General features: G+C 43.1%; 2 protein-coding genes across 2 annotated transcripts in view; both read right to left on the reverse strand.

The window, feature by feature from the left end:
- Positions 1-7,171: 7,171 nt before the first annotated feature.
- Txl (Thioredoxin-like) lies at positions 7,172-84,538 on the reverse strand. The gene is made up of 6 exons (XM_068375662.1): positions 84,351-84,538; positions 72,646-72,802; positions 41,178-41,291; positions 38,085-38,207; positions 32,104-32,264; positions 7,172-7,676 (listed from the first exon to the last, which is right to left on the reverse strand). Exons 1-6 carry the CDS (start codon positions 84,449-84,451, stop codon positions 7,466-7,468), a joined length of 867 nt encoding a protein of 288 aa, XP_068231763.1. The 5' UTR covers positions 84,452-84,538; the 3' UTR covers positions 7,172-7,465.
- Positions 84,539-89,700: 5,162 nt separating this feature from the next.
- LOC137642799 (mitochondrial import inner membrane translocase subunit TIM50-C-like) overlaps positions 89,701-144,179 on the reverse strand; it is a 55,050-nt gene continuing 571 nt past the window's right edge. The window contains exons 2-6 of the mRNA XM_068375663.1: positions 134,083-134,315; positions 119,728-119,835; positions 108,399-108,530; positions 91,674-91,794; positions 89,701-90,702 (exon numbers count right to left, since the gene is read on the reverse strand). Of these exons, the coding sequence (XP_068231764.1) occupies positions 90,503-90,702; positions 91,674-91,794; positions 108,399-108,530; positions 119,728-119,835; positions 134,083-134,315 (794 nt within the window). The 3' untranslated portion in view covers positions 89,701-90,502. The remainder of the gene's footprint in view (positions 90,703-91,673; positions 91,795-108,398; positions 108,531-119,727; positions 119,836-134,082; positions 134,316-144,179) is intronic.

Below are 144,179 nucleotides of genomic sequence, written 5' to 3' on the forward strand. Positions count from 1 at the left end.
TACCTCACCGAAAGCTTGTCCAGTTATGGCATTCATAGACTCCAATCCAATTTCATAGCTTTGGAGCAGTTTATCTTATTATCACCAGTTATCCCAGTTGCAAGTGACATAATCTCCTTATTGTCTGAAAAGGGTGGATGAGACAGAAACCACTGCAAAATCTTTTCTGTATCTTCCTTATCTCTCACAATCCTTGAAGGTTGTAGTTCAATGTGCTGTTCACTATACGAACTTCTCAATCCACAAAACTCCTCAACTTTGGTGCACATTTCACATGTATCTGGCATGCCAAGTATCCACCGACTCAATACACTATCGGTTATCCCTCGCCCATGTGTCAGCCCTCCTGAGGTCTTCATGGTCCTCATTAGCATTTGTTCAACAGTAAGATCTGACCATAGACCAGCCCAATTCTTGTTTGAGCGCCCGATTGTAAAAAATCCTTTCTTTGTAAACTTGACAAAATCTTCATCAGGCATATGCTGGTGTAAATCATGCATATCTTGCAAGTATACAGTAGGTGGCACGATTTTGAATAAGCTAAGTGACCAGCTGCATGAAAGTAAGGTATAAACTCTTGAACACACAGTAGGTGTAATTCCCAATTTCCTAATCTTTCAGCCTCTATATAGTGTAGCATCACAATCACCATCTGGAAATATTGTATCCAAAGCATTGCTGTTTTGCCCCTTAAGGCAACTTCTTGCACACGAGTGTTAAATTTCTTTACAATGCTATTTATGATAGCCGATTCCTTTACTGATGTTGCAGTCAATGTTTTGTTATCATACTGCTGAAGCATGGACTGAACCTCTTGTTTATCCTCATCAGAAATGGTTGCACCATCTAAAAGAAGCTGGCCCAATGCAGCATATGTTAACAGATGTGCTCGAAGGGCTCTGGCAAAGCTGTGTCCTGTCATCATTTTGTCTGTAGATTTAGGTGCATAAACTGTCTCCCACACTCCTTTTAATCCACTACCGGCCATGATGTACCCAATAGAACCCATAAATGACATTAAGAGATGAAAACCACCTAGTCGCACGAAAACATTCCCTAAATTCAAACTGTTTTCAGTAGAGGACACAATCTCTCTTACCTTCCAATATAGTGGCTGGTCAAAAGTAACACATGTCACACTCTTACTCGCTTTTATACATGAATCAGATGCAAAATGTAACACGCTGTTTATTGCATCAGAAGAGGTAGCCTTTAAATCAAGGAAAGGCAAGAAGCGAATGGACGTCGTATCAAAGTCCTCGCTATTACTGATAGCATCCATAAATCCATTCCAGTGTGGAATATCCTTAAATTTCATCCACTTCCCACTCAACCATAACAAATGACAAGATGACGTTGTAATTTTTTCACTAGGATTTGATGTAAGTTTTTTTAGATCCTCAATTTCAATCCTTTTCAGCCCACTTTCACTATAACTTGTGAAGGTTTCACTGTTATAGATGAACACGAAGAAATTTCTCTAGCAGATGGCATTTTTTCAGTCTTTCAATCACTTCTGGTTTGATCATTGAGCCTGCTGGTGTTACACATTCAATGCCTTCCATGCAGTGAAATGTGTGAAACCCATCAATTGTGTGCACATCAAAATCTGCATTATCAAAAACAAACTGCATGAAACTATCAGGCAAAACATTAGGAGGGGTAGTTTTCATACAAGATGCTTCAAAGAGTTGTGCTTCATTATATCCAGTAGAGAATTCCAGTTTATGTAAAATATGTACCAGGAGTCTTGATCCAAATTTCCTGTGTACGTAAACAGCTACTCCGAGTAGGATCGGAGAGACAAATGTTCTTGGACGGACTGCTTGTAGGATTGAATGAGCTATAGCAGAGCATACCCTGTGTTTGTCGTCTGTATCTCCCTTTCCTCCTTTTTCAATTATTTCATGTAATAAAACTTGAAGAGAATCAGGTATGTTGTTTTCAACATTATCAAAGAGAAGGATAGTTGCTGGAGTCGTACACCTTTGACTTGATGTCCTCTTTAATAATAGCTGCTGCAGTTCTAACAATCATCATTCGCCCTTCTTTCTCACTATGGAGTTTTTCATTATACCAAGAATTACATAGCAATTTATCTCCTGATTTGCGGAAACATACAATGGGAATCTTTCTTAGGAGGGTAGTTATGATAACATCATTTCCATACTTTTCTTGTAATTTGGTTTTCAGATAGCTTCCACTTGTCCTGCAAGATTGGTTCTGATGCATCACATCTAACAATTCCTGCAAAGTAAATTGACAGTCATCACTGTCTTCCATATATGAACAAACTTTCTCTAAGCCAGTTTCTATATCTTCATCATCGGGTCGTCCACGTTTACCCGACGGATTTAAGTGTTGCTTCGAAAAAAACTTGGAGCTACATGACCTATGGTATCTTGCTTCTTCTGCAACCAAACAATGAACACCAACTATAATTGCTTTTACTTTTTTGCCCCAGTCATATATTACGATTGATGCATTTATCCAGCACATTTTTTCTAAAGTCTAAGGTCATTACTATACTAACTACTTGCCGTCTATGGAGAGGTTTTTTCTTTTCCTCTTTTTCACAGCACCCTTGTAAACAAAATATACACTTTTTCATGAAATCAAACACAGTTTCTTTTGATCTAATTTTCTGTTTAATAGGTGACCCTGTTTCCTCCTGGTCAGTTGTATCTTTTTTATAAGCTGCTTTTATACTCTTTTCTCTAGTATAGTCTTTTCTGCATTTTATGTATACTTAAATAGTTGATAAATTAACCCACTTTTGCCACTTATCATCTCCTCTTTTCTCACTTGCTTCAACAAGTGTCGACATACCTTTCTTAACACAAACATTTTCACTTTCTATAAAGCGTTCTTCGAAAAGTACACATAATTCACTTTGATGTGGTTCCTTCCATTTTTAAAGTATATTCTGAAACGAAAACAAAACAAAAAGGATAACCATTTGGAAAATACTATAGCGCAAAAAAAAAATAGAATAATAAAAAAGCCAAGTATCAGATCAAAACCAAGTGAATAAATTCACATGGGCATACTCACACAATTTAATATGGTTACAAAACCGAGAATATCATTAAAACTATCATTCATAGCAAAAATATGCATTGAACAACTTTTGTAGAAAATATTATGATGAACAATATTGTATAAGGCAGTTATTTTCCTAAGATCAATAGTTTCCTTGGAAATAGCGAAAAACTGAAATTTGGCGGCCATTTTCCAAGATGGCGGACGAAGCTCAGGGTGGACGGATGGGGACTTTTGATATGTTATTTCTAATGGTCTGTAGAAAACATTCTCCAATTTTCAGCTTATGAATTTTTTCATTTTTTTTTCCTAATTTGACTGGACTATCAGGGCTATATCAAAACTAAAAACTTTGAAAGGAATTACTCTCGCTTCATTGTACTTAAACTCCTTGACCATTCAAAAAAAAAAAAAAAAAAAAAAAAAAAAAAAAAAAAAAAAACGCGTCTTGATAACAGGGGGACTCAAAATTTCTTATGCATAGGGTATCTCAAGTTGAAGCTGGGAAATAATGTGAATAGACTAAACATATGTAACTGACCTTCATTATTCAGGTGTATAGAATAAAACTATAAGCCGTTAGGCCATAAATCACTTACTTTAATTTAAGGGGTGCGTTCCTGGTTTTATCACGTAGGGGAGCCTTATTCACTACAGGCCCTACATGTTCAATTTATTGTAGGCCTACTATATATTAAGTATTTTGTATATCACACTGGTATGCAGCTCTTCTCGGAGAGAGACTATTGTCCTCTGGTCTTGGGTAGTACCATAGATTCTGTACCATATGGTCTTCCACTGTCCTAGGGGTAGCCAAGAGCTATCTTGCTTGAGGATACACTTGGGCACTATTCTACCTTATTTGTCTTCCTCATTTTCATTTTAAGTTTTATATTTTATATATGAAAGTTATTTATACGATTTTTACTGTTTTTGAAATATTTTATTCTAATTGTTCATTACTTCTCTTGTAGTTTATTTCCTTTCCTCACAAGGCTATTTTTCTCTTTTAGAGCCCTTGGGCTTACAGTTTCCTGCTTTCCCCCCTTTTCTGTTGAGAAGGGCAACCAAACTTAGTTTTAACTAACTTCTGTCAATGTGAAACTAGAGATGCATCAAGACCTTTCTACACTAATATAGGAAAATACAAAAAGTAGCCCATAGTAATCAGGTTAATACGTCTAACTTTGGCAATTGACTTCTACCAATAACTATCAAGTATCTATCAAAGTCTCACATCTGGAAGATTCCATTTAGAAAAAGAATGTGAAATGCCTATTAGAGATGCCGCTTTCTAAAAACATTGAGACTGGACATACCAAGTAGGCATTGCCTTCTACTCGGTCATCAATAAATTAGGAAATTGGGTCTCTTAAGGTAGTTTTCTTTGTAACCCTTTTTGAAAATCATTCTATGCACAGAAGTTATGGTTAAAATAAAGTTGTCATTGAATCAGTCAACAAAGATATACTATAGAACTGAGTACTTTACTGGATTTCTCATCCATTTGTGTTAAACTAATCTTTAAATATCTGTAGATCATTTTCAAAGGAATTATACATTGTATAATATTCATTTGAAAAGAAAAAAAATTATAATGAAGTGAAAACTTGATAACTTTTTACCTCCTTTGGCCCATGTGAAATTTATATAAATGGGAAAAACCTTAGTGCGTAAAAAAGAAAAATGGTTTTTAACTTAAGAAACTCTTCCACTATCAAGTGCTGAGCAATCAACATTAAGGGGACAATCTCAAAAAAAGGTTTAGAGTATATTTCTAGAGCCTTTAACTTAACTACAAATCTTGAACAGGTGCAGGATTTGCTGCAAAGTCCCCTTATAGAAAAAAAAATCCCCTTGCAAATAAACAATCCAGTTTTCACAATAGATGAGTTTGAAATTAATTTGCTGTTTATCAAATAAATAAAAAAACCCACCACAGACATTTCTAATAGCAAGCGACTCTAGAAGGGTCATAAATGCCTTTCAAAATGTTTCTCCACAAACTTCTCTGGTTCAACAAATAATGTCTCCATTACGTAAATCACATAATGCTGGTGTAAACGTTGAAACATGGATTCCATCATGTCCAAGAGAAAAACAAAGTTGATAAAGAAGTCAAAATTTCAACTTATGTGACCGTATAAAAGATTATCATTCCTTATCAGTCAAACAAAAAGGGGACCTCTACTCTCTACGTTCCTCCCAGCCTAACAAGGACTCAGCCGAGTTCAGCTGGTACTGCTATGGTGTCACAGCCCACCCTCCCACATTAGCCACCACAGATGAAGCTTCATAATGCTGAATCCCCTACTGCTGCTACCTCCGCGGTCATCTAAGGCATCGGAGGCAGCAGTTCCGGTAGGCCCTGCTGCTGCCTCCGAAGCCTTAGATGACTGTGGAGGTAGCAGCAGTAGGGGATTCAGCATTATGAAGCTTCATCTGTGGTGGATAATGTGGGAGGGTGGGCTGTGACACCATAGCAGCACCAGCTGAACTCGGCTGAGTCCTTGTTAGGCTGGGAGGAACGTAGAGAGTAGAGGTCCCCTTTTTGTTTTTGTTTCTTTGTTGATGTCGGCTACCCCCCAAAATTGGGGGAAGTGCTTTGGTATATGTATGTATGTATGTATCAGTCATTATCTAACATCTCAGAAACCCTTCATCATTAATTAATGGAAGACTATGAAAGATTAACAACTGACAAATTAAAACAGATCAAACTGATATTTTGGTCTATGGCTTACAAAATAAATAGATCATATTAGTCATACAATCATGTCTGCAAATTGGTCACTCTCCTTTAATCTATGAATATTTGATAATTGACCGATCTTAACCGTTATGCACAACTTATATGGATGTCCAAACCTCAATCATCAGCAAATGTCAAGTTTTGAAAATAAATCGTTTTAAGGAATTTTGTCAGAATCCTCATTATCTCCAGCTTTCCAATAAGATTTAAAAAAATAATGTATTATCATCATTATTACTATTACTAGCTAAGCTACAACACTAGTTGGAAAAGCAGAAAGCTACAAGTCCAAGGGCTCCAACAAGGAAAAATAGCCCAGTAAGGAAAGGAAATAAGGAAATAAACTACATGAGAAGTAATGAATAATTAACGTACAATATTTCAAGATCAGTGACAACGTTAAAATAGAGCTGTCTTATATAAACTATGGAGAGATTTATGTCAGCCTGTTCAACATAAAAACATTCACTGCAAGTTTGAACTTTCAAAGTTCCTACGATTCAAGTGCCCGATTAGGAAGATCATTCCACAATCTGGTCACAGCTGGTGAGTGTTGAGCCTTATGATGGAGAAGGCAAGACAGTTAGAATTAACTGCATACTTAGTACTATGTATAGGATGGCAAAGTCTGGGAAGATCTATATGCAAAGAATGATCAGAATTATGAAAAATCTTATGCAACATGCATAAAGAACCGACCAAATGACGGGGACAGATTAATATCTACACCAGGAATAAGAAGTTTAATAGACTGGTAACTCTCACAGTCTTGGCCCAGTGATCTGGTTAAACTACACAACACCCTCATTGTCGTCATCACCATCACCATCTCCTCCTACACCTATTGATGTAATAATAAACATTTGACTGTATCAAGCTTGAAGTACTTTACTGTATAGACCATATAAAAGGCTGTCTAAATATAGTAAAACATTTAGCCCCACCAGGCTAATAACCAAAATCGCCAGAAAAAAGTTTACCTATAAGTGCATGCTCTAAGTACCTCCTGAAATGGATTACTGTATACACTTTGCATTGAATATTCCTCCACACCTAGTCCTAACTTTGGAAATCAAGTTATATATAAAATCAAACCTCATGTTTTTATTTTATTTTATAAAACAGAAGAAACGCCTATCATTTAGAATAATGCCAGTAGTAAATGACAAAAGTTGTAAATAATAAAGTATCTAAAATATCTTATAAACTAATTCAATTTACCTTCTTACAATGTTTTATGAATGGTATCTAAACTGTAGTAAACAAATTTTACACCCAATATTAAACAATCCAAAAAATCAACGGTTTATCCTTACGTTTTTTGCATTCACAAAAAGTGGGTTGGTTGAAAACAGGATATAATGAAAACAAGACACCTGGAAGGAATTGTTTTATGGTTGCAAAATTGACATTCATTAATAATTTTGAGATCTTTAATATGGTTTTTAATATCGCATCAAAATTCTCTTAAAACAAAGCAGGCACTAATCTGAAATTTTACACGAATACATTATGAGCTTTTAAAATAGAAAAATATAAATATGGTTTTACTGTACTTTACATTTCCCATCACATCCAGATTAAAATCATAACATATCAAATCTTTTTCTGAAACAATCCTCTAAATAAAATATCAACAGAATAAATTCTAAGTACTAGATCTCACTATAATCAGTGACTCTCTCCTTTCTTTCCAGCAACTCTCTTGAAATCTGCCATTTTGGTCGTTTGCACTGGCGACCCTATAATTTGTAGATATGAAATCTGTGTGGTATCAGCCTCTGTTTGGTTGTCCTTAACGAACAGTGTACAATTGATGACATTTTGAAGTTTGACATATTTCAGAGGGATCACTTCACCCTCCAATTCTTTTGGTGAAAGCCTGTAAAAATTACACAAAATAAGAAACTTGTCCAAACACACACCACAGAACTTTCCTTATGGAATTAAATAACCTTTATAATTTGGGTTACATATAATACACAAATTAAAATGATTTTTACCTTTCCATTACAATCACCTTTTCAAGTTTTTAGGGCGAATTTTAACGTTAAAATCTATCATCCTCATCATTAATAATTACAATTAATCTTATATTTGTTTTCTTGATACCATTTGCTACTTATTTTTACTTTTGTTGTAAAAAAATTATACATACATACATATACCAAGGCACTTCCCCCAATTTTGGGGGGTAGCCGACATCAACAAATGAAACAAAACAAAAAAGGGACCTCTACTCTCTACGTTCCTCCAGCCTAACAAGGGACTCAACCGAGTTCAGCTGGTACTGCTAAGGTGCCACAGCCCACCCTCCCACATTATCCACCACAGATAAAGCTTCATAATGCTGAATCCCCTACTGCTGCTACCTCCGCGGTCATCTAAGGCATCGGAGGCAGCAGCAAGGCCTACCGGAACTGCGTCACAATCGCTCGCCATTCATTCCTATTTCTAGCACGCTCTCTTGCCTCTCTCACATCTATCCTCCTGTCACCCAGAGCTTTCTTCACTCCATCCATCCACCCAAACCTTGGCCTTCCTCTTGTACTTCTCCCATCAACTCTTGCATTCATCACCTTCTTTAGCAAACAGCCATTTTCCATTCTCTCAACATGGCCAAACCCCCTCAACACATTCATATCCACTCTAGCTGCTAACTCATTTCTTACACCCGTTCTCACTCTCACCACTTCGTTCCTAACCCTATCTCTTCGAGATACACCAGCCATACTCCTTAGACACTTCATCTCAAACATTCAATTTCTGTCTCTCCGTCACTTTCATTCCCCACAACTCCGATCCATACATCACAGTTGGTACAATCACTTTCTCATATATTACTCTTTTTATATTCATGCCCAACCCTCTATTTTTTACTACTCCCTTAACTGCCCCCAACACTTTGCAACCTTCATTCACTCTCTGACGTACATCTGCTTCCACTCCACCATTTGCTGCAACAACAGACCCCAAGTACTTAAACTGATCCACTTCCTCAAGTAACTCTCCATTCAACATGACATTCAACTTTGCACCACCTTCCATTCTCGTACATCTTATAACCTTACTCTTACCCACATTAACTCTCAACTTCCTTCTCTCACACACGCTTCCAAATTCTGTCACTAATCGGCCAAGCTTCTCTTCTGTTTCTGCAACCAGTACAGTATCATCCACAAACAACAACTGATTTACCTCCCATTCATGGTCATTCTCGTCTACCAGTTTTAATCCTCGTCCAAGCACTCGAGCATTCACCTCTCTCACCACTCCATCAACATACAAGTTAAAACAACCACGGTGACATCACACATCCCTGTCTCAGCCCCACTCTCACCGGAAACCAATCACTCACTTCATTTCCTATCATAACACATGCTTTACTACCTTTGTAGAAACTTTTCACTGCTTGCAACAACTTTCCACCAACTCCATATAACCTCATCACATTCCACATTGCTTCCCTATCAACTCTATCATACGCTTTCTCCAGATCCATAAACGCAACATACACCTCCTTACCTTTTGCTAAATATTTCTCGCATATCTGCCTTACTGTAAAAATCTGATTCATACAAACCCTACCTCTTCTAAAACCACCATGTATTTCTAAGATTGCATTCTCTGTTTTATCCTTGATCCTATTAATCAATTTCATATATAAAAGGTAGCAAGACAGGTTAATATTGTGTGTGTTGTTCATTTTTGCTTTTTATAAAGCACATAAATAATACAAATACTGTAATAGTGGAACGAATTATGATCTTACACCTCTTGTGAAATGCGTGTATTCCTCGAGCTCTTCCATTAGTAGTGTTGATATTTACACAGTGCAAATACATGTAAAAATTAGCCTAATCATTGATACTTTTACTACTTATAGCCACCAAATCCTCTAAGAGCATCATAAAGATATGCTGCAAATTAAGAGACAGAGAAACTTCTTTGGTTTCATAGTATTTTACATACTTAGCTAATGTATAAACAAAAAGAAGAGCAAAATTCAATGTTTCCTAAATTTCTAATATAAAATGGTAAGGCTTTGTTGATTTTCTTGTTCCTGGTATCATGCAGCAAAACAACAGTCTTGTAAAAACTTAAAAAATCTATGGGACTCATATCACACAGCTTTATCACTTGATGGAGCATATTACCGTATTAATGTATCCCTCATTAGAATAAAATTTCCTATTTTCCATAATACCCTAACTTGGCTACACCCTTGTATGTTTTGCAGTATTGGGTGTTCGCATGAACTTAATTCCGTACAGTAAATTATTTGCGTATTGTCGACCCTCCGAATCCGAGTACACATATTTCACGTACGGGTAATTTTACTTTGTACGGATCAAGGACATAGCCTACATCTGGTATTCTTAGTTTGCTTTCATTATTCGTGTATAAAACATTAAGGAAAAATTCAAACTATATCAATGGGAAGGATTATTAGGCTATAAAAAGATTAATTCTTAGCGCTGATAGTTTTTGTTTTAAGACATATTAAGTAAGACATCCCAAAAATGGCCTGGCATTCGAGTGAAATATTTATTCAGGGGAAGACTGAAAGGGTTTGGTAGTTTAATAAAATAACTCGCATCAATAATGGATGCATAAACATAAATAAAACCTTAAACAATAAACCTTAGTTATGGGTTTGTGCTAATTACAACTAATTACTGGGTGCCTTTGATCTTATTCCTTCTTAGTGTAAATAATCAGGATCAAGCTAAAAAGTATATCATAAATTTTTTGAAAAATATTGCAAAGGTTCCTTGTACTGATGCACAGGACAGTGTAATTCACCAAAATAATATCAGAATGGTATCTTTTATTAACCCTTTTACCCCCAGGCTATTTGGAAATTTCCAACCCTTAACCCCCAGGGGGTTATTTTTTTCCCAGCACATTTTGCAGTATATTTTTTTTAAATTGCTCTAACAGCCTTAATTTTTGTCATAGAGAGGTCAGGTTGGTCTCATTCTCTTGGAAAATGGCTGAATTTTCTCAAAAAAAAATTATCAAAAATATGAAAAAAAAAAAAATTTATAGCATTTTTTTGCGAGGACGTACCGGTACGTCCATGGGGGTAAAGGGATGGCTTTTGTGAAACGTACCAGTACGTCCTTTGGGGGTAAAAGGGTTAATATGTAATAGTATTCATTATTTCAACCAGAAAAGAAAATAAAAAATTCTTACAGGAGGGCCTAAAGACTTTGGTTTTCTTGAATTCTATTGGTTGTAGTTCATAAGCTTCTTATATTTTAGATAATTTTGATTTGTGATCACTTAAAATTTTGATTTCTTTATTTGTATTAGGTTTATTACTGAAGGAGTACAGAAACCCTCAACTTACAAACTTAAAAGGTTCTAAGAAGCTATTGGCCTAGAATAGGCTTCACCTAATTCTCATGCCTACAATTTTAAGCTGCAAAGGTTAACAAATAGTCCCGTTTCATACTTGCTTACTATATTACATTACATAAAAGCGTTTTATTATGGAATTTTATTATGAAATTTTGATACAATAACAGAGATGGTATGGACACCTGATGAGGAGAGATGAGGACCACGTTGGGAGACATACTATGGAGATAGAGGTTCAGGGAAGAAGAAGAAGAGGGAGACCAAGAAAGAGATGGAGGGACTGTGTGAGAGGAGACTTACAGGAGAGGGGGATTGATGAGGCAGAATAGAAAAAGATGGAAACGGCTCATCCGCAACGGCGACCCCATATAAAAATGGGAACCAGCTGGGAAGAAGAAGAAGAAGAACAGAGTTATGATTTCAGTTGGATTTTGTGTTTGTACGTTGAATGTTTTTTAGTTGAGGACCTATTGTATTAGATCTTGAATATAGAGTCAAAATGACAAATTCGAAGATAATTTGTATTTTTCCTAACCATACAAACCTTAGCTATTTACATTGGGTTTACCTTTTAGCGCAGCTGAAATGGCAAGCCATTAGAATTTAACGAGGGTGTATTACCCCCGCGCTAGTTAGCGGGGGGGTAGGGGAGTGGTAGCTAGCTACCCCTCCCCCCCCCCCCACACCAATGAATGCTCACTTTCACTTAGAGGTAGGACTTGTCTTGGGGGACAGGGCTGGCGGGCAAATATGTGTAAATAGCTAAGGTTTGTATGGTTAGGAAAAATACAAATTATCTTCGAATTTGTCATTTCTTCCGTAACCGAAATACAAACCACGCTATTTACATTGGGTGACTTACCCATTAGGTAGGGTGGAAAGTCCCCAGCCATACTGGCTTTGGCTTTACCCGGGGACTCAGAATCCGAATGAGTCCCTGCACCTCACAAGTTCCTTGCTCCGCAAGGAACCGTGTGGCCTACATAAGCTTGTGTGTGAAGGAAGAAGTGTGACCCGTCCTAGGCAGTTGACCTGGAGTTCCAGAAGGAACTCTGGGTTAGGACGTTCCCAATACCACCTCGTCAGGGTATGGGGGACGTGACAATATTGACTCAATACTCGAAACACAAGGAAGCATGGTTTACCTGCAGAGGTTCGAGGTCAGCTATGCAGAGACCAGGATGCTGCTTCCCCGTAGAGGAGATGATGAAGAAAGAAATAAGGGCCAGACACACTTCTTTCGTTCATGCAGACTAAAACCTGATAACAATGCCCTCAACCTTCTGCTACCTGTCCAAAAAGGAGCCTGAGGTTAGACCAGCTGTTGTGTAGCCACCACAGAGCAATAGAAAACGTATCGAGACTCCTGTGGGCCACGCCCTGCAGGAAGCGGGGCTGCGAAGGTCATTAGACGCTTCCAGACTCCAGCTTGTAGCACCTGCGTCACAGAGTAGTACAGTGAACCCTCGTTTATCGCGGTAGATAGGTTCCAGACGCGGGCGCGATAGGTGAAAATCCGCGAAGTAGTGACAGCATATTTACCTATTTATTTAACATGTATATTCGGACTTTTAAAACCTTCCCTTGTACGTAGTACTGTTAACAAACCACCCTTTAATGTACAGAACACTTAATGCATGTACTACAGCACCCTAAACTAAAACAGGCACAAATATTAAAGGCGATTTTATATCATGTGTTTCCTAAACACCTAAAAAGCACGATAAAAAATGGCAACCAATGTTTTGTTTACGTTCATCTCTGATCATAATGAAGAAACAAACTCATTTAGTGTACACATATATGTACGTATGGTTAGTTTTTGCATCGATTATATTGATTATACAGTACTGTATGTTGATTTTTTTATTACCAATGTTTTAGTTTACGAATTTTTCTTAGGACTTCCAAATGAAATCTTTTTCTTTATGACGCCGCCTGAAACGACGGCGTGTACGCTCAGTAAACAACCACGCTCAGAACAAACAAGGCATTTAACACGCATGATGATAGTGATAAATAATGATACAGTACATACAGTATTTACAGTAAAAGCATTTACAAAATATGTTACCTTACAAATATAAATTATACAGTACTTGTACGTAGCAAAGCAGGAAAACAATTTGAGAGAGAGAGAGAGAGAGAGAGAGAGAGAGAGAGAGAGAGAGAGAGAGAGAGAGAGAGAGAGAGAGAGAGAGAGAGAGAGATTGTTTTACGTACGTAAATGTAAATTTTAAACAAAAAAAATATGATAGGTTACAACATGTAGACTTTTAAAACCTTCCCTTTAACTTAATGCATACAGTACGTACATTACTAAACTATAAAACAGGTTAAAGTAAAAAATAAAGATTGTTACTGTACTCACCACGAAAGAAGTTCAAGAAAAACTTGAATGACGATGGCGATGAATTTGCTGCACAGTAGAAATGATGATGATGAAGCTGATGATGTGTTCTACTGTGCAGTCAATGATAGTATTTTACGTCTCTTCAGACGGAGGTGTCTTTTCCTGGGACACCTCTTCAACTTCTTCAATTTCTTCCGAAGGCGTACTAGCAGGAGGAACTGGCTCTTTTTTGCGAGGCTGAAAAAACATTGTGATCGGAAGTTGTTGCCGCTGCTTCTTTTTTCGATCCAAGAGCATCCTGTAGGGAGTCGTGATGTCATCAACCTTGTTGCAGAATTGCATCGAGCGAACCATATCCTCGTCCCACTCTTGCAACATTTCTTTCGCCTCCTTCATATGGTTGCAGAACTTGGCGAGCCGTTCTAATGTTAAGCCCGTTTCTTCGACATTTTCTTGGGTCTCTTCCTGGGTACCCTCACTCTCTTCCTCACTTGCCGATTTCGTCAGGTCTTCGAGGTCTGCGTCAGTTAGGGGCTGGGAATGGCAGTCCAACAACTCGTCGACGTCTTCAGTCGTCATGTCGCCAAACCCGTCACCCCCAATTATGGCAGCCAACTGCACAGATTTCCGTATTGCAGAGTGTTGGATTTCCGACGGAGTAAATCCCTTGTCGTCGTAAACAATATCGGGCCACAGCTTCTTCCAGCTCGCATTTACGGTTGCAGGTTTCATCTCTTGAAGTGCCTTTTGAATATTCTGCAGGCACGTGGCTATGGTGTACTGCCGCCAGTACGCCTTCAAGTTGAAGTCTTCATCCTCGTCATCTTGGGCAGCATCCACACACGCAACGAGGTCCGCCAAGGTATTCTTCGTGTAGAGGGCCTTGAACGCCCTGATAACCCCCTGGTCCATTGGTTGAATTAATGACGTGGTGTTGGGTGGCAGGAACTCAACCTGAACGCCCTCACGCGACAGGTCAGTTGCGTGTCCACCAGCGTTATCCATAAGGAGAAGGATCTTGAATGGCAAGCCCTTCTCTAAGAGATATTCATGGACTTGCGGGATGAAACACTGGTGGAACCAGTTGGAGGTCAGCATCTTCGTAATCCATGCTTTTTGATTATGCATCCAGTACACGGGAAGGAGATTCTTATTTTTGTTTTTCAAAGCGCGAGGATTTTTCGACTTATAAATAAGCCCCGGCTTTAACAAAAATCCAGCAGCATTGCCACACATCACGAGGGTAACGCGATCCTTGAATGCCTTAAAGCCAGAGGCTTTGGCTTCCTCTTTGAACAGGAAAGTTCGCGACGGCATTCTCTTCCAAAACAAGCCGGTTTCATCCATATTAAACACTTGTTCCGGCTTGTATCCACCTTCAGCGATAATGTTCTTGAAAGTCTGGTTCACGTAAGTTTCAGCAGCGGCAGTGTCAGCGGAAGCAGACTCCCCATGCAGGGAAACGCTTTTCAGGGCGAAGCGTTTCTGAAACTTCGCGAACCATCCTTTGCTTGCGGAAAAACGTTTCTGAGGCTGGGAATCAGTGGATGTCCCTGGTTGAGGATCATCTGCATCATCATCATCTTCAGCATGGTTGCCGTCGTCCTCTTTAGGTTCCTTTGCAGCAAAATTCTCATACAAGCTCAAAGCCTTTGTTTGGATGGTGTTCGTATCCAACGCTATGTTCTTCTTCCGGCAGTCGGCAATCCACACAGCTAAAGCACCTTCCATGCGTACGATCGTTTTATTACGCGTTGTAACGACTCGCTTCGCTGATCTGCTAAAGGTGATTGCAGCAGTCTTTCTAATGTTCGCCTCGTCCTTCTTGATGTAGCGAACGGTGGATTCGTTGATGCCAAAATGGCGGCCGGCGGCCGCGTAACTTCTACCATCTTTTAACATGTCGAGAAGCGTAACCTTCTCAGCTATCGTCATCATTCTTCGGTGGCGTTTAGGCTCACTACCAGCCTTACTAGAAGCAGAACGCTTGGGAGCCATTGTAACAGAAAGTTCAACAAAAAGTTCAACTTAAAACAGTCGCACACAGCACAGATTAAACTTCACAAAGTTAAGAACGTCTACTCAGCAATACGCGGAAAGAGAAAGTGAACGATGCAGCCCCGCGAGAACTTTGATGCTGCGGGTAGAAGATGCGGGCAAAACACCAATCACAGGCTAGATAACAAAACTTGAGTTTTGATTCGTCATCTATCAGCGCTTGAACCAATCACAACCCGTCTTAGTACTATGGCGCGTTGGTTACTCATAGAAGATGCCCCCGCGCATACTGAACGTACGTAGATTAAGTACAATACCGTAATAATAATAAATAATGATAATAATACTGTACAGTAATAATAATAATAATAATGATTAATAATAATAACAATAATAATTTTATTAACAACAACAATAATAATAATAATAATAACAATAATAATAAAAATTTACGTACGTACGCTATTTTACGCCTCTCTCTCTCTCTCTCTCTCTCTCTTTCTCTCTCTCTCTCTCGTACGCTTACAGTACTTATTCGAAATGTGATTTTTGCAACAAAGAATATTATTGGATGCAGTACTGTACTACGTACGTATACATACAAAAGATTCATGGAAAAGAAGCACATCCATTACAGTACACACCATTCTAATATGGTATGACTGCATCTGATTTGCGTTTCATGTTCGATTTAATTTTACTACGTACTGAATTATCGTATGATCACATTCTCTTTTCGTGTTTTATTTCTTTCTGTGCTGAATTATATATCATATGTAATGCAATGAACAATCAGTAAGAGCAGATATTACTAATTACAGTATTAATGGAATTACAGGTAACAAAATATCGTATTTGGTTATCTTCAGATTTCGCGGTATTTTCGAATTTTCCGGAAAATCCGCGATATGTATATATATATGGGTTATGGGAAAACCCCGCGAAGTGGTGAATCCGCGATTGTCGAACCGCGAAGTAGCGAGGGTTCACTGTATTACTCGAAGGCGAGGGACGTTGCGATGTATCCAACATCGTGCTGTAGGGCGACGTGACGGGGGAGGGTCTGGAGACAGGTCGAGATGAATGTCCTTGAGTCCGAGCTGAAGAGGTATACTGGTGACTCTCCCCCGTGTCCTCCTTGTGCTCCCAAATCGGCTGCAACTGAGGACAAACTGCAGCTGTTCACAAAGCTAACTTCTCGATTCCTTTACTGGCAAGAAAGAGAAGGTCTTGGGACATCAGATACAGAATGGAGACTCGAAATCTTGAAGGAATTGGACCGAAGGGCCGGGACCCCCAGATTCTGAGTCTAGCCAACAACTCAGGAGCGAACCTGAATGTTGCCTTCCCCTCTTCCTTAGAAAGGGCGGAGTCGTACGAGACCAAGAAGATTGCTTACACACTGGCCGTGGCCAGAGTGAGCAGGAGACCCAAGGCGGAATACAATCCGAGGCCTGTCGTAAAGGGTCTTGAGAAGATCTCTTAAAGGACTAAAAGTCCGAGCCATGCTCCAAGTTGGAGGTCTTCCTCCGACTAGGGCAGGGACGATCGTAGCTTCGCATGAGCGAGGAAAGATCCAGCGGGCAGGAAAAAGTTATTCCTTTAAGCCTGAAGGTCAGGGAAAGGCTGAGCGACAGGCTTCATTGCCGAGAGTGGAAAGGAGTTTCCTCCCGCCGAAAGGCAATAAGACCGTTATTGCTGGAGAAGAGGCCTCAAGGGAAGAGGTATATCTCCCACGGCACCAACCACCGAAGACTCTTCACTTTGCCTGGAAGACCCCTGCGGATGACTATCGCAGATGACGAGACCTCCGTACCGCGACTGTAGCGGGTTGTCTCTTCTTGAGGAGGAGGCGTAGTGTCTCCAGGCATGAAGCCGAAGCGACGCCCCGGTTCGGGAGAGATGTCGCACTGTGGTTGTTTGAGTAGTCTGCGCCGTGGGAGAAGCTCTCCTGGGAGTTCCGTCAGGGGAAGCAGAGGGTCCAGAAACCGTTCTGCGCATAGTCCCAGTGGAGCTCTCCCATTGAAAGGTTGACAGACAACCTGGTCTTGTTGAGACCCATTGTCCACAGACAAAAAGGAAGGAAGACGCAGGCGTCGAAGTTGTCCCACCATCACCGGAATGCATCTTGCCAGAGTCTCGGGGTCTGAGACTGGGGGGAAGAACAGCGGAAGCTTGAGGTTCCAAGCTGTCGCGATCAGGTCCCCCAGACCAGGACTTGCTGGTTACTCAAGGTCAAAGACCCCCAGGTACACTCTCTCTACGAGGCTCAGCTCGGATAGTCGGAGAGAACATTCCTCTGCCTGGAATGAGAGAGCCGATGGTGGTATTGAGAGAATCTCAATCATCCCGGTATCTCTACTGCAAGATGTGAAGGTGTGAAAATGCGTCCCCTGCTGGTTAGAACACGCCAGAATCATGAAGTCGACGCGCACGGGACGACTCGGCAGGAGCTGTATGATCTGTAGAGGGGCCAGACTACGGCCCCTAAGCCTGCCTGAATGATGGAGAGGTATCCTTCAGGTCTTGACCATAGGCCTGGACCGGAACATGCCCCCCCCCTCCCCCACTTTCCTTTGACGAGTCCGAGAACAGCATCAAGAATGTGGGGAAAGGACGAGAATATCCACTACCATCAAGAGGTTCCATAGGTCAACAACCATTGCAGGTCTAATAGTTCCGCTGGTCCCATAGGGGCCAGGAAGTCAGGTTAAACGTTGCCTGAAACCACCGGAACTTGGACCGCCCCACATGGAACTTATCCTGAGGCGACCGTTCGGACTATAGACAGGTCAATGAGGAAGGAGAACTAGGAAACGTTCCAAGGTAGGGCTGAAAGCTCTGCTTGACTGAGAACAGGTACTGTGACTCTCCTCAGTCTTGCCACAGTCAACTGAAAGGAAGGCTCGGAGGATGTGGCAACAGAATCTGGCGTCCCCAGGTGGTCACCCATCCAAGTACCGACCAGAACTGACGTTACTTAACCTCGCTGGACGGACGAGAAGCGGGGTTTCCAACGTGGTAAGGCCGTTGAATCAACATCATGGCCAGATACTCCAGATGTTGAGGCAGAAGAAGAGAAGGCTCCAAGCAAAATACCATGAACCCACACTCATGGTAAGCATCCGGAAGCTTGTCCCGGCGCTGAAGAGGGTCGAACCCGAGCCTACCGGAGTTGACAAGCCCTCCAAAAAGCAGAGGAGGCGGAAGCCTGCACCTGAGCAGCCATGAGGAAAGCAGGGAGAGTTCTCTGGGGAAAAAAACCTGCTATGCCACGGCGGGATAGCCACACTGCATCATAAGCAGGAATACTTGCAGTCTAGGCTGAATTCGACGAGCTCCCTGGAAGATGGATGGAATGGAAACTGAAAGTACCCGTCCTTCCGATCCAGGGTTTAAGGAGTCCTGTCGCCTCGTTACCAGTCTGATCGATTCTGCTGTTCTACGCTGGCCGAAGTTTGTTCGACAAACTTGATCAGGGCTGAGAGGTCGACTACGGAACTCCCCTCTCAGATCCTTCCTTACAAGAAAGGATCGACTGAAGAGGCCGGGGATGAAGCCGTCGATGATCCTATGGAGGACCTTCGCCTAAGGTATGGATCATTCTGCCCAACCGGGCAACTCTTGCCGACGCTATGGCATAGAGGTTCAGAGACACTGACTTCGTTGACAGAGACGGCAGGCGCGATATCCTTGGCTGATCACAGAGATTGTGCGGGAATGGGCTCGGGAAGCTGTCATCCGGATGAGTAACCTTAAGCATCCTCCCAGCGAGGAACCTGCAATCCTAGAGTTCGTGAACTCTGCCGCTCCTTTTAGGACTATGCCCCCCCCGGGGGAGCCTCCCGTGCCATCTGTTCCTGACAGGAGGAAACTGCAATTGGACACCTTGTCCCAGTTGTCGTAGCCGACAACTTAGGCTGACGTGGTTGAAAGAAAAGGGCGCTGGAGCCCTGCAGAGTCTGGAAGAAAGCGCCTTGGAGGAGTGAAAACGGAAGTCGATTTCCTCCGCACAGCCGCTGTCTAAGTCTCTGTCCTTGGGCACAAACAACTCTTCTCTAAGATGGAAGGGTGTCTGAGGTCGTCGACCTCCACAGATGAGACACCCGAAGGAAGCCCTCAGTCAGCGCGTCCAGATGGTACAACATCGAGCTTGTCCGCAAGTTAGATACTTAACGACGGAAGGCCAAGGTGCCTGAGCTCGAGAGGAGGAAAGTACCCATGATCTTCCTGTAGCTTCCTTGAACCAAACCTCGGGCCGTAACCGAGGAGGGAAAGGACCTGGAAGTCCCCAGAGGAAGGGGTAAGCAGTCACCCCTTGGCCGATGCAGAAATCTCGAACGGAAAGCCCCCCCGCCAAAAATCCTTCCAGAGAATGACGGGGAAGGGCTAAACCAGGTTCTGGAAAGAGGAGTGTTGCTCAGACCTCCCTGAAGTTTCTTCCTATTCTTGCAAGGGCCATGCTCTGCATTTACGGGGTGAGGCCGTGTTCTGGAAATACGCTCCAGAAGAACTCGCCAGGCTGGCCATGTTGCGAAAACCCCAATGGGAATCGTGGTCACAATCGCCCTGGAGCTCACGCGATGGTAATTCAAAGACTTGCGCGTGGGCGAACGTGGAAGCGCCCATGCGCGGTCACGCAGGAACGCAAACGAAGGTGAGCGAAGGAGGGCAGAAGGAGGGTGAGCGTGGTAGGAAGGGCGAGAGCTGGTGGTCGGCGAGCGATAACCCATAGACGAGCAATGGATACTGCGACGTTTGCGCGAAGAAACACCGTCGGTTCGCGCGACGGAACACCGTCGGTCCGCGCGACGGAACACCGTCCGTCCGCGCGACGGAACACCGTCCGTCCGCGCGACGGAACACCGTCCGTCCGCGCGATGAAATACCGTTGGTTTGCGCGCGGGCGAACATTGGAGAGCATGTGCGCGGACGCGCATGAGCGTAGACGTGCAGGCACGTGGGCGTGTGGGCACGCAGGCGAACGGTCGCGCGGGAGCGCAGGCGAGCGGTCGCGAGGGTGGGCAGGTAAATGAGCGCGAGTCCGAGGCGGCGAACGCAAGCGTTAGCGCGATGGCGAGGAAGACCGCTGGCGATATGGATCAACAGGCGATCGGTGGTGAGCTGGTGAGGGCTAACGCGCAGGTTGGCGATGGCGCGTTGTGGCATGTCGACGCGTTGGCGAGCGATGGCGAGCATCATGCGCCGGTGAGCAATCGCGCGATGGCAAGCAGCATGCGCAGGAGGGGGATCGCGCGGTGGCGAGCAGCATCCGCAGGTGAGTGATCGCGCGATGGCGAGCAGCATCCGCAGGTGGGCGATCGCACGATGGCGAGCAGCATCCACAGGTGGGCGATCGCGCGATGGCGAGCAGCATCCGCAGGGAGGCGATCGCGCGATGGCGAGCAGCATGCGCAGGTGAGCGATCGCGCGATGGCGAGCAGCATGCGCAGGTGTCGCGCGGGCGATCCGGAGATCGCCGAGAGACAGGTGATCGCTGACGTGTAGAACGCTGTTGAATAGGCGATACTAAAATCGCCTGTGCGCGCTGGCGAGCAGGTGAACGCTGGCGAGCAGGTGATCGCTGGCGAGCTTATGATCGCTGACGAGCAGAAGGCAACGCGTGGAAGCCTGCGCATAGAAGAAGAGTCCTTGACCCATACCTGAACCGAAGTTCTAGATCGCGAGGGCGAACGTGGGCGCACAGGGCGCGTAATAGGAACCAACAGGAACAGCAGGGATGATCATCATGAGAGCGCTGACGAACAGGAGAGCGCTGGCGAAAGGAGAGCGCTGGCGAAAGGAGAGCGCTAGCGATCAGGAAGCGCTGATGAGCAGGAGAGCGCTAACACTGAGCAGGAGCAGGAGAGAACACAGCAGAAGGGCGCGCAGGGGAACCCTGACACGCAAGGGAAGAACCCCCGTGGGAGGCAACCCTTTGCCCCGAAGGGAACGTTGTCCGTCGGGAGACAGATGTCCATTGGAAGACCGTAGCCTGTCCGCCAGGAGACTGATGTCCGTTGGAAGACCGTTGTCCGTCGGGAAGACCGTTGCCCATCGGAAGACGAGATCGGACTGCTGTCCATCTGCACCAAGGCGGAAGATCAAGAAAAAGGAGTTGTAGGCTGCAAACGGACATTCAAAAAGGTGCCTCTTAGCACCCTTATAGGGAGATGAGAGGCCCTACGACGAGGCGGACGGTGGGCCTTACGGCGAGGGAGGCCAACAGCAACAGCAGCAGAAGAATCCTCCGAAGAGGAGTCTCTATGAGTGTACTCTCTCGCGAACGAAAGATAAACACTTCGTAAAAGAGACTGGTCAGCCAGTGACCTAAAAGGAGCAATCCTCCGAAGAGGAGCTCCTGCAGTTGCCCAGCCATTTGAGCGAAACTGCAGGTGTGGCCGCTCGGCACCAAGAGCATAGTCGCACGAAAAAAAGGCAAGAGAAGAACCCCTCAAAAGGGGAAAAACTCAAGCCTGGACAGGAAAAACTTCCCTCGGAAGGAAAGTTACCCGCCCAAGGAGGCAAGCCTCCTGAGAGTTCTAAAATGAACTGGAGAGCTGTCCGTCGTCACGGGAGTACTTCCAGTAGAAGGAGACACGCCCCTGACGAAAATACAAGGGGGGAGGCAGCAACAGCCGAATCCCCAGGCCTCAACAAGACAGCTCACACCGTTGCCATATTACAGAAACGAACTAGATCGGTAACTGTAAAAAAAATGAAACAAAAATCATTAGTACACATTCATTCCCCCGGGAAGGCTCCGAAGAGGAATCCCGAGGGAAAGGAACAAGAATTACACAACAGGCACGTGCCCTCACAACCACTTACACTCACGGAAGGAGAGCTGTAACCAAAACAGAATTATAACAATTATAATTATGAAACTATGTAATTATGTAATTTAAAAATGAATGAACACTAAAGAAAGAACGAAAACCCCGAAAGGAATCGTTCTACAAGCTGGAGAAAAAAAAAAAAAAAAAAAAAAAAAAAAAAAAAAAAAAAAAAAACACTACAATTAGATTCATAAACTAATTGAGACAAACGTACGGCGTAGCAACCCCCCCACACGGAAAGGAAGCTACAAGGGCATAGTAACACGTAGTAAAAGGGTGAACGACCTCGAGAGAGAGAGAAAGACGGAAGTCAAACTCGATCGCCACCCATAAAATTACGCCGTGGCGGCCTAACTGCCGAGGACACCACGTAGAAATCGTACACTACACACACAAATCTGAAAAGGAAACTTACTGATTTCTATACTCAAATATATATACAAACATGAAAACATGTTTACATATATATCGAGTAAAAGAAAAGTAAGCGATTAAGTAAAGACAAAACAAACAATGGCTGCCAAGAGAGGACCGAGACGGAGACGTCTGTCACAGTCCGAGCCAAAAGTGAAAGTGAGCTTTCATCGGTGTGTGGGGGGGGAGGGGTAGCTAGCTACCACTCCCCTACCCCCCCCCGCTAACTAGCGCGGGGGTAATACACCCTCGTTAAATTCTAATGGCTCGCCATTTCAGCTGCGGTACAAGGTAAACCCAATGTAAATAGCGTGGTTTGTATTTCGGTTACGGAACAATTACATTTTACACTTACTGGTAAAGTATAATGGTCTTATTACTAATAATTAGTTTAACCAAAACACCAATTTAACATCCTTAACTGTAGCTTAGCTAGTAAGAACAACAATAATAGTAATGATAATAACTGGAACCCAAAAAGGGATTCTGGAATGATATAAAATTAAGAGAGATAGATTTGTGAGTTTGAGCCACAAGGCCTGGCACTAGGAGGCCATTAAGAGCACAAGAGCAACTAGGAGGAAAGCCTGTAGTTGTATTACTAGGTGTCTAGATAATAGAGGTTGGACAGATTAGGTTAAGTTAATTAAATAAAAAGGAAGCGGGATCAGGTGTAATTTAAGGCAAAAAAGGAAGAGGGATCAGTGGTAATATAAGGCAAAAAAGGAAGGAGGATCAGGTGTAATATAAGGCAAAAAAGGAAGGAGGATCAGGTGTAATATAAGGCAAAAAAGGAAGAGGGATCAGGTGTAATATAAGGCAAAAAAGGAAGCGGGATCAGGTGTAATATAAGGCAACAAAGGAATCGGGATCAGGTGTAACATACGGAAAAAAAGGAGCGCCAAATGAGGGCTACGGGGAAGCTGTACAGACCTTTAGGTAATGCCTACAGCCTAACATGTGAGGTGCACTGATGGCACTACCTCTGACCCCAAACAGGATTTGAAAGATGGAAAAAATCATAGAAAAAATACTTACTAAAGATCGGAAAATTCTGAGAAAATTAAGTATTCAAAATTTCCTAATATGGAGATATGCATGTATTTTAAGCGTTAATTTAAAAAGAAATAATTCTGTAAACAAATACGTTCAAATTCTATTGTAAAAACCTGTCCCGTAAGTAACCCAAGATATTAGAAGAATCCACACTAGTAGGCCTTATTAATTTTTTTTGGAAATTCCTTGTCTTTTGTATCACACTATGTATTGTATTTATTAAAATGTACTAGAATATGTTTTACAGCAAGGAAAATCACACTGCACTCATAATTGTCAAAGAGCTGGAACCATGGGTTCACTTTGAATGAAAACATCACATCTTGATTAATAAATTGCAACTCCTTAACATTTTTATGAATGAAGGACTGGAAATTTCTTACGACTGACAAAATTTCCTGTACAGATTTTTTAACGTACTTGACATTTTCAGATTTGAAATCTGGACAATAACAAAAATGCTTAAAAAAAATTCATTACTTCTACACTTTCCTGATTTCCATGCATTACTTCTTCAAAGAAGTTAAGAGATTTGACAATTGCTCAAAAACACAAGCAATTTTCCTTAATTTAGTATAAAATAAGCCATTCATCCCTGGCAGGAAGGTGAGGCTGCATAAGGATAAGCCTTCATCTTACCCAGTCTGCCAAAACAACACAGTATTGTCAGTTTTTAAATTGACAAAAAATATGATTATAACTTGAAAGCAATAATGTGAAACTACTGAGAGGGAAAAGAAAATGTCCAAGAATCTCTAATGTGCTTGGAAAAAAGAGTTATAAATAAAAGTCATGTTTATTTCCCACAAATCTTACCATAAATTTAAATGTTGGATACTAAATTGCCCCAGATGAAAGAAAAATCACGAGACCCACCTGAATAATCCAAGTAAAGAACATAAGTACAAACTATTTAAGTCTCAAAATCAATAGGAAAATTTAATAGAAAATGTAATAAGAACAAGGAACTTGGAAGTCTCAACTTTGAAGGAACGATGCTGTTTTGACAGACCAGGTAAGATGAAGCTGCATACAATACTGCACACTACTTATCCCTATGCCAGCTCAGCTTTGGGATGGGAACAAAGGCCTTTTTTACTAGCTATAGGAGAAGTTCTTGTAACTATCATTGATTGTCGAATCTCTTCTCTCTAAGAAAGAATAGCACTTGAATCCCAGGTAAGAATCAAGGAAATATAATTTCAACTTGTGCTAACTTTGGAATTAAGTAACCAGGACATGTCTGGGAAAGAAATATGTTATTTTTATTAATAAAATAAATTTTTGAATATACTTACCGGTGATTATATAAGCTGCAACTCTGTTGCTCGACAGAAAACTCTACGTTCAAAATACGCCAGCGATCGCTATGCAGGTAGGGGGTGTACATCAACAGCGCCATCTGTCTAGCAGGTACTCAGTACTCAATGTAAACACAGAACCAATTTTCTCCTCGGTCCACTGGGTCTCTATTGGGGAGGAAGGGAGGGTCCTTTAATATATAATCACCGGGTAAGTATATTCAAAAATTTATTTTATTAATAAAAATAACATTTTTCAATATTAAACTTAGCCGGTGATTATATAAGCTGATTCACACCCAGGGGGGTGGGTAGAGACCAGCATTACTTGTTTACATTATTATGAGCTAAGTATTTTGTATTTCATTTTAGCAGTTATTCAAAATAAACATAAAATAAATAAGTACCTGGTAAGGAAGTCGACTTGAACAATTACTCTGCCTTTTTAAGTACGTCTTCCTTACGGAGCCTCGCGATCCTCTTAGGATGCTGAGCGACCCCTAGGATCTGAAGTATCAAGGGTTGCAACCCATACAACAGGACCTCATCAAAACCTCTAATCTAGGCGCTTCTCAAGAAATGACTTTGACCACCCGCCAAATCAAGTAGGATGCGAAAGGCTTCTTAGCCTTCCGGACAACCGAAAAACAATAATAAAACATTTCAAGAGAAAGATTAAAAAGGTTATGGAATTAGGGAATTGTAGTGGTTGAGCCCTCACCCACTACTGCACTCGTTGCTACGAATGGTCCCAGAGTGTAGCAGTTCTCGTAAAGAGACTGGACATTCTTAAGATAAAAAGACGCGAACACTGACTTGCTTTTCCAATAGGTTGCGTCGATTATACTTTGCAGAGATCTATTTTGTTTAAAGGCCACGGAAGTTGCGACAGCTCTAACTTCGTGTGTCCTTACCTTCAGCAAAGCTTGGTCTTCCTCATTCAGATGGGAATGAGCTTCTCGTATTAACAGTCTGATAAAATAGGATAAAGCATTCTTTGACATAGGCAAAGATGGTTTCTTAACTGAACACCATAAAGCTTCAGACGGGCCTCGTAAAGGTTTTTAAATAGAACTTAAGAGCTCTTACAGGACATAAGACTCTTTCTAGTTCATTTCCAACCATACGATAAGTTTGGAATATCGAACGATATTGGCCAAGGCCGAGAAGGCAGCTCGTGTTTGGCTAGAAAACCAAGTTGTAGAACATGTAGCCGTTTCGGATGAGAATCCGATGTTCTTGCTGAAGGCATGAATCTCACAGACTCTTTTAGCTGTGGCTAAGCATACCAGGAAAAGAGTCTTTAAGGTGAGATCTTTCAGGGAGGCTGATTGTAGCGGTTCGAACCTGTCTGACATAAGGAATCTTAGTACCACGTCTAAATTCCAACCAGGTGTAACCAAACGACGCTCCTTCGTGGTCTCAAAAGACTTAAGGAGGTCCTGTAGATCTTTATTGTTGGAAAGATCTAAGCCTCTGTGACGGAAGACTGATGCCAACATGCTTCTGTAACCCTTGATAGTGGGAGCTGAAAGAGATCGTTCTTTCCTCAGATATAAGAGGAAGTCAGCTATTTGAGTTACAGAGGTACTGGTCGAGGATACCGATACTGACTTGCACCAGTTTCGGAAGATTTCCCACTTCGATTGGTAGACTCTAAGGGTGGATGTTCTCCTTGCTCTAGCAATCGCTCTGGCTGCCTCCTTCGAAAAGCCTCTAGCTCTCGAGAGTCTTTCGATAGTCTGAAGGCAGTCAGACGAAGAGCGTGGAGGCCTTGGTGTACCTTCTTTACGCGTGGCTGACGTAGAAGGTCCACCCTTAGGGGAAGTGTTCTGGGAACGTCTACTAGCCATCGAAGTACCTCGGTGAACCATTCTCTCGCGGGCCAGAGGGAAGCAACTAGCGTCAACCTTGTCCCTTCGTGAGAGGCGAACTTCTGCAGTACCTTGTTGACAATCTTGAACGGAGGGAATGCATATAGATCTAGATGTGACCAATCTAGTAGAAAGGCATCTATATGAACTGCTGCTGGGTCCGGGATTGGTGAGCAAAATATTGGGAGCCTCTTGGTCATCGAGGTTGCGAAGAGATCTATGGTTGGCTGGCCCCAGGTGGCCCAAAGTCTCTTGCATACATCCTTGTGGAGGGTCCATTCTGTTGGAATTATTTGTCCCTTCCGACTGAGACAATCTGCCATGACATTCAAGTTGCCTTGGATGAACCTCATTACTAGTGAAATGTCTAGACCTTTTGACCAGGTGAGGAGGTCCCTTGCGATCTCGTACAATGTCAGAGAGTAGGTCCCTCCTTGCTTGGAGATGTACGCCAAAGCCGTGGTGTTGTCCGAGTTCACCTCCACCACTTTGCCTTGAAGGAGAGACCTGAAGCTTTTTCAGGTCAGACTTACTGCCAGTAGCTCCTTGCAGTTGAAATGCATTGTCCTTTGACTCGAGTTCCATAATCCCGAGCATTCCCGACCGTCTAATGTCGCACCCCAGCCTACGTCCGATGCGTCCGACAAGAGAACGTGGTTGGGAGTCTGAACAGTCAGGGGAAGACCCTCTCTAAGGTTGATATAGTCCTTTCACCAAGTCAGACAAGACTTTATCTTTCCGGAAACCGGGATCGAGACCGCTTCTAGCGTCTTGTCCTTTTTCCAGTGAAAAGCTAGATGGTATAAAAGAGGACGGAGGTGTAGTCTTCCTAGTGACACAAATTGATCCACTGATGACAGTGTCCCTACCAGACTCATCCACAGCCTGACTGGGCAGCGTTCCTTCTTCAGCATCTTCTGGATGGATAGCAGGGCTGGGGGCTGATCGTCTTGTTCAGCAACGTCCTCATCAGAGGGTTCCTCATCCGAAACTGATGAGGAAACGGCAACGGAGTGGGCAACGTCTGACTCGCTGAATCCGGTCGCACTGGTGGATGCGTGACGGAGCCGGACGCAATATCATGGAACTGCTGCACAGTCTGTGAACTGTCAACAACCATGGGTGCGCGAGGAAGTACAGCATCAACCCGAAACTGTCTAGACTGTCTGGGTTGTGCAGTCAACACCCTACCGGGTTGCTGAGGTTGACGCACTGCGTCACAACAAGTCACCTCTGCTGGTTGTTGAACGTCCTGAACGTCAACAACCACCTCCGAGCGTCGCTTAACGTCAACGTGCGACTGGCAACCCACACTGGGTCGCATCGGTGGAGGAACCACCTCAACTGGCAGACGCGAGTAGGTTACCTCAGCGTCAACAGGACGCACAACCGACCGGTTGGAAGGTTGTTGGCCAGAAGGAGGAACCACCTCAACTGGCAGACGCGAGTAGGTTACCTCAGCGTCAACAGGGCGCACAACCAACCGGTTGGAAGGTTGTTGGCCAGAAGGTTCTTCTCCGCATTTAAGTCCTCTATCAAGGACGCAAGCTTGGACTGCATGTCTTGCAGCAAAGCCCATTTAGGGTCTACGGGAGCAGGTGTGGCAACAGACGGGGTTAGCGACTGAGGCGGAACCATTTACCATCCCTGAAAGCCTTGTTATGTGTGACATAATAGTACAGCAAAACTTCAAAGGCTCGACAAAAGTTGAGAAGTTGACCTGTAAACAACTTGGAGCGTCTCCTGGCTAGGCACCAGGGCGAGTCTACCAGAATTGAGAAGTCTATCTGGGCAGAGGCATGAACTCCCAAGCCGAGAACTTCTCTCGTGTCCTATCAGACTCTCGCTCTATAAGCCAGTTTAAAAGAAGGGAAATCAAAGGCTGTATCCCTAAAACTCCTCCTGGTGCAAAAACCAGTCGCCTAGCCAACGTAACGCTCTCTAGGAGAGCGAGAGAGCACTAGCTTAAAAACAACGGCTTCGAAGTAGCTAGGCCTAGTGTAAGTTCTGACGTTAAGGCGAACGAGGAGCAGCAGTTACAAGATCCGGACGAAGATCCTTAAAAAATCATCATGATTTAATTAAAGTCCATAGGAGGCTAAGCAGCTTAAGGCTCCTCTCCAAATGACAGAGTCCTCAAGGGAATATCAGTAGGAAGGAGAACAGCACTTTCTCATCTACAGGAACCTTGTCCGATAAAAGCTAGGTTACCTCAGTGAGTCTCTCACTGGTGCATAAGTAGCAGACCAGAAGGCAACGTCATGTAACTGCTTGACAGTCTGTGAACTGTCAACAACTGAACTGTCAACCACAACAGGTGAGTGAGGACATACAGTGTTCACTCGAGACTGCTTTGACTGTCTATACTGAGCAGTCAAAACAACTCTAGAATGCGGAGGTTGACGCACCGCGTCAAAACAAAACAACTTAGACTGTTGTTGTACCTCGCGAACGTCAACGGAAGGTTCCGTGCGTTACTGAACGTCAACATGCGGCTGGCAGGGTACACTGGAACGCATGGGTGGCGGGACTCTCTCAGCTGGAGTGCGGCAGAAGGTCGCCTCAGCGTCCACAGGACGCACAACCGTGGTTGGTTGTAGGCTAGAGGTTGGTGCAGTGTCAACCTTCTCCGCACGAAAGTCCCGCATCAATGACGGTAACTGAGACTGCATGGTCTGCAGCAAAGACCACTTAGGGTCTACAGGAGCAGGTGCGGCAACAGACGGTGTGACTGCCTGATGCGGTACCGCTTTGCCTCTCTTAGGAGGTGAGCAGTCGTCGGAAACTGCAGCGAGTCCGAACTGACCCAGTGGCTACAACTGGGCCGTTGGACTTGCGCGGAAGGGACCGACTTGCGCTTAATAAGCTGCGAGACCTTGGTCCATGGTTTCTTACGAGAAACCTCTTCCGCAGACGAGAAATAAATGGGCTCTCTCGTCTTTGTGTGGGTGGGGCGATCTTGGGTAGATACGCCCGAAACCACGGAGGGAAACGTCTGTTCGTTGATCAAGGCCTGACGAACCCATAAGTCGTTCGACATTACTTCTCCCCTGGGCTTGGGAGCTTGCAAGAGGTCCTGGACTAGGTGAACGACAGGCACGAACAGACGAACCCTCGGACGCAACACTGTAACACTTTGCGCATATCACTTTATCACTTCGATTTTCTGTTTTGCACTTATTTCACTGAAATCGAAACTTACTGATTTCTACCTGAAACACGCAATTCTACCCTCATTAAAAGGTAGTAATTGCGAAATCAGTCGTATAATGCAGCTCATTAATACTAGCAAAAAACAGAAAACATATACTGTATAAAGATAAAAAATTCAGTGGCTGGGAAAGAGACTAAACACTAGTTCAAATAAACTACGTTTACAATCTCTCACCGCACATAGCCTGGGGACAAGAATAAAACCCTAGAAACGTTTTACCTTCTTCCCCGTACAGCGACTAGGGACGAGAGTAACACGAGAACAACGTTACCCGCTTGAACGGAACGTTTTCTCTCCTCTCTCTCCCTCCGTCTCTATCTCTCTCTCTCTCTCTCTTGATTTCGCACCTAAGAGAAGAGCCCAATTATATATCGTCAAAAAAACATGTTATTTGACTAAAGGAAAAATACTGAAAGGTTTTCCAATAAAAAGTTCCTTTAATTTAGAATTTAAAACATTAAAGCTAAGAAAGAATGAACAAAACGTCAGAATCGATTTACTCTTACTGCAAAGTGAAACCGTGATACACTCTCTCTATCGTAACGATAGAGCGCATGTTGAACGTCCTGAACGTCAACAACTGCGTAGTCTAAAAAACTAAACGTTAGTTCATCTTTGAAAACAGTACGAAGACTATCAAAGAAATTCTTTCATAAAACATTAAATTTAAAAAGTTTTAAATTCTTTAAAGGCTAAATACGATATAACGGGCTCAACGTTGATTAACTTCGGTTCCAAGTTAGGACCGCCTACTATCAAGAAAGGTCGCATATAAACAAAACATAAAAATTATCTTTATATGTTTATAATAAATGGAAAGTTAATCGAAGAGACCTAATAAAGGCGGAGAGATATAAAATATATAGATCTATAACGTGTTAAGCAAAATTACTAAAAACCTAAACACACTTCCGTCTAAGGGAAGGGTCGGCCATTTAAAAGTGAAAGAGAGTCCATACTCTCTTTGTCACCCTAATTAAATCTATCCAAAACGAGTTCAAGTTTTGAGATGAAGATAAAACACCTGCATAGCGAAAGCTCAAAACTAGAATACCTGTAGTGTACTTCACCAAATAGTTGTGAAAACAAATCCAGTTAGTAACAGCGTATTAGTAGGTCTTGCCGGTAGCCCGACAGAGAGAAAATTGGTTCTGTGTTTACATTGAGTACTGAGTACCTGCTAGACAGATGGCGCTGTTGATGTACACCCCCTACCTGCATAGCGATCGCTGGCGTATTTTGAACGTAGAGTTTTCTGTCGAGCAACAGAGTTGCAGCTTATATAATCACCGGCTAAGTTTAATATTGAAAATTGAAACTTTTCCGCTACAACCGACTTCATAATCAATGTTATGCGGATGTCTGATCCACATTATTTTGAGAAGTTTCTACACAATTAGATCAACATCAAATGATTGTGATTCAACTTATAACTTCTAACTTTTAACATACCTTAGTTAAACTCTGACAATTGACTTTGTTAAACTTTATGCATTATCCTATTCATAATACTGTACTCTGATAGATTGTGAACTATATAAAACATAAGAAAATATCTGAGTGTTAAACCTCAAGCCATTCTACACTAAATAAGGGCTAAATAATCTGCATAATATTCATACATACATACATACATATACCAAGGCACTTCCCCCAATTTTGGGGGGTAGCCGACATCAACAAAGAAACAAAAACAAAAAGGGGACCTCTACTCTCTACGTTCCTCCCAGCCTAACAAGGGACTTAACCGAGTTCAGCTGGTACTGCTAGGGTGTCACAGCCCACCCTCCCACATTATCCACCACAGATGAAGCTTCATAATATTCATAAAACAAGGAAAAGGCGGACTTAACAAAATAAACTACAATACCAAAGAAACTTATGACTACTTACGTGATTTCTTGCACTGCATTGGCATTCTCAGCTGTATCAAAATCTATAGTATGTGGTTGGTTGATAAACAGTTTAATAGTCTTAGGACCACAATCTTCGGGGCCCTTGACTCTTAAGCTATGTAACTTGACAGCTTGATTAAATGATATATACAAGATCAGCTGAAAAGTAAAAACATTACAATTTAATATAATCTATCAAAGATTATGTGAATAACAGCAAATTATGAAACTCTCTCTTAACTTTAACACCATTATTTAATCTTTTAGTGTGAGTATTTAAGATATGTGACAGTACAATACACTAACTAACAGCAAAACAAAATCCCTTTAAAGATCTCAAGCATAGGCTTCATAGAAAAAAATTACCAAATGAAAATCTTGTATATGACAAAATACTCAAACAATTACCAAGATAAATAAGGTAACACACCAAAACTGAACTGTTACAATTAACCCTTTTACCCCCCAGGCTATTTGGAAATTTCCAACCCTTAACCCCCAGGGGGTTATTTTTTTCTCAGCACATTTTGCAGTATATTTTTTTTCAAATTGCTCTAACAGCCTTAATTTTTGTCATAGAGAGGTCAGGTTGGTCTCATTCTCTTGGAAAATGCCTGAATTTTCTCGATAAATTATCAAAAATATGAATAAATTTTTATAGCATTTTTTTGCGTGGAAGTACCGGTACGTCCATGGGGGTAAAGGGATGGCTTTTCTGAAACGTACCAGTACGTCCTTTGGGGGTAAAAGGGTTAAGAGTGCAACCTATCAAAATTTAATCTAGAATTCAACTTAAAAGTATTTTGTATTTTTCTTAGATATACAAACCAGTCTTTTAAAATAGGGAATGTCTTTAGCAGTCCTAGAACAGCTGTTAAAACCATAACGAGGCAGTTAACAAAAGGGGTAAGCGAGTGCGTAGCCCTGGCCACTTCCTTGTCAGACTCCCCATTTCTAACTTTTAGCTCTCGACTGAGAGCAGTGCTTGAGTTGGGAAGTTCATCAGATTTGTATAGGTAGGAAAAATAATTAAGTTAAATTTTTTTATTTTTTCCTTCATACAAGGACCTTTCATCCAATAAATTAGGGAGACGGACTTATTGATGAGAGGGCATCCACTTAGAACAAAAATAGTTGGTCCAGTTTCTCCACTGACATCGTACTAAAGAGTAGGCTGATAGAGCCTGGCCTCTACTTGGTACTCGGTCAATGAAAGAATCTTTCTCCCCAGATGCAGTCTGGAATGATGACCAATAGTTTTGGTTTTTATCCAACCATCATCCTCTACCTTGTTGAGGGATGACTGGGAGAACTACTATTCACAGATCTAGTCTAACAAGAATGCTGCTCAGGAGAGTAGCTTACCAACAACTACGTCAGATCCAGTATGTAACGATACAACCGCTTCATCCCAACGTAAGGGGAAAGAAAGCAGCAGCAGATGTACCAGTCATTCCACATTTCATTCAGACTTATATTTACAAGTTACCATAAAAATGCATTTATCCAATGTGGGAGCTAGGCTGGCTTTACAGTTACTTGAGCAGCTACCACAGGGACAAGAAGAAGTGTTTAGGGACTTGTGGGTATACTCCCTTAAAGTTTGGCACTTCCAAACGTTTGCCTTCATTACCTGGCCGACTACTAGGTTCTTTCAGAAGGTGAAAATGGGAATAATACCCGTAACATTGGGGGCTCTCATCCAAACTGGTATTTCGACCCCAATGGCAGTCAAGACATGTTTTATTGATCGTCTCACAAAGTGCCAAGTACTAAGAAAGTCATTGACACTCAGGCCCAAGATATCAAACAGGTTCCAGGTTTTGGCTATGAATTCAGGTACAAAACTACTGTGTATTTCACGGACCATGACACCCTTTTTTTTTAATATAACTAATGAACTAGGCTTCTGATTAATGTGAAACTGAAACCACCAGAGTTTGAGACACCGACCTAATTAAGAAAAATGGATTCAAGCATCTAATCCGCATTATTGTCTTACTTTATATAGAGAAATGTCATCTAAATTCTGTGGTTATGGCGAGAACGGAAATTAAGACCTGGCAACTAGGAGCAGAATGACGTATGTTAACTATGACGTGAGGCCCGTGACGTTTACACCTGCCACGCCCCCTCATTATATCAGTACAAGAAATTATATATAATTAAATCTTTGATAGAGATAAGGTGTTTTTATTTTTCAATACAGGAATGCAGTCATTATTGTGTTGAAGTTATGGAATGATTGTTGAGGATGCGCACATAACATGGTCATTATAAATATTTAATATGGCTGAGGATTGGATGGAGGTGGAAGAATAGTAATACTTTATTAACAATAAATGTATTGTACATAATTAGTAATATAACAACTAACATTATAATGAATAAAGTTACAAGACTGAAATAGAATATATATATATATATATTTATATATATATATATATATATATATATATATATATATATATAGTGTGAGAGAGAGAGAGAGAGAGAGAGAGAGAGAGAGAGAGAGAGAGAGAGAGAGAGAGAGAGAGAGAATCTGATAATGCATCATATTCAACTATATATGTCCGTGATGGAATGGCATTAAACATGACAACATGATACCAACCTATTCAATCCAATTTTCAGTTTATTGTTGTGTTGTTCCCTCTTGAAGTATGTTAAGAGTCGCAACACAAAAGCATTACGACAACCTTGTGGACAATGGTGAAGCATTCTAGACATGATATAAAATGTCAATAGTAGTCAGTGAGCAAAGTGTCAGCAGGAGCCTTGTCAATGACCGTATGTACCAGGCGTGTACCTTCCCTAGCGCGATCACCTCTCTGACTGCCTTCTGAGATTTTAATTTTTTTGTCTTCTTTTCGTAAAATTAACTATTAATTAAATAATAAACACAAGTGAGTCTAAAAATTAGTTTATTTAAATATAATAACTAATCAGTATCTTTAGATTCCATCAAAGAGCACTATAATTCACTACAACTTATATATCTTTTAATAACCATACAGAAAGGGGGGCGTGGCAGGTGTAAACGTCAGGGGCTCATGTCATGGTTGACATACGTCATTCTACGCCTAGTTGCCAGGTCTTAATTTCCGTTCTCGCCATAACCACAGAATTTAGATGACATTTCTCTATATAAAGTAAGACCATACTGCGGAGTAGATGCTTGAATCCATTTCTCTTAATTAGGTCGGTGTCTCAAACTCTGGTGGTTTCAGTTTCACATTAATCAGAAGCCCAGTTCATTAGTTATACTAAAAAAAGAGGGTGTCATGGTCCGTGAAATACACAGTAAAGGAGACCTTCCAACACTCAGCGTAGGTTATTACATAAGAATCCATACAATCTGTTTACTCCCTTTCACAATGCTAAGGCTAGCAAAAAGAGTCTTGAGATTTACATCTCAGTATGACAACCCTCTCAAAGGCTCGTACAGGGTAAGCATACGAAACTTAAGGACATGGGTTGCATCCCTCTCACGTCCCCTTAGTGGGAAAAACTATGTGAAATTCCTCAAGAATATACCACTACAATGAGGAGGGGTGCCACACCCTTCATTCAAATAGACTCTGCTCAAGGTTGAGCATTGGCCTTTCACAACTGCGACTCACAGAGGTGCTTCTCTCGGCGAGGATCGATGAGGAAGTCCGTGATCTGTGCTACAGATCCTCTAAGCGGAGAAGTACCCCTTCTAAGATACCTGTTGCATAATCTTCTTCTTTGTCTGCATCTTTTCCCATTGCATAATATGGCCCACTTTTCCTATTAGACAGCTATAGAGAACTATTGTAAATACCAATACATGTGCAGTTCATTACGAAAAGTTTTTCACTCGGAGAAGATGCTGAATAGTCTCTAACCATGGAGTGCTAGTAACTTCACAGATGGGTGGTACTTCTGAAGGTGCAGCCGACAGAAAATTTTGTTCAATGGGGGAATTACTATGGGCCCTGAGCTAACAGATTGGGATTAACACCCAGCTCATCAGCTAGCAAATAAGGATGAATGGAGAAAAGATGTAAGCGTTCGGATGATCCTGGAGTTGTGGAAAGTGTCCTCACACACTGCTGATGGGTCTGGAACGGGGGGAAACAGAACACTGTGAATTTCTTGCTTAGCCGTGTGGCGAACAGGTTGATTCCGTGAGACCCACAAGGCAAGAAGCCTTTCTGTTATGCGGGGATATAGGGACCACTCCAATTCTACAACCTACCCCTGGTGACTAAGTGTGTCTGCAAGTTTATTTTTCTTCCCTGGGTGTATATGGCTGACAGCTCTATGATGTGGTATGCTGCTTAAAAGGGCATCTGCTTTCTTAATTTGCAAAAAGGGAGAAAAACCGGGCCACCTTGTTTGTTGACATAAGTTACTAAGGTGGTGTTGTCACTCATCAATTCCACCAAGTGCCTCATCAAAATAAATGCCTTTCGACACACCATATACGCTGGTTCTTCCACTAGTTCCTCTGTTTCCCCTACACATATTACTTTCATATCCACCCAGATATTTTCCACTCTGTTACCCTGTCCAATCTCTAAGTTCGCCTTTCCAGTTGTCTCTTTCTCACAATCCTCCTAAATTGCTCACCCACTTCTGTTTCAAGGTCCCAAACCTTAAATCTAGATCTCCTTTCTCTTCTCGGATTTTCAACTAATTTTAAAATCCAGCACTACCAGTCTATGTTGTTTAACATATGCTTCCCACAAAATCATTTTACAGTTCATCACATTGTTTTTTACCAACTCCTCTTACCAGGATGTAATCTATTTGGCTTTACACTCCATTTTCATAAGTTATGAGGTGCTTATCCAACTTTTTGAAACCAGGTGTTCATATATGCCAATTAAAAAAAAAAATAAGCAAACTCTAATATTATCATTATCATTACTAGCTAAGCAACAACCCTAGTTGGATAAGCAGGATGCTATAAGCTCAAAGGCTCCAACAGGGAAAATAGTCCAGTGAGGAAAGGAAACCAGGAAACAGATAGAATAGTGTACCTGAGTGCCCTATAAAGCAAGACAGTGCAAGACGACCATGGTACAGATGCCATGGCACTACTCACGACTAGAGAAGAATTATTTGATTTTTGTTCTCCTAGAACAGCTGCTTACCATAGCTAAAGTCACCTCTACCCTTGCCAAGAGGAAAGTAGCCACTGAACAATTACAGTGTAATACTTAACCCCTTGAGTGAAGAAGAATTTTTTGGTTATCTTATCGTGGTCAGGTGTATGAGGAAAGAAGAGAATGTGTGAATAGGCAAGACCATTTGGTGTACAGAAAGTCCACAACTTACAAACTTAATTGGTTCCAAGAAGCTTTTTGTAAGTCAAATTTTGTTGAATTTTAGCCTAAGGTAGGCCTAACCTGAATCCCATGCCTCTGATTTCCAGCTGCAAAAGTTAACAAATAGTCGGGTTTCATATGAAATATATATCAAGTTATTACAAATGACGTTTTGCTTACTGTATTAAAGGATATAATATTGTTTTGTTACAGTATTTATTTATCTTATCTTTGTTATTTTCAGTTGGATTTGTGTTCGTATCTCCAAATGTCTGTAAATTGAGGACCTTCTGTATATCATTATTATTACTTGATAAGCCACAACCCTAGTTGGAAAAGGAGGATTCTATAAGCACAGGGGCTCCAACAGGGAAAACAGCCCAGTTAGGAAAGGAAACAAGCAACAATAAAATATCTTAAGAAGAGTAACAACATTACAATAAATATCTCCTATATAAATTATTAAACCTTTAACAAAACAAGCGGAAGAGAATTAAGATAGAATAGTGTGCCCGAGTGTACCCTCAAGCAAGAGAACTGTAAACAAAGGAAAAATGAGCCCTAACCAGCGAGGGATCCAATAATAGAACTATCTAGTCAGTCAAAGGACCCAATAACTCTCTAGTGGTAGTATCTCAACCGATGATCAAGACAAATACATTGCAGTATCGCTATATACCTGTTCATCTGTGTCCGACTCCAAATAACCCCCTCCGGAGGACAGAGCTTCCGTAAATGGATGATCATCGCTCTCATTCAAGCACTCGCATCCGGCTTTACTGATCATTGGTATCAAGTCAATCTGGAAGAGAAAAATAAATATTCTTAATTCAATGAATAAGATTTGGAGGATGTATGAGGATACTTAAATTTATCTACTTCATTTTGCATAAAATTGTAAATACATAAAAATTAATATTTTCTTAAGCCTTTTGTTGTAATTTTATGTATATAGATTTTCACTGGTTTCTTAATATAATCTATAGGGAAAGTTTAAACCAGCTTTATAATTCATATGTCACTTTCTTCTGAACATCCAGTAGTTTGAATATCTAATACAGTACATTACTCATGCCGAGACTATACATGCACTTTATTTTATTTTCATTAAGTTTCTGTTACATTACTGAATCTTATACTGTTTCTTGGTCATCTATATAAAGTACTATATTACTACATTTAAATAGGGCCAGAAGACCTGACCTATTACAGTCTGCTATTTAAACAAATTGTCAAACTGGATAAATGGTTTAATACATCAACAGATAATCTATATTTTAATATCAAATCTGAATACTCTCTTATATCTGAATAAATCTAAATTCTCATCATTATTGGCACAATGAACCTTGAGTTATTAAATAATTTAAATACTTTGTATCTTATCTTATAAAAATAATTTAGATTATCAAAATAATGTGAAGACATTTAATACAGTACATTTCAATAGTTATGGTGTTTTATAAGGCATGCATCGTAAAATAAGAAAAAAATTATGGTACACGTGTTATTAACTATATTTTATTCGCAAGTGTTAATGAAAATTGAAGTAAAAAAATTACAAATGAAGGATAAGAATTTGTAGTATGCAGACCATAAGATATTATTCATATAAGAAGTATTTCTTCTTCATATAGTATGAAAATTCTCTTAATATCAAGTAATTTGTCAAACATACGCTCACATACTAAGAGAATATGTACTTCATGGTAAAATTATTTAAATCTATATAAAAAAGGAGGAAAATACAAAGAAGATATGTTTTGTTCTAACCTATACCTAAGATTTTATTACTGTATAATAAAAATTGTAAACAAAGCAATTACAATTATTTTGCTCAGAAAGACTAAGGAGGCTTTTGTCACATCTAAAGGGATTAAAATGAAAATATTAACGGGATTAGGTAAATGCGCTTGAAGTAGGGCGGCGGTTGCCGACCTATGACCTCATCTCCACGATCCCTTGGCAGTGTGCGAAGCAGTTTGAACTGACGTGTCATTGTTTGATATCTGCTGACCCAAGCAAACGTGTACTGAATCTGTTTCCATGCCAACAGGTACACTGGGGAAAGGGGACGGAAAGGGGATGGAGAGGAGGCGAGAACCGGCAGGATGCAGTTGCATCACCTGCCACCGCTACCAAAAGGCCAGACATGCCCTCATAACCCCCAGGAATGTGTGAGAAATAAGAACAGCTAGGAAGCCAAGAGGAGTTAGAGGGATTTTCAGGTTAAGCTCAAGTCGTGAGTGGCAACCCTTAGTTAACCCATCAGTCATGGTAGGCTTATCTCAGCTATGGCAAGCGTTGATACGCAACAAGACACCCAATATTATAAGTATTTGTTATTAATCGAACTGTTTCCCGTTAGTCTGTTCTCCCCAAGTGTGTGTGTAAATTAAAAGTGATTTATTATCATCTTCCATTATTTTTAATCAACGTTAAATTGTTTCAGTAATCTAAGTCAGCGAGAGACTTATATTCCTTCTGTTACGTAATTGCAAAGATTTAAAGTTCTATTTATTCACTTTGAAGAAGATTTCAGCTCATGTTTCTGTGAAAATTAACTTAAGACAATAAATTCTCTTAGGATGTAAAAGTCGTATCATCATTTATTATTTAATTGCCACACGTAATGACGCTTTCAAATAAAGTTACTGCCCTTAATATTTCCTGCCGCCTTATTTTGTTCACATAAAATTACCCTACGAGGTTTGACTCGCTTTCAACATCTTTATCTCTCTCCACATCTTTATTAATTTTCCTATTTAACAGAGGTATCAAGGTTTTTCCTATCTACACTACAACAGTATTTCACGTTAACTTTGAATTTCATCGCAAGGAAGTTTACTTATTAGTTTTGGTTCAAACTCCATAAAAAAACTCAATATAAATACATAATTCAAAAGCTCATTATCAAAATCTAATGTGTCCAGTATAAACAAAAATTAAAGGAACAGCAAATTTTACAATAAGTTTCTAGACATAACTCCTCAGATTTAAACACACTGAAAAGGTGACATGATTCCTAGAACTAATTGCAAAATATATTCTATTCCTTGAATTTGTGGTTTTTCATATCTAAACAACATACTTATTACAGTATAGCCTTTTGATAATTTATTAGGATGTACTGTGACACACTCAAGACCATAAACCATTCTTAATGGTAAATATCCTGTCTCCTCATTCCCATCTTAAAGAGCAACTACTTGAATAATCTTTTCATACTGTCATGGTTTCTGGCACCATTTGACAATCATATGATCAATTAAATCCTAACCTTTATATTATTTATACTTTTTAAATTGTGAAATCCACCATTCCTAATTCACTTTGTAATGTTGATAAGTTTCAAGATTTGCGTAACTTCAATGGGCTTCACTTCCAATGCTACGCCTCATTCAAACTATTTTCAATCACATCTTTTCTTCAGTTAACCTGTTTTTCTCTCACTTATTTCTTTACATAGTACTAAGCCTGTTTCTTTGTTCATCTTCCTGCTTCACAGACAACTTCCTATGTTAGAGAAAAGGGAACAGTGACAGGGGGTGCCCTGAGAGTACACTCTGAAACCACACACTCCCATAAATTGACGAACCTGTGGGTTGTGATTAGGAAAGGGAGAGGGGTTGGGAAGAATGGAATCTGTGTGCGCATGTGTGTATATCTATTTAAATATTCAGACGTCATTTTTGACAGGTCTGGTACACTCGTAGTAAATATGTTTGCTTCCTACAAAATTGTCAAACAAAACTGATTAAAACATCCTTACATGACCAGGAACTCCAGAATCCTCAATCTCTTCCTCGGCACCATCGCCATAATGCTGCCGAATTCTTGCTTCAAGGGCTTCGGCATCGGCTCCCTGTAGACTAACAAGCTTTGTCTGGAAAAGAGTAAAATTACAATAAAAATTTTACCTTAAAAAAAAAAGGTTAACATTTTCTATGAGAAAAATATTTACTATAAACATGGCTTTAATCCTATCATTATGACAGAATCACACCAACCAAATTGAAAAAACAATTGGTAATCGTCTGACAGCTTGGAATGAAAAAATCAAATTGCCAATAATCATTTAGTTATATACAGTACTGTATAACATAAAACATTGATGCTTAAACACCATTGCTGAGAACCACAACAAATCGAGTGCAAATTTCAAAGAAAAAGGAAATGAAACACTTTTCAATTTTTGACTTGGTGCAGCACTTGCAAACATTAACATTCTATCCCTTCTACTTGTGTATCATCACAGCCTTTTCCTACTATAGTCCATTTCTTTTATCGAGGCAGATCTGCACCGACTTGCAGCGGTGCCCTTTTAGCTCGGAAAAGTTTCCTGATCGTTGATTGGTTAAAATTATCTTGTCCAACCAATCAGCGATCAGGGAACTTTTCCAAGCTAAAAGGGCACCGCTGCGAGTCGGTGCAAAAATGCATCGCTAAAAGAAATTGACTATAGTCACTCCATCTTAAAGATACTGTTATCATCCTTATTATAGCCAAGGTACAACCCTGGTTCAAAAGGCAGAATGCTACAAGCCCAACGGCTCCAACAGGGAAAGCAGCCCAGTGGGGAATGGAAATAAGGAAATGGCACATAAACTATATATAAGCATTGAAATGAAAATATACAACATTTTAAGATCGATAACGTTAGTAAAATAGATCAGTCATACATATACTATAAAACGAGACTTATGTCAACCTGTTCAACAAAAAAATAATTTACAAAAACTTTGAACTTGTGATGTTCAAACGATTCAACTGTCAGATTAGGAAGATTATTCCACAATCTGATCAAAGTTTGAATAAAACTTCCAGAATACTGTGTAGCATTGTGCCTCATGATGGAAAAATAGTGAAAGTTAGGCTTAAACACATACCTAATACTATGTAGAGGATGGTACAGTTTGCGAAGATTTGAATGTATGTGAATGTTTGAATTATGGAAAATCTTATGCAACATGCACAAAGAACTAACTGAATGACAGTGCAATTGATATCCAAATCAAGAATAAGGAATCTAATAGACCACAAGTTTGTAACCATCTTATGAAGATGAGAATCAGCCACTGAAGACCAGACCTGGAGAAAAACACTCAAAATAAGGTAGAATGAAAATATTAAAAAATGTCCTCAAGATACACTGATCACCCAAAAGAAGAAACAGACAGAATGTGCTTCTCAAAAATATAATTTTGATATCTAAAACCACACCTAGAGATGTAAATGAGCTGTTTATAGTTAAGGAGATATTGTCAAGGCAAAGATCTGAATGGTGAGGAGCCACTCTCCTTGACCTACTTACAATGATACTTGTGAGTTTTGTTAAGAGGTCAACTTCATCCCCCAAAATATGCACCATGCACTAATTTTAGCTAAATATCTATTAAGGGTTGTGGTGGCCGATGTGATAATGTCCCTGATTGGTGAACACCAGACTGGGGTTCGAGTCCCACTCAAACTCGTTAGTTTCTTTATTCGCTGCAACCTCACCATCCTTGAGAGCTAAGGATTGGGCGTTTGGGGGAGCCTATAGGTCTCTCCACTGTGTCATCAGCACCCATTGCCTGGCCCTCCCTGGTCCTAGCTTGGGTGGAGAGGGGGTTTGGGTGCCAATCATAAGTATTTATGGTCACTCTCTAGGGCATTGTACTGCTTGATAGGGCTATGTCACTGTCCCTTACCTTTGCCATTCATGAGCGGCCTTTAAAAGTTTAAGGGATTCAGCCACCATAGGTCTACATTCAGAAGATGAAACTGATGCTGAGAGAGTAGCATCATCTGCATATATGAGGAGCTTGTTTTGTAGCCCAAATTACACATTATGTGTGTATAGTATGAAAAGTAAATGAGCCGAAAATACCAATGTCGCTGAATACCAGATACTTATATTACATTCCTATACTCACTATGGTGCCCATCAACAACTACTCTTTGCAATCTACTACTTAAAAATTTAATAATGATATTAAAAAAAGACCCACCTATTCCCGTAAGTTCAAGTTTGAAAAAAATTGTCTCATGATTAACACGTTCAAAGGCAGCATTATAATCAAGGCCAGTTATACTGACTTCCTGATCACATTTAACCCTTTTACCCCCAGGCTATTTGGAAATTTCCAACCCTTAACCCCCAAGGGGTTGTTTTTTTCCCTGCACATTTTGCAGTATATTTTTTTTAAAATGATATTTTAATTATAAAATAAATTTTTGAATATACTTACCCGGTGAATATATAATAGCTGCTGCTCAGCGGCTCGACAGAAAACACACTCAAAAACTCGCGAGCGATCGCTATGAAGGTTGCGGGTGTGCCCACCAGCGCCAACTATCGGCCAGATACCACTCTTGCATGTAAACAAACCCTTCAATTCTTCTCGTCCCGCTGCGTCTCTATTGGGGAGGAAGGGAGGGCCTTTAATTTATATATTCACCGGGTAAGTATATTCAAAAATTTATTTTATAATTAAAATATCATTTTTAAATATTTAACTTAGCCGGTGAATATATAATAGCTGATTCACACCCAAGGCGGTGGGTAGAGACCAGAGTTAATTAAGTTTACAGCGTATATACTAAGAGTTTTTGACAGTTATCAATATAACAAAACCAAAATATATAGGTACCTGGTAAGGAAGTTGACTTAGACGATTACTCTGCCTTGTAAGTCTGTCTTCCTCACGAAGCCCAGCGATCCTCTTAGGATGCTGAAGGACTCCCAGGAGCTGAAGTATGAAGGGTTGCAACCCATACTAACAGGACCTCATCAAACCCCTAATCTGGGCGCTCTCAAGAAATGACTTTGACCACCCGCCAAATCAACCAGGATGCGAAAGGCTTCTTAGCCTTCCGTACAACCCATAAAAAACAATATTAAAAACATTTCAAGAGACAGATTAAAAAGGATATTGGAATTAGGGAAGTGTAGTGGTAGAACCCTCACCCACTACTGCACTCGCTGCAACGAATGGACCCAGTGTGTAGCAGTCCTCGTAAAGAGTCTGGACATCTTTCAAGTAAAATGACGCGAACACTGACTTGCTTCTCCAAAAAGTCGCGTCCATGATACTTTGCAGAGATCTATTTTGCTTGAAGGCCACGGAGGTTGCTATAGCTCTAATTTCGTGCGTCTTAACCTTAAGCAAAGATCGGTCTTCCTCATTCAAGTGGGAATGAGCTTCTCGTATTAAAAATCTGATAAAATATGACAAAGCATTCTTTGACATAGGCAAGGATGGTTTCTTAACTGAACACCATAACGCCTCAGATTTACCTCGTAATGGCTTAGTACGAGCTAAATAGAACTTAAAAGCTCTAACAGGACATAACACTCTTTCCAGTTCGTTGCCTACGATCTCTGATAAGCAAGGAATATCAAAAGATTTAGGCCAAGGACGAGAAGGCAGTTCATTTTTGGCCAGGAAACCAAGTTGAAGAGAACAAGTGGCTTTTTCTGTAGAAAAGCCGATGTTCTTACTGAAGGCATGAAGTTCACTGACTCTTTTAGCCGAGGCCAAGCACACCAGGAAAAGAGTCTTAAGAGTGAGATCCTTCAGGGAGGCTGAATGTAATGGCTCAAACCTGTCTGACATGAGGAACCTTAGGACCACGTCTAAGTTCCATCCAGGAGTAGCCAAACGACGTTCCTTAGAGGTTTCAAAAGACTTAAGGAGATCTTGTAGGTCTTTATTGTTGGAAAGATCTAAGCCTCTATGCCGAAAGACCGAAGCCAACATGCTCCTGTAGCCCCTGATCGTGGTAGCTGAAAGGGAGCGAACTTTTCTCAGGTGTAAGAGAAAATCAGCGATCTGGGCTACAGAGGTACTGGACGAGGATACAGATGCTGACTTGCACCAGTCTCGGAAGACTTCCCACTTCGACTGGTATACTCTAATGGTAGAAGCTCTCCTCGCTCTTGCAATCGCACTGGCTGCCTCCTTCGAAAAGCCTCTAGCTCTCGAGAGTCTTTCGATAGTCTGAAGGCAGTCAGACGAAGAGCGGGGAGGCTTTGGTGTACATTCTTTACGTGGGGCTGACGTAACAGATCTACTCTTAGAGGAAGACTCCTTGGAAAGTCTACCAGCCATCGAAGTACCTCGGTGAACCATTCTCTCGCGGGCCAGAGGGGAGCAACTAACGTCAACCTTGTCCCTTCGTGAGAGGCGAACTTCTGCAGTACCTTATTGACAATATTGAATGGTGGGAATGCATATAGGTCCAGATGAGACCAATCTAGAAGAAATGCAACTATGTGTATTGCTGCTGGGTCTGGGACTGGAGAGCAATAGATTGGAAGTCTCTTGGTCATCGAGGTTGCAAAGAGGTCTATGGTGGGTTGACCCCAAGTCGCCCAAAGACTCTTGCACACGTCCTTGTGGAGGGTCCATTCCGTAGGAATTACCTGACCCCTCCGACTGAGGCAGTCTGCTAAGACGTTCAAGTCGCCCTGGATAAACCTCGTTAACAGGGAGATGCCTCGATCTCTTGACCAAATGAGCAGGTCCCTTGCGATCTCGTACAGCGTCAGGGAGTGGGTGCCTCCTTGCTTCGAAATGTATGCCAAGGCTGTGGTATTGTCGGAGTTGATCTCTACCACTTTGTTTCGAAGGAGACTCTCGAAGTTCATCAAGGCCAGGTGGACTGCCAAAAGCTCCTTGCCGTTGATGTGCATGCTCCTCTGACTTGAGGTCCACAGACCTGAGCATTCCCGACCGTCCAGGGTCGCACCCCAACCCAAATCCGACGCGTCTGAAAATAGTACGTGGTTTGGGTTCTGAACTGCTAGGGAAAGTCCCTCTCTCAGACTGATATTGTCATTCCACCAATTCAGGCATGCCTTTACCGGTTCGGAGATCGGGATTGAGACCGTCTCTAACGTCTTGTCCTTTTTCCAGTGAAAGGCTAGATGGAACTGGAGAGGTCGAAGGTGTAGCCTTCCTAGCGAGACAAACTGCTCCAGGGATGATAGAGTTCCTACTAGACTCATCCAATTCCTGACTGAGCATCGTTCTCTCTTCAACATCAGTTGGACTTTGAGCAGGGCTTGCTCTATTCGGGGGGCAGACGGAAAAGCCCGAAAAACTATATATAGTAGGTTGGCCTGGGCACCAGCCGCCCGTTGAGATACTACCGCTAGAGAGTTATGGGGTCCTTTGACTGGCCAGACAGTACTACATAGGACCCTTCTCTCTGGTTACGGTTCTTTCCCTTTGCCTACACAGACACCGAATAGTGTGGCCTATCCTTTACAGATTCTCCTCTGTCCTCATACACCTGACAACACTGTGATTACTAGACAATATCTTCTTCACCCAAGGGGTTAACTACTGCACTGTAATTGTTCAGTGGCTACTTTCCTCTTGGTAAGGGTAGAAGAGACTCTTTAGCTATGGTAAGCAGCTCTTCTAGGAGAAGGACACTCCAAAATCAAACCATTGTTCTCTATTCCTGGGTAGTGCCATAGCCTCTGTACCATGGTCTTACACTGCCTTGGGTTAGAGTTCTCTTGCTTGAGGGTACACTTGGGCACACTTTTCTATCTAGTTTCTCTTCCTCTTGTTCTGTTAAAGTTTTTATATTTTAAATAGGAAATATTTATTTTAATATTGTTACTATTCCTAAAATGTTCTATTTTTCCTTATCTCCTTATTTCCTTATTTCCTTTCCTCACTGGGCTATTTTCCCTGTTGGGGCCCCTGGGCTTATAGCATCCTGCTTTTCCAACTAGGGTTGTAGCTTAGCATTTAATAATAATAATAATAATAACTGGACTGCGAATCTCCATCCCTAAATACAGTATAGTTTGGGATGGAATCAGCTGAGACTTTTCTAGGTTGACCAAAAGTCCCAATTCCTTGGTCAGATCCAATGTCCAATGAAGATCCTGCAGACAGCGATGACTGGACGAGGCTCTGAGAAGCCAGTCGTCCAAGTACAGGGAGGCTCGGATTCCCGATAAATGGAGGAATTTTGCTACATTCCTCATAAGCCTCGTAAACACGAGAGGAGCAGGACTTAGGCCAAAGCACAGGGCCCGAAACTGGTATACCACATTGTTGAAAACAAACCTCAGAAACGGTTGGGAATCTGGGTGTATGGGGATGTGGAAGTATGAGTCTCTTAGGTCGAGAGAGACCATCCAGTCTCCCTTTCTGACCACTGCTAAGACTGATTTCGTGGTCTCCATGGTGAACTTTGTCTTCGTAACAAAGACGTTGAGTGCACTGACGTCTAGCACCGGTCTCCAACCTCCTGTCTTCTTCGGTACTAGGAAGAGACGGTTGTAAAACCCCGGTGATTGAAGGTCCGAGACTTTCACCACCGCTCCCTTCTCTAGCAAAAGAGACACTTCTAGGTTCAGGGCTTGTCTCTTTGACTCCTCTCGGTACCTGGGAGAGAGGTCGATGGGGGAAGTCGCTAGAGGAGGTTTGCTTACAAATGGAATTTTGTACCCCTCTCTGAGCAACCTCACAGATTGTTGGTCTGCGCTCCTCTTCTCCCAGGCCTGCCAGAAGTTCTTCAGTCTGGCACCTACTGCTGTCTGAGGCTGCGGGCAGTCAGACTCTGCCACGTGAGGACTTGGCTCCTCTCTTTCCCTCGGCACGAGTACTTCCCCTGCTGGGAGCTCTGCCACGAAAGTGCGGAATAAATCTGGACGCCGGAGTGTCTATCCTAGGTCTAGCAGAAAAGGATGTCGAAGGAGTCCCTTTGCGAGCAGAGGACGCCACCAAGTCATGGGTGTCCTTCTGCACGAGTGAAGAAGCTATGTCCTTAACCAATTGTTGCGGGAACAAAAACTTTGATAAGGGAGCAAAGAGCAGTTCAGATCTCTGACAGGGAGTAACTCCTGCCGACAGAAAAGAGCAAAGGGACTCTCGCTTCTTTAAGACTCCCGACGTAAAAGAGGAGGAGAGCTCATTGGAACCATCGCGGATGGCTTTATCCATACAGGACATAATCAGTAAGGAGACATCTCTATCAGCCGATGAGATTTTCCTACTTAAGGCTCCCAAACACCAGTCAAGGAAGTTGAAAACTTCAAAGGCTCTGTAAATGCCTTTCAGCAGATGGTCAAGGTCCGAGGAGGACCAACTAATCTTCGAGCGTCTCATGGCTAGGCGGCGGGGAGAGTCTACAAGGCTTGAGAAGTCACCCTGGGCAGAGGCAGGGACTCCCAAGCCGAGAACTTCTCCCGTGGCATACCAGACGCTCGATCTAGACGAGAGTTTAGACGGAGGGAAGGCAAAGGCCGTCTTCCCCAAACTCCTCTTGGTTTCCAACCAGTCGCCTAAAAGCCGTAAAGCTCTCTTGGAAGAGCGAGAGAGCACAAGTTTTGTAAAGGCTGGCATGTTAGCAGGTACGCCTAGAACAAACTCAGACGGCGGCGAACGAGGAGCAACAGCGACGAAGTGATCGGGAAACAACTCCTTAAAAATTAACATGACTTTCTTAAAGTCCATTGATGGAGGAACTGTTCTGGGTTCGTCTACATCCGAAGGATGATCATCATGCTGAGGGTCAGCAACGTCCTCATCTGAAGGATCCTCATCTGACAACTGCTGAGAAACAAGCAAAGGGGTTGGCAATGCTTGACACGCAGCGTCCACACGCACTGGTGCATTAGTAGCGGACCAGGACGCAACGTCATGTAACTGCTGAACAGTCTGTGAACTGTCAACAACAACAGGTGCGGGAGGACGCTCGGCGTCCACTCGAGACTGTTTTGACTACCTAGTCTGAGCAGTCAAAACAACTCTAGACTGCGGTGGTTGACGCTCAGCGTCAAAACAAGTCAACTCCGCTGGTTGGCGAATGTCCTGAACGTCAACCGGAGCATTAGGAAGTGGCCTAACGTCCAAATGCGGCTGAAAATCAACACGTGACCGCATCGAGTGAGGCTCTACATATCGTGACTGACGTGACTTAGCTACGCCAACGTCAACAGGACGCACAAAGGTTCGTTTGGGCGGCTGAAGGCCAGGATCTCGATGAGATAAACGGCTAGGCTCAACGTGAACCTTATCGGCAGAATAGTCTTCCATAAGGGAGGCGAGCTTAGTCTGCATGTCCTGCAGTATAACCCATTTAGGGTCCACGGGAATGGGTGCGGTAAACGACGGGGTTAACGTCTGAGACGGCACAACCTTGCCTACACCAAGACTCTCTGAGCCTGTGTAACGTTGCTGCTTAGGCGGCGAGCAGTCATCCGATGACTGCAACGGGTCAGAACTGTCCCAATGACTACATCCAGGACGCTGGACCTGTCCTGAAGGGACCGACTTTCGCTTAAGGGGCCTAGAAACCTTGCTCCACGGTTTCTTATGCGTAAAGCCTTCGGATGACGAGGAGAAAATGGGCTCTCTCGTCTTATGGTAGGGGCGATCTTGGTGAGATACGCCTGATACCATAGAGGGAACGTCTGTTCGCTGATCAAGGCCTCTCGAACCCATAAGTCGTACGACATTACTTCTCCCCTGGGCTTGGGAGCTTGCAAGAGGTCTCGGACTAGGTGAACGACAGGCACGAACAGACGAACCCTCGGTCGCAACACTGTTCACAACACTTTGCGCACTAATCACTTTCCCACTATTTTCCGCTGTGGCACTCTGACACTTAAGCTCTTTAACGTCAGCCATGAGTTGATTACGATCAGTTGCTAACGCTTCAACTCTTTCACCCAAGGCATGAATAGCACGTAACATGTCTTGCATAGATGGTTCCTGAGTGCCAGAAGGGGGGTTAGGTACAACCACTACAGGGGAAGGATTAGGGTCAGGGGCATGTGGAGAGGAAAAATCTACTGACCTAGAGGAACTCCTCCTTACCCTATCTCTCTCTAGCCTACGAGCATACTTATCGTATTCGAGCCAATCGAATTCCGAAAGGCCCACGCATTCCTCACACCGATCTCCCAATTGACAGGTTTTACCCCGACAATTGGAACACACAGTATGTGGATCGAGAGAGGCCTTTGGAAGACGCCTATTACAGTCCCTAGCATTACACTTACGAAATCTAGGGGCTTGTGAAGCGTCAGCCATTTTGAATTAGTCAAAGAAAGTCCAAAAAACAATCCAAGTCATCAACAATTAAATCTGTCCAATAAAGAGTTCAAGATTTTAAGTTGAGGAAAAACACCTGCAATGCGAAAGCTCAAACCAAAATGAAGTACTTCACCAAATATGTTGAGAAAACTCCAGGTTATACAGCGAGTATTGATACGTCTTGTCGTCAAGGTCGACAGAGAAGAATTGAAGGGTTTGCTTACATGCAAGAGTGGTATCTGGCCGATAGTTGGCGCTGGTGGGCACACCCGCAACCTTCATAGCGATCGCTCGCGAGTTTTTGAGTGTGTTTTCTGTCGAGCCGCTGAGCAGCAGCTATTATATATTCACCGGCTAAGTTAAATATTTAAAATTGCTCTAACAGCCTTAATTTTTGTCAGGTTGGTCTCATTCTCTTGGAAAATGCCTGAATTTTCTCAAAAAATTATCAAAAATATGAAAAAAAAATTTTTATAGCATTTTTTTGCAAGGACGTACCGGTACGTCCATGGGGGTAAAGGGATGGCTTTTGTGAAACGTACCAGTACATCCTTTGGGGGTAAAAGGGTTAACTGGACAGTATTCATCAGGGCTACAGGTACCAGACACATTAACCTTATGGAATAACATTACAGTAACAATTTTCTAACTAGTGCAAAACTAGCCTCTCTTTGGTAATTTACAAAAAAATGTTATTTTCATTAGTAAAATAAATTTTTGAATATACTTACCCGATGATCATGTAGCTGTCAACTCCGTTGCCCGACAGAAATCTACGGTCGGGATACGCCAGCGATCGCTATCCAGGTGGGGGTGTACACAACAGCGCCATCTGTGAGTAGGTACTCAAGTACTTCTTGTCAACAAGAACTCAATTTTCTCCTCGGTCCACTGGTTCTCTATGGGGAGGAAGGGCGGGTTCTTTAATTCATGATCATCGGGTAAGTATATTCAAAAATTTATTTTACTAATGAAAATAACATTTTTCAATATTAATCTTACCCGATGATCATGTAGCTGATTCACACCCAGGGTGGTGGGTGGAGACCAGCATACATGTTAACAAAGAAGCTAAGTATCCCGTATTTCATTTTATCAGTTATTCAAAATAACAAACATAAAATAAATAAGTACCTGGTAAGGAAGTCGACTTGAACTATTACTCTGCCTTTTTTAAGTACGTCTTCCTTACTGAGCCTAGCGGTCCTCTTAGGATGCTGAACGACTCCTAGGTGCTGAAGTATAAAGGGCTGCAACCCATACTAAAGGACCTCATCACAACCTCTAACCTAGGCGCTTCTCAAGAAAGAATTTGACCACCCGCCAAATCAACCAGGATGCGGAAGGCTTCTTAGCCGACCGTACAACCTAAAGAACAACAATAAAAAGTATTCAAGAGAAAGGTTAAAAAGGTTATGGGATTATGGGAATGTAGTGGCTGAGCCCTCACCTACTACTGCACTCGCTGCTACGAATGGTCCCAGGGTGTAGCAGTTCTCGTAAAGAGACTGGACATCTTTGAGATAGAATGATGCGAACACTGACTTGCTTCTCCAATAGGTTGCATCCATAACACTCTGCAGAGAACGGTTCTGTTTGAAGGCCACTGAAGTAGCAACAGCTCTCACTTCATGTGTCCTTACCTTCAGCAAAGCAAGGTCTTCTTCCTTCAGATGAGAATGTGCTTCTCTAATCAGAAGCCTGATGTAGTAAGAAACTGCGTTCTTAGACATCGGTAGAGAAGGCTTCTTGATAGCACACCATAAAGCTTCTGATTGTCCTCGTAATGGCTTTGACCTTCTTAAATAGTACCTAAGAGCTCTAACTGGGCAAAGTACTCTCTCAAGTTCGTCCCCCACCAAGTTGGACAGGCTTGGGATCTCGAACGACTTAGGCCAAGGACGGGAAGGAAGCTCGTTTTTAGCCAAAAAACCGAGCTGCAAGGAACATGTAGCCGTTTCAGATGTGAAACCTATGTTCCTGCTGAAGGCGTGGATCTCACTTACTCTTTTAGCTGTTGCTAAGCACACGAGGAAAAGAGTTTTTAATGTGAGGTCCTTAAAAGAGGCTGATTGGAGCGGTTCAAATCTTCATGACATTAGGAACCTTAAAACCACGTCTAGATTCCAGCCTGGAGTGGACAACCGACGTTCCTTTGAGGTCTCAAAAGACCTAAGGAGGTCCTGTAGATCTTTGTTGGTGGAAAGATCCAAGCCTCTGTGGCGGAATACCGCTGCCAACATACTTCTGTAACCCTTGATCGTAGGAGCTGATAGGGATCTTACGTTCCTTAGATGTAACAGGAAGTCAGCAATCTGGGTTACAGTGGTACTGGTTGAGGAAACTGCATTGGCCTTGCACCAGCTTCTGAAGACTTCCCATTTAGACTGATAGACTCTGAGGGTGGATGTCCTCCTTGCTCTGGCAATCGCTCTGGCTGCCTCCTTCGAAAAGCCTCTAGCTCTTGAGAGTCTTTCGATAGTCTGAAGGCAGTCAGACGAAGAGCGTGGAGGTTTGGGTGTACCTTCTTTACGTGAGGTTGACGCAGAAGGTCCACTCTTAGAGGAAGAGTCCTGGGAACGTCGACTAGCCATTGCAGTACCTCGGTGAACCATTCTCTCGCGGGCCAGAGGGGAGCAACCAACGTCAGCCGTGTCCCTTTGTGAGAGGCGAACTTCTGAAGTACCCTGTTGACAATCTTGAACGGCGGGAACGCATACAGGTCGAGATGGGACCAATCCAGCAGAAAGGCATCCACGTGAACTGCTGCTGGGTCTGGAATCGGAGAACAATACATCGGGAGCCTCTTGGTCATCGAGGTAGCGAATAGATCTATGGTTGGCTGACCCCACAGGGCCCATAGTCTGCTGCAAACATTCTTGTGAAGGGTTCACTCTGTGGGGATGACCTGACCCTTCCGGCTGAGGCGATCTGCCATGACATTCATATCGCCCTGAATGAACCTCGTTACCAGCGTAAGCTTTCGATCTTTTGACCAAATGAGGAGGTCCCTTGCGATCTCGAACAACTTCCTCGAATGAGTCCCTCCCTGCTTGGAGATGTAAGCCAAGGCTGTGGTGTTGTCGGAGTTCACCTCCACCACCTTGTTTAGCTGGAGGGACTTGAAGTTTATCAAGGCCAGATGAACCGCCAACAACTCCTTGCAATTGATGTGAAGTGTCCTTTGCTCCTGATTCCATGTGCCCGAGCATTCCTGTCCGTCCAGTGTCGCACCCCAGCCCGTGTCCGATGCGTCCGAGAAGAGACGGTGGTCGGGGGTCTGAACAGCCAATGGTAGACCTTCCTTGAGAAGAATGCTGTTCTTCCACCACGTTAGAGTAGACCTCATTTCTTCGGAAACAGGAACTGAGACCGTCTCTAGCGTCATGTCCTTTTTCCAGTGAGCAGCTAGATGATACTGAAGGGGGCGGAGGTGGAGTCTCCCTAACTCGATGAACAGGGCCAGCGATGAAAGTGTCCCTGTTAGACTCATCCACTGCCTGACTGAGCATCGGTTCCTTCTCAGCATGCTCTGGATGCATTCTAGGGCTTGATTGATCCTTGGGGCCGACGGAAAAGCCCGAAAAGCTCGACTCTGAATCTCCATACCCAGGTAGACAATGGTCTGGGATGGGACGAGCTGGGACTTCTCTATATTGACCAGGAGGCCCAGTTCCTTGGTCAGATCCATAGTCCATCTGAGATTCTCCAGACAGCGACGACTTGTTGGAGCTCTTAAAAGCCAGTCGTCTAAATAGAGGGAGGCTCTGATGTCTGCCAAGTGAAGGAATTTCGCAATATTCCTCATCAGTCTGGTAAACACAAGAGGTGCCGTGCTTAGGCCAAAGCACAGGGCTTGGAACTGGTACACAACCTTTCCAAAGACGAACCTTAGGAAAGGTTGGGAGTCTGGATGGATGGGGACGTGAAAGTACGCGTCTTTCAGGTCTAACGAGACCATCCAGTCCTCCTGCCTGACCGCTGCTAGGACCGACTTCGTCGTCTCCATCGTGAACGTCTGCTTGGTGACAAAAGCATTGAGAGCACTGACGTCCAGCACCGGTCTCCAACCTCCTGTCTTCTTGGCTACCAGGAAGAGACGGTTGTAAAAGCCCGGGGATTGATGATCCCGGACTATGACCACCGCTTCCTTTTGTAGCAAGAGCGACACCTCTTGTTGCAACGCTAGCCTCTTGTCCTTCTCCTTGTAGTTGGGAGAGAGGTTGATGGGAGACGTAGCTAGAGGGGGACTGCGGCAGAACGGAATTCTGTATCCCTCCCTTAGCCACTTCACAGACTGAGCGTCTGCACCTCTGCTCTCCCAAGCTTGCCAGAAAGGTCTTGAGTCTGGCTCCTACTGCTGTCTGGAGAGGAAGGCAGTCAGAACTTGCCTTTTGCGGACTTGGAACCCTTCTTGGACTTGCCACGGTGACTGTCTGCACGGGTACCTCCTCTGCTGGAGGCTCTGCCACGAAAGGGCGGGATGAACCTAGATGCAGGTGTGTCAACTGCTGCAGGGCGGAAGGGTCTAGGAACGGAAGGTAAGGTTTTAGTCTTACGTGCAGAAGATGCCATAAGATCATGAGTATCCTTCTGGATAAGCGAGGCAGCCATCCCCTTAATCAGCTCCTCCGGAAACAGACACTTGGAGAGAGGAGCAAACAACAACTCTGACTTCTGGCAAGGAGTGATACCAGCCGATAAGAAGGAGCAAAGATGTTCTCTCTTCTTAAGGACTCCTGACACATACGAAGCCGCAAGTTCACCAGACCCATCCCGAATTGCTTTGTCCATGCTAGACATGATCAGCATGGCCGAGTCCTTATCTGAAGGGGAAGTCTTCCTGCTTAAGGCTCCCAAACACCAATCGAGGAAGTTGAATATCTCGAAGGCACGAAAGACTCCCTTCAACAGATGATCTAAATCGGAAAAGGACCAGCAGATTTTCGAACGTCTCATAGCCAACCTGCGGGGAGAGTCAACCAGACTTGAGAAGTCGCCCTGGGCAGAGGCAGGAACTCCCAAGCCGGGTTCCTCTCCCGTGGCATACCAGACGCTCGACTTAGAAGCAAGCTTGGTAGGCGGAAAGACGAAAGAAGTCTTTCCCAGTTGCTTCTTGGAATGCAACCACTCTCCCATAACCCTCAAAGCTCTCTTAGATGATCTGGCGAGAACAAGCTTGGTGAAGGCAGGCGCAGCAGACTGCATGCCCAGAGCAAACTCGGAGGGAGGAGAACGAGGGGTTGCAGACACAAACTGCTCAGGATACAAGTCCCTGAACAAGGCAAGGACTTTACGAAAGTCTAAGGAGGGAGGCGTAGACTTGGGCCCTTCAAAATCAGAGTGAGGTTCATCCAGATGTGCAGCTTCGTCATCCGATACACCATCATCCGAAAGCTGAGTTGTAAGTGGCAAAGGTAGAGCAGAAAGCTGAACGGCTGAATCCGGAAGTACGGGTGCATGCGTACCTGCGGATCCAACATCATGCCGCTGCTGGTCGGTCTGCGAGCTGGCAACAACAAAAGCAGAGGGCTGGTGTGTGGGAGGGGCTGCAGTGGGTTGAGGAGCATGCGGTATGGTAAGCAGAGCATGCTGTAAGGTATGCGGCTCATGCTGCATGGTATGCGGAGCATGCTGTAAGGTATGCAGAGCATGCTGCATGGGCTGAGGAGAATGCCGCATAGTGCTGGAACCCGGCAACTCCTGATGCGGTAGCTCACGCATGTTAGCAGATGGTGCAGCAAGAACATGCGTCTGGCAGGGAGGACTGCGCATCGGTGGTGGAGCTCTCACAGGTGGAGTGTGGGAGCAGGCAGCCGCAGTATCTGCTGAGCGCACAACCTCGGCGGGTTGTAGGTTAACAGGAGCAGTGTTAACCTTTTCAGCATGATACTCCTGCATGAATGCCGCAAGCTGAGACTGCATAGTCTGCAGCATGGACCACTTAGGGTCTACTGTGGTTGGAGCAACAACAGACGGAGCAGTAGCCTGTTGAGGGACCACTCTACCTCTCTTGGGAGGTGTGCAGTCATCAGATGACTGCGGCGAGTCCGAACTGACCCAGTGGCTACACCTGGGCCGTTGGACTCGCTCGGAAGGGACCTTACGTTTGAGCGGTCGTGAGACCTTGGTCCACCGTTTCCTCCTGGAAACTTCTTCCACAGACGAGGAATGTAAGGGCTCATTCGTCTGTATGTGGATGGGACGATCCTTAACAGATACGTCCGCAACCACTGAGGATACATCCGTGCGCCGATCAAGGCCTGCCGAACCCTTTGGTCCTTCGACATTGCTTCTCCCCTGGGCTTGGGAGCTTGCAAGAGGTCCCGGACTGGGAGGACGACTGGCACGCACAGATGTACCCTCATGCGCAACACTGACACTGACACTTTGCACATCACTAGCACTAACACTTCCCACTGCACTCTTCGCTTTCAGCTCTCTGACATCTGCCAAGAGCTGATTACGGTCATTAGCCAATGACTCCACTTTGTCACCGAGAGCCTGAATGGCACGCAACATATCCGCCATTGCAGGCTGAGCACTCGTAGCCGGTTCGGGAGTCACCACCACAGGGGAAGGAAAAGGTTGAGGGGCATGGGGAGAGGAAAAATCCACAGAGCGAGAAGAACTCCTCCTATCTCTCTCCTTCTCTAACCTACGTGCATATCTAAGGAATTCGTTAAAATCGAATTCCGAAAGCCCAGCACATTCCCCACATTGATCTTCCAATTGACAGGATTTACCCCTACAATTGGAACATACAGTGTGAGGATCTATAGAGGCCTTCGGAAGACGCCTAGCACAAGTCCTAACGCTACACTGCCTGTACTTAGGTACTTGAGACTGGTCAGACATCTTGAATTTAGAAGTAGTCAAGGGGGAATTCCAAAATCTAGCAAAGTTCGTTAACAATTAATCCGAATTAATTCCAAAAGCTTGCTAAGCTAATGAAAAAGCTTCCTGAATAGCGAAGGCTAAACTCTAGAGCAAATACATCACCAAATCGTGAACAATAACTCCAGAATCAACAGCGTATCCAAGTAGGTCTTGCCGGCGGCACGACAGAGGAAAAATTGAGTTCTTGTTGACAAGAAGTACTTGAGTACCTACTCACAGATGGCGCTGTTGTGTACACCCCCACCTGGATAGCGATCTCTGGCGTATCCCGACCGTAGATTTCTGTCGGGCAACGGAGTTGACAGCTACATGATCATCGGGTAAGATTAATATTGAAAAATAACAAATAACTTACAAGCCAAGAAATCTGCTGCCTTCATGAAAAAAAAAAAAGGAAAGACACCATTTGGGTGTACACTGCCCATGTTTTCGTTACATAGTGTTGTATAGCAAAGACATCTCTCCAACCGTTGCTCAATTGTCATAAGGTATGATCTTCCCACCATATTCAAATCTTGAATCTTGAAATTCTAAGATCCCACCTTCTACAAAATCTATTCAATTTTCCTTGTCGTTACCCAAACTTCTGCTAACGAGAGTTGTACAGCCAAGCCTTAATGAGTCCACGATAGGACTTTCCTCTATACATTAAAAGAAAGTTTCTAGTTACTTACTACTCATTAAAACTCCTGCTTCACAGGCCCAGTCTCTCTCCAAGGTAAAAGAAATGCCTTCAGAAAATTAGTATCCCAAAAATGTTCATAACTCTCCTCTCTATCCATTTGGTCTTAAACAAATCGGACATCAAAGATCTCTTACACCATGTAATGTTTTCCATTCATTCACAATATATGCCCTCTAAGAGAATGTGATGGCCCAGCACATTCATCTAAACATAACTATCACTTCAATACATTTTCACCATTACAGAAATTTACATAAAATCAAAGATATGAAAGCAATCATAACACACCATGCAATGCATATGAAAAGAATACTAGATTACAATCCAAGTGTGCAAACAAATGTGGATGTCTAGTGTGTATATGAAATATATGCTACCAACAGCTAGGAGAGGCAAGGGCACATGGTAGCCATAAGCATGCCAACTCACATGTAGTTGAATTGGTGTAATTGGCCAGACGTCCACTTGCGGTTCAAGAAATCCTATTTTTACTGACAAAGCTGCTTCAAAGATTTATAATGTTGGGGTTCTTAGCTCTGGATGCGAGTTCTTATTTAAAGATCGCCTGGAAAATCTACATATTGAGTTTAATGGGATTTTTACTTAATCCCCTGCTCAGTCACAAAAGCTTAACCCAATTGTTTTTAGTATATTGTAGAATACGTTACAAAGACTAACACCTTTCTGGTTGAAGTAGTACTCAAGTTGTGGTTCTCAGCATAACAAATACATAGCATTTTACGAAAGACTGATTACTATGCTGGAGATGTAGGAGAGATGGGATCATGCCGTAATTCAGAAGAAAAAGATATCCTACTGATAAAGATTGATTATCAAAGTCAACCTCCAATGTAGGATTTCAAAGACAACTTTTCCATCTCTAACCTATCAGTCAAGTTCTAGGACACAATATTGCTCATGAGTTTTATGGGTCAGTCAATCATCTCTAAAATAATTTCAAACTATGTAGAGTACATATACCATTGTAAAAATATTTACCTATTTCAAGTTGCTTGAACAGTAAGCTAACATTGATACATATTGCATGAATATCAACCTTTAGGACATCACTCATGTTTATTGTGTATACTTTGACCCCTAATTTGTACAAAATGATATTTTAATTATAAAATAAATTTTTTAATATACTTACCCGGTGAATATATAGCTGCAACTCTGTTGCTCGACAGACAAAAAACTGTACAAAAAAACTCGCTAGCGATCGCTATACAGGTTGCGGGTGTGCCCATCAGCGCCAACTGTCGGCCAGATACCAAACTCCATGTAAACAAAGACTCAATTTTCTCCTCATCCCACTGCGTCTCTATTGGGGAGGAAGGGAGGGTCGTTTAATTTATATTCACCGGGTAAGTATATTCAAAAATTTATTTTATAATTAAAATATCATTTTTAAATATTTAACTTAGCCGGTGAATATATAGCTGATTCACACCCAGGGTGGTGGGTAGAGACCAGTTAAATATGTTTACATCTTATGAGCTAAGAGCTTTTATTTCATTTTAGAAGTTATCAAAATAACAAACACAAAATAAATAGGTACCTGGTAAGGAAGTCGACTTAGATGATTACTCTGCCTTATAAGTACGTCTTCCTTACGGAGCCTCGCGATCCTCTTAGGATGCTGACAGACCCCTAGGAGCTGAAGTATCAAGGGCTGCAACCCATACAACAGGACCTCATCAAACCCCTAATCTGGGCGCTCTCAAGAAATGACTTTGACCACCCGCCAAATCAACCAGGATGCGAAAGGCTTCTTAGCCTTCCGGACAACCCATAAAAAACAACATTTCAAGAGACAGATTAAAAGGATATGGAATTAGGGAATTGTAGTGGTTGAGCCCTCACCCACTACTGCACTCGCTGCTACGAATGGTCCCAGTGTGTAGCAGTTCTCGTAAAGAGACTGGACATCTTTCAAGTAAAATGACGCGAACACTGACTTGCTTCTCCAATAGGTTGCGTCCATTATACTTTGCAGAGATCTATTTTGCTTAAAGGCCACGGAAGTTGTTACAGCTCTAACTTCGTGCGTCTTCACCTTAAGCAAAGTTCGGTCTTCCTCACTCAGATGTGAATGAGCTTCTCGTATTAACAATCTGATAAAGTCTGACCAAGCATTCTTTGACATAGGCAAGGATGGTTTCTTAACTGAACACCATAAAGCTTCAGATTGGCCTCGTAAAGGTTTAGTACGCTTTAAATAGAACTTAAGAGCTCTAACAGGGCATAAGACTCTTTCTAGTTCATTGCCTACGATCTCCGATAAGCTGGGAATATCGAAAGATTTAGGCCAAGGCCGAGAAGGCAGCTCATTTTTGGCTAGAAAACCAAGTTGCAGCGAACAAGTGGCTTTTTCCGACGAAAATCCGATGTTCTTGCTGAAGGCATGAATCTCACTGACTCTTTTAGCCGAGGGTAAGCATACCAGGAAAAGAGTCTTAAGAGTGAGATCTTTCAGGGAGGCTGATTGTAACGGCTCCAACCTGACATGAGGAATCTTAGTACCACGTCTAAATTCCATCCAGGGGTAGCCAAACGACGCTCCTTGGTGGTCTCAAAAGACTTAAGGAGGTCTTGCAGATCTTTATGTTGGAAAGATCTAAGCGTCTATGCCGGAAGACCGATGCCAACATGCTTCTGTAGCCCTTGATAGTGGGAGCTGAAAGGGATTGTCCTTTTCTCAGGTATAAGAGAAAATCAGCTATTTGAGCTACAGAGGTACTGGTCGAGGATACAGAAACTGACTTGCACCAGTCTCGGAAGACTTCCCACTTCGATTGGTAGACTCTAATGGAAGACGCTCTCCTTGCTCTAGCAATCGCACTGGCTGCCTCCTTCGAAAAGCCTCTAGCTCTCGAGAGTCTTTCAATAGTCTGAAGGTAGTCAGACGAAGAGCGTGGAGGCTTTGGAGTACCTTCTTTACGTGTGGCTGACGTAGAAGGTCTACCCTTAGAGGAAGACTTCTGGGAACGTCTACTAACCATCGAAGTATCTCGGTGAACCATTCTCTCGCGGGCCAGAGGGAAGCAACTAACGTCAACCTTGTCCCTTCATGAGAGGCGAACTTCTGCAGTACCTTGTTGACAATCTTGAACGGTGGGAATGCGTAGAGATCCAGATGTGACCAATCTAGGAGGAAAGCATCTATATGTATTGCTGCTGGGTCCGGGACTGGAGAGCAATAGATTGGAAGCCTCTTGGTCAGCGAGGTTGCAAAGAGATCTATGGATGGTTTACCCCAAGTGGCCCAAAGTCTCTTGCACACATCCTTGTGGAGGGTCCATTCGGTTGGAATTACTTGCCCTTTCCGACTGAGGCAATCTGCTATGACGTTCAAGTCGCCTTGGATGAACCTCGTTACTAGGGAGATGTCTTGACCTTTTGACCAGATGAGCAGGTCCCTTGCGATCTCGTACAACGTCAGTGAGTGGGTACCTCCTTGTTTGGAGATGTACGCCAAGGCCGTGGTGTTGTCCGAGTTTACTTCCACCACTTTGCCTCGAAGGAGATACTCGAAGCTTTTCAAGGCCAGATGAACTGCCAACAGCTCCTTGCAGTTGATATGCATGCTCCTCTGACTCGAGTTCCACAGACCTGAGCATTCCCGACCGTCCAGTGTCGCGCCCCAGCCCAAGTCCGATGCGTCCGAGAAGAGAACGTGGTGGGGAGTCTGAACAGCCAGGAGAAGACCCTCTCTTAGGTTGATATTGTCCTTCCACCAAGTCAGACAAGACTTTATCTTTCCGGAAATCGGGATCGAGACCGCTTCTAGCGTCTTGTCCTTTTTCCAGTGAAAAGCCAGATGGTATGAAGAGGACGGAGGTGTAGTCTTCCTAGTGATACAAACTGTTCCAGGGATGACAGCGTCCCCACCAAACTCATCCACAGCCTGACTGAGCAGCGTTCCTTCTTCAGCATCTTCTGGATGGATAGCAGGGCTTGATCTATTCTGGGGGCTGATCGTCTTGTTGTTCAGCAACGTCCTCATCAGATAGTTCCTCATCCGAAAACTGATGAGGGAACGGCAACGGAGTGGGTAACGTCTGGCTCGCTGAGTCCGGTCGCACTGGTGCAAGCGTGACGGAGCCGGACACAACGTCATGGAATTGCTGCACAGTCTGTGAACTGTCAACAACCATGGGAGCGCGAGGAAGCACAGCGTCCACCCGAGACTGTCTAGACCGTCTGGGTTGTGCAGTCAACACCATACCGGGTTGCTGAGGTTGACGCACCGCGTCAAAACAAGTCACCTCTGATGGTTGTTGAACGTCCTGAACGTCAACAACCACCTCCGAGCGTCGCTTAACGTCAACGTGCGGCTGGCAACCCACACTGGGTCGCATCGGTGGAGGAACCACCTCAACTGGTAGACGTGAGAAGGTTACCTCAGCATCAACAGGACGCACAACCGACCGGTTGGAAGGTTGTTGGCCAGAAGGTTCGGCAGCAACCTTCTCCGCATTCAAGTCCTCTATCAAGGACGCAAGCTTGGACTGCATGTCTTGCAGCAAAGCCCATTTAGGGTCTACGGGAGCAGGTGCGGCAACAGACGGGGTTAGCGACTGAGGCGGTACCGCTTTCCATCCCTGAAAGCCTTGTTTATGCATGACATAATTGTACAGCAAAACTTCAAAGGCTCGAAAACAGCTGTGAAGTTGACCTGTAAAAAACTTGGAGCGTCTCCTGGCCAGGCGCCAGGGAGAGTCTACGAGATTTGAGAAGTCTATCTGGGCAGAGGCAGGAACTCCCAAGCCGAGAACTTCTCTCGTGTCATATCAGACTCTCGCTCTATAAACCAGTTTAAAAGAAGGGAAAGCAAAGGCTGTATCCCCCAAACTCCTCCTGGTGATAAACCAGTCGCCTAGCAGACGTAAAGCTCTCTAGGAGAGCGAGAGAGCACTAGCTTATAAACAACGGCTTCGAAGTAGCTAGGCCTAGTGTAAGCTCTGACGTTTAGGCGAACGAGGAGCAGCAGTTACAAAAAGATCCGGACAAAGATCCTTAAAAATCAGCATGATTTAATTAAAGTCCATAGAGGGCTAAGCAGCTTTAGGCTCCTCTCCGTCTGACAGAGTCCTCAAGGGAATATCAGTAGGAGGGGGAACAGCAACTTCCTCATCTAAAGGAACCTTGTCCGATAAAAGCTGAGTCTCAAGCAAGGGAGAGACCTACCGTGGTGGCAATGCTTTACAAGCAGAGTCCACACACACTGGTGCATTAGTAGCGGACCAGGACGCAACGTCATGTAACTGCTTGACAGTCTGTGAACTGTCAACAACTGAACTGTCAACAACAACAGGTGCGTGAGGACGCACAGCGTCCACTCGAGACTGCTTTGACTGCCTAGACTGAGCAGTCAAAACAACTCTAGAATGCGGAGGTTGACGCACAGCGTCAAAACAAGTCAACTCCGATTGTTAGCGAACGTCCTGAACGTCAACAGGAGCATCAGCAAGTGGCCTAACGTCCAAATGTGGCTGAAAATCCACACGAGACCGCATCGAGTGTGGTTCTAAACAACCTGACTGACGTGACTTAGCTACGCCAACGTCAACAGGATGCACAAAGGAACGTTAGGTTGGCTGAAAGCCAGGATATCGATGAGATAAACGGCTAGACTCGACGCACTAATCGGCAGAATAGTCTTCCATAAGGGAGGCAAGCATATTCTGCATGTCTTGCCGTACAACCCATTAAGGATCCACGGAAATGGTTGCGGTAAGAGACGAGGGTAACGTCTGTGACCGCAACACTTTGCCAACAAAAAACTCTCGGAGTCTGTGTTACGCTTTTGTTAGGCGGCGAGCAGTTTTCCGATGACTGCATAGGGTCAGAGCTGTCCTAATGGCTGCAACCAGGACGCTGGACCTGTCCTGAAAGGACTGACTTTCGCTTAAGGGTCTCGAAACCTTGTTACAGGTTTTTTATGCGAAAAGCCTTCGGATGACGAGAAGAAAAACGTCTCTCTCGCCTTATGGTAGGGGAGATCTTGGTAAGATACACCTGATACCATAGAGGGAAACGTCTGTTCGCTGATCAAGGCCTCTCGAACCCATAAGTCGTACGACATTACTTTTCCCCTGGGTGAACGACAGGCACGAACAGACGAACCCTCGGACGCAACACTGTAACACTTTGCGCAATATCACTTTATCACTACGATTTCTGTTTTGCACTTATTTCACTGAAATCGAAACTTTTACTGATTTCTACCTGAAGCACGCAATTCTACCCTCATCAAAAGGTAGTAAATGCGAAATCAGGTGTATAATGCAAGCACATTAATACCAGCAAAAAAAACAGTAAACATCTTTTAAGATAAAAAAAAAAATTCAGTGGTTGGGGAAGAGAATAAACACTAGTTCATTCAAAACTACGTTTTCAATCTCTCACCGTACATTGCCTGGGGACGAGAATAAAACTAAAAACATTTTATCCTTTCTCCCCGTACAGAGACTAGGGACGAGAGTAACTCGAGAACAACGTTACCCGCTTGAACGGAACGTTTTCTCTCCTCTCTCTCCCTCCGTCTCTATATCTCTCTCTCTTTCTCTCTTGATTTCGCACCTAAGAGAAGAGCCCAATTACGTTTCGTCAAAAAAACATGTTATTTGACCAAAGGAAAAAACTGAAAGGTTTTTCAATTAAAAAGTTCCTTTAAAATAGAATTTAAAACATTTAAGCTTTGAAAGAATGAACCAAACGTCAGAATCGATTAATCTCTCTGCAAAGTGAAACCGTGATACACTCTCTCTCTATCGTAACGATAGAGCGCAAACTGCGTAGCATAAACAAACTAAACGTTAGTTCATCTTTGAAAACAGTACGAAGACTATTCAAAGAAATTCTTTCATAAAATATTTCATTTAAAAAGTTTTAAATCCTTAGCTCTTTAAAAGCTATTTACGATTTAAAGGGCTCAACGTTGATAACTTCGGTTTCCAAGTTAGGACCGCCTACTCTCAGGAAAGGTCGCATATAAACAAAACATTAAAATTTATTTTTTATGTTTATTATAAATGGAAAGTTAATCGAAGAGGAAAATCTATAATTAATTTATAACGTGATAAGATAATTACTAAAAGCCTAAACACACTTCCGTCTAAGGGAAGGGTCGGCCATTTAAAAGTCAAAGAAAGTCCATACTCTCTTTGTCACCAAAAATTAAATCTATCCAAAACGAGTTCAAGATTTAAGATGAAGATAAAACACCTGCACTGCGAAAGCTCAAACCAGAATACTGTATAGTACTTCACCAAAGATGATGGGAAAAACTCCAGGTTTCAACAGCGAGTAAAGTACGTCTTGTCGACACGTCGACAGAGAGAAAATTGAGTCTTTGTTTACATGGAGTTTGGTATCTGGCCGACAGTTGGCGCTGATGGGCACACCCGCAACCTGTATAGCGATCGCTAGCGAGTTTTTTTGTACAGTTTTTTGTCTGTCGAGCAACAGAGTTGCAGCTATATATTCACCGGCTAAGTTAAATATTTAAAAAATTTTATTTTCATTAGTAAAATAAATTTTTGAATATACTTACCCGATGATCATGTAGCTGTCAACTCCGTTGCCCGACAGAAATCTACGGTCGGGATACGCCAGCGATCGCTATCCAGGTGGGGGTGTGCTCAACAGCGCCATCTGTGGTCAGGTACTCAAGTACTTCTTGTCAACAAGACCTCAATTTTCTCCTCGGTCCACTGGTTCTCTATGGGGAGGAAGGGCGGGTCCTTTAAATCATGATCATCGGGTAAGTATATTCAAAAATTTATTTTACTAATGAAAATAACATTTTTCAATATTAATCTTACCCGATGATCATGTAGCTGATTCACACCCAGGGTGGTGGGTGGAGACCAGCATACATGTTAACAAAGAAGCTAAGTATCCCGTATTTCATTTTATTAGTTATTCAAAATAACGAATATAAAATAAATAAGTACCTGGTAAGGAAGTCGACTTGAACCATTACTCTGCCTTTATTAAGTACGTCTTCCTTACTGAGCGTAGCGGTCCTCTTAGGATGCTGAACGACTCTTAGGTGCTGAAGTATAAAGGGCTGCAACCCATACTAAAGGACCTCATCACAACCTCTAACCTAGGCGCTTCTCAAGAAAGAATTGACCACCCGCCAAATCAACAAGGATGCGGAAGGCTTCTTAGCCGACCGTACAACCCAAAACAACAATAAAAAGTATTCAAGAGAAAGGTTAAAAAGGTTATGGGATTATGGGAATGTAGTGGCTGAGCCCTCACCTACTACTGCACTCGCTGCTACGAATGGTCCCAGGGTGTAGCAGTTCTCGTAAAGAGACTGGACATCTTTGAGATAGAATGATGCGAACACTGACTTGCTTCTCCAATAGGTTGCATCCATAACACTCTGCAGAGAACGGTTCTGTTTGAAGGCCACTGAAGTAGCCACAGCTCTCACTTCATGTGTCCTTACCTTCAGCAAAGCAAGGTCTTCTTCCTTCAGATGAGAATGTGCTTCTCTAATCAGAAGCCTGATGTAGTAAGAAACTGCGTTCTTAGACATTGGTAGCGAAGGCTTCTTGACAGCACACCATAAGGCTTCTGATTGTCCTCGTAAAGGTTTTGACCTTCTTAGATAGTACCTAAGAGCTCTGACTGGGCAAAGTACTCTCTCCAGTTCGTTCCCCACCAAGTTGGACAGGCTAGGGATCTCGAACGATTTAGGCCAAGGACGTGAAGGAAGCTCGTTTTTAGCCAAAAAACCGAGCTGCAAGGAACATGTAGCCGTTTCAGATGTGAAACCTATGTTCCTGCTGAAGGCGTGGATCTCACTTACTCTTTTAGCTGTTGCTAGGCATACGAGGAAAAGAGTTTTTAATGTGAGGTCCTTAAAAGAGGCTGATTGGAGCGGTTCAAATCTGGATGACATAAGGAACCTTAGGACCACGTCTAGATTCCAGCCTGGAGTGGACAACCGACGTTCCTTTGAGGTCTCAAAAGACCTAAGAAGGTCCTGTAGATCTTTGTTGGTGGAAAGATCCAAGCCTCTGTGGCGGAAAACCGCTGCCAACATACTTCTGTAACCCTTGATCGTAGGAGCTGATAGGGATCTAACGTTCCTTAGATGTAACAGGAAGTCAGCAATCTGGGTTACAGTGGTACTGGTTGAGGAAACTGCATTGGCCTTGCACCAGTTTCGGAAGACTTCCCATTTAGACTGATAGACTCTGAGAGTGGATGTCCTCCTTGCTCTGGCAATCGCTCTGGCTGCCTCCTTCGAAAAGCCTCTAGCTCTTGAGAGTCTTTCGATAGTCTGAAGGCAGTCAGACGAAGAGCGTGGAGGCTTGGGTGTACCTTCTTTACGTGAGGTTGACGCAGAAGGTCCACTCTTAGAGGAAGAGTCCTGGGAACGTCGACCAGCCATTGCAGTACCTCTGTGAACCATTCTCTCGCGGGCCAGAGGGGAGCAACCAACGTCAGCCGTGTCCCTTTGTGAGAGGCGAACTTCTGAAGTACCCTGTTGACAATCTTGAACGGCGGGAATGCATACAGGTCGAGATGGGACCAATCCAGCAGAAAGGCATCCACGTGAACTGCTGCTGGGTCTGGAATCGGAGAACAATACAATGGGAGCCTCTTGGTCATCGAGGTAGCGAACAGATCTATGGTTGGCTGACCCCACAGGGCCCAAAGTCTGCTGCAAACATTCTTGTGAAGGGTCCACTCTGTGGGGATGACTTGACCCTTCCGGCTGAGGCGATCTGCCATGACATTCATATCGCCCTGAATGAACCTCGTTACCAGCGTGAGCTTTCGATCTTTTGACCAAATGAGGAGGTCCCTTGCGATCTCGAACAACTTCCTCGAATGAGTCCCCCCCTGCTTGGAGATGTAAGCCAAGGCTGTGGTGTTGTCGGAGTTCACCTCCACCACCTTGTTTAGCTGGAGGGACTTGAAGTTTATCAAGGCCAGATGAACCGCCAACAACAACTTGCAATTGATGTGAAGTGTCCTTTGCTCCTGATTCCATGTTCCCGAGCATTCCTGTCCGTCCAATGTCGCACCCCAGCCCGAGTCTGATGCGTCCGAGAAGAGACGGTGGTCGGGGGTCTGAACAGCTAAAGATAGACCTTCCTTGAGAAGAATGCTGTTCTTCCACCACGTTAGAGTAGACCTCATCTCTTCGGAAACAGGAACTGAGACCGTCTCTAGCGTCATGTCCTTTATCCAGTGAGCAGCTAGATGATACTGAAGGGGGCGGAGGTGGAGTCTCCCTAACTCGATGAACAGGGCCAGCGATGAAAGTGTCCCTGTTAGACTTATCCACTGCCTGACTGAGCATCGGTTCCTTCTCAGCATGCTCTGGATGCACTCTAGGGCTTGGTTGATCCTTGGGGCCGACGGAAAAGCCCGAAAAGCTCGACTCTGAATCTCCATACCCAGGTAAACAATGGTCTGGGATGGGACGAGCTGGGACTTCTCTAAATTGACCAGGAGGCCCAGTTCCTTGGTCAGATCCATAGTCCATCTGAGATTCTCCAGACAGCGACGACTTGTGGGAGCTCTTAAAAGCCAGTCGTCTAAATAGAGGGAGGCTCTGATGTCTGCCAAGTGAAGGAATTTCGCAATATTCCTCATCAGTCTCGTAAACACAAGAGGTGCCGTGCTTAGGCCAAAGCACAGGGCTTGGAACTGGTACACAACCTTTCCAAAGACGAATCTTAGGAAAGGTTGGGAGTCTGGATGGATGGGGACGTGAAAGTATGCGTCTTTCAGGTCTAACGAGACCATCCAGTCCTCCTGCCTGACCGCTGCTAGGACCGACTTCGTCGTCTCCATCGTGAACGTCTGCTTGGTGACATAAGCATTGAGAGCACTGACGTCCAGCACCGGTCTCCAACCTCCTGTCTTCTTGGCTACCAGGAAGAGACGGTTGTAAAAGCCCGGGGATTGATGATCCCGGACTATGACCACTGCTTCCTTCTGTAGCAAGAGCGACACCTCTTGTTGCAACGCTAGCCTCTTGTCCTTCTCCTTGTAGTTGGGAGAGAGGTTGATGGGAGATGTAGCTAGAGGGGGATTGAGGCAGAACGGAATTCTGTATCCCTCCCTTAGCCACTTCACAGACTGAGCGTCTGCACCTCTGCTCTCCCAAGCTTGCCAGAAGGTCTTGAGTCTGGCTCCTACTGCTGTCTGGAGAGAAAGGCAGTCAAAACTTGCCTTTTGCGGACTTGGAACCCTTCTTGGACTTGCCACGGTGACTGTCTGCACGGGTACCTCCTCTGCTGGAGGTTCTGCCACGAAAGGGCGGGATGAACCTAGAAGCAGGTGTATCAACTGCTGTAGGGCGGAAGGGTCTAGGCACGGAAGGTAAGGTTTTAGCCTTACGTGCAGAAGAAGCCATGAGGTCATGAGTATCCTTCTGGATGAGAGAGGCAGCCATCCCCTTAATCAACTCCTCCGGAAACAGACACTTGGAGAGAGGAGCAAACAACAACTCTGACTTCTGGCAAGGAGTGATACCAGCAGATAAGAAGGAGCACAGATGTTCTCTCTTCTTGAGGACTCCTGAAACATATGAAGCCGCAAGTTCACCAGACCCATCCCGAATTGCCTTGTCCATGCTAGACATGATCAGCATGGCTGAGTCCTTATCTGAAGGGGAAGTCTTCCTGCTTAAGGCTCCCAAACACCAATCGAGGAAGTTGAATATCTCGAAGGCACGAAAGACTCCCTTCAACATATGATCAAGATCTGAAAAGGACCAGCAGATCTTCGAACGTCTCATAGCCAACCTGTGGGGAGAGTCAACCAGACTTGAGAAGTCGGCCTGGGCAGAGGCAGGAACCCCCAAGCCAGGTTCCTCTCCCGTGGCATACCAGACGCTCGACTTAGAAGCCAGCTTGGGAGGAGGAAACACAAAAGAGGTCCTTCCCAGTTGCTTCTTGGAATGCAACCAGTCCCCCATAACCCTCAAAGCTCTCCTAGATGATCTGGCGAGAACAAGCTTGGTGAAGGCAGGCGCAGCAGACTGCATGCCCAGAGCAAACTCGGAGGGAGGAGAACGAGGGGTTGCAGACACAAAGTGTTCAGGATACAAGTCCCTGAACAAAGCAAGGACTTTGCGAAAGTCTAAGGAGGGTGGCGAAGACTTGTGTCCTTCAACATCAGAGTGAGGATCATCCAGATGAGCAGCTTCATCATCCGATACATCATCATCCGAAAGTTGAGTTGTGAGAGGCAAAGGCAGAGCAGCAAGCTGAACGGCTGAATCCTGCAGAACGGGTGCATGCGTACCTGCGGATCCATCATCATGCCTCTGCTGGACAGTCTGCGAGCTGGCAACAACAAAAGCAGAGGGCTGGTGTGTGGGAGGGTCTGCGGTGGGCTGAGGAGCATGCGGTATGGTATGCAGAGCATGCTGTAAGGTATGCGGCTCATGCTGCATGGTATGCGGAGCATGCTGTAAGGTATGCAGAGCATGCTGCATGGGCTGAGGAGAATGCCGCATAGTGCTGGAACCCGGCAACTCCTGATGCGGCAGCTCACGCATGTTAGCAGATGGTGCAGCAAGAACATGCGTCTGGCAGTGAGGACTGCGCATCGGTGGAGGAGCTCTCACAGGTGGGGTGTGGGAGCAGGCAGCCGCAGTATCTGCTGAGCGCACAACCTCTGCGGGTTGTAGGTTAACAGGAGAGGTGTTAACCTTCTCGGCATGATACTCCTGCATAAAAGCCGCAAGCTGAGACTGCATAGTCTGCAGCATGGACCACTTAGGGTCTACTGTGGTTGGAGCAACAACAGACGGAGCAGAGGCCTGTTGAGGGACCACTCTACCTCTCTTGGGAGGTGTGCAGTCATCAGATGACTGCGGCGAGTCCGAACTGACCCAGTGGCTACACCTGGGCCGTTGGACTAGCTCGGAAGGGACCTTACGTTTGAGCGGTCGTGAGACCTTGGTCCACCGTTTCCTCCTGGAAACCTCTTCCACAGACGAGGAATGTAAGGGCTCATTCGTCTGTAAGTGGATGGGACGATCCTTAGCAGATACGTCCGCAACCACTGAGGATACATCTGTGCGCTGATCAAGGCCTGCCGAACCCTTTGGTCCTTCGACATTGCTTCTCCCCTGGGCTTGGGAGCTTGCAAGAGGTCCCGGACTGGGAGGACGACTGGCACGCACAGATGTACCCTCATGCGCAACACTGACACTGACACTATGCACATCACTAGCACTAACACTTCCCACTGCACTCTTCGCTTTCAGCTCTCTGACATCTGCCAAGAGCTGATTGCGGTCACTAACCAACGACTCCACCTTCTCACCGAGAGCCTGAATGGCACGCAACATATCAGCCATACCAGGCTGAGCACTCGTAGCAGGTTCGGGAGTCACCACCACAGGGGAAGGAAAAGGTTGAGGGGCATGGGGAGAGGAAAAATCCACAGAGCGAGAAGAACTCCTCCTATCTCTCTCCTTCTCTAACCTACGTGCATATCTGAGGAATTCATTAAAATCGAATTCCGAAAGCACAGCACATTCCCCACATCGATCTTCCAATTGACAGGATTTTCCCCTACAATTGGAACATACGGTGTGAGGATCTATAGAGGCCTTCGGAAGACGCCTAGTACAAGTCCTAACACTACATTGCCTGTATTTAGGAACTTGGGAATGGTCAGACATCTTGAATTTAGAGGTAGTCAAGGGGGAATTCCAAAATTAAGCAAAGATCGTTAACCAATGAATCAAATTAATTCCAAAAGCTTGCTAAGCTAAGGATAAAGCTTCCTGAACAGCGAAGGCTAAACTTCAGAGCAAATACATCACCAAATCGTGAACAAAAGACTCCAAAATCAACCGCGTATCCATGTAGGTCTTGCCGGCGGCACGACAGAGGAAAAATTGAGGTCTTGTTGACAAGAAGTACTTGAGTACCTGACCACAGATGGCGCTGTTGAGCACACCCCCACCTGGATAGCGATCGCTGGCGTATCCCGACCGTAGATTTCTGTCGGGCAACGGAGTTGACAGCTACATGATCATCGGGTAAGATTAATATTGAAAATTCACTTACAATATAAAAATATGCCGAACAAGATTACTTGTATTCTGAAAAAAAATTCATAGAGGGGCTCCAAAACACACAACTTTAATTCTGGACATGGTAAAAACACCAAGAACATCATCATAAAAAAAATTCAGCTAATTACATAAAAGATCTTTATTACCAAAGTTGCTAATACATAATACAATACTACAGTTAAAGAGACAATGTTATGATGTTTAAAAAAAGAGAAAAAAAATGGTTTAAACTCCCACTGAGAACCTTAACATGAATTATAACTTCAATGTATTGTATGTTTTTCAAGAATTTTTTTATACAAAGCACAATTTTAGGGTAAGCAAAAAATGTTACTAATGACAAAAACTTGATATTTTCTTTTATGTAATTATATCAATGACGGCATTAATAGGGAATGTGTACATTTATTACAATACTTTAAATCTTACTGATACAGTATATGTAATTTTATAGTAAAGATGGCTTGTAGGGAATACAGTACTGTATGATAAAAAATTAAAGCTAATAATCACAACTAACCTTATTTCTATAAAAAATAAATGTCGGTGTAGCAGTCACTCCCTGAGATGCAGCAGCTACTGTACACTGATTAACATCTATTTTCAAGAATACTGCATTAGGAAACCGGCCAGCCATCTCGGCGAAGAGTGGTGCTATTCTCTGGCATGGCCCACATCTGAAAACATAAAATCAAATTTCAGGGTTACTTTGCTACTGTGCAGTTAATCAAATGAACTTGACAAATTTGAAAGTAATTTGTATTTTTCATAACATACAAACCTTTAGCTATTTAATAGGGATTATCTTTCAGCGACTAGCCATTAAGACTTTTATGTGAGGTGGCAACTCATCCAACCGCTAGCTAGTGGGAGGGTGGAAGGGGTACCCAGGGAAACCGGGTACCCTCTTCCACTCACGCAGTGGAGTTGAGCCCCTCTTTTTAAATTGGCTTCAGAGAAGTCAGACAATTTAAAGTTAATATACGAAATCTAAAACAATTCTTACGTTTCACTGATACAAACTGAAGACTTTCTTGTTCTCTGGGATTAGATAGTGTGGATTTGACAATAAACGAGCAACAAGCGGTGTGAAATGCTGAAAGCGTTGAAATGCATATGATAAAAAGACAAAGTCCTGTAGAGAGTAGGGTTCCCCTGCTATATAGGACCAGAAAAACAGCCCTTAAGGTAAGTAAGTAAAGTAAATATCTTGCTCTTCTATGGTTTAATGGTCAGCTGGACAAACAAACCACATTATGATTAATCAAATACCAAGCCCTCCACTTGCTGAAATATTATGTCAATGATGTTTTAACCTCTGATATCGAGCCGAGAGATTGGGTCACTAAAGTAACCATTCATCTTTAGTTTTATAGCTGCTCATGCTTCCTTAGATACTGTATCTCAATATTTTTTTATAATGTTAACCTTGTAGGAAGAAGTTTATCCATGCTATGAGAAAACCAGATATTCTGACCGAATGTAGTCATAGTACTGCACTGTGCTTTTGAGAAACAAATTTGGTCTTTCTTCTTCAATTGATAACAAATTGCTTATCTTTTTTAGGGTTTTTAGTGATTAGTCTATAATTGGAAAATATTTTAACTCATTCATTCTACCTTCTTTGGAGTTTTGTTCACCTGTCTGGTCTTCAGCTGCTGATTCTCATCTAAGTTAATTGAATAGAAATTTTCAGTCTACCAAATTTCCTATTCATGATCTGGATAATAATCTCTGGCACAGTCATTCAATTAGTTCTTTGTATGTTCCATAATCTTCTTCATAATTCTGACTATCATTTGCTTTCATATCTACCCAGACTGTACAATCCTGTATGTAGTTAATTCTAACAGCCTTGCCTTCTCCATCATAAGGCACAATACTATACAGTATTCTAGAAGATTTATTCCAGCTGTGACCAAATTATGGGATTTCAAAAGCTCAAACTTTTTGTAAATACTCTTCTGTTGAGCAGATTAGCACAAGTTTCATTTTATAGTTTATATATAACTCATCTATTTTAACGTTGTTACCAGTTTTAAAATATTCTATATATCTAATCAATTCTTTTTATACAATACAGTATAGCTTATTTGCTATTTCCTTTTCTCACTGGGTTACTTTCCAAAAGAGAGAGAGAGAGAGAGAGAGAGAGAGAGAGAGAGAGAGAGAGAGAGAGAGAGAGAGAGAGAGAGAGAGAGAGAGAGAGAGAATGTGTGTGTGTGTGTAAACCAGATGTAAATATATACAGTATAAACATATAAACAAACAGTAGTAAAGTAAAAATTATTGAACATTCTAACCTAACCTTATACAATAGGTCCTTATTTGATCAAGGGACTTCACCAACTAAGTAACCCAACCTACCACAGAAAATACAGTTTTAATAACAATCTTAATCAAACAAAATAATACGATAGGATATGCCCTACCTTCACTTAGATAGTGCACCCTTACGAAGAAACCCCACCTCCTTCATTTACATGGAAGCTTTTCAAAATGCTATACTGTACTGTACATTCTGAGCAGCAATGTTCGTTGTTTACAACACGTTGTGATACAGAAGAAATACTACTGAAGCTTCATGAAATTTTGATGTAAAATCCAATTTATGAAGTTGGTTGCAACTTTTCTATACCAATTTACAGCATGGTTAGATTTATGACAAAATAGTTAATTTGTCCACAAATGCAAAGTAAATTTATAAACTACTTGAGAGAAAGTTTGTAGATTGGCAAATAAAAGTTGGCTAAGGCACAGTAAAGTTTGATCCCATTTTACTGAATCCATGAGATAGGGGTAGTTTCTAGAATGGCAGACACACCCACTAATATTAGTATAGATAACTAGGAGGTGCAAGGGGGCATTAGAGCCACAGTAAGGACACTCCAATGTAGGTAAAGTTAGTAAAGATATTTTACAATAACCCATATCTATTTGATTTAGAAAAATGGAACTAAATTCCTTATTTCTATTCGTACGTTGACTTGTGTCCACCAATCTACAAATACTCCGAGATATGTCCTAACCTAAGGTAACCCCCAAACCTTGCCTTTATCGAAATGGCATTACCTAAAGGGTTACCTCTACTAAGACTACCATAGTTAGTTGGTGGGTGCGTCAGCAGATAATCCTGTCTTGTTTTCCACAGGGCTAATCCTTGGTGGAGGTCGAAAGGGTCAACAAAGCAGCAAGTGCTCCTATTTGACCACTCAAAAAAACAAGAGCATTTTTAGTTCGGCAAACATACGTCAGCTCAGGCATAGAAAAAGGAGGTTCAATCTCATTTTAGTAAATCAAAGCCTAAATGCACTTTAAAAATTAAAGAAGATAGAAGTAATGCTGTCATGAGCGTACATAGATGCCGGCCATAAAAATAAGATAAAATTGGTGCTGCTATGAGCGTACATAGATGATCGGCCATAAAAATTAGTCCTGTGATAATTAAAAAGGCGCTGGTTGGTCAATTAGAAAATCATTTCAATGGCTGCTCGGTTCTAATTAGAGAAATGGGAAATGAGAAATTTTTTTCCCAAAAGGGAAACTGTTCGTTTGCAACAAATGTCACATATAAGAAAGTGATTCTGAAAAAAATGTGCCGAGAGGTTAAGAATATGGAACCTTTGTAGTTGGGATTAAAATTCCAAAAACTATAACTAAAAAAGCATTTCTTAAAAGGGACACATGCACACACACACACCACCTATCATTAGGTTCCCCACTTAACCTAACCTTAGAGTTGTATCGTTACTTACCACCATGGGGTTGCTATGGCCCCGTTTGCGACCCACCTTAAGACAGCCATATCCTTAACTTACCTTGAGACCTAGTGTTTGCTTCCAACCAGGCTTCACTCCCCGCAAGGTAACACTTAAATATGTTATTTTTATTAATAAAATAAATTTTTGAATATACTTACCCGATAATCATGTAGCTGTCAACTCCGTTGCCCGACAGAATTCTATGGAGGGATACGCCAGCTATCACAATACTAGAAGGGGGTGTATTTACCAGCGCCACCTGTGGCCAGGTACTCAAGTACTTCTTGTTGACACCTCCTCAATTATTCCTCGGTCCACTGGTTCTCTATGGGGAGGAAGGGAGGGTCGATTAAATCATGATTATCGGGTAAGTATATTCAAAAATTTATTTTATTAATAAAAATAACATTTTTCAATATTAAACTTACCCGATAATCATGTAGCTGATTCACACCCAGGGGGGTGGGTGAAAACCAGTGTACAAGATTAAAGGATAGCTAAGTATCCCATATTTCATATAATCAGTTATCCACAATAACAATGAAATAATAAGTACCTGGTAAGGAAGTCGACTTGAACCGTTACTCTGCCTTTAATAAGATCGTCTTCCTTACTGAGCGCAGCGTTCCTCTTGGGAGGCTGAATCAACTCAAAGGTGCTAAAGTATACAGGGCTGCAACCCATACTAAAGGACCTCATCACAACCTTTAACCTTGGCGCTTCTCAAGAAAGAATTGACCACCCGCCAAATCAACAAGGATGTGGAAGGCTTCTTAGCCGACCTTACAACCCATAAAAAGTATTCAAGAGAAAGGTTAAAAAGTTATGGGATTATGGGAATGTAGTGGCTGAGCCCTCGCCTACTACTGCATTCGTTGCTACGAATAGACCCAGGGTGTAGCAGTACTCGTAAAGAGACTGGACATCTTTGAGATAGAATGATGCGAACACTGACTTGTTTCTCCAATAGGTTGCATCCATAACACTCTGCAGAGAACGGTTCTGTTTGAAGGCCACTGAAGTAGCCACAGCTCTCACTTCATGTGTCCTTACCTTCAGCAAAGCAAGGTCTTCTTCCTTCAGATGAGAATTTGCTTCTCTAATCAGAAGCCTGATGTAGTAAGAAACTGAGTTCTTAGACATTGGTAGAGAAGGCTTCTTGATAGCACACCATAAGGCTTCTGATTGTCCTCGTAATGGTTTTGACCTTTAGATAGTACTTAAGAGCTCTAACTGGGCAAAGTACTCTCTCCAGTTCGTTCCCCACCATGTTGGACAGGCTTGGGATCTCGAACGACTTAGGCCAAGGACGGGAAGGAAGCTCGTTTTTAGCCAAAAAACCGAGCTGTAAGGAACATGTAGCCGTTTCAGATGTGAAACCTATGTTCCTGCTGAAGGCGTGGATCTCACTTACTCTTTTACCTGTTGCTAAGCACACGAGGAAAAGAGTTTTTTAATGTGAGGTCCTTAAAAGAGGCTGATTGGAGCGGTTCAAATCCTCATGACATTAGGAACCTTAGGACCACGTCTAGATTCCAGCCTGGAGTGGACAACCGACGTTCCTTTGAGGTCTCAAAAGACCTAAGGAGGTCCTGTAGATCTTTGTTGGAGGAAAGATCCAAGCCTCTGTGGCGGAAAACCGCTGCCAACAAACTTCTGTAACCCTTGATCGTAGGAGCTGATAGGGAGCTTACGTTCCTTAGATGTAACAGGAAGTCAGCAATCTGGGTTACATTGGTACTGGTTGAGGAAAACTGCATTGGCCTTGCACCAGCTTCGGAAGACTTCCCATAAAGACTGATAGACTCTGAGAGTGGATGTCGTCCTTGCTCTGGCAATCGCTCTGGCTGCCTCCTTCGAAAAGCCTCTAGCTCTTGAGAGTCTTTCGATAGTCTGAAGGCAGTCAGACGAAGAGCGTGGAGGTTGGGAGTACCTTCTTTACGTGAGGTTGACGCAGAAGGTCCACTCTAGGAGGAAGAGTCCTGGGAACGTCGACCAGCCATTGCAGTACCTCAGTGAAACATTCTCTCGCGGGCCAGAGGGGAGCAACCAACGTCAGCCGTGTCCCTTTGTGAGAGGCGAACTTCTGAAGTACCCTGTTGACAATCTTGAACGGCGGGAATGCATACAGGTTGAGATGGGACCAATCCAGCAGAAAGGCATCCACGCGAACTGCTGCTGGGTCTGGAATCGGAGAACAATACAAGAGGAGCCTCTTGGTCATCGAGGTAGCGAATAGATCTATGGTTGGCTGATCCCACAGGGCCCAAAGTCTGCTGCAAACATTCTTGTGAAGGGTCCACTCTGTGGGGAAGACCTGACCCTTCCGGCTGAGGCGATCTGCCATGACATTCATATCGCCCTGAATGAGCCTCGTTACCAGCGTGAGCTTTCGATCTTTTGACCAAATGAGGAGGTCCCTTGCGATCTCGAACAACTTCCTCGAATGAGTCCCTCCCTGCTTGGAGATGTAAGCCAAGGCTGTGGTGTAGTCGGAGTTCACCTCCACCACCTTGTTAAGCTGGAGGGACTTGAAGTTTATCAAGGCCAAATGAACTGCCAACAACTCTTTGCAATAGATGTGAAGTGTCCTTTGCTCCTGATTCCATGTTCCCGAGCATTCCTGTCCGTCCAGTGTCGCACCCCAGCCCGTGTCCGATGCGTCCGAGAAGAGACGGTGGTCGGAGGACTGAACAGCCAATGGTAGACCTTCCTTGAGAAGAATGCTGTTCTTCAACCACGTTAGAGTAGACCTCATCTCTTCGGAAACAGGAACTGAGCCCGTCTCTAGCGTCATGCCCTTTATCCAGTGAGCAGCTAGATGATACTGAAGGGGGCGGAGGTGGAGTCTCCCTAACTCGATGAACAGGGCCAGCGATGAAAGTGTCCCTGTTAGACTCATCCACTGCCTGACTAAGCATCGGTTCCTTCTCAGCATGCTCTGGATGCATTCTAGGGCTTGGAAGATCCTTGGGGCCGACGGACAAGTCCGAAAAGCTCGACTCTGAAGATCCATACCCAAGGAGACAATGGTCTGGGATGGAACGAGCTGAGACTCCTCAAAATTGACCAGGAGGCCCAGTTCCTTGGTCAGATTTGAAAATCTCCAGACAGCGACGACTTGAGGGAGCTCTTAAAAGCCAGTCGTCTGACGGAGCCGGACACAAGATCATGATACTGCTGCACAGTCTGTAAACTGTCAATCATGGGCAAGCGAGGAAGTACAGTGACAACCCGAATCTGTCTAGACTGTCTGGGTCGTACAGACAACTCCTTAACGGGTTGCTGAGGTTGCCCACTGCGTCACAACAAGTCCCTTCTGTTGGTTGTTGAACGTCTTCCCCGTGACACATTGACTCCGTAAATAAAAAATCCTCTAACAAGGACTAAGCTTGGACTGCATGTCATGCAACACAGCTCAAGGTCTATGGGAGCAGGTGTGGTAACAGACGGGATTAGCGGCTGAAGTGTAACCATTACCTTCCCTGTAAGCATGTTATGCTTAAATAAAAGTCCATAAGAGGTTATGCAGCTAAAGGCTCCCTCCAAATGACAGAGTCCTCAAGGGAATATCAGAAGGAGGGAGAAAAGAACTTTCTCATCTACAGGGACCTTATCCTAGAAAAGCTAAGTTCTCTGAGTGAGGGTTCACTGGTGCAAAGCAGCAGACTAGAAGGCAACGTTATGAAACTGCTTGACAGTCTAGTGAGTTGGCAACAACCCAAGATGTGTTGAGAAGCATGCGGTAAGGTATGCAGAGCATGATGTATGCAGAGTATGCTGTATGCAGAGCATGCTGAATGCAGAGCATGCTGTATGCAGAGCATGTTGTATGCAGAGCATGCTGAATGCAGAGCATGCTGAATGCTGAGCATGTAGGAAGTAGAGCCTGCTGTAAGCAGAGCCTGCTGAAAGGAAAGCAGAGCGTGTGCATGGCGTTTAACATTTCTCAGAAATTCCATGACCAGTGCTAGAGTGCTTAATGCATGCTTGCATGGGGTTTAAACCATGGTATGCTGAACAGCAGAGTCAGAACGAGCTGGAACAACAACAGAGGTTTCCTCAACTTGAGGGAAAACCTGAGGTTCAGACTGCATAGGCTGAACAACAGACGGAGCAGAAGGCAGGTGCAAGGGTGAAGGAGGTTGACTCCTAGCAAGAGTTGCACCCAAGGATTGTACCAGCTAAGCGGAGGACGGAGGCGGAGAAGTCCGTTCCTGTTCCTGAGAGATGAGTGGAGCATGAGAAGGTTGAGGCTGCGCAGAACAAGGTAAAGTTCTAGCAAGCTGAGGCTCCTGAGGCGCAAGTGCATGGTGTAGATGAGCTTGCCTAGATGAGGGTTGAACTCGGTGCAGCGCTGGTTGAGCAGACAGACTCACGGAGGGGAGAGGTTGTTGTACCCCAACCGAGAGTTGCACCACTGGAGGAGCAGCAAGGGGAGGAGGAGGAAGAGTGTAACTCTCCTGATCCCAAAGCAAGGGTTGCCTTAAAGAAGGCTGAGGCTGAACAACACTGTGAACAGCAAACTCCGAAAGTGGTTCAACATCGTACGCCTGGCAGATGGAGCTGCGACTGGGTGCAGCGAGTGCAGGCGGGTGCAGGAGGTTGGTGCACCACCGGTGCAGGCGGGTGCAGCATAGGCTGAACGGGTGCAGGAGGTTGGTGCACCACCGGTGCAGGCGGGTGCAGCACAGGCTGAACGGGTGCAGGAGGTTGGTGCACCACCGGTGCAGGCGGGTGCAGCACAGGCTGAACGGGTGCAGGAGGTTGGTGCACCACAGGTGCAGGAGGTGCAACACTCTCAGCACGACACTCACGCATCAAGTCCGAAAGCTGTGCTTGCATGGACTGTAGTAGAGTCCACAACATCATACGCCTGGCAGATGGTACTGTGATCAGGCGGAGCGAGTGTAGGAGGAGGGAGTGTAGGCGGAGGCGGTGGAGCAACACTCTCAGCCCGACACTCACTCATCAAGTCCGAAAGCTGTGCTTGCATGGACTGTAGTAGACTTCACAACATCGTACGCCTGGCAGATGGTGCTGCGACCAGGCGGAGCAGGTGCAGGCTGGGCGAGCACAGGCGGAGCAGGTGCAGGCTGGGCGAGCACAGGTGCAGCGAGAACAGGTGGAGGGAGTGCAGGCGGTGCAACACTCTCAGCCCGACACTCACGCATCAAGACCGAAAGTTGTGACTGTATGGACTGCAGTAGAGTTAACTTGGGGTCGGCAGACACTAAGTTCTGCTGAGGTAAAGCCTTAACAGCAGAGATCTGTTGTGGCAGAACCTTACTCCTCTTAGTCGGAGTGTAATCAACTGATGACTTAGGAGAGTCAGAGCTAACCCAACGACTGCATTCGGGTTGTGAACTTTAACTTCGTACGTCTGGCATAGGTCTGGACTTAACGTTTAAGAAGTCTTGAGACCTGAGACCAGCGTTACTCTGCCTTTATTTTCTCCCCTAATCTCTTCTGCAGACGAGCAAAATAAGGGCTCAATCGTCTGCGGGTGGGAGTGACGATCTCGGTAAGACACGCCCACAACCACCGAGAATACTTCTGTGCGCCGATCAAGGCCTGCTGAACCCTTATGCCCTTCGACATTGCTTCTCCCCTGGGCTTGGGAGCTTGCAAGAGGTCCCGGACTGGGAGGACGACTGGCGCGCACAAAAGTACCCTCACGCACTAATCACTTATCACTTTGATTTCTGTTTGCACTTATTTCACTGAACTCGAAACTTAAGTGGTTTGTACCTGAAATACGCAATTCTATCCTTTCTCAAAGTTAGTAATTGCGAAAACAGAATTATAATGTAACAGAAAAATCTAATGAAAGATAAATCAGTGGTTGGAAAGAGACTAAACACTAGATCACTCTAGAAACGTTTAGTTTCTTCCCCTAAAGAGACTAGGGAGAAGAGCAAAAATCGATAATGACGTTACTCGTACGCCTGGCAGGCTTGAATGAAACGTTTATCCTCTTTCTCCCTCCGTCTCTATCTCTCTCTCTCTCTCTCTCTCTCTCTCTCTCTCTTGACTTAGAACCTGAGAGCAGAGCCCAATCATATAAATCGTTAAAACATATTATTGTTAAAGGAAAAAACTGAAAAGTTCCTTTATTAGGATCAAAACCATTAAGTTAAGAAAGAATGAACAAAACGCTAGACACGGTTACTCTTACTGCAACGTGAAACCGTGAACATTCTTTCTCTATCGTAACGATAGAGTGCAAGTTGAACGTTCTGAACGTCAACAACTGCAGAGACAAAACAAAACGTTAGTTCAGCTTTGAAAACAGTACGAGACTGTCAAAGAAAATCTTTCAAACTCTGTGGCGGAAATAGCATAATATGTTAACAGGTAAAACCGAAATGACGGGCTCAAAGTTTATTAACTTCGGTAAAAGACCGCCTACTATTAGGAAGGTCGAATATAAACAAATATAAAAATTAATTTTAATGAGTTTATAATAAAAGGAAGTTAATCGAAGAGGCCTATAAGAGGCGGAGAGATATAAAATAAATCTATAACTTTGTTAAGCAAAATTAAGAAAGAGAGTCTATACTCTCTTAGACACCAACACTTCCGTCTAAGGGAAGGGTCGGCCATTGAAAGGTGAACGAGAGTTCATACTCTCTCGTCACCATAATTAATCAAATTAATTCCAAAAGCTAACTAAGCTAATATAGAAGTTTTCCAGTAAAGCGACAGCCGAAATCAAAGAGAAATACTTCACCAAAGTCGTGAAAATACTCCAAGAACATAAGCGTATCCCAGAACGTCTTGCCGGAAGCACGACAGAGGAATAATTGAGGAGGTGTCAACAAGAAGTACTTGAGTACCTGGCCACAGGTGGCGCTGGTAAATACACCCCCTTCTAGTATTGTGATAGCTGGCGTATCCCTCCATAGAATTCTGTCGGGCAACGGAGTTGACAGCTACATGATTATCGGGTAAGTTTAATATTGAAAAAATAATGTTTCGCAAATCGTAAAACGAGCTTCATAATAACGTATCATATTTCAGAAAAAGATAAACAACAGTTTCCTCATATAGAAAATCAATTTTAAAAGGGGTAGTTTGTAGCGCTACGGCCAAGCGTCCTAATTTGCTTATTATCGCTCCGACTGTTATCTTGCATAGAATAAAAACGTTTGGAAATGGTCTACAGATCTTAAATACGTGCTTAAACGCACTCTTTTATGTTTTTTGCCGAAAACCCTAAATTACCTGTAAATTTGTGGCTCAAGTTCTTACTCCGGCCATGAATCTTCTCGCTCCCGTAGTAGGTAAGGGGGGGTCAGGGGATACGGCTTTTAGCATAGGTTAGGTGGGTTTTTTAAGTTAGCTTCTCCCGCCAAAATCGTTTTTAGAACGACAGCCACAGTTCAGAATATTCCAGTTTTCTACGAACTCGATTTTAGAATGACGGCCACAGTCCACCCCACTTTATAATATTCCCATTTTCTATGAATGAAAACGGATCTGGCCGTCACCCTACAAAGGCTCCCAAGTCCTTACTCCAGGTGGGATGATGCTATTCTAAACATTATTATGTGGTCATTTCCCCTTTTTTTTAAAAGGAGTAGCAGCTAATAATAAATCAGTGGCGGAACAGTGGTAGTTAATATGGGGTGAATATAATTGTTAGGACAGTAATCTAAGGGGGATTGGAGTGGGGCGTAGACCTCAAAGTAGGCAAGTAGGTAAGGAAAGGACTCCTAGGTTAAGTAAGGAAAGGACTCATAGTTTAGGTAAGGAAATGGCTCCTAGGTTAGGTTAAGTGGGGGTAGCTTAGGTTGGTGATGTTCTTGTGTCTGTTTGTCAAATGTGTTCTTCAGTCTGTTCCAACGAACTACAAAGTATCTGTTATCATATTTCAAGGGGAAAAACATGACGTTTGGCGGCGCCACAAGAAACTTCGTATTTCAAGGACAAAGTTTCGCCGTAGTTTCTACTGTTTCCAACTAAAAAGGTTATTCTCTTAAGAGGCAAATTATAAGCCCTAAACAATATCAAATTTTATTAATCACTTCCTATACCACAACCGACACCATCGGACTGTGGCGGACGACCTTTACTAGGATTACTGGTAGTTAGCGATTGTGTTGCCGTCTGTTATACAAAATAGGGGCACAAATAGTTTTAAAGTATAAATGACCCCAATGCCAATAAAAAAAAACAGTTTCTCACTATTCTATAAGAATAATAGCTAGCTAAAATAACAGATTAATATATAAATAAAATAGTTTACCCCCAACAATGACTATAGAAAAATCTTCACATATATCTATAAATAGTATCTAATGCACACATTTAATGTAAGTAAATAATTCATTTTTATAATGACAAACTCATTTCTTATAATAAACTCCAAAAAATTTATTAATAGCCGAAATTTGAATTACCGGCATCGAATACAAAAACTTAGCTTAGGGCCTAAGCTAGACCCTCTAACCCCATATACCTTGCAGAGGTAAAGTCAGCTACGACCAGTTTAGCCCCAGCCTGAGTTAATTCCGTCTGAAACTGGTGATCCTCGGTCAAAACCTTGAAATTACCTGCCATGGCTAACACTCAATAAGATAAACACTTAAAACATCAAACTCAAAGTGCAAAATCAGAAAGGGGAAGTCAGGGTTGCCAGATTATTTCGACAGGATTATCGTACACGAGCCTTAAAATTGTCGTTTTTCAACCAAAATTATCGTACACAGTTTCAATATAATTATTAGGGAGTTACATGATTGACTTATTTCAAAATATTTTAGTATAAGTGTTTAATTAAACACACATTTGTATATGCCTAAGGTATGTATCGTACATCGTACTGGACCTAAAATAATCGTACATGTACGATAATTATCGTAGGAATGGCAACCCTGTGGGAAGTTGACGTTTTCAATATTCCACCCAACTGAATGTGGTGAAAGGTGATCCTCGTGTTGATAAAGCCATTATTGGTCAAAAAGGGAAAATAAATATCTTAATTTATTGAAAGTTGGTGAATAATATTAATGGAAGTGTGTATGAATGCATAATTTAGATATATTAATCATTTCGTTAATTCTAAAGATATGATAGTAAAGTCGAGATCCCATACAAATTAAATTCTTGAGTGATTTGCTTTGCTAGTTTCTATAATAAGTAGTTTTCGGTTTTATTGCAGCTTAATGGTTGAGTATTATTTAATTTTACTTATGAAAGTCTGGTCAGGTAGCTAGGAATTAAAGCCAAGAGAATATTCAGTACAATATCATGGCGGAGCAGAAAGCTAAAAAGTGGGAGGGAGACAAAAATCTGAACTGAAGAAAAATCTCTCAGCAACAGTATGAAATAACAGTTTCAAGAGCTGGTTAGTTGGATGAAAAAAATCTTGACAAGAGTATAATAAGCTAATGAATATAAGTACTATAAAATATCCTATGATTAGTAACAACGCTAAAATGTATTTGTCATATATAAACTATAAGGAAAGACTTATGTCAACATGTTCAGCATATAACATTCACTGTAAGTTTGAACTTCTGAAGTTTCCCTCGATTCATCTGTCAGATTAGGAAGAGCATTTTATAATCTACTTTCCCTATAGGATGCAACGAGTACATAAATAACAGTAAGATATTACTGTCGGTATTATCTTACTATAGTTGATGATTGAGTTGTAATTTCTTGCCATTTAATAATGGAAAGGTCAAAGAGAAACCACTACTTGACCTTATTCCAGTACAGAACAAACCTTTGAATAAAAGCATATAAACTGTTCCACAAATAATATTCAGACACCTTAATGTAATTTTGAAATACTATAATGGGGTAGGAATTGTGAGGCAAAGTTTGTTTCATTATTTCATGACAAATTGCTGAGTAATTTCAACAGGTGGACAGTCACCATTATAAGTCTGGGTACACTTTTCCTCGACTGCCGATAAAAGAGAAACCCTACTATTATTAAAACTAATAGGTCAGGTGGAATTTCATACATGGCAATGATCACCGGGCAATTTTTATTTGTTTCGACTAATAACATTAAAATTACTTTTCGTATATATCAAATAAGCCAATGAACACAAATAAAAAAATAATTTTGTTAGTCTCCACGTTTAATACATTACTTGTACATAGATTAATGCACTTGGGAAGAACAATGACGTGCACAATTTGAAAGTTTATGTTTCTGGATTAAAATAAAAACTACAATCACAAAAGACGTAGATTTATTCTACAATAATGTTTTGGGTCATTATTTTTGTGATAATATCCATATCAAAGTTATGTGCAATAACACAACATATATAGCAACTCTCTCTCTCTCTCTCTCTCTCTCTCTCTCTCTCTCTCTCTCTCTCTCTCTCTCTCTGTATATATACAGTATATATATATATATATATATATATATATATATATATATATATATATATATATATATATATATATATATATATATATACTTACACACACACACACACACATATATATATATATATATATATATATATATATATATATATATATATATATATATATATACATACATATATATATATATATATATATATATATATATATATATATATATATATATATATATATATATATACATATAATTTCTCATCATACACCTAAATCCCATAAAGAAGTGTTACAGATGGATATAGCCTTCCAATTTCTCAGTAAGTTTGTTTGAGAGAGAGAGAGAGAGAGAGAGAGAGAGAGAGAGAGAGAGAGAGAGAGAGAGAGAGAGAGAGAGAGAGAGAGAGAGAAATCTGGCAATCCTCATTATCCTGATTTAGAAAATACAACTGCCAAACTAGTCAATGTGGCCATGTTATTTAGTGGTATGCCTACAGCACTTATGGTCCTGTTTAGTATACCAATTAATTGTTCCTGATTTTCCATCTACCAATACTGGTCATCTGTAAATGGGTTCCAATTACCATTATCTACAAGGGTCAAGGTAAATGGAGTTGGTTTAGGAACATATTCCTTAAACATACACTTACTGAGAAATTGGAAGGCAATGCCAATCTAGTGTAATACTTCCTTATGGGATTTAGGTGCATGATGAGAAATCATATATATATATATATATATATATATATATATATATATATATATATACATACATATATATATATATATATATATATATATATATATATATATATATATATATATATATATATATATATATATATATATATATATATATATATATATATATATATATATATATATATATATATATATATGTGTGTGTGTGTGTGTGTTCTTGTTGGGGTAAACAGCTTGTTGGTTTGGCTGGGATTTTTATTAACTTAACCAGATAATAACCCTTCTTGGGTGTGATCAAATCCACTGAAACAAGGTCATGCCACACCTGTGAGTGGGTTGGGAAGGTCTGCAACTGTGGCAAAGTGGTTCAGTATTCAGATTGCGTCTTTCTGCAGCCACAATTGCTCCTTGGCTATCTCCAGCCAGCTATCAATGGGTCCCACCAGCTACTTGTGTCATGAAAGGGTGTGAGGTTAGCAACCACTCTTTTAAGGATTTGCTAAGAAACTAAGAGACTGAACTCTCCTGGTGCCTCCCTCTTCATGTGGTATAAGGCATATATTAAAGAGATATAAATATATTCTGGGCAAGTGCATGAAAAGATTATTACAAAATTTTTTTTTCTTTTGCTTTCGCTAAAGGGATTTACATTTCAGTATTTAATCTGCATGTTACAGTGACAAATGTCTTATCTTATTTGGACTCACTTCAGGAAAATATGGTTCAATGTGCATGAAAAAATTATACAATTTTTTTTTCTTTTGCTAAAGTTTCAGCCATATTTCAGTATCTAATCTGTATGTTGCAGTGACAAATGTCTTATCTTTTTTGGACTCATTTCGGGGGAAAAATGGTTCAATGTTTTAGCTCTTGATTAGACAAAATTGATAGGGTAATGTGTGAAGCAATATGGAGTAGTCTCTGTTAGCTGAAGTAAAGGGATAATTTATGGAAGACTATGTGGACCTGTGACAGAGTACAAATATATCAGTTTGAGGATTTTATGGGTAATACTGAGTGTACCAAGAGTCAATCTTATGACAGTGAGTGCATATGGTCCAAGAATGGAAAAGAAAACATGTGGCAGAAAATCTATTGGGAAGAAATGAATAGGTCCCTGGCTGGTTATGGAGAACATGAGGGTGGTTGTGTTTGGAGATTTGAATGCAAAGGGGGGTGATAGAGAAAGAGATGAGGTTATTGATATGTATAGAATTCCTAGAGTACATATATATAAATGAAGTCTTAGAGAAATGTATTTAAAAAGAAGCTTGATTGTTGGAAATTTAAAGGTTTAGTGAAGGGGAAAAAATGTCTAAAAGCAGTTGTACAGTAGAGGAGAGCATGTGTAGGAGTACAAGAGGATGAAATAGATAACTAAAACCAAGAATCATAGGGGTATAATATCACTTAGTATACAAAGGAAAGTGCATGGTAGGATGTTTTATTAATAAAGTAAGGGGGGAACAAGATTGATCAATGAAATCAGTTTGGGTTAAGCCAAGGAGAAAGGTATGTGGATCATGTATCTTTTATGTGAGAATTAGGAGCACAGAAAAGGTAAAAAGAGTTTTATGCATGAAACATGGACTTAGAAAAAGTTTATGACATAATGGATAAAGGCAGTGCAAAGGGTTTTGAGATTATGTTATGAATGACAGGTTTTAGTAAGCTATCTAAATTTGATGGAATTCTGACTGTTCTATTATTAAAGTGTGTCTGAAATATGGGTGTTATGTTTCTGTGCACGCTCATTTATCTAAATGAATACAGTGAGGCAAGTGGATGTAGTTGCAAGGTTGTGGGATAAGATTATGGGCTATGAATAGCACGTGAAATGGTTGACATTACCAAGAGATGCATCTTTATTTTGGGTCAGATAAATTACTTTTAAAAGTACAGTATGTGTTAAGGTAACGGACACCAGCACTGCATATACTAACATTTGTCTTCTTTATCAAAGCTCTTTCTCTTCTTTTATGAGTCAAATGAAAGTGTTAGATACTGTATTTGGAATCTTTTTCAAGGCGGATAACACACGACCAGGTCTCAATTCTTCTGATCCAGAAGAGTTGCACGACACGTGCTTCATTTAGAAGTACTACTCACAGGTTTGTCTTTTCCTCCTTAAACTCCTCTTTGTTTCATAAGTGCAGTATAACCTTCAGGAAACTGGATGGTCAAGGCCACTGGCTACTACATTTGGCAATTACTGTATAACAAATTATTGAATTTTAAGAAATCCACAGTCTAGCATTTCGCGACCACTTAAGATATATCTGCCTTGAATTGCCTAGCTTAATGCCATTAACTTTATTAGGTCTTCCATTCCTGTGTTGTCAGGAGATACCTACCTTATCATCACTAATTCGTTCCTTGTATCATTCATGAACCCCCTAAAAACACCAAAAACGGGGTCGAGTCATGGGGCCAGGGAGATTTTGCTTATGTATCCAATTGGTTTTCTCCAGTGATATACTTTAACCACAAACAGCATGTTTGCACTGAACCTATCAATAGAGATACATAAAAATTGAGTTCCCTGTCAATAATGAATGAAAACATTTATTTTCACAATCTATTATGTCTCCATTGTTTGACACCTGAAATCTTAATCAAACACACATCTAAACCCTTAAATTATGGAACCTTTTGTTTAGCAAGGAATATAAAAAGTTCAAAACTGTAAGTTTATTCTAGTGAAAGCCCTTCTATGTATTTACATTGTTTCAATACTACAAGAAAGGTTAATTAAAGAAAAGTAACTAAATAACAATTTATTTACAAAGAGTGGAAAACTTGTAAGGAAAATACAGAGGGACACAAGGAGAAAATATGTGTGCCTAAGTCCTCCGCATTGACCTTAGAAAATGTGTAAAAAAAAAATCTATTGTAAATAATATGTTCATTCAGCTCCAGATGGTGATAAATAAATAAGAGGGCTGAGCTATTCATAGCAATAGCAATTCAAATTACATTTCATTGTAAAAAAATATCCAATCAATTAGTTACAAACTATAAAATCTGTCACAATGGAAAAAATCTTGTGATACATCAAATTCTATAGGGTAACTTTAATAAAGAAAAAAAGTTCAATTATATTTACATCAATTTCATCCCAATTTATATCTATTCCACAAGCATTCGCCACCGTAAAATGTTTCCTTTGCAACAAGTTGAATGATGATGATACTTATTGCCACTATTGGATGTTGCTATGAATTTCTTAAAAATTCACAATGAACAACCAATACTAAAGGTTGTTTAGGTAAAGAATTATTCAAGATTATTCATATTACAAATCTTTTTATCAATACTTCTCTAAGATAAGCATAACGTTGATGTACAGGTACCATTGAATGGTAAACACCACAAAAAGTAAAGAAAGTCATTGAAAAATTCTGAACAGCAAAAGATGAAAAAATTACCTGAATGGAGAAAAAAATTGAATAGAATGTTTAGCTAATTCCTTTCAATCTTAAGACAAGATTAGAAGCGGCCACATCAAACAGTATGAAAATCACAAGAGATCCTGTTTCGAAGGTGTGAGACACTGCACTGGCGTTAGTTTCTTCGGAAAAAGGACGAGATGATGGAGCTTGTGAATTTCTTCTGCTGATGCTCTTCTTCAACCCTCTGTTTAACGGCTAATTCTTGTTCTTGTGCGAGCCGCTGGTTTTCTCGAAATGCTGCCAAAGGGTCATCGAATGTGCGGTAATAATCAATTACCTCTCTAACGTCACTGACTTCGGATTCAGCAATTGCTGTAAAGAGAGTTTTATACAATATTTAATAACTTATGAGGCAAAATAAATACATGAACAGTTTACAGAGGGAAACTACATAACAAAATATTCAAAATACAGTAAAAAATACTTTAAACAACTGTAAATAAATAAGCGATGAAACTAAAAGATTAAAAAGGGTCTTAAACTATTAAAATGAAAAAAAGTATGAAGTGCATATCAAGTACAAAAATCCTGACATAAAAGAAAACTCTACAAAATACTAATAAAGATATGTGGGATTAGAGAATAAAGCATTTTATCAAAAAAATGTGTGCTGCCACTTGGGTAAATAAGCTTTACCTCTACTTCCAAGTGTCTGCATCAATAAACACACCATATTTCGAACATTTTTGTTACTGTTTATACTCTATACAGTATACATCCTGACAGCAATAACGTTAACATAGAATAGAGGGATGTGACCAAGGGAGAGCCTTTTCATAAGCATACAAATACTAATTTAGAAATGAAAATTACATGGACACAAAATTATTAAAGAAGTCAAAGTTTTGTATTCCACAACATTTGCATGATTTAGTCTACATCTTTTACATAATTCTAATAGGGTTGCTGTTTCCTATTCAGTCTATTACACACATGGTCTCAAGTTGAAAATACTCATTGAAAAATGGGTTCGGTTAAATCCTTCCAAGAAGGAATTGAAAACATCCCTTGAAAAAGAAGTTAGGTTGACAAACTACAACCCTATTGGTAAAGCAGGATGCTATAAGCCCAGGGGCTCCAACACGGAAAATAGCCCAGATAGGAAAGGAAACTGAATTTTTTTTTTCTTTCCCAAGACAGCGGAAGACCATGGTAAAGAGGCTATGGCACGGTTTGATTTTGGAGTGTCCTTCTAGAGGAGCTGCTTACCATAGCTAAAGAGTCCCTTCTACCCTTACTAAGAGAAAAGTGGCCACGGAACAATTACAGTGCAGTAAACTTACTTCTGAGCATCAATCCAAGCTCCACAAGTGTTTGGTCATTCATATTGCCATCCCATCTCTTCACTTTTAGATGATTACGGGGGCTTGAAACAGCATCAACATCCCAGTCAATACATATCACCTGTTTTGAGTATTAAAAAAAAAAAAATCAGTAATACAATGTCGTTGAATAAAGCAGTAACATACTTGATTCTACCTTATAAAATGTTTGATAATGGCACAAGAAAATATTCTAAATGGAATAATTTGAGTGGTTGGGTGCATGGAATGGTAAATTAAATTAATTGCAATTTGATAAATTATATATAACCTTAAATTTATATAAGACAAAAATTATAAAAAATATAAGGAAAAAGATTAAGAACATGCTTCCCCTCAATTGGGATTAAGCAAGTGAACCCTCGTTTATCGCGGTAGATAGGTTCCAGTCGCGGCCGCGATAGGTGAAAATCCGCGAAGTAGTGACACCATATTTACCTATTTATTCAACATGTATATTCAGACTTTTAAAACCTTCCCTTGTACGTAGTACTGTTAACAAACTACCCTTTAATGTACAGAACACTTAATGCATGTACTACAGTACCCTAAACTAAAACAGGCACAAATATTAAAGGTGATTTTATATCATGCATTTCCTAAACATGCTAAAAAGCACGATAAAAAATGGCAACCAATGTTTTGTTTACATTTATCTCTGATCATAATGTAGAAACAAACTGGAGGTAGAGCTTTGCTTATTACCCAGACATATTTCCCATACTTTTCCCTTAGAACTACATCACATCTTCCTACTTTAGAGATATATATATATATATATATTTATATATATATATATATATATATATATATATATATATATATATATATATATGTGTGTGTGTGTGTGTGTGTGTATATATATATATATTTATATGTATACACATATACATTCCTACATATATACATAAATACATGCATACATATATATATATATTACTGTATATATATGGGTTATGGAAAAAATCCGCGAAGCGGTGAATCCGCGATGGTCGAACCGCGAAGTAGCGAGGGTTCACTGTAAATATCTACAACAGAAGCTGCTGCCATTTATCCAAGACTATTTTCACCAAACATTATGTAGAATTTCTAATTTTTTCAATTAAATGAATATGGATGTAAAAGTCATAGCTTTCTCTAATTTTTTTTTTTATTTTTTAAAGAAAGACAAGTAAAATTTACAAATCCCATTTCATACATAAAGTTCAACAATTATATAAGTTTAGTTAGAATTCTAAAAAGGTTACAGAATGTTACTCTAGTACAATCACCCGTTAACACTTGAGTATTTGATTATTAGCAGATAAGCCCACAAATTCACGACTAATTATTTAGGACTTTCTTCTACAATCGCAGTATCAGTCTGTGCTTTCTCCCCAAATACCATTCCAGCTGGCCTACACTTCACCATGTCACCAATGTGTACAGTTAGCAGATTTTGTGCCAATAACCATATTTATATAGTACTCGCATATCACCTGATCTCATTAGGGAACCCTTAAGAAATTTCAATACAGTATATCTCCCGTGTCATGAGTTCCTTTTTCCACAGATTAGACTAAGCTTCAATTAACAAACATCATTTAGGGGTTTAATTAAAAATATTTACAACTGAGAAATATCAGGCTTTAAATTGTCAATCACAACCACTAAAGCAAAGATATTGATCTTCTCGTCAAGCTCATCTTTCATAGGCTGCTCTGCTCATCTAAGAATATGAACAGTGAAAACAAATATAAAATAAATATCTCTTATTAAAGTATTTTCAAAACACCATCAAAAGTAGTCATATCAGATGACAAATGCTACTTTCGAATATCCACAAGTTGGCAATATTTGATGGGTTTAGTAACTATAAACAAAAGAGGTTTTGTTTTTCAGTAATAAAACACAAATAGGTTGTTTAATATCTATCTTCAAACTAAAACCACCCAACGAAAAACTATAAAATCAAGGAATGACCGTGGCCAATAGCTATTTGCTAAACACGACTGTCTTGCAATGATTCTACTGTATAGTAATACAGTCATTAAAAGCAGCATAACAGTTTTCAGGTCCTTCAATTTAATAATCAATGATAAGTTTTATTACTTGACTATAATAAATGTATACTACTTTCTTTACCATAATGAAAAAAGCTTACAGCTAAGTTTAAGATGATATTTTAATTATAAAATAAATTTTTGAATATACTTACCCGGTGAATATATAATAGCTGCAACTCTGCGGCTCGACAGACAACATACATAAAAAACTCGCGAGCGATCGCTATACAGGTTGCGGGTGTGCCCACCAGCGCCAACTGTCGGCCAGATACCACTCTCGGATGTAAACAAAACCTTCAATTCTTCTCGTCCCACTGCGTCTCTATTGGGGAGGAAGGGAGGGTCGTTTAATTTATATATTCACCGGGTAAGTATATTCAAAAATTTATTTTATAATTAAAATATCATTTTTAAATATTTAACTTAGCCGGTGAATATATAATAGCTGATTCACACCCAAGGAGGTGGGTAGAGACCAGAGTTAAATATGTTTACATCGTATAAGCTAAGAGTTTTTATTTCATTTTGGAAGTTATCAATATAACAAAACCAAAATAAATAGGTACCTGGTAAGGAAGTCGACTTAGACGATTACTCTGCCTTGTAAGTCTGTCTTCCTTACGGAGCCCAGCGATCCTCTTAGGATGCTGACACACTCCCAGGAGCTGAAGTATCAAGGGCTGCAACCCATACAACAGGACCTCATCAAACCCCTAATCTGGGCGCTCTCAAGAAATGACTTTGACCACCCGCCAAATCAACCAGGATGCGAAAGGCTTCTTAGCCTTCCGAACAACCCATAAAAACAACATTAAAAACATTTCAAGAGACAGATTAAAAGGATATGGAATTAGGGAATTGTAGTGGTTGAGCCCTCACCCACTACTGCACTCGCTGCTACGAATGGTCCCAGTGTGTAGCAGTTCTCGTAAAGAGTCTGGACATCTTTCAAGTAAAATGACGCGAACACTGACTTGCTTCTCCAATAGGTTGCGTCCATGATACTTTGCAGAGATCTATTTTGCTTAAAGGCCACGGAAGTTGCTACAGCTCTAACCTCGTGCGTCTTAACCTTAAGCAAAGATCGGTCTTCCTCACTCAAGTGTGAATGAGCTTCTCGTATTAACAATCTGATAAAATAAGACAAAGCATTCTTTGACATAGGTAAGGATGGTTTCTTAACCGAACACCATAACGCTTCAGATTTGCCTCGTAAAGGTTTAGTACGAGTTAAGTAGAACTTAAGAGCTCTAACAGGGCATAATACTCTTTCTAGTTCATTGCCTACGATCTCCGATAAGCTAGGAATATCGAAAGATTTAGGCCAAGGACGAGAAGGTAGCTCATTCTTGGCTAGGAAACCAAGCTGCAGAGAACAAGTAGCTTTTTCTGACGAAAACCCGATGTTCTTGCTGAAGGCATGAAGCTCACTGACTCTTTTAGCCGAGGCCAAGCATACCAGGAAAAGAGTCTTAAGAGTGAGATCTTTCAGGGAGGCTGAATGTAAAGGCTCAAACCTGTCTGACATGAGGAATCTTAGGACCACGTCTAAATTCCACCCAGGTGTAGCCAAACGACGTTCCTTAGAGGTCTCAAAAGACTTAAGGAGGTCTTGCAGATCTTTATTGTTGGAAAGATCTAAGCCTCTATGCCGGAAGACCGAGGCCAACATGCTTCTGTAGCCCTTGATCGTAGGAGCTGAAAGGGAGCGAACTTTTCTCAGGTATAAGAGAAAATCAGCTATTTGGGCTACAGAGGTACTGGACGAGGATACGGAAACTGACTTGCACCAGTCTCGGAAGACTTCCCACTTCGATTGGTAAACTCTAATGGTAGACGCTCTCCTCGCTCTAGCAATCGCACTGGCTGCCTCCTTCGAAAAGCCTCTAGCTCTCGAGAGTCTTTCGATAGTCTGAAGGCAGTCAGACGAAGAGCGTGGAGGCTTTGGTGTACCTTCTTTACGTGTGGCTGACGTAAAAGGTCTACTCTTAGAGGAAGACTTCTGGGAAAGTCTACCAGCCATCGAAGTACCTCGGTGAACCATTCTCTCGCGGGCCAGAGGGGAGCAACTAACGTCAACCTTGTCCCTTCGTGAGAGGCGAATTTCTGCAGTACCTTGTTGACAATCTTGAATGGTGGGAATGCGTACAGATCTAGGTGTGACCAATCTAGGAGGAAGGCATCTATATGTATTGCTGCTGGGTCTGGGACTGGAGAGCAATAGATTGGAAGCCTCTTGGTCAGCGAGGTTGCAAAGAGATCTATGGTGGGTTGACCCCAAGTCGCCCAAAGTCTCTTGCACACATCCTTGTGGAGGGTCCATTCGGTTGGAATTACTTGACCTTTCCGACTGAGACAATCTGCTAGGACGTTCAAGTCGCCCTGGATGAACCTCGTTACTAGGGAGATGCCTCGATCTTTTGACCAGATGAGCAGGTCCCTTGCGATCTCGTACAGAGTCAGTGAGTGGGTACCTCCGTTTGGAAATGTACGCCAAGGCCGTGGTGTTGTCCGAGTTGATCTCCACCACCTTGCCTCGAAGGAGACTCTCGAAGCTTCTCAAGGCCAGGTGAACTGCCAAAAGCTCCTTGCAGTTGATATGCATGCTCCTCTGACTCGGGTTCCACAGACCTGAGCATTCCTGACCGTCCAGCGTCGCGCCCCAGCCCAAGTCCGATGCGTCTGAGAAGAGAACGTGGTTGGGTTTCTGAACTGCTAGGGGAAGACCCTCTCGTAAACTGATATTGTCTTTCCACCAAGTCAGACAAGTCTTTATCTTTTCGGAAATCGGGATCGAGACCGCCTCTAGCGTCTTGTCCTTTTTCCAGTGAAAAGCTAGATGGAATTGTAGAGGTCGGAGGTGTAGCCTTCCTAGCGAGACAAATTGCTCCAGGGATGACAGCGTCCCTACCAGACTCATCCACAGCCTGACTGAGCAGCGTTCTTTCTTCAACATCTTCTGGATGACGAGCAGGGCTTGATCTATTCTGGGGGCCGACGGAAAAGCCCGAAAAACTTGACTGTGAATCTCCATCCCTAAATACAGAATAGTTTGGGATGGGACCAGCTGTGACTTTTCCAAGTTGACTAGGAGTCCCAATTCCTTGGTCAGATCTAGAGTCCAATTGAGATCCTTCAGACAGCGATGACTGGAAGAGGCTCTGAGAAGCCAGTCGTCCAAATAAAGGGAGGCTCGGATGTCCGATAAGTGGAGGAATTTGGCCACATTCCTCATCAGCCTCGTAAAAACGAGAGGAGCTGTGCTTAGGCCAAAGCACAGGGCCCGAAACTGGTAAACCACATCTTCGAAGACGAATCTCAGAAAAGGTTGGGAGTCTGAGTGAATGGGGATGTGGAAGTAGGCGTCCCTTAGGTCTAGCGAGACCATCCAGTCTTCCTTTCTGACTGCTGCTAAGACTGACTTTGTGGTCTCCATGGAAAACTTCGTCTTTGTGACAAAGACATTCAGAGCACTGACGTCTAGCACCGGTCTCCAACCTCCTGTCTTCTTTGATACTAGGAAGAGACGGTTGTAAAACCCCGGTGATTGAAGGTCCGAGACTTTGACCACCGCTCCCTTCTCTAGCAAAAGAGACACTTCCAGTTTCAGGGCTTGTCTCTTTACTTCCTCTCTGTACCTGGGAGAGAGATCGATGGGGGACGTCGCTAGAGGGGGTTTGCGTACAAAAGGGATTTTGTACCCCTCTCTGAGTAACTTCACAGATTGTAGATCTGCGCCTCTCTTCTCCCAGGCTTGCCAGAAGTTCTTGAGTCTGGCTCCTACTGCTGTCTGAAGTTGCGGGCAGTCAGACTCTGCCCTTAGAGGACTTGGATCCTTTCCTCTTCCCTCGCTTCCCTTCGGCACGAGCACCTCCTCTGCTGGAGGCTCTGCCACGAAAGGGCGGAATAAAGCGAGACGCTGGAGTGTCTATCCTCGGTCTAGAAGACAATGTAGGCAAAGGGGGAGCTTTGCGAGCCGAGGACGCAACTAGATCGTGGGTGTCCTTCTGAACTAAAGATAAGGCAATTTCCTTTACCAAGACTTCAGGAAACAGGCACTTGGAAAGGGGAGCAAAGAGAAGCTCAGATCTTTGGCATGGCGTCACTCCAGCAGACAGGAAAGAACATAGAGACTCACGCTTCTTCAGGACTCCGGATGTGAAAGAGGCGGCTAGCTCGTTGGACCCCTCACGGACGGCCTTGTCCATGCAGGACATAATGAGCAAGGAAACATCCTTATCTGCAGAAGAGATTTTCCTGCTCAGGGCTCCTAAGCACCAGTCTAGGAAGTTAAAGACTTCGAAAGCCCTAAATATACCTTTGAGAAGGTGGTCCAGGTCCGATGGTGACCAACAAATCCTCGAGCGTCTCATGGCAAGGCGGCGGGGAGAGTCTACAAGACTTGAGAAGTCGCCCTGGGCAGAGGCAGGAACTCCCAAGCCGAGAACTTCTCCCGTAGCATACCAGACGCTCGATCTAGACGAGAGTTTAGATGGGGGAAAGGCAAATGCTGTCTTTCCTAAACTCTTCTTAGTCTCTAACCAATCTCCCAACAGCCGCAAAGCTCTCTTGGATGAGCGAGAGAGAACGAGTTTAGTAAAGGCAGGTGCGGTAGCAGGCACTCCTAATACAAACTCTGACGGCGGCGAACGAGGAGCCACAGAAACAAAGTGGTCAGGGAACAACTCCTTAAATACAGTCATGACTTTTCTAAAGTCCAATGATGGTTGAGTTGCCTTAGGCTCGTCAAGTTCTGAAGGTTGATCCTCTTGTGGTTCAGCAACGTCCTCATCTGATAGTTCCTCATCCGAAAACTGATGAGGAAACGGCAAAGGAGTGGGCAACGTTTGGCTCGCTGAGTCCGGTCGCACTGGTGCATGCGTGACGGAGCCGGACGCAGCGTCATGGAACTGCTGCACAGTCTGTGAACTGTCAACAACCATGGGTGCGCGAGGACGCACAGCGTCCACCCGAGACTGTTTAGACCGTCTGGGTTGTGCAGTCAACACCATACCGGGTTGCGGAGGTTGACGCACCGCGTCAAAACAAGTCACCTCTGATGGTTGCTGAACGTCCTGAACGTCAACACCCACCTCCTTGCGTCGCCTAACGTCAACATGCGGCTGGCAACCCACACTGGGTCGCATCGGTGGAGGTACAACCCCAACTGGTAGACGCGAGAAAGTAACCTCAGCGTCAACAGGACGCACAACAGACCACTTGGATGGTTGTTGGCCAGAAGGTTCAGCAGCAACCTTCTCCGCATTAAAGTCCTCCATCAAGGACCCAAGCTTGGACTGCATGTCCTGCAGCATCACCCATTTAGGGTCTACGGCAGCAGGTGCGGCAACAGACGGGGTGAGCGACTGAGGCGGCACCGCTTTGCCTCTCTTAGGTGGTGAGCAGTCATCAGAAGACGGCAACGAGTCCGAACTGACCCAGTGGCTACAACCGGGACGTTGGACTTGTCCTGAAGGGACCGACTTACGTTTCAAAGGTCGTGAGACCTTGGTCCAAGGTTTCTTACGAGAAACACCTTCGGACGACGAGGTAAAAACGGGCTCTCTCGTCTTACGTTGGTAGGGGCGATCTTGGGGAGATACGCCTGATACCATGGAGGGAACGTCTGTTCGCTGATCAAGGCCTCTCGAACCCATGAGTCGTACGACATTGCTTCTCCCCTGGGCTTGGGAGCTTGCAAGAGGTCCCGGACTAGGAGGACGACAGGCACGAACAGACGAACCCTCAAGCGCAACACTGTTCACAACACTTTGAGAAACACTAGGCACTTTAACACTTCCCGCGGCACTTTGGCACTTTAGTTCCTTAACGTCTGCTAAGAGTTGATTGCGGTCACTTGCAAGGGACTCAACTCTCTCCCCCAAGGCATGGATAGCACGCATCATGTCTGCCATCGATGGTTCCTGAGTGCTAGGAGGGGGGTTAGGAACAACCACTAAAGGGGAAGGATTAGGTTGAGGGGCATGTGGAGAGGAAAAATCTACCGACCTAGAAGAACTTCTCCTTACCCTATCTCTCTCTAGTCTGCGTGTATACTTCTCAAATTCGATAAAATCGAATTCCGAAAGGCCCACGCATTCCTCACACCGATCTTCCAATTGACAGGTTTTATCCCGACAATTGGAACAAACAGTGTGAGGGTCGAGAGAAGTCTTTGGAAGACGCCTATGACAGTCCCTAGCATTGCATTTTCTGAACTTGGGAACTTGTGAAAGGTCAGCCATTTTGAATTGGTCAAGGGAAAATTCCAAAAAACGATCTAAGTCATCAACAATTAATCCGATACAAAAGAAAGAGTTCAAGGATTTATTTGAAGAAAAAACACCTGTACTGCGAAAGCTTAAACCAAAATAAAGTACTTCACCAAATATGATGGGAAAAACTCCAGGTTTCAACAGCGAGTAAAGTACGTCTTGTCGACACGTCGACAGAGAAGAAATTGAGTCTTTGTTTACATCGAGTATGGTATCTGGCCGACAGTTGGCGCTGGTGGGCACACCCGCAACCTGTATAGCGATCGCTGGAGAGTTTTTACTGTTTTTTGTCTGTCGAGCAACAGAGTTGCAGCTATTATATATTCACCGGCTAAGTTAAATATTTAAAATTGGGAACTTGAGAAGGGTCAGCCATTTTGAATTAGTCAAGGGAAAATTCCAAAAAACGATCTAAGTCATCAACAAATAATCCGATTCAAAAAAGAGTTCAAGGGTTTATTTTGAAGAAAAACACCTGTACTGCGAAAGCTCAAACCAAATTAAAGTACTTCACCAAATATGATGGGAAAACTCCAGGTTCTACAGCGAGTAAAAGTACGTCTTGTCGTCAACGTCGACAGAGAAGAATTGAAGGTTTTGTTTACATCCGAGAGTGGTATCTGGCCGACAGTTGGCGCTGGTGGGCACACCCGCAACCTGTATAGCGATCGCTCGCGAGTTTTTTATGTATGTTGTCTGTCGAGCCGCAGAGTTGCAGCTATTATATATTCACCGGCTAAGTTAAATATTTAAAACTGCAGATTATACATGCAATTGAATAAAAAAAACAATGTGAAATTTGCTAAACTCTTCAGTATATGCAAAAGCAACATCCAAAACTGATATCGGTAAGCGAAAAAAATACCCTCAGGTAAAGTGCAAATGTAATTAAAATATTTAAGAAGTGAGAAATTAAAAAATATTAAGAGTGGAACTTAAGATGAAGTCCATGAAGATCAAGGAGGGGAATGTTGATGACGTCGTCAAAGACATGGACGATGATCAGTATGACTGGGCTAATTCACATGAATTTCAAACATGAGAAGATTCCTTTTCAAAAGCTTCTTACAGGTTTGAGGAAAAAATATGTTATTTTTATAATAAAATAAATTTTTGAATATACTTACCCGGTGATTATATAAGCTGCAACTCTGTTGCTCGACAGAAAACTCTACGTTAAAAATCCGCCAGCGATCGCTATGCAGGTAGGGGGTGTACTTCAACAGCGCCATCTGTCGTGCAGGTACTCAGTACTCAATGTAAACAAAGAACTCAATTTTCTCCTCGGTCCACTGCGTCTCTATTGGGGAGGAAGGGAGGGTCCTTTAATATATAATCACCGGGTAAGTATATTCAAAAATTTATTTTATTATAAAAATAACATTTTTCAATATTTAACTTAGCCGGTGATTATATAAGCTGATTCACACCCAGGGGGGTGGGTAGAGACCAGCAATAAATGTTTACATTATTATGAGCTAAGGATTTTTTATTTCATTTTAGCAGTTATCAAAATAACAAACTTAAAATAAATAAGTACCTGGTAAGGAAGTCGACTTGAACAATTACTCTGCCTTTTTAAGTACGTCTTCTTTACGGAGCCTCGCGATCCTCTTAGGATGCTGAGCGACCCCTAGGAGCTGAAGTATCAAGGGTTGCAACCCATACAACAGGACCTCATCAAAACCTCTAATCTAGGCGCTTCTCAAGAAATGACTTTGACCACCCGCCAAATCAAGTAGGATGTGAAAGGCTTCTTAGCCTTCCGGACAACCCAAAAACAATAATAAAACATTTCAAGAGAAAGATTAAAAAGGTTATGGAATTAGGGAATTGTAGTGGTTGAGCCCTCACCCACTACTGCACTCGTTGCTACGAATGGTCCCAGTGTAGCAGTTCTCGTAAAGAGACTGGACATTCTTAAGATAAAAAGACGCGAACACTGACTTGCTTTTCCAATAGGTTGCGTCGATTATACTTTGCAGAGATCTATTTTGTTTAAAGGCCACGGAAGTTGCGACAGCTCTAACTTCGTGTGTCCTTACCTTCAGCAAAGCTTGGTCTTCCTCATTCAGATGGGAATGAGCTTCTCGTATAACAGTCTGATAAAATAGGATAAAGCATTCTTTGACATAGGCAAAGATGGTTTCTTAACTGAACACCATAAAGCTTCAGACTGGCCTCGTAAAGGTTTAGTTCGTTTTTTAAAAAGAACTTAAGAGCTCTAACAGGGCATAAGACTCTTTCTAGTTCATTTCCAACCATACGATAAGTTTGGAATATCGAACGATATTGGCCAAGGCCGAGAAGGCAGCTCGTTTTTGGCTAGAAAACCAAGTTGTAGAACATGTAGCCGTTTCGGATGAGAATCCGATGTTCTTGCTGAAGGCATGAATCTCACTGACTCTTTTAGCTGTGGCTAAGCATACCAGGAAAAGTGTCTTTAAGGTGAGATCTTTCAGGGAGGCTGATTGTAGCGGTTCGAACCTGTCTGACATAAGGAATCTTAGTACCACGTCTAAATTCCAACCAGGTGTAACCAAACGACGCTCCTTCGTGGTCTCAAAAGACTTAAGGAGGTCCTGTAGATCTTTATTGTTGGAAAGATCTAAGCCTCTGTGACGGAAGACTGATGCCAACATGCTTCTGTAACCCTTGATAGTGGGAGCTGAAAGAGATCGTTCTTTCCTCAGATATAAGAGGAAGTCAGCTATTTGAGTTACAGAGGTACTGGTCGAGGATACGGATACTGACTTGCACCAGTTTCGGAAGATTTCCCACTTCGATTGGTAGACTCTAAGGGTGGATGTTCTCCTTGCAGCAATCGCTCTGGCTGCCTCCTTCGAAAAACCTCTAGCTCTCGAGAGTCTTTCGATAGTCTGAAGGCAGTCAGACGAAGAGCGTGGAGGCCTTGGTGTACCTTCTTAACGTGTGGCTGACGTAGAAGGTCCACCCTTAGGGGAAGTGTTCTGGGAACGTCTACTAGCCATCGAAGTACCTCGGTGAACCATTCTCTCGCGGGCCAGAGGGAAGCAACTAGCGTCAACCTTGTCCCTTCGTGAGAGGCGAACTTCTGCAGTACCTTGTTGACAATCTTGAACGGAGGGAATGCATATAGATCTAGATGTGACCAATCTAGGAGAAAGGCATCTATATGAACTGCTGCTGGGTCCGGGATTGGTGAGCAAAATATTGGGAGCCTCTTGGTCATCGAGGTTGCGAAGAGATCTATGGTTGGCTGGCCCCAGGTGGCCCAAAGTCTCTTGCATACATCCTTGTGGAGGTTCCATTCTGTTGGAATTATTTGTCCCTTCCGACTGAGACAATCTGCCATGACATTCAAGTTGCCTTGGATGAACCTCGTTACTAGTGATATGTCTAGACCTTTTGACCAGGTGAGGAGGTCCCTTGCGATCTCGTACAACGTCAGAGAGTAGGTCCCTCCTTGCTTGGAGATGTACGCCAAAGCCGTGGTGTTGTCCGAGTTCACCTCCACCACTTTGCCTTGAAGGAGAGACCTGAAGCTTTTCCAGGCCAGACGTACTGCCAGTAGCTCCTTGCAGTTGAAATGCATTGTCCTTTGACTCGAGTTCCATATTCCCGAGCATTCCCGACCGTCTAATGTCGCACCCCAGCCTACGTCCGATGCGTCCGAGAAGAGAACGTGGTTGGGAGTCTGAACAGTCAGGGGAAGACCCTCTCTTAGGTTGATATAGTCCTTTCACCAAGTCAGACAAGACTTTATCTTTTCGGAAACCGGGATCGAGACCGCTTCTAGCGTCTTGTCCTTTTTCCAGTGAAAAGCTAGATGGTATAGAAGAGGACGGAGGTGTAGTCTTCCTAGTGACACAAATTGATCCACGGATGACAGCGTCCCTACCAGACTCATCCACAGCCTGACTGAGCAGCGTTCCTTCTTCAGCATCTTCTGGATGGATAGCAGGGCTGGGGGCTGATCGTCTTGTTCAGCAACGTCCTCATCAGAGGGTTCCTCATCCGAAACTGATGAGGAAACGGCAACAGAGTGGGCAACGTCTGACTCGCTGAATCCGGTCGCACTGGTGGATGCGTGACGGAGCCGGACGCAATATCATGGAACTGCTGCACAGTCTGTGAACTGTCAACAACCATGGGTGCGCGAGGAAGCACAGCGTCAACCCGAAACTGTCTAGACCGTCTGGGTTGTGCAGTCAACACCCTACCGGGTTGCTGAGGTTGACGCACTGCGTCACAACAAGTCACCTCTGCTGGTTGTTGAACGTCCTGAACGTCAACAACCACCTCCGAGCGTCGCTTAACGTCAACGTGCGGCTGGCAACCCACACTGGGTCGCATCGGTGGAGGAACCACCTCAACTGGCAGATGCGAGTAGGTTACCTCAGCGTCAACAGGGCGCACAACCGACCGGTTGGAAGGTTGTTGGCCAGAAGGTTCTTCTCCGCATTTAAGTCCTCTATCAAGGACGCAAGCTTGGACTGCATGTCTTGCAGCAAAGCCCATTTAGGGTCTACGGGAGCAGGTGTGGCAACAGACGGGGTTAGCGACTGAGGCGGAACCATTTACCATCCCTGAAAGCCTTGTTATGCGTGACATAATAGTACAGCAAAACTTCAAAGGCTCGACAACAGCTGAGAAGTTGACCTGTAAACAACTTGGAGCGTCTCCTGGCTAGGCGCCAGGGAGAGTCTACCAGAATTGAGAAGTCTATCTGGGCAGAGGCATGAACTCCCAAGCCGAGAACTTCTCTCGTGTCATATCAGACTCTCGCTCTATAAACCAGTTTAAAAGAAGGGAAAGCAAAGGCTGTATCCCCCAAACTCCTCCTGGTGAAAAACCAGTCGCCTAGCCAACGTAACGCTCTCTAGGAGAGCGAGAGAGCACTAGCTTAAAAACAACGGCTTCGAAGTAGCTAGGCCTAGTGTAAGCTCTGACGTTTAGGCAAACGAGGAGCAGCAGTTACAAGATCAGGACGAAGATCCTTAAAAAAAATCATCATGATTTAAATTAAAGTCCATAGGAGGCTAAGCAGCTTAAGGCTCCTCTCCATCTGACAGAGTCCTCAAGGGAATATCAGTAGGAGGGAGAACAGCAACTTCCTCATCTACAGGAACCTTGTCCGATAAAAGCTGAGTCTCTCACAGATGCATTAGTAGCGGACCAGAACGCAACGTCATGTAACTGCTTGACAGTCTGTGAACTGTCAACAACTGAACTGTAACCACAACAGGTGCGTGAGGACGTACAGCGTCCACTCGAGACTGCTTTGACTGCCTAGACTGAGCAGTCAAAACAACTCTAGAATGCAGAGGTTGACGCACAGCGTCAAAACAAGTCAACTCCGATTGTTAGTGAACGTCTAGAACGTCAACAGGAGCATCAGCCAGTGGCCTAACGTCCAAATACGGCTGAAAAACCACACGAGACCGCATCGAGTGTGGTTCTAAACAACCTGACTGACGTGACTAAGCTACGCCAACGTCAACAGTAAGCACAAAGGAACGTTAGGTTGGCTGAAAGCCAGGATATCGATGAGATAAACGGCTAGACTCAACGGACTAATCGGCAGAATAGTCTTCCAAAAGGGAGGCAAGCATATACTGCATGTTTTGCCATACAACCCATTAAGGATCAACGGAAATGGTTGTGGTAATAGACGAGGGTAACGTCTGTGACCGCAATACTTTGCCTACAAAAAAAGACTTTCGGAGTCTGTGTTACGCTTTTGTTAGGCGGCGAGCAGTTATCCGATGACTGCATAGGGTCAGAGCTGTCCTAATGGCTGTAACCAGGACGCTGGACCTGTCCTGAAAGGACTGACTTTCGCTTAAGGGCTTCGAAACCTTGTGACAGGTTTCTTATGCGAAAAGCCTACGGATGGCGAGGAGAAACAATGTCTCTTTCGTCTTATGGTAGGGGAGATCTTGGTAAGAAACACCCGATACCATAGAGGGAAAACGTCTGTTCGTTGGTCAAGGCCTCTCGAACCCATAAGTCATTTGACATTACTTCTCCCCTGGGCTTGGGAGCTTGCAAGAGGTCCCGGACTAGGTGAACGACAGGCACGAACAGACGAACCCTCGGACGCAACACTGTAACACTTTGCGCCTCGGACGCAACACTGTAACACTTTGCGCATATCACTTTATCACTTCGATTTTCTGTTTTGCACTTATTTCTACCTGAAACACGCAATTCTACCCTTCATTAAAAGGTAGTAATTGCGAAATTAGTCGTATAATGCAAGCTCATAATACCAGCAAAAAACAGAAAACATATTTTAAGATAAAAAGAAAAATCAGTGGCTGGGAAAGAGACTAAACACTAGTTCATATAACTACGTTTTCAATCTCTCACCGCACATAGCCTGGGGACGAGAATAAAAACCTAAAAACGTTTTATCCTTCCTCCCCGTACAGAGACTAGGGACGAGAGTAACACGAGAACAACGTTACCCGCTTGAACGGAACGTTTTCTCTCCTCTCTCTCCCTCCGTCTCTATCTCTCTCTCTCTTTCTCTCTTGATTTCGCACCTAAGAGAAGAGCCCAATTATATATCGTCAAAAAAACATGTTATTTGACTAAAGGAAAAAACTGAAAGGTTTTTCAAATAAAAAGTTCCTTTAAATTAGAATTTAAAACATTTAAGCTTAGAAAGAATGAACAAAACGTCAGAATCGATTTACTCTTACTGCAAAGTGAAACCGTGATACACTCTCTCTCTATCGTAACGATAGAGCGCATGTTGAACGTCCTGAACGTCAACAACTGCGTAGCATAAAAAACTAAACGTTAGTTCATCTTTGAAAACAGTACGAAGACTATCAAAGAAATTCTTGCATAAAATATTACATTTAAAAAGTTTTAAATCCTTTAAAAGCTAAAGACGATATAAAGGGCTCAATGTTGATTAACTTCGGTTTCCAAGTTAGGACCGCCTACTCTCAGGAAAGGTCTATATAAATAAAGCATTAAAATTTATTTAATATGTTTATAAAAAATGGAAAGTTAATCGAACAGGCCTAATAAAGGCGGAGAGATATAAAATATATAGAGGAAAATCTATAACGTGATAAGATAATTACTAAAAGCCTAAACATACTTCCGTCTAAGGGAAGGGTCGGCCATTTAAAAGTGAAAGAAAGTCCATACTCTCTTTCTCACCATAATTAAATCTATCCAAAATGAGTTCAAGTTTTGAGATGAAGATAAAACACCTGCATAGCGAAAGCTCAAAACTAGAATAGTGTACTTCACCAATAGTTGTGAAAACAAATCCAGTTAGCAACAGCGAATTAGTAGGTCTTGCCGGTAGCCCGACAGAGAGAAAATTGAGTTCTTTGTTTACATTGAGTACTGAGTACCTGCACGACAGATGGCGCTGTTGAAGTACACCCCCTACCTGCATAGCGATCGCTGGCGGATTTTTAACGTAGAGTTTTCTGTCGAGCAACAGAGTTGCAGCTTATATAATCACCGGCTAAGTTAAATATTGAAAATTGATAAATATAAACTGCAACCCACTTGTTTCAGTATTTCCAAAATTTTTTCATTTTCAGTTCAAGTCATGTTTACAAAACAAGATTATACACTACTATTTATACTGAAAAAAATATGAAAAGGGCATTGCAATCTAAATAAAAAAAATCAATAAAAACATTTCAATGGTCATATATAATAATATAATATCAGGTACTTTTAATATTCGCAAGTTGTTGACATACTTGCTGCTCGTGGATGGCAACTTGATCTAAGCATAAGTGGTTAATATGTGAGTAATGAATGCATATTATTTCACTACTTGTTGCTTAGAGTTTTGGCTAATTTTTAAGTTTATAAATATATGTTAAGTTGAAGGTTTTATTAACTTTACAGTGCTTGAATGTATGAATTAAAAACTAATGTTTTGATAGTTATAACCTAGCCTAGTACTGTATAACCTTTTGCAGTGCAGTTTAACCGTGCCCACACAAACAAATATTGTACATGGAATATAAAAGGATCCCTTGAAATTTAGCTGAAAATTTGGTCTCAAAAGGTCATATGATACACCATTATATTTGGAATAATGTTTTTAAAGATACACAGTTTTTCTTGGTTGCATAAGGATATAGGAAGTCCAAGGGTGATAAGGATATAGACCTCTAGAAGTGTTATTCACGGAATTTTAACTTTCGCAGTTACGTATGTATACTGGAATAAATTAGAAGTCTTAATGTCTAGATCTGACATGATACCTTACAGTCACAAACTAATTTAGACTGAAGAAACAGTCAATTATTCAAATGGGTTGATTTTCTCCAAAATGTTGTCATAAAATTACTAATCCTTTTATTTACAAAAGCATGAAATTTTGAAAAGAGACCTACCTTCTCGAGGTCACGATTAAGACAGCTAAGATCTTTGACGTGCTTGCCGTTTACGTATCTAGTCGTATCCTTGTAAAGTCGATACCAAATGAGGCCGTTTGGATCAAGATGATCAATGATTGGGAAAGCGGTCTGAAAAAAGAATAAAAAAATTAGTAATATAAATGAGTTGACTGACAGAAAACATAAGAAATAAAAGAATATAATAAATTATAAAAAGCAAGTTGTATTTTTCCTTCAAAATATGTAATGTCTTAAGCAGATGAAATGGCCATTGAATTTGTTAATGAGGGACTGTAATTAATGGGAGGTGGTGAGCACAGGCAAGTAGCCCCACCCACTTTCCTGTCAAAGGCTCTTTGCTTTTGATTTTCAGCTCTGGATTGAGAAGGGTGGTTGAGGTGGGAAGTTTAACTTTAAAACACACAGGTTTGTCTAACTAGGAAAATACAAATAACTATTCAAACATATTATTGGTTCCTTAACGTTTGAATACTTTGCGTCCTTTAAAATAGAAAAATGTTATTTTTATTAATAAAATAAATTTTTGAATATACTTACCCGATAATCATGTAGCTGTCAACTCCGTTGCCCGACAGAATTCTATGGAGGGATACGCCAGCTATCACAATACTAGAAGGGGGTGTAATTACCAGCGCCACCTGTGGCCAGGTACTCAAGTACTTCTTGTTGACACCTCCTCAATTATTCCTCGGTCCACTGGTTCTCTATGGGGAGGAAGGGAGGGTCGATTAAATCATGATTATCGGGTAAGTATATTCAAAAATTTATTTTATTAATAAAAATAACATTTTTCAATATTAAACTTACCCGATAATCATGTAGCTGATTCACACCCAGGGGGGTGGGTGAAAAACCAGTGTACAAGACTAAAGGATAGCTAAGTATCCCGTATTTCATATAATCAGTTATCCACAATAACAATGAAATAATAAGTACCTGGTAAGGAAGTCGACTTGAACCATTACTCTGCCTTTAATAAGATCGTCTTCCTTACTGAGCGCAGCGTTCCTCTTGGGAGGCTGAATCAACTCAAAGGTGCTAAAGTATACAGGGCTGCAACCCATACTAAAGGACCTCATCACAACCTTTAACCTTGGCGCTTCTCAAGAAAGAATTGACCACCCGCCAAATCAACAAGGATGTGGAAGGCTTCTTAGCCGACCGTACAACCCATAAAAAGTATTCAAGAGAAAGGTTAAAAAGTTATGGGATTATGGGAATGTAGTGGCTGAGCCCTCGCCTACTACTGCATTCGTTGCTACGAATGGACCCAGGGTGTAGCAGTACTCGTAAAGAGACTGGACATCTTTGAGATAGCATGATGCGAACACTGACTTGCTTCTCCAATAGGTTGCATCCATAACACTCTGCAGAGAACGGTTCTGTTTGAAGGCCACTGAAGTAGCCACAGCTCTCACTTCATGTGTCCTTACCTTCAGCAAAGCAAGGTCTTCTTCCTTCAGATGAGAATTTGCTTCTCTAATCAGAAGCCTGATGTAGTAAGAAACTGAGTTCTTAGACATTGGTAGAGAAGGCTTCTTGATAGCACACCATAAGGCTTCTGATTGTCCTCGTAATGGTTTTGACCTTCTTAGATAGTACTTAAGAGCTCTAACTGGGCAAAGTACTCTCTCCAGTTCGTTCCCCACCATGTTGGACAGGCTTGGGATCTCGAACGACTTAGGCCAAGGACGGGAAGGAAGTTCGTTTTTAGCCAAAAAACCGAGCTGCAAGGAACATGTAGCCGTTTCAGATGTGAAACCTATGTTCCTGCTGAAGGCGTGGATCTCACTTACTCTTTTACCTGTTGCTAAGCACACGAGGAAAAGAGTTTTTAATGTGAGGTCCTTAAAAGAGGCTGATTGGAGCGTTTCAAATCCTGATGACATTAGGAACCTTAGGACCACGTCTAGATTCCAGCCTGGAGTGGACAACCGACGTTCCTTTGAGGTCTCAAAAGACCTAAGGAGGTCCTGTAGATCTTTGTTGGAGGAAAGATCCAAGCCTCTGTGGCGGAAAACCGCTGCCAACATACTTCTGTAACCCTTGATCGTAGGAGCTGATAGGGATCTTACGTTCCTTAGATGTAACAGGAAGTCAGCAATCTGGGTTACAGTGGTACTGGTTGAGGAAACTGCATTGGCCTTGCACCAGCTTCGGAAGACTTCCCATTAAGACTGAAAGACTCTGAGAGTGGATGTCGTCCTTGCTCTGGCAATCGCTCTGGCTGCCTCCTTCGAAAAGCCTCTAGCTCTTGAGAGTCTTTCGATAGTCTGAAGGCAGTCAGACGAAGAGCGTGGAGGTTTGGGTGTACCTTCTTTACGTGAGGTTGACGCAGAAGGTCCACTCTAGGAGGAAGAGTCCTGGGAACGTCGACCAGCCATTGCAGTACCTCGGTGAACCATTCTCTCGCGGGCCAGAGGGGGGCAACCAACGTCAGCCGTGTCCCTTTGTGAGAGGCGAACTTCTGAAGTACCCTGTTGACAATCTTGAACGGCGGGAATGCATACAGGTCGAGATGGGACCAATCCAGCAGAAAGGCATCCACGCGAACTGCTGCTGGGTCTGGAATCGGAGAACAAAACAAGAGGAGCCTCTTGGTCATCGAGGTAGCGAATAGATCTATGGTTGGCTGACCCCACAGGGCCCAAAGTCTGCTGCAAACATTCTTGTGAAGGGTCCACTCTGTGGGGAAGACCTGACCCTTCCGGCTGAGGCGATCTGCCATGACATTCATATCGCCCTGAATGAGCCTCGTTACCAGCGTGAGCTTTCGATCTTTTGACCAAATGAGGAGGTCCCTTGCGATCTCGAACAACTTCCTCGAATGAGTCCCTCCCTGCTTGGAGATGTAAGCCAAGGCTGTGGTGTAGTCGGAGTTCACCTCCACCACCTTGTTAAGCTGGAGGGACTTGAAGTTTATCAAGGCCAGATGAACTGCCAACAACTCCTTGCAATAGATGTGAAGTGTCCTTTGCTCCTGATTCCATGTTCCCGAGCATTCCTGTCCGTCCAGTGTCGCACCCCAGCCCGTGTCCGATGCGTCCGAGAAGAGACGGTGGTCGGGGGTCTGAACAGCCAATGGTAGACCTTCCTTGAGAAGAATGCTGTTCTTCCACCACGTTAGAGTAGACCTCATCTCTTCGGAAACAGGAACTGAACCCGTCTCTAGCGTCATGTCCTTTATCCAGTGAGCAGCTAGATGATACTGAAGGGGGCGGAGGTGGAGTCTCCCTAACTCGATGAACAGGGCCAGCGATGAAAGTGTCCCTGTTAGACTCATCCACTGCCTGACTAAGCATCGGTTCCTTCTCAGCATGCTCTGGATGCATTCTAGGGCTTGGAAGATCCTTGGGGCCGACGGACAAGTCCGAAAAGCTCGACTCTGAAGATCCATACCCAAGGAGACAATGGTCTGGGATGGAACGAGCTGAGACTCCTCAAAATTGACCAGGAGGCCCAGTTCCTTGGTCAGATCCATAGTCCATTTGAAAATCTCCAGACAGCGACGACTTGTGGGAGCTCTTAAAAGCCAGTCGTCTGACGGAGCCGGACACAAGATCATGATACTGCTGCACAGTCTGTAAACTGTCAATCATGGGCAAGCGAGGAAGTACAGTGACAACCCGAATCTGTCTAGACTGTCTGGGTCGTACAGACAACTCCTTAACGGGTTGCTGAGGTTGCCGCACTGCGTCACAACAAGTCCCTTCTGTTGGTTGTTGAACGTCTTCCCCGTGACACATTGACTCCGTAAACAAAAAATTCTCTAACAAGGACTAAGCTTGGACTGCATGTCATGCAACACAGCTCAAGGTCTATGGGAGCAGGTGTGGTAACAGACGGGATTAGCGGCTGAAGTGGAACCATTACCTTCCCTGTAAGCATGTTATGCTTAAATAAAAGTCCATAAGAGGTTATGCAGCTAAAGGCTCCCTCCAAATGACAGAGTCCTCAAGGGAATATCAGAAGGAGGGAGAAAAGAACTTTCTCATCTACAGGGACCTTATCCTAGAAAAGCTAAGTTCTCTGAGTGAGGGTTCACTGGTGCAAAAGCAGCAGACTAGAAGGCAACGTTATGAAACTGCTTGACAGTCTAGTGAGTTGGCAACAACCCAAGATGTGTTGAGAAGCATGCGGTAAGGTATGCAGAGCATGATGTATGCAGAGTATGCTGTATGCAGAGCATGCTGTATGTAGAGCATGTTGTATGCAGAGCATGCTGAATGCAGAGCATGCTGTATGCAGAGCATGTTGTATGCAGAGCATGCTGAATGCAGAGCATGCTGTATGCTGAGCATGTAGTAAGCAGAGCCTGCTGTAAGGAAAGCAGAGCGTGTGCATGGCGTTTAACATTTCTCAGAAATTCCATGACCAGTGCTAGAGTGCTTTATGCATGCTTGCATGGGGTTTGAACCATGGTATGAAAATGGAGGTAAGGTATGCTGAACAGCAGAGTCAGAACGAGCTGGAACAACAATAGTTGTGGTTTCCTCTTCAAGACTCCGATGAGGGAACACCTGAGGCTCAGTCTGCAAAGGCTGAATAAAAGACAAGCAGAAGGAAGGCGCATGGGTGGAGGAGGCTGATTCCTAGCATGAGTGGTTGAACCCAAGGGTTGCGCTTGCTGAGCGGTTGGCGGAAGCGGAGTAGCAAGTTCCAGTTCCTGTGGTGTGAGCGGAGCGCGATGAGGAAGAGGCTGCGCAGACCAAGGTAAATGTCTCGCAAGCTGAGGCTCCTGAGGCGCAAGGCTAAGGTGTTGTGGTGCTTGCCTTGTGGAGGGTAGAGCTCGCTGCAGCGAGAGCTGAGGAGACTGACTCATGGACGGGAGAGGTTGTTGTACCTCAACCGAGTGTTGCATCACTGGTGGAGCAGCAAGTGGAGGCGGAGGAAGAGAGGTATAATCCTCCTGATCCCAATGTAAAGGTTGCCTTAAGGAAGGCGGAGGCTGAACACCACAGGGAACAGCAAACTCAGCACGTGGCTCAACATCGTACGCCTGGCAGGTGGAACTGCTGGCAGGTGGTACTGCGATCAGGCGGAGCGAGTGTAGGTGGAGGGAGTGTAGGCGGAGGCGGAGGAGCAACACTCTCAGCCCGACACTCACGCATCAAGTCCGAAAGCTGTGCTTGCATGGACTGTAGAAGAGTCCACAACATCGTACGCCTGGCAGATGGTACTGTGATCAGGCGGAGCGAGTGTAGGTGGAGCGAGTGTAGGTGGAGGGAGTGTAGGCGGAGGCGGAGGAGCAACACTCTCAGCCCGACACTCACGCATCAAGTCCGAAAGCTGTGCTTGCATGGACTGTAGTAGAGTTCACAACATCGTACGCCTGGCAGGTGGTACTGTGATCAGGCGGAGCGATCATAGGCGGGGGGGGGAGTGTAGGCGGAGGCGGAGGCGCAACACTCTCAGCCCGACACTCACGCATCAAGACCGAAAGTTGTGACTGTATGGACTGCAGTAGAGTTAACTTGGGGTCGGCAGACACTAAGTTCTGCTGAGGTAAAGCCTTAACAGCAGAGATCTGTTGTGGCAGAACCTTACTCCTCTTAGGCGGAGTGTAATCAACTGATGACTGAGGAGAGTCAGAGCTAACCCAATGACTGCATTCGGGTTGTGAACTTTAACTTCGTACGTCTGGCATAGGTCTGGACTTAACGTTTAAGAGGTCTTGAGACCTGAGACCAGCGTTACTCTGCCTTTATTTTCTCCCCTAATCTTTTCTGCAGACGAGCAAAATAAGGGCTCAATCGTCTGCGGGTGGGAGTGACGGTCTCGGTAAGACACGCCCACAACCACCGAGAATACTTCTGTGCGCCGATCAAGGCCTGCTGAACCCTTATGCCCTTCGACATTGCTTCTCCCCTGGGCTTGGGAGCTTGCAAGAGGTCCCGGACTGGGAGGACGACTGGCGCGCACAAAAGTACCCTCACGCACTAATCACTTATCACTTTGATTTCTGTTTGCACTTATTTCACTGAACTCGAAACTTTAAGTGGTTTGTACCTGAAATACGCAATTCTATCCTTTCTCAAAGTTAGTAATTGCGAAAACAGAATTACAATGTAACAGAAAAATCTAATGAAAGATAATTCAGTGGTTGGAAAGAGACTAAACATCAGATCACTCTAGAAACGTTTAGTTTCTTCCCCTAAAGAGACTAGGGAGAAGAGCAAAAAACGATAACGACGTTACTCGTACGTCTGGCAGGCTTGAATGAAACGTTTATCCTCTCTCTCCCTCCGTCTCTATCTCTCTCTCTCTCTCTCTCTCTTGACTTAGAACCTGAGAGAAGAGCCCAATCATATATATCGTTAAAACATATTATTGTTAAAGGAAAAAACTGAAAAGTTCCTTTATTAGGATCAAAACCATTAAGTTAAGAAAGAAAGAACAAAACGCTAGACACGGTTACTCTTACTGCAACGTGAAATCGTGAACATTCTTTCTCTATCGTAACGATAGAGTGCAAGTTGAACGTTCTGAACGTCAACAACTGCAGAGACAAAACAAAACGTTAGTTCAACTTTGAAAACAGTACGAGACTGTCAAAGAAAATCTTTCAAACTCTGTGGCGGAAATAGCATAATATGTTAACAGGTAAAACCGAAATGACGGGCTCAAAGTTATTAACTTCGGTAAAAGACCGCCTACTATTAGGAAGGTCGAATATAAACAAATATAAAAATTAATTTTAATGAGTTTATAATAAAAGGAAGTTAATCTAAGAGGCCTATAAGAGGCGGAGAGATATAAAATAAATCTATAACTTTTGTTAAGCAAAATTAAGAAAGAGAGTCTATACTCTCTTAGACACCAACACTTCCGTCTAAGGGAAGGGTCGGCCATTGAAAGGTGAACGAGAGTTCATACTCTCTCGTCACCATAATTAATCAAATTAATTCCAAAAGCTAACTAAGCTAATATAGAAGTTTCCAGTAAAGCGACAGCCGAAATCAAAGAGAAATACTTCACCAAAGTCGTGAAAATACTCCAAGAACATAAGCGTATCCCAGAACGTCTTGCCGGAAGCACGACAGAGGAATAATTGAGGAGGTGTCAACAAGAAGTACTTGAGTACCTGGCCACAGGTGGCGCTGGTAATTACACCCCCTTCTAGTATTGTGATAGCTGGCGTATCCCTCCATAGAATTCTGTCGGGCAACGGAGTTGACAGCTACATGATTATCGGGTAAGTTTAATATTGAAAAACTTGCTTATTGATGGCAGACTGTTTCCCTAGAACTGAACTGGTTGGTATTTTTTCTTTCCTGGAATATGTCAGACTCCCTGGTCCCGTCTAGGAGCAAGGGAGATAACATCAGTGACCCTCTATCTGCCACTCATGGGATGAGTAAGCTGGTAGGGACTGGGCTGTACTTGATTATGTACCTGGTACTTGGCTCCCTCATATGGGAGATGAGTCAGGAATGAAATATAATACCTGGTGTATGATGATCAATGGGTTTGGTATTCCTTTTACCATTCCCCCTTTGTTGAGGGAGGATAAGGGAGAACTACTACTTACAGCTCTTCTAGAAGGACACTCCAAAATCAAACCATTGTTCTCTAGTCTTGGGTAGTTCTATAGCCTCTGTACCTTGGTCTTCCACTGTCTTGGGTTAGAGTTCTCTTGCTTGAGGGTACACTCGGGCACACTGTTCTCTCTTGTTTCTTTTCCTCTTGTTTTATTAAAGTTTTTATAGTTTATACAGGATATTTATTTTAATGTTGTTACTCTTCATAAAAATTTTACTTTTCCTTGTTTCCTTTCCTCACTGGGCTATTTTCCCTGTTGGAGCCCCTGGGCTTATAGCATCCTGCTTTTCCAACCAGGGTTGTAGCTTAGCAAGTAGTAATAATAATAATAATAATAATAAGCATGGTGCTCAGAAGTGTAGTTTATCAGCATCACTGCCAGATCCAGTGGGCAACAGTACAACTGCTTCATCTTCAAGTGAGAGGAAAAAAAGAAGAAGCAGAAGAGCCAGTCATCCTTCCTTTCATCAAGACTCACTAGATACTTTCTCTTACATGGGAGCTAAACTGGCTATGAAAATATTTAAGCAGCCACCACAGGTGATGAACAACTTGCGGGTATACTTCCTTGAACAAAAGGTGGCCAGGGTTGTTTGAAGCTTCCAAACTCTTCCCTTCATCATCTGGCAAATTACTAGACACTTTTGCCAGGCCAGGGTGGGAGCAATTCCCCTGATTTTCTGAGCTCTTGTCCGATCTAATACTTATACCACCTAAAAGGTCAAGGTATATGCTCTGTTGATCATTGCATAAAATCAGAAAGAGGCCATGTTTTTTATACCTCTTTCTTGGTTATGAAAGAGTTGAGGAATAGTGGAAACTCAGGCCTAAGATGTCGAGTCCTCATAAGATAAAACTGCGAGCATGTACAGGGCAAAAAAGCAACTCTTAATTACCACCCTACGCTTCGCATAGAAAAGGGATGGAGTTTTGGCCATGAATTTGGGCAAAAAAATATAGGAAACCTTCCAGCTTTTAGAATGGGATATTACATAAGAGAGTCCGTGCAACTTGCCTACTCTTTTCAATGCTAAGGCTAGCAAAAAGACAGTCTTGAGAGTCAAATCTCAGTTTGACGACCTTCTTAAAGGCTTGAATGAGGGTATTCTTAAGAGACTATTATGAATACATGTTGTGCCTCACTCCAGCAGCCTAAGGTTCAGAGATGGGCAAGACTCCCCAAGCTCCTCTCGAGTATAGACAACTCCCACAAGGAAACGAGGTCTACACCCTTCAGTCTGATGACTGCTCTAGACGAAGTGGCAGCTTTTCACAGCTGCAACCGAGACACTTCTCTACTCGAAGATATATGAGGAATTATGTGATCTGCAGTAGACATGTTCACAGAAAATGCCATACTTTTCCAGGTAGACAGCTACAGAGGACTATCACAGGTAGCCAGACATCTCCTGTGCAGTCCTCAGAAAAGCCTCTTCCTCAGAAAAGCTAGATAGGCCTCAATCATGAAATACAAGTGACTTGACAGATTAGTGGTAGCTCTGAATGTGCAGCTAACAAGGAAATGTGTTCCAATGATGTACAGACAGTAGTTCTCTCAGGACATTGACTAAAAGTCCTTAAAGTTCAGGATACCACTCCATTTGTGGCCTTTTAGGAGCCATCGGGGTCATCCTAAGATCTGGAAAATTTAACACTCAGTTGATCAGCCAGCAAATCAGGCTGAACGGGAGAAAAGATGAGACATCCAAGTGATTCTATGGGTGATTAGCCATGCAGCAAACAAGTTAAATCCCAGAGAGCCCAACAAGACAAAAAGCCTTTCCTATACACAAGGATGAAGAGGCCTCTCCAATCCTACAACCTGCCCCTAGGAACTGATCATGTCTGCTAGTGCTTTCCTCTTACCTGGAATATATCTGGCTGACAGCTCATTTGTGGTATGCCCCCTAGATGTGCATCTTTTGGGTCAACTTGCAAAGAGTGAGCAACAACGTGTAAGCTACTATGAGTTGTCTCTCATCAATATTACCAAGTGCTTAACAAATGCTATTGAAATGCTCCCAAACCTATGTGCAGATGCTTTTTTACTGACAACCACAAACCTGATGCGACCAAGTTGCCCCAGTGTGCGCTCCACTGCTCCTTTGATGTTCTCAGAGGTGGGGAGTCCGGTGGAATTCCTGTGGTAAGATTTTCCAATACCTCCTCACCCACTGGAACAGGATGGCTCAAGGATCCGTGGAGGTCAACCAGTGATCATTCTAATACCACTGAAGGGACCTCTGATGAGGCACCCGTGGGGTGCAAGCTTCTCAAATATAGAATGGGGAGAGAGCTTTCAGTAGATGTTGAAAGTGCAGCAATCAAATTACACCCCATTAACACCTGAAAAGCTCGCTGATGTAGATCCAAGTTCTCCCTGGTCCTAAAGCATAATTCTCAGGTCTAAACCAGGAGTGGATACACTGAAGCTTAGCAAACTCGAAGAGAGCAAAATGTTAAAAATCTCTCCAGCAATTCATGGGCTTGCCATGAATAAAATTAGGGAAGGCTTAGCCTTCTTGCTCCTCAACGCAAACACCTGCCAACGAGAGACCATGATCTACACTTGGTAACAAATTGGATAATTGTAACAGTTTTGCCACTGAGAAGTGATTAAATTTATTGCTTGTTTATCAAATATACACTTGCAATACTGCTTCATCATATTATTCTACTCGAAGGTGATATCACCATTCAACTAAAGAACAAGAAAAAGACTAAAGTCTTGGATAGGACATGGTAGTACGTCCATACTCATTGCAGCCCAAAATGAAAGTGTAGTCTTTAACAGGGTGGTTGAAGCTATTCTCCTGCACACACTACCTGTTGTTAACTAAATCGTTAATGAATTCAACTAGCATTCCAGCTCCGATAATGACATTGCCATATTCTAAAGGATGAAAGGTTTGTAAACGCATAGGAACAAACTGTTTTACGTTAACTGACGTAGCCTTAAGGGCTGGGGGAGCAGCAGAAGGAGCTGCTTAGGAATCTGACCTTAAATTTACACTTTTTTCCCTACCCTGTATTCTTTAATTTACCTTCTGTATCTTTTTCAATAGATTCAATTACCTTCAGATGAGAAGCACCAAATCTTCTTCTGAAGCACTTTTGCACTGTATACTCAGTACATCAAACAAATAAAGAACATACCCAACTTTAGCAATCAACACATAGAATGAGGGTCAAATTTTGTTGATATTAGCCTACTCTATAATCTGCACATAATCTCGTTATGAAAGCCATACTTCCTATCCTAGCATAATATGACCAGAAAAAAATGACTTTCGTTTATAGCCGACATTGAAAACAGACCGCTCATAAAGTCACGGTTGATTGAGGCTGGACTGTAAGGATGAATGAGAAACATAGATCGCAGTAGGTAGGGGAAGGCATTGCTTGCACAAGCTCTCTATACTCCACCATATCTTTCTTGTGAAAACAAAGAGTTCTAAATACAGCCTTATAAAATCTTTATTTTTATTCCAATCGAACTTTTCATTAGGTGACTAATGAATTTCAAAATTTCATTGAAATAACAGAAAGACCTTAAAATTTAATCAATTTTTTATGCTAAGCAATCGTACAGTACACAGAATTAATGATATATTAGCAATGTGACCTAAAAGTAAAAATTCATTAAAATAATACACAATAGCATCTGTTACTTCTACAAATTATTTTGTTAAATTACAAATAGCATGCAGGTTGCGTACAAAATTATTGCAGCAATAAAAAGATAATGATGTTCAGTACTTACAAATCCTTGTTCATTAGTATATATAACAATTTCAAAAAGAGGTGGTCCACAATGATGTAACAAAAAGTCAACACCCGGTCGTTTCTTGAATCGCCAACCTGTTTCATACTGGAATGACAAAAACATTTAATTAATATCTGCTGCTTTATTTCAAGGTACCTCTTTCCTCTTTAACAGTATTTCATAGCACTGAAATTATGCAAAAGTAATATAAAAAGAGTGAGATAATGATGGATTAATAAGGATAGTTAGCAATGACTCTTAAAGGCAATGTATCAACTTACAGAAAGCATATATTACCTAGAATATTCCATAGCACTTCCTTATTCTTAAAATCAAATGTCCATCTAGATAGTAGGCTGGCCAAGGCACCAGCCACCCATTGAGATACTACCACTATTGGGTCCCTTGACAGGCCAGATAGTACTACAATAGATCCTTATCAATTAGTTCATTATGCATGTTGCATAAGATTTTTCATAACTCTGACCATCCTTTACATTTAGATCTCCCTGGACAATTCTATCCTGTTCGTAATACTAGGCAGGCAGTTAATTCTAATAGCCAGGCCTTCTCCATCATGAGGCTCAATACTACGCAGTACTCTAGAAGTTTTATTCCAGCTGTGACAAAGTTGTGGAATGATCTTCCTAATCGGGTAGTTGAATCAGTAGAACTTCAAAAGTTCAAAGTTGGAGCAAATGCTTTTTTGTTGACCAGGCGGACATGAGTCTTTTTATGACATATTTGCTTTTGATGTTGTTAATAGTTTATATATGACATGTCTGTTTTGACGTTGTTACTTATTTTAGAATGATTTATTGTTAATTTTTTCTCTTCATTTATTTATTTCCTTTCCTCACTGGGCTATTTTTCCCTGTTGGAGACCCTGGGCTTATAGCATCTTGCTTTTCCAACTAGGGTTGTAGCTTGGATAGTAATAATAATAATAATAATAATCTGGTTACTGCTCCATTTTTCTTTTGCCTACATATACACCAAATAGTCTGGCCTATTCTTTGCACATATTCGTCTTTCCTCATACACCTGAAAACACCAAGATAACCAAATATTCTTCCTCGCTCAAGGGATTAACTACTGCAATGTTACTGTTCAGTAACTACTTTCCACTTGGTAAGGGTAGAAGAGACTCTTTAGCAATGGTAAGCAGCTGTTCTAGGAAGACACTCCAAAATCAAACCACTGATCCCTAGTTTGCCAAAGCCTCTGTACCATTGTCTTCCACTATCTTGGGAGTTCCTTTACTTGAGCGTACACTCGGGTACACTACTTGATCTGTTTCCTTATTTCTTTTCCTCACTGGGTTATTTTTTCTGTTGGGCCCTTGGGCTTATAGAATCTTTCTTTTCCATCTAAAGTTGTAGATTAGCTTGTAATAATAATACTGTAATAATAATAATAATAATAATAATAATAATAATAAGAGTACCTACAGAGTTTATCCATGAAAAAAATCCTGTACACTAAATGGGGTGTTGCAAGAAAGAGACGAACACTGCATTTTCCTGCTTTCTATTTAGCAATAAACTGGAAGCCTTATCAAATAAAAAGAATGGGAGCTTTCTCCGGTGTATTCATTGCAAATTTAAAATAAATTATCTCATAGGATGTGTCTACATCAGCAACAAAGGAAAATTATGAAAGTATATCATAAATTTTCAAAGTAATTTATATGTTTCTAGTCATAGAAACCAGAGTTTTTTTTAATTAGGGGGATTGTTTTAGCATGAGCTGGAATCAGTCATTAAAGTTGGATAACAAGCGGTTATCCAGCTGGTGAGTGGGCAGGGCCGGGTAAGGAGTCCACCCCCTTTCCAGCCAGAAAGCCTTCACTTTTGAACTTTCGTCCCATGACTGAGAGGGGTGGTTGAGGAGGAAAGTTGGATTAAAGAACTTAGGTTTATATGGCTACAAAAAATACAAATTGCTTTCAAATTTGCAATTTGTTTCTATGAGTCCTACAAACCCTTGTCCTTTAATTAGGGAGACTCACTACTTGGTGGCTTGGAAGTCCCCTGGAACCCAACCTGGAGGGTTAATTTTCTTACCTGTAAGTGATCAACGCTTGATGTATGGAGAAGCATATGGATGAAAAACAGAGGATCTGGGCTGTACATGCACACATGTACCTGATCAAAACTGGAGATCCCTTTCCCTCGAAGGAGACATCAGCTGGAAACAAATGCCAAGCAAATGATTGAGTTGGCATAAGATCTGTCATCACCCTCTCCGCTCATTAAAGGGGCATGAGGAGAGATGCTTTTTTAAACTTAAAGAATGGAGCTTTAAAGTGAAACTCACCAGCATCTGGCCTGACCAACACTTAACATTTTGACAGCTTTGTCTCCAAGAGAAGGAACAGAAGAATGAGGCTGAAGAGTCAGTCATACTACCTTTCATTTCAGATTTACATCTACACGTTACCATAAACAAGATGCATCCTTGTCCCATGTGGGAGCTGAGCTGGTTACACAACTACAGTATTAGAGCAACCATTTCAAGTCCAAGCACAAAGGTGTCAAGGGACTTATGGATATACTCTCGCAAGTAAAAGGCCATGAAGGAAGCCTATTTTTTCAGACACCATCCTTCAAAACAGAGAGGTTTTTCCTGAAGACTAGGGTGGGGCCAATATCTGATTTTGTGACCTAAGGTGCTAACTGACACCTAGACTCTCTCGTCAGCCGTGGGGATATGCTCTACAGATCAACTCACAAAGCCAGAAAGTGACTGGATTTATTGATACCTTTCTTGGACCTGCCAGTACTTACAAAGTATCCGACACTCAGGCCTGAGGTGTTAGGACCTTTTCAGATAGCACCGCAGAGACCTCAGGGGACACGAGCACATCCTCTGGATCACAGGCCGACACCTACCAAAGGGAGGGAATGGAGGACCCAAGCCTGAGGTTCTGCACTGTCAGGTTCTGGGCACAAAACTAAAGCCAACCTCCCCCCCCCAGGTGTGAGTGACTACAGGAGAAAGAGCTGGCAACTTGCCAACTCTCTTTGCCGATGCTAGAGCTAGCAGAAAGACAGTGTTAAGAACCAAATCCCTGTCCGACGAACTCAAAGGATGGAACGGAGTACGCACAAGGTCTTGAGGACCAAGGTCACATCGAAATACGGGGTCTGAGATCTAAGGTGGGCAAGACTACTTGAAGCTCCTCACAAGCCCAGACAACTCCAAGACACTGGAGAGGTCAATACCCTTCTGTCATAGGATCATACACAAGGCCAAGCTGTAGCCTTTGACAGCTTGTGAGGCACTTCTGGGAGAGGCACTAGGAGTTGAAGCTCGTATGGTTGAGACACATTCGGTTGAAGCTCATCTAGTTGAGGGTGAGTCATCTCTGGAGGATCCTGCCAACATCTGAGGTGGAGAAGAGAAGGGTTGCCTACAATCCTCCTCCAAAGAGGAAGATCTAGCAGAGGTTAAACAACCCTGCGAGCACACTCAGAGAAGACAGAGTGCTCAGAGGAAAGGGGGTCTTTTATGAAGGCGAGGGTCAGAGACTCGCTTAGAAATACTCTAAGCAAGTAACGAAGGGCGCTTCCCTCTGGAAGGACGCCTGGGAGATGACTGCAGACTTCTCTAAGTCACTGAAGGGACAACATCCTTCAAAGAAGAAGCTACAAGATGTTCCTGCTAGTGGCTGGAATACTGAGCCTACTTCCAACTTTTTCTCTATAGGTGAACCCTGAATACCCAAGGAAGGCCATAGCAACCATACAGCATCATCAAATTGAAAAGAAGGCTCCTCCTGAGGAAACAGATGGACCCCCTTGCCCCGTTGATTACCCTAAGGTTAAAGGGTTACCACTCTTACTTGAAGGGGCCCCAGAGGAAACCAATGGAGAAGAGTAGGAAGGCAGAGTACTGGTGTTGGAAGAAGTAAGTTGAGCATTCTACGACTTCGAGGATGACCCTGACGGTAAAGAATCCATCTAGGACTTCCTTTTTCTCCTCCTGCCATACTTCTCCCTCTGGGAGGGTGACCACTACCTCAAACACACTTAAAGTCACAAAAGCCCTGGAAAAGAAAAAGAAAAAACAAGTAAAAAAAGCTGCCACTATTCCAGCCAGAGACGACGTCCATTCTCACCAGCAGCTGATATTAAAGTGGTTTGTCGCCTCCCTGCTAGAGGAGGATTGTTAGCACATAGCTATAATTTTCAACTGGTGTATTCCAGCTTTGCTGCTGTGATTCTAAACTGTACAGGATGATGGTTTGTATTTCTGTAGGAACAAACTTTAATTAATGAATCAAGAAATGAGAGTGGTGAGAGACTGGTAGATATGTGTGTTGAACAAGAGATGGTAATAAGTGCTAGCTTTTTTAAGAAGAAAGATAAAAATAAGTATACATGGGTAAGAGTGGCAAATGGAAGAGTAGTAGAAAGGGCATTAATGGATTATGTGTTGATAACTAAAAGAATGTTTGGAAGATTGAAAGACGTGCACGTGTTTAGGGGTATGGCTAACGGTATGTCTGATCATTTTTTGGTGGAAGGAAAATTGGTTGTAGCAAAAGAGTGGGGGAATAGAGTAGGTGGATGTAAAAGGGAGCTAGTGAGGGTTGAAGAGCTAATAAAACCTGGGGTAAAAAGTAAATATCAGGAAAGGTTGAAAATGGCATATGACGAGGTGAGAGTAAGAGAAACTGGTAATTTAGAGGAGGAGTGGAGGTTAGCAAAAGAAAATTTTGTTGGGATTGCAAGTGATGTATGTGGCAAGAAGGTTGTTGGAGGCAGCATGAGGAAGGGCAGTGAATGGTGGAATGAAGGAGTGAAGGTAAAAGTGGAAGAGAAAAAGAGGGCTTTTGAAGAATGGCTGCAGAGTAATAGTATAGAGAAGTATGAAAAATATAGAGAGAAAAAGGTGGAAGTAAAGCGCAAGGTACGTGAGGCAAAGAGGGCAGCTGACCTGAGGTGGGGTCAGGGACTGGGTCAGTCATATGAAGAGAATAAGAAGAAGTTTTGGAAAGAAGTGAAGAGAGTAAGAAAGGCCGGCACAAGAATTGAAGAGACAGTGAAAGATGGAAATGGAAGGTTGTTAAAAGGAGAGGAGGCAAGGAAAAGATGGGCGGAATATTTTGAAAGTTTACTGAATGTTGAGGATAATAGGGAGGCAGATATAATTGCTGTTGCAGGTGTTTAGGTGCCAGTGATGGGAGATGAGAATGAGAGAGAGATTACAATAGATGAAGTGAGGAGAGCACTAGATGAAACGAGAGTAGGAAAGGCGTCTGGTATGGATGGTGTGAGAGCTGAGATGTTGAAGGAAGGGGGTGTGACTGTAATTGAATGGTTGGTGAGATTGTTTAATGTGTGTTTTGTGTTGTCAATGGTACCAGTAGATTGGGTCTGTGCATGTATTGTACCACTATATAAGGGTAAGGGAGATGTGCATGAGTGTTGTAATTCAAGAGGTATTAGTTTGTTGAGTGTAGTTGGAAAAGTGTATGGTAGAGTACTGATTAATAGGATTAAGGATAAAACAGAGAATGCAATCTGGGAAGTACAGGGGGGTTTTAGAAGAGGTAGGGGTTGTATGAATCAGATTTTTACAGTTAGGCAGATATGCGAGAAATATTTAGCAAAAGGTAAGGAGGTGTATGTTGCGTTTATGGATCTGGAGAAAGCATATGATAGAGTTGATAGGGAAGCAATGTGGAATGTGATGAGGTTATATGGAGTTGGTGGAAGGTTGTTGCAAGCAGTGAAAAGTTTCTACAAAGGTAGTAAAGCATGTGTTAGAATAGGAAATGAAGTGAGCGATTGGTTTCCGGTGAGAGTGGGGCTGAGACAGGGATGTGTGATGTCGCCGTGGTTGTTTAACTTGTATGTTGATGGAGTGGTGAGAGAGGTGAATGCTCGAGTGCTTGGACGAGGATTAAAACTGGTAGACGAGAATGATCATGAATAGGAGGTAAATCAGTTGTTGTTTGCGGATGATACGGTACTGGTAGCAGACACAGAAGAGAAGCTTGACCGACTAGTGACAGAATTTGGAAGAGTGTGTGAGAGAAGGAAGTTGAGAGTTAATGTGGGTAAGAGTAGGGTTATGAGATGTACGAGAAGGGAAGGTGGTGCAAGGTTGAATGTCATGTTGAATGGAGAGTTACTTGAGGAGGTGGATCAGTTTAAGTACTTGGGGTCTGTTGTTGCAGCAAATGGAGGAGTGGAAGCAGATGTACGTCAGAGAGTGAATGAAGGTTGCAAAGTGTTGGGGGCAGTTAAGGGAGTAGTAAAAAATAGAGGGTTGGGCATGAATGTAAAGAGAGTTCTATATGAGAAAGTGATTGTACCAACTGTGATGTATGGATCGGAGTTGTGGGGAATGAAAGTGATGGAGAGACAGAAATTGAATGTGTTTGAGATGAAGTGTCTGAGGAGTATGGCTGGTGTATCTCGAGTAGATAGGGTCAGGAACGAGGTGGTGAGGGTGAGAACGGGTGTAAGAAATGAGTTAGCGGCTAGAGTGGATATGAATGTGTTGAGGTGGTTTGGCCATGTTGAGAGAATGGAGAATGGCTGTCTGCTAAAGAAGGTGATGAATGCAAGAGTTGATGGGAGAAGTACAAGAGGAAGGCCAAGGTTTGGGTGGATGGATGGTGTGAAGAAAGCTCTGGGTGATAGGAGGATAGATGTGAGAGAGGCAAGAGAGCGTGCTAGAAATAGGAATGAATGGCGAGCGATTGTGACGCAGTTCAGGTAGGCCCTGCTGCTTCCTCCGGTGCCTTAGATGACCGCGGAGGTAGCAGCAGTAGGGGACTCAGCAGTATGAAGCTTCATCTGTGGTGGAAATGTGGGAGGTTGGGCTGTGGCACCCAAGCAGTACCAGCTGAACTCGGCTGAGTCCCTGGTTAGGCTGGAGGAACATAGAGAGTAGAGGTCCCATTTTTTGTTTTGTTCTTGTTGATGTCGGCTACCCCCCAAAATTGGGGGAAGTGCCTTTGGTATATGTATGTATGTATGAACACTATCTTGGAAATGAACTTATAATGCTCCGAGAAAATAAGAGAAATGAAGGTAAGAAGTCTAAAGACTATTAGATACACTTTCTCTTCTGATGAGACCAAACAAAAACAACTAAAAAATTAAATATGACTCAGGGATCAAATATGTTATTTTTATTACTAAAATAAATTTTTGAATATACTTACCCGATGATCATGTAGCTGTCAATTCCGTTGCCCGACAGAAATCTACGGTCGGGATACGCCAGCGATCGCTTATACAGGTGGGGGTGTACTCACCAGCGCCATCTGTGGTCAGGTACTCCAGTACTTCTTGTCAACAAGACCTCAATTTTCTCCTCGGTCCACTGGTTTTCTATGGGGAGGAAGGGCGGGTCATTTAAATCATGATCATCGGGTAAGTATATTCAAAAATTTATTTTAGTAATAAAAATAAAATTTTTCAATATTAATCTTACCCGATGATCATGTAGCTGATTCACACCCAGGGTGGTGGGTGGAGACCAGTATACATGTTAACAAAGAAGCTAAGTATCCCGTATTTCATTTTTATTAGTTATTCAAAATAACAATAAAAAATAAATAAGTACCTGGTAAGGAAGTCGACTTGAACCATTACTCTGCCTTTAATAAGTACGTCTTCCTTACTGAGCGTAGCGGTCCTCTTAGGATGCTGAACGACTCTTAGGTGGCTAAAGTATAAAGGGCTGCAACCCATACTAAAGGACCTCATCATAACCTCTAACCTAGGCGCTTCTCAAGAAAGAATTGACCACCCGCCAAATCAACCAGGATGCGGAAGGCTTCTTAGCCGACCGTACAACCCAAAAACAACAATAAAAGCAATCAAGAGAAAGGTTAAAAAAGGTTATGGGATTATGGGAATGTAGTGGCTGAGCCCTCACCTACTACTGCACTCGCTGCTACGAATGGTCCCAGGGTGTAGCAGTTCTCGTAAAGAGACTGGACATCTTTGAGATAGAATGATGCGAACACTGACTTGCTTCTCCAATAGGTTGCATCCATAACACTCTGCAGAGAACGGTTCTGTTTGAAGGCCACTGAAGTAGCCACAGCTCTCACTTCATGTGTCCTTACCTTCAGTAAAGCAAGGTCTTCTTCCTTCATATGAGAATGAGCTTCTCTAATCAGAAACCTGATGTAGTAAGAAACTGCGTTCTTAGACATTGGTAGCGAAGGCTTCTTAACAGCACACCATAAGGCTTCTGATTGTCCTCGTAAAGGTTTTGACCTTTTCAGATAGTACCTAAGAGCTCTGACTGGGCAAAGTACTCTCTCCAGCTCGTTACCCACCAAGTTAGATAGGCTAGGGATCTCGAACGATTTAGGCCAAGGACGTGAAGGAAGCTCGTTTTTAGCCAAAAAACCGAGCTGCAAGGAACATGTAGCCGTTTCCGATGTGAAACCTATGTTCCTGCTGAAGGCGTGGATCTCACTTACTCTCTTAGCTGTTGCTAGGCATACTAGGAAAAGAGTTTTTAATGTGAGGTCCTTGAAAGAGGCTGATTGGAGCGGTTCAAATCTAGATGACATCAGGAACCTTAGGACCACATCTAGATTCCAGCCTGGAGTGGACAACCGACGTTCCTTAGAGGTCTCAAAAGACCTAAGGATGTCCTGCAGATCTTTGTTGGAGGAAAGATCCAAGCCTCTGTGGCGGAAAACCGCTGCCAACATACTTCTATAACCCTTGATCGTAGGAGCTGATAGGGATCTAACGTTCCTTAGATGTAACAGGAAGTCAGCAATCTGGGTTACAGTGGTATTGGTTGAGGAAACTGCATTGGCCTTGCACCAGTTTCTGAAGACTTCCCATTTAGATTGATAGACTCTGAGAGTGGATGTCCTCCTAGCTCTAGCAATCGCTCTGGCTGCCTCCTTCGAAAAGCCTCTAGCTCTTGAGAGTCTTTCGATAGTCTGAAGGCAGTCAGACGAAGAGCGTGGAGGCTTGGGTGTACCTTCTTTACGTGAGGTTGACGTAGAAGGTCCACTCTTAGAGGAAGAGTCCTGGGAACGTCGACTAGCCATTGCAGTACCTCTGTGAACCATTCTCTCGCGGGCCAGAGGGGAGCAACCAACGTCAGCCGTGTCCCTTTGTGAGAGGCGAATTTCTGAAGTACCCTGTTGACAATCTTGAACGGCGGGAATGCATACAGGTCGAGATGGGACCAATCCAGCAGAAAAGCATCCACGTGAACTGCTGCCGGGTCTGGAATCGGCGAACAATACAATGGGAGCCTCTTGGTCATCGAGGTAGCGAACAGATCTATGGTTGGCTGACCCCACAGGGACCAAAGTCTGCTGCAAACATTCTTGTGAAGGGTCCACTCTGTGGGGATGACCTGACCCTTCCGGCTGAGGCGATCTGCCATGACATTCATATCGCCCTGAATGAACCTCGTTACCAGCGTGAGCCTTCGATCTTTTGACCAAATGAGGAGGTCCCTTGCGATCTCGAACAACTTCCTCGAATGAGTCCCCCCCTGCTTAGAGATGTAAGCCAAGGCTGTGGTGTTGTCGGAGTTCACCTCCACCACCTTGTTTAGCTGGAGGGACTTGAAGTTCATTAAGGCCAGATGAACCGCCAACAACTCCTTGCAATTGATGTGGAGTGTTCTTTGTTCCTGATTCCATGTTCCCGAGCATTCCTGTCCGTCCAATGTCGCACCCCAGCCCGAGTCTGATGCGTCCGAGAAGAGATGGTGGTCGGGGGTCTGAACAGCTAACGAAAGACCTTCCTTGAGAAGAATGCTGTTCTTCCACCACGTTAGAGTAGACCTCATCTCTTCGGAAACAGGAATTGAGACCGTCTCTAGCGTCATGTCCTTGATCCAGTGAGCAGCCAGATGATACTGAAGGGGGCGGAGGTGGAGTCTCCCTAACTCGATGAACAGGGCCAGCGATGAAAGTGTCCCTGTTAGACTCATCCACTGCCTTACTGAGCATCGGCTCCTTCTCAGCATGCTCAGGATGCACTCTAGGGCTTGGTTGATTCTTGGGGCCGACGGAAAAGCCCGAAAAGCTCGACTCTGAATCTCCATACCCAGGTAAACAATGGTCTGGGATGGGACGAGCTGGGACTTCTCTAAATTGACCAGGAGGCCCAGTTCCTTGGTCAGATCCATAGTCCATCTGAGATTCTCCAGACAGCGACGACTTGTGGGAGCTCTTAAAAGCCAGTCATCTAAATAGAGGGAGGCTCTGATGTCTGCCAAGTGAAGGAATTTCGCAATATTCCTCATCAGTCGCGTAAACACAAGAGGTGCCGTGCTTAGGCCAAAACACAGGGCTTGGAACTGGTACACAACCTTTCCATAGACGAATCTCAGGAAAGGTTGGGAGTCTGGATGGATGGGGACGTGAAAGTATGCGTCTTTCAGGTCTAACGAGACCATCCAGTCCTCCTGCCTGACCGCTGCTAGGACCGACTTCGTCGTCTCCATAGTGAACGTCTGCTTGGTGACATAAGCATTGAGCGCACTGACGTCCAGCACCGGCCTCCAACCTCCTGTCTTCTTGGCTACCAGGAAGAGACGGTTGTAAAAGCCCGGGGATTGATGGTCCCGGACTATGACCACTGCCTCCTTGTGTAGCAAGAGCGACACCTCTTGTTGCAACGCTAGCCTCTTGTCCTTCTCCTTGTAGTTGGGAGAGAGGTTGATGGGAGATGTAGCTAGAGGGGGATTGCGGCAGAACGGAATTCTGTATCCCTCCCTCAGCCACTTCACAGACTGAGCGTCTGCACCTCTGCTCTCCCAAGCTTGCCAGAAGGTCTTGAGTCTGGCTCCTACAGCTGTCTGGAGAGGAGGAAAGTCAAAACTTGCCTCTTGTGGACTTGGAACCCTTCTTGGGCTTGCCACGGTTACTGTCTGCACGGGTACCTCCTCTGCTGGAGGTTCTGCCACGAAAGGGTGGGATGAACCTGGAAGCAGGAGTATCAACTGCTAGAGGGCGGTAAGGTTTAGACACGGAAGGTAAGGTCTTAGCCTTACGTGCAGAAGAAGCCATGAGGTCATGCGTATCCTTCTGGAGAAGAGAGGCAGTCATCCCCTTAATTAATTCCTCCGGAAACAGACACTTGGACAGAGGAGCAAAAAGTAACTCTGACCTCTGGCAAGGGGTGATACCAGCAGATAAGAAGGAGCACAGATGTTCCCTTTTCTTGAGGACCCCTGATACATAAGAAGCCGCAAGCTCGCCAGACCCATCCCGTATTGCCTTGTCCATGCTGGACATGATCAGCATGGCTGAGTCCTTGTCAGAAGGGGCAGTCTTCCTGCTTAAGGCTCCCAGGCACCAATCGAGGAAGTTGAATATCTCGAAGGCACGAAAGACTCCCCTTAACAAGTGATCAAGATCTGTAGGGGACCAGCAGATCTTCGAACGTCTCATAGCCAACCTGCGGGGAGAGTCAACCAGACTTGAGAAGTCGGCCTGGGCAGAGGCAGGAACCCCCAAGCCAGGTTCCTCTCCCGTGGCATACCAGACGCCCGACTTAGAAGCCAGCTTGGGAGGAGGAAACACAAAAGAGGTCCTTCCCAGTTGCTTCTTGGACTGCAACCAATCCCCCATAACCCTCAAAGCTCTCCTTGAAGATCTGGCAAGAACAAGCTTGGTGAAGGCAGGCGCAGTAGGCTGCATGCCCAGAGCAAACTCGGAGGGAGGAGAACGAGGGGTTGCAGACACAAAGTGTTCAGGGTACAACTCTCTGAACAAAGCAAGGACTTTGCGGAAGTCTAAGGAGGGTGGCGAATACTTGTGTCCTTCAACATCAGAATGAGGATCATCAAGATGAGCAGCTTCATCCTCAGAAGCCTCCTCACCCGACAGTTGAGTTGTAAGAGGCAAAGGCAGAGCAGCAAGCTGAACGGCTGAATCCTGCAGAACGGGTGCATGCGTACCTGCGGATCCATCATCATGCCTCTGCTGGACAGACTGTGAGCTGGCAACAACAAAAGCAGAGGGCCGGTGTGAGGGAGGGTCTGCGGTGGGCTGAGGAGCATGCGGTGTGGTATGCAGAGCATGCTGTGAGGCATGCGGCTCATGCTGCATGGGATGCGGCTCATGCTGCATGGCATGCGGCTCATGCTGCATGGCATGCGGCTCATGCTGCATGGGATGAGGCTCATGCTGCATGGTATGAGGCTCATGCTGCATGGGATGAGGCTCATGCTGCATGGTATGAGGCTCATGCTGCATGGAATGCGGCTCATGCTGTAAGGTCTGCAGAGAATGCTGCATGGGCTGAGGACTGAGCCACTGTGGAGGAGCTCTCACAGGAGGAGGGATGTTAACCTTCTCTGCCTGATAATCCTGCATAAAAGCCGCAAGCTGAGACTGCATAGTCTGCAGCATGGACCACTTAGGGTCTACTGTGGTTGGAGCAGAGGCCTGTTGAGGAACCACTCTACCTCTCTTGGGAGGTGTGCAGTCATCCGATGACTGCGGCGAGTCCGAACTGACCCAGTGGCTACACCTGGGCCGTTGGACTAGCTCTGAAGGGACTTTACGCTTAAGCGGTCGTGAGACCTTAGTCCACCGTTTCCTCCTGGAAACCTCTTCCACAGACGAGGAATGTAAGGGCTCATTCGTCTGGGAGTGGAAGGGACGATCCTTAGCAGATACGTCCGCAACCACTGAGGATACATCTGTGCGCCGATCAAGGCCCGCTGAACCCTTTGGTCCTTCGACATTGCTTCTCCCCTGGGCTTGGGAGCTTGCAAGAGGTCCCGGACTGGGAGGACGACTGGCACGCACAGATGTATCCTCATGCGCAACACTGACACTGACACTATGCACAGCACTAGCACTAACACTTCCCACTGCACTCTTCGCTTTCAGCTCTCTGACATCCGCCAAGAGCTGATTGCGGTCACTAACCAACGACTCCACCTTATCACCGAGAGCCTGAATGGCACGCAACATATCAGCCATTGCAGGCTGAGCACTCGTAGCAGGTTCGGGGGTCACCACCACAGGGGAAGGAAAAGGTTGAGGGGCATGGGGAGAGGAAATAACCAAAGAGCGAGAAGAACTCCTCCTATCTCTCTCCTTCTCTAACCTACGAGAATATCTGAGGAATTCATTAAAATCGAATTCCGAAAGCCCAGCACATTCCCCACATCGATCTTCCAATTGACAGGATTTTCCCCTACAATTGGAACATACGGTGTGAGGATCAACAGAGGCCTTCGGAAGACGCCTATTACAAGCACTAACACTACATCGCCTATATTTAGGAACTTGGGAAGTGTCAGACATCTTGAATTCTAGAAGTAGTCAAAGGGGGAATTCCAAAGTAAAGCAAAGATCGTTAACCAATGAATCAAATTAATACCAAAAGCTTGCTAAGCTAAGGCTAAAGCTTCCTGTACAGCGAAGGCTAAATTTCAGAGCAAATACTTCACCAAATCGTGAACAAAAGACTCCAAAATCAACAGCGTATCCATGTAGGTCTTGCCGGTGGCACGACAGAGGAAAAATTGAGGTCTTGTTGACAAGAAGTACTGGAGTACCTGACCACAGATGGCGCTGGTGAGTACACCCCCACCTGTATAAGCGATCGCTGGCGTATCCCGACCGTAGATTTCTGTCGGGCAACGGAGTTGACAGCTACATGATCATCGGGTAAGATTAATATTGAAAAACTTTGGTTATTTTCAGACTAAAACATGAATACCTCTTGAATATTCATATTACAGTATACATTTGTACTTATCAAATATAACCAACCTTGATTTCACATAGTAGTTCTAGATCTTGTCTCATTGAACAAGTCAGTAACCTTTCATGATGTAATGCATCTTTATTTATCACCCACATTACAGGTATTAACACGTATCTTTATTAACATTTTTAGATATGATGAATTTTCCTGATAAATGCCTTAAATTGAATAAATGGAATAGTGATGTCATAACACAGTTTAGTTTAGGTCAGACGCTATATTAAATCACTGTGTGCTGTGGAGTGTAAGATAGACTTAGACTAAAACTTTTGCTATTATCAGATGGCCAGACCACTGAAACAAGTTATGCTAGGGTACACTTAGGCACAATATTCTATCTTATTTCTCTCCCTCTTGTTTCTTTTTTTTTCAAGCTTTTACAATTTATATTAGAAAGATCTTCTAATGTTGTTACTGTTAAAATATTTTATTTAAATTGTTCATTCTTTCTCTTGTAGTTTAATTATTTCCATTATTTCCTTTCCTCTCTGGGCTATTTTTTCCTTGTTGGAGCTGTTGGGCTTATACCATCCTGCTTTTCAAACTAGGGTTGTAGCTTATCTAGTAATAATAATAATATAAGACTTGAATAGAATTAACTTACTGTCCATTCTGGATGAACCAAAATATCCCTTAATTCCAGAACCAACGTGTACGGAGGTTGTATATAGGGCGGTTTAATTGGATCTGGAAGTAACTTGTCACGTGATGGTTCTTGAATCATCCTGTTCATGTCGTTCATTCCCTTCCACGTACGCAGGAGGTATTGTTGTACAGTTGGCATTTCAGAAAACTCGTCTACTATTGGCTGTCCATCTGGGCCTAATTCAGGTGAACCTAAAGAAAAGAAATTTTAACAAAAGTTACGTATATGGAAAATAGTTTTGAACAAAATTAATTATCCTTTTTTCCTCTAAAAACTCAATTAGACATTACTATTTCTCTCATATTCATATAAGAAATAAAGTATGATATAAATGCAAAGGAAAAAATATCTAGATATACTTTGCAAACAATTATAGAACCAGTACACAATGATACCTAACAACATCATAAGTTTCTCTCTACATAAATGACTTCTCAACAAATATCTTAAGATGGTTGTCCTTCTGGTGTCTGAGTAATTCTCAAGCCCTAGAATACTTTAAAACCAGATAAAGTAATGACTTTTACAATGGTATACGAACGACTAACAAAAAAATGTGATGGAAAAATGATATTTTCATAATAAAATAAATTTTTGAATATACTTACCCGCTGGTTATATAAAAGAGCTGAAGTCCCTGACGCCAGGGCAGAAAATTCAAATCTCGCGCTATCGAAGATACGCCAGGTGTACCAACCGCACCCTAGCGGTAGAACAGGTGGAACTACACACCAACTCCAGTTCTTCCATGCCTCATAGCCATACCATAGGTAGTCTCTAGAGGGGAGGAGGGAGGGTGTTAAATTTATATAACCAGCGGGTAAGTATATTCAAAAATTTATTTTATTATGAAAATATCATTTTTAAATATAAAACTTACCCGCTGGTTATATAAAAGAGCTGATTGACACCCCTTGGTGGCGGGTCAGAGACAGCTACATACAGAAAATTCACTTAAGGGTTACATACAATAAACTTAAGCAGTTCTCACCTGATAAGGAAGCTGACAGCAATGATACTCTGCCTCATTTCGTCCGCTATCCTTAAGAGATCCAGTAATCCACTCGGGCTGAAAATCTCTAGGAGCTGTCAAACGGTACAAACACCTATAACATGACAGGACCTCAACCAATACCCTTGTTCCGGGTGCACTCAAGGAACAAATTGACCACCTAGCCAAATCAAAGATTGCGGAAGACTGACGCCCAATCTCCACAAACAACCATAAAAAACGAGTTCCAAGAGATAGAAAAGGGGTATTAGGAAAAAAGGGAACGTAGTGGTAGATCATTCACCTACTATCGCATTAGCAGCTATAAAAGGACCCAACGTAAAAAGGTCCTCATAGCGAGTCTGAACGTTCTTCAAATAATGGGATGCAAAAACAGACTTACTTCTCCAAAATGTTGTATCCATCAGACTTTGCAGAGAACGGTTCTGTTTAAAGGCCACTGAAGTCGCTACCGCTCTGACTTCATGTGTCTTGACTTTGAGGAGCCTCTGATCCGACTCATCACACTGAGCATGAGCTTCTCGAATCAACAATCTAACGAAAAAAGACAAGGCATTCTTGGACATGGGCATCGAGGGTTTCCGAACTGCACACCACAGAGCGTCTGAGTTACCTCTCAGATTCTTAGTTCTGTCCACATAACACCGTAGAGCTCTAACTGGACAGAGAACCCTTTCCAATTCATCGCCAGCCAAATCCGAAAGGTTAGAAATCTCGAAGGATTTGGGCCATGGTCGAGAAGGGTTTTCGTTCTTGGCCAGAAACCCCAGTTGCAAAGAACAAATGGCTTTCCCATTCCGAAAACCAATGTTCTTGCTTAAAGCGTGAACTTCACTAACTCTTTTCGCAGTGGCGAGGGTAACTAGAAAAAGGGTTTTCAAGGTTAAGTCCTTAAATGAAGCCGAGTGTAAAGGCTCAAATCTGTCACTCATGAGAAATTTAAGGACAACATCCAAATTCCAGGCGATGGGAGCCGTTTGAATCATCTTGGTCGTATCAAAAGACCTAAGTAAATCTCGTAGATCCTTATTATCAGAAAGGTCTAGGTTCCTGTGTCGAAAAACCGTCGCCAACATACTCCTGTAACCTTTAATAGTTGATGACGAGAAGTTATGCTTAGTTTTAAGGTCCAAGAAAAAATCTGCTATTTGGGAAAGCGATGTACTGGAAGAGGAAATCGCGTTAGTTCTACACCATTCCCTGAACAACTCCCACTTGGACTGATACACCTTGATGGTTGAAGACCTTCTTGCCCTTGCAATTGCCTTGGCTGCCTTCTTCGAAAATCCTCTAGCTCTAGCGAGTTTTTCGATAGTCTGAAGGCAGTCAGACGTAGAGCTCGGAGGTTTTGATGATTTCGGGCCAAGTGAGGTTGTCTGAGAAGATCGGGTCTCATGGGAAGGCTTCTCGGGACATCCACCATCCATTCCAGTACCTCTGGAAACCAGCTCCTTGACGGCCAGAACGGAGCTATCAGTGTCATTCTGGTCTCCTCGTGTGAAACGAACTTCTGAATCACTTTGTAAAGGATCTTGAACGGAGGAAAGGCATAAACCTCCATGTGTGACCAGTTCATCAGAAAAGCGTCTATGTGAAAAGCTTCGGGATCTGGAACCGGAGAGCAGTAACACTCTAGTCGTTTGGTCTTCGCGGTGGCAAAGAGATCCACGAGAGGTCGACCCCATAACCGCCACAGACTCTTGCAGATGTCCGGGTGCAGAATCCATTCTGTGGAGAGAACCTGACCTTTCCTGCTGAGTCTGTCTGCGCTCACATTGTTGACTCCCTGGATGAACCGCGTCAAAAGAGTCACCTTCCTTTCCTCCGCCCAGATGAGGAGCAGTCTTGCAATCTCGAACAGAGGCCAAGAGTGGGTCCCGCCTTGTTTCGCAATATAGGCCAGAGCTGTCGTGCTGTCCGAATTGACTTGGACTACCTTGCCCCTGATCTGCTTTTCGAAGCCGATGAGAGCCAGATGAATAGCTAAAAGCTCTTTTTGATTGATGTGGAGAGAGGTTTGCTCTACCGTCCAAGTCCCCGAAAGTTCCTGCTTCTCTAGAGTGGCTCCCCACCCCGAGTTGGAGGCGTCGCAACACAACACGAGGTTTGGGTTCCTCTGAAGTAAAGACAAGCCTTCTTTCAGTCTGGGCTCGTTGTTCCACCATTGAAGATGAGACTTGATGGAAGTCGAGATGGGAATGCAATCCCTGTCGAGGCTGTCCCCTTTCTTCCAATGGCGGTTGAGATGAAACTGAAGAGGACGCAAGAACAACTTCCCCAGGGTCACGAACTTCTCTAACGACGAGAGAGTCCCCAGAAGGCTCATCCAATCTCTGACGGAGCAAAGATCTCTCTTCAGGAACGTTTGTACTTTTAGGAGGGCTGCTTGGATTCTCACCGACGACGGAAAAGCCCGAAAACTCCGACTGTGAATCTCCATCCCCAAATAAAGAATCTCCTGGGATGGAATGAGTTGTGATTTTTTCGAGCTCACCAGGAGACCCAGTTCTCTGGAGAGATCCAAAGTCATCTTGAGGTCCTTCAAACAACAATCAGCTGAGGAGGCTCTTATCAGCCAATCGTCCAGATACAGAGAGGCCCTGATTCCCCTCGAATGCAGCATGCTTGCCACGTTCAGCATGATCTTGGTGAACAATAGAGGAGCCGTGCAAAGTCCGAAACAAAGAGCCCTGAACTGGAAGACCTTATTTCCGTCCATGAACCTCAGATAACGTCTGCAGCTGGGATGAATCGGAAGGTGGAAATAGGCATCCTGAAGATCTAAAGAGACCATCCAATCGTCCTTCCTCACAGCTGCCAGAACTGTTTTCTGAGTCTCCATGGTGAACGTCGAGTTTTGGACGTAACCATTGAGCACACTTACGTCCAGAACCGGTCTCCACCCCCCGGAACTCTTGGGTACTAGAAAAAGGGCGGTTGTAAAACCCCGGAGACGTAACATCTTGCACTTCCTCTATTGCTCGTTTCTCTAATAAAAGAGACATCTGTAGAAGCATGGCTTGTTTCTTGGGACCCTCTCTGTATTTGGGCGAAAGATCCACTGGATCTGTGACTAAAGGAGGATTGGTCAGGAAGGGGATCTTGTAGCCTTCCTTTTAACACCTGGACGGACCAGGGGTCCGCTCCATTCCTCTCCCAAGCCTCCCAAAAGTGAGTCAACCTGGCCCCCACTGCTGTCTGAAGGAGAGGGCAGTCAGACTTTACCTCGGCCGGACTTGCCCCCTCTGCCTCTAGGTTTCCTTCCTTCTGGTTTAAAAGAGCCTCTCCCAGAGGGCTTCCCACGAAAGGACTGAGGACGAAACCCAGAAGAAGATTCCTTAGGTTTTCGAGAGGAGAATGACGGAGGCAAAACTTTCCTAGTCGAATGAGTAACTAAGTCATGTGTGGCCTTCTGAGTGAGAGCAGTAGCCACCTCGCCCACTAATTCCTGAGGAAATAAAGAATTAGACAAAGGTGCGAAAAGAAGGCCTGTCTTCTGATAGGGAGACACTCCTGCGGAGAGGAAGGAGCACATCGTGGCCCTTTTCTTGAGAATTCCAGCTGTAAACAAGGCAGCAAGTTCGTTGGAGCCATCTCTCACACCTTTGTCCAAGCAGGACATCAAATGAACCAAACCACTAGTGTCCGTTTCCGTCATATCAGAGACCCTCTTACTCAAAGCCCCCAAAGCCCAGTCCAAAAAATTAAAAACTTCGAAGGCCCTGAAAAGACCTTTAAGCAAATGGTCGAACTCTGGAATGGACCACCAAATCTTCGTCTTCCTTAAGGCAAGACGACGAGAAGCATCTACCAAACTTGAAAAATCCCCTTGTGCAGAAGAAGGAAAACTCAAGCCCAACACTTCACCAGTCTCATACCACACACTAGATTTAGAGGCTAACCTAGCGGGAGGAAAGGCAAAGGCCGTCTTGCCAAAAGCTTTCTTGGAGTCCAACCAAGAACCCATTAACTTCAAGGCCCGCTTAGAAGATCGAGAAAGAACCATCTTGGTGTAAACTGGAACCTTAGTAGCTTTACCTAAGATGAATTCAGAAGGCGGAGAACGAGGGGCCACAGGGGTAAAAGAATCCGGGAAAATTCCAGTCAAAATAAGCATAAACTTGCGAAGGTCCACAGCATGCTGATAATGCTTCTCCTCCTCATTCTCAGAGACTTCCTCAATAGGATTATCCTCATCCGACTTTTCCTCTGGTTCGTCTTCTGGCAGTGCAGCAACAGCTGCAGCCTGAACCGAAGGAACAACGTCTGGATGGGACTGCCTGTCAAGGCCAACATCTGAGTCAATTTGGTGGGGAGAAGTAGAAGTAGATTGATGCGAAACACGGACATGTAGACGATCATCCTCAACCAACAACTGCTTAGACCGCTTAAAATTCAACTGTTGTTGAACAGAAGAACGCTTGAAATCAGAAGGTAACTGTTGAAGATCGCCGCGAGGTCGCGTAAAGTCCGAGGACTGTTGCTGCGAGCGATCAAAGGAGTCAGGATGTCGCCGCTGTAAACCAATGTTTTGACGCGCCGCGTCCAAAAGTTGTTGCCGCGGGCGATCCACTACTTCAAATTGTTGCCGCGTCTCATCCACTTGTCGACGCCGACGCTCTTCCCCGCGACCAGAAAACGCAAACTGGTCAACCAAAACTCTCTGACGCGACTCATCAAAATCAACCTGGCGTTGAACACTGTGAATGGAAGACCGCCTAAGTGATAACTCGTCAAGGCCATATACCATCGAACGTTTGTGCGATAACTGGTCTGACATCGAACGCCCAGACACAACGCCAACACCTGGTTGATAAGAATCCATCAACGACGAGAGTTGTTCCTTCATAGACAAAAGCGCAGTCCATTTCGGATCAACAGAACTCCTAGAAGGAAGATTCGCACTAATGTCACCACGCATTTCAGGGGAAGAAAGCCAATCCGATGGAAGAGGAGGTGCATGAATAGTTACAAGGTCCGAATCGGAAGGAATCATATCCGCACGAACACGGTGATCCGAACGTTTGGCCGGAGTGCAAGTGCTGGGAGAACGGAAACGTTCCGGTGAACCCCACGAACTACATCCTGGCCGCACAGGCGATTCCCGACGCTGTGAATCAACATGGGAGCGTTTAAGCGGTCTCGACGCTCGCCGCCAGATCTCACTCCCCGACCCTTCATCGGAAGACGGGGATAACGTATGAACCTCACCTTTCCTACGATGAGGGTGAACGACCTGAGCTACAGCAACAGGAACGTTCGAGGGGACGTCTGCACGATTGATGATGCTCCTCGTTCCCTTAAGCCGTTCGACATTACTTCTCCCATGGGTTCGAGAGCTCGAAAGAGGTCTAAGGCTAGGTGAACGACAAGATCGTGCCGACGCACCCTCCGCAACACTAAACACATTATCAACACTTGTCACAACACCGAGAGAGTCACGATTCTTCGGTACCACATCAGACACTCGAGACGACGCACCTTCCGCAACACTAACCACATTATCAACACTTGTCACAACACCGAGAGAGTCACGATTCTTCGGTACCACATCAGACACTGAAACACTTTCCACAGTTCCGATAGGATCACGGTTTTTCAATACCTTTAACTCTGAAAAGATAGTATTTCTATCGGCTGCTAAGGACTCAACTTTCTCACCAAGAGACAAAATAGCAGTAAACATGTCCTTCATAGTAGGTTCCTGATCTACCACCACAGGGGAAGGAACAGGATTAGGAACAGGTAAATTAGGTAACGTTCTATCCACAGATCGGGAAGAACTACGCCTAAGTCTATCTCTCTCTAATCTCCTAACATAACGATCGTAAGTACCAAAATCATCATTAGTTAAGGAAAGACACTCATTACACCTATCATCTAATGAACAAAATTTACCCCTACATTTTACACAAATAGAATGAGGATCAATAGATCCATTAGGAAGTCGTGTACGACAACCCTCACTAACACACCTACGCTGAGCAGGGGAGGAGTCGGCCATTTTAAAGTTACCGTGAGAGACCGACAAGCAAAAAGTAAGGGAAAAAACAATAAAGAAAATCTCAAACAAAAAGATTTCAAGATAAGAACCAAGAAAAATTAATCAACGATAGCTTAAACTCAAAAAAGAACGTTGTACATCACCAAACAACTTCCCAAGAGAGTAAAAACACGAGAGCGAACTTCTGTATGTCAGTCAGCTATGACGGCAGAGAGAAGAACTGGAGTTGGTGTGTAGTTCCACCTGTTCTACCGCTAGGGTGCGGTTGGTACACCTGGCGTATCTTCGATAGCGCGAGATTTGAATTTTCTGCCCTGGCGTCAGGGACTTCAGCTCTTTTATATAACCAGCGGGTAAGTTTTATATTTAAAATCCATATTTTCTGCATTCAAAAGACTTGAAGTTCTACAAGGGCTCTAGTGTTTTGAACATTTTTAAGGCAATATCTTGCGGAAACTCGTTTGTCAGTTATGGTAGTCGATCCACCTACTACAAATTTCAGCAATTTAGTATCAATAACATAAAATATACTAGCATGGGATGTATTTAAAGGTGTTTCGAACTACGGGTTTCCGCCAGTTATTGTACAGTAATCAGTGGCCTTCAAATTGCCATAAAACACACCTTATACTTTACCATTCTCATTTTCTCCCCAACAATTATTATTCTACTGCATTTTATAATTTTACCTACCCCTACAATGTAATGATATGGAGATCTAAGTATGGTTGGGTGGGGGTATTTTAGTTTGGTACAGTACATATCTGTATTCATATAACTCAATCACAATGTCAAATAATCTAAATGGAAAATGGGATTCAAATACAGTACAATAACACTAACCTGTTCACAAATATTTTTATATTTTCAAGGTGAAGCATGATTTTTTAGACATATTTTCATGTGTTTTGAATGGCAATGGTGACTTACAGGAAATTGTTAAGTTGTTTTGGACTAATGGAAAATATTCCCTCACAACAACAACAAAATTCAAGGGAGCATTTGAAGGAAGTTAGGACATATCTTAGAAAAATAGCTACAAGTATCCCAACCTAACCTAACAATACCTTACCTAACCTACACTAATTCACCTTATCTACCTTAACCTAACCTTGGGTACACGTAATAAAGAAAATATATGTAACCAATCTTCTACAAAATACCCAAAATCTGAAACTACGAAAAAAAAAAAATTTTATCAATGTAATGGTGAATGGTAGAGGCATATTGATTTTGGAGACTTTGTAGTTGTCTGGTATGGTCAGTAATTAAAATATACGTAAATATTTACTATAGAACAATTTTATTAATAAAGAAAAAAAGTGTTCCTGGTTTATTTATATGTACTTTGAACTTTTCTCATGCAAATAATGGGAGGAAACCCATAATTTTCAAATTCTAGAAATTTTAAAATCCCAAAAGTTGACTCAAAAACACTTTAAAAGGGAAGTAAACACAAAAAAACCACCAAACCTAAACTTCGAGTTGTATCCTTACCTACTTACCAAATAAGGGGGTGGGGCACTACACCCCTTGCAACCCTCCTTAGACTGCCATTTCCTAAGCTTAGCCTGACAGTCTCAACCCTCTGTTTGCTTCCCAACCGGTTTCATTCCTAGCTAGGTAACACTAAATCATAATATTTTGTAAATCGTAAAAATAGCTTCATAACACCGTATTGTACTTAAAAAAAAAGAAAAAAAAAGATAAACAACATTTTCCACATAAAGAAAATCAATTTGAAAGATTACATCTGACCTAACGATATCCTTACACCCCTTAATTTCAATTTAAGTATATCAATACCCAAAAAATATTACAGCACAAGATTTGTCACTCTTCTACATAGGCTAATATATTCATTTAAAAGATAATTTGTGCATCCACTCAGTAAGGTAAACTAATTAGTAATAAGTTCTGGTAATCTATTAGAAATGTCCTAGTCTGGCAATCTAATAGACGAGAGTTTGAGACCTGCTCCAGCTCGATAGTTTCTAGTAGTGTCTGCAACCTCTCAATCCGTGCGATCTACTTGCTGAGTCATCAGCAGCCATTGCCTGGCCCTCCCTGGTCATAACTACATGGAGACGAGACTTGAGCACTTGTCATATGTATATGTGATCAGGCCTGTGTCTAGAGCATTTTCCTGTCCCTTGTCTCTGCCATTCATGAGTGACCTTTAAACTGGTATGGCGAGCCTAACATGTCTTATCTCCTGCGTTTTCAGCAGCCATTACCTGACCCTCCCTGGTCCTAGCTTTGGTGCAGACAAGATTTGGACATTGAACGTATGTATATATGGTCAGGCCTCAGTGTCTAGGACATTTTGGAGCCTTTATATATCAGTGGCCACTTCCTCCAGCAAGCATAAAATATGGACACCAACTAACGTAAACCTTCCACCGTAACCTAACCTACAAGCTGTGCACTTACCTACTTACCTAACAGGGGAGGGGGGACTAACGACCCCACTTACACTGCCGTACTCTTAATCACCTATCATTATACATACAGGTGGCCGCTATCATACATACACCCCAACATTTTTATGTACCTTGTCTCTGGCATTCATGAGTGACCTTTAAATCCATACAGAGCCTACAAGTCTACCTGCTGAGTCATTAGCAGCCACTACCTGGCCCTCCCTGGTCCCAGCTTTGGTGTAGATGTTTTAAATGCTGAACTTATGTAAATATGCTCAGGTCTCAATGTCTAGAGCATTTTTATGTACCTTGCCTCTACCATTCATGAGTGACCTTTAACCCGTACAGAGAGCCTTCAAGTATACCTGCTGAATCATCAGCAGCCACTACCTGGCCCTCCCTGGTCCTAGCTTTGGTGGAGAGGAGGTTTTGGATGCTGAACTTATGTATGTATGCTCAGGCCTCAGTATCCAGGACATTTTTAGGAGCCTTTGTACATTAGTAGCCACTTCCTCCTATGTGTATAAGAATGGACCTAAACTTCCTACCCCCTAACCTAACCTACATGTAATGTCCTTACTTGCCTAATGGGGGTTAGCAACCCCCTGTGTTCCCT

Source organism: Palaemon carinicauda, chromosome 6 (genome assembly GCF_036898095.1).
Source record: "Palaemon carinicauda isolate YSFRI2023 chromosome 6, ASM3689809v2, whole genome shotgun sequence".
NCBI lineage: Eukaryota > Metazoa > Arthropoda > Malacostraca > Decapoda > Palaemonidae > Palaemon > Palaemon carinicauda.

Excerpts from the sequence above, each read along its gene's own strand:
- Txl (XM_068375662.1), bottom strand. The coding sequence starts at position 84,451 with ATGGCAGGTAATTTCAAGGTTTTGACCGAGGATCACCAGTTTCAGACG. Across the intron at positions 38,208-41,177 it reads ATTCTGGAGTTCCTGGTCAT|ATTGACTTGATACCAATGAT; the intron begins GTAAGGATGTTT and ends TTTCTCTTCCAG. Across the intron at positions 32,265-38,084 it reads AGTCGGACACAGATGAACAG|CTGATCTTGTATATATCATT; the intron begins GTATATAGCGAT and ends TTTACTTTTCAG.